At 38.2% G+C, this 142,358-nt stretch overlaps 2 protein-coding genes across 3 annotated transcripts; one reads left to right on the top strand and one right to left on the bottom strand.

The window, feature by feature from the left end:
- The first annotated feature begins 20,774 nt into the window (after positions 1 to 20,774).
- BNIP3 (BCL2 interacting protein 3) lies at positions 20,775 to 33,313 on the top strand. Its single transcript, XM_007424417.4, has 6 exons — positions 20,775 to 21,341; positions 24,053 to 24,230; positions 27,345 to 27,429; positions 29,173 to 29,279; positions 29,391 to 29,540; positions 29,956 to 33,313. The coding sequence occupies exons 1-6, from the start codon at positions 21,296 to 21,298 to the stop codon at positions 30,005 to 30,007; spliced, it is 618 nt and encodes a 205-aa protein (XP_007424479.1). The 5' UTR covers positions 20,775 to 21,295; the 3' UTR covers positions 30,008 to 33,313.
- A 2,492-nt stretch (positions 33,314 to 35,805) lies between these two features.
- Positions 35,806 to 82,354, bottom strand: PPP2R2D (protein phosphatase 2 regulatory subunit Bdelta). Of its 2 annotated transcripts, none has more exons than XM_088132630.1 (10): positions 81,771 to 82,354; positions 81,441 to 81,527; positions 56,064 to 56,161; positions 55,089 to 55,254; positions 50,508 to 50,620; positions 48,351 to 48,528; positions 46,380 to 46,544; positions 43,056 to 43,225; positions 42,878 to 42,969; positions 35,806 to 37,700 (listed from the first exon to the last, which is right to left on the bottom strand). In XM_088132630.1, the coding sequence occupies exons 1-10, from the start codon at positions 81,775 to 81,777 to the stop codon at positions 37,421 to 37,423; spliced, it is 1,356 nt and encodes a 451-aa protein (XP_087988756.1). In that variant the 5' UTR covers positions 81,778 to 82,354; the 3' UTR covers positions 35,806 to 37,420. The 2 variants fall into 2 exon arrangements, with proteins under 2 accessions (XP_087988756.1, XP_087988755.1); XM_088132629.1 differs by having other exon boundaries at positions 81,441 to 81,530; positions 81,771 to 82,353.
- Positions 82,355 to 142,358: the final 60,004 nt, after the last annotated feature.

Genomic DNA, 142,358 nt, shown 5'->3' with positions numbered 1-142,358 from the left:
AAAAGAGTATTGTATGGTATCTCTTCTTTAATGTGAAATTGGGTTGGGCTTGGAAAGATTAATTGGCTGAATGTCTTCTAGTACACTTCCACTGCTGAGTGTGGATTTGAGCCAGGGTCTCGCCATTCCTAGTCCAGCAACCTAACCATGTGTCCTTTGAAAAGTAGGATATAACGTAATAACAATATGATACAAATAATGATTATGCCTAAACACAGATTTGTATGATTCATTCAACACTTGCTCTATCCCCCTGCTCCCCACCGCCAATGCTGTTTAATATCCATATGAAATCACTAAAATAACATATTCAGAGATTTGGTCTATGATAACACTAATATGTAGATGGCACCCAACTTTATGGGGGTAAAACTGAAATTATTTTGAGCTGCTGTTGGAAGTTGCAGTGGACCAAATGAGAGTGAATAAATAAGACATCCCAAGCAAGATGGCAATATCATTGTCAGTGGTGGAGTTCCTGTTCAGTCGATGACATCCAACTTTAGTTTGAGTGGGTCACAGGCCCATGATTAAGCGCGGTTATTGATTTATTATCAGAATAATAAGTAGGTCATCTTTCAACATGCCTAGATATTCATATTGTTTTAATCATGCTTTGGTACACTCCTGTTTAGACTATTGCAATTTGTTGTATATAGGGCTGCATTTAATGAACCAGAAACTGCAACTGGTCAAAATAGCTTATTAGCTTGGATTGGCTAACTCATTCAAATTATCCTGTAATATAGAATATATTCATATATTCATATTATGCCAATGATTTATTAACTGCATAGGACTATTGCTCTATTTTGGGCCCTTAGTTAAAAGTATTGGTTTTACTCATGAAAATCCTTAAAGCTTGGGATCAAACTGTTTGAAAAATCACCTTCCCTCATTAATATCTACTTAATCTTTAAATTATTTTTAGAGGTGTCGTCGTGTGTGTTCCCACCAATAAAGTTAGGTGGCTAGCAATTAATTGTAGAACAACGTCTCCAGAGAGGATCAATTTCATTGACTTTATGACCTTTTCAGCAGGAGGCTAATATATTTTTATTTGCTCATGCCTTTCAACGATTATTTTATTCCACAGATTTCATATCCTGCATTTCCTCCAACTGCTCAAGATGGCTTCTGTGAACATCTCTTTTCACTGTAATCCCACAATAGCAATCCTATGAAAAATGGTTAAGCTGAGAGTGACTGACCCAAAGTCAGCCAGTAAATTTCCATGGCTAAAGGTACACTTGAATCTGGATCTTCCCAATCTTCGTCCAATACCACACCACTGGACCACATTAGATCTCCTTAAAACAAGTTCTCCTTGATCTAACAATTAGACCCAAGTTTTCACTGTGTAATTAAAAAAAAATCTTAGTGGCTAATTGACTGCATTTTCCTTTACCAGAAGGAGACCGCGTTTTAAATGTCTTCTTAAATCGTCATCTTGCATTTTAATAGTATATCTTACATCATGTTATACAAGCTGCCCAAACTCTATGATGGGCAGTCATATCAATATAATAATGACGATGAGGACAGTAATAATAATATCACAATAATATACAAGTTTTGGGATATTGTTCAGGTATGGCAATAAATTGAGATAACTTTCATAGAACAAAGAGGGAAAAAAATTACCATATAGTTGTTCATTCGTTCATGTACTTAATGATAACAGTTCTCACTTTTTTAACCTTCTGGGATCTGTAAAGCAACTTACAATGCTGAAAACCTCATACAGGTGCTCCTTGCTTAACGACCACTCATTCAGCAACCATTTGAACTTACCACAGTGCTGAATGAGTGGTACTTACGGCTGGTCATCGTAGTTGAAGCCATCACAGCATCCGGCAGTCATGTGATCACCATTTGCGACTTTCACTGCTGGCTTCCGACAAGCAAAGTCAGTGGGGAAGCCAGCAAGAGGTCTCAAATGATGACCAGGTGATGTTGTGCTTAACAACATCACGGGATTTGCTTAATGATGGCAACTGGAACTCCTGGAACTACCATTGCTAAGCAGCACAGTCACATGACGTCATGCTTTATGACCATGTTGCCTAGCAATGGAAATTCCAGTCCCAATTGCTGTTGTTAACCAAGGACTACCTGTAAAACAACTCAAGCATCAAATGTTGTTATTACTGAAAATAGCTGCAGTGTAATAGTACTGAGATCTGCAGCAAGATACTTTGATTTTTAATCTTAGGATGGTTTATTTTTTGTTTTATGTTGGCTCGCTTATCTTACTCAGCTGGAACATGAAGAAAGGTCAAAGATATCTAGCTGATTCTGTTGAACAGATTTATTATATTGTGTTTATTAACACAGTGTACTAAGGTTAACATTAAATTTATTTATATATTGCTTCCTTGAGCACTTGCAAAATGCAGCACCAATGGCATTTCTGAAACAAGCTCTAATAACCAACTCTAGATGGGACTAATAAACCAAAGTTTGGTCTAAAGGCCTTTTGAATGGAGATTACCCTCAATAACTGGCACTAGTGGAGAAAAACAGAGTTTTGTTATTTCATTTTATGTATTATACATTTATGATTTTAATATCGTGAGCTGCCGGCAGTTGAATGCCTACAGCATACAAATTGGTGTAATAAATAAAATAATTAATAAAATGCAGAGAAGTTTGTAGTGGCTTATAAGACCTCGAATAGGGTGTTTTACTGTCTGAGGTTAAAAAATTAGAACGATTCTCTGGAAAGTTTTAAGATTTAGCTGTGCTTATGGAGATTCCATAAGAAGTATCCTTTATTAACTTCAGTTGAGATGACAGCTGTACCTCCTTCTAAGAAGAGATCGTCCATCTGTCCACAGTGTGTTATGTATGGCACTGCTCTTAAAGCTGTTTGGAACTTTCAACTGATTCAGAATATGTTTGCTAAATGATCAGTTGTAATGATCATAGTGGAAGACCAGTGATGGTTCCTAAATTGATTCAAGGCACATATCAAAAAGTTGGCTTTCACCAATCAAGCCTTAAACAGTCTGGGACCAGGGTATTGAAACAAACATCTTTTCTCAGTTATGGCGACAGTCCTAGGCCCCTCTGTAGAATTCTGCCTATCTATTGAGCAACAATGGGTTATTGGTAATTGCTACATCTTTTGGAGTCTGCTGTACTAACTTTGGCAAGCATATGTAATGGTGAGCGATTCTTGTGGTCCAGAGCCCCTGGAGTACTTCAAATAGAAAAGGACTGAGAGGGAAACAAAGGGAAGGCCTTTCTGTTTCAAATATTCTGTTTCAGAATGTTGCAGCATTCTGACTTTGGAACTATGAAGATCCTATGTAGATTCACCTGGCATTATCAGTGTTATCACTCTGAAGCCAAGCCAAGCCAAGCCCACTTCTCTTCCCTGAGCTTTTAGCTACTAGCAATTAGCACTGTTCTTTTTTGTTCTTCTACTGTTGCTACTTCTACTGGATAATGTTTTATTATTTGTGTATTTGCTGTCCTGAGGACTTCTAAGCATAGTTTCAGGTCCAGCAGAAATTTAAATAAATAATAAATCAATGCAACATAATGACTTGTTCAGTTTCTTTTCTTTTTTTTTCAGTTAATGACCAAAATGAAACAATTTATTCCAATACAATAAACACCGATGCTAATATTTCATTATCAAATGTAAATGTAATAACCTGTAAATTGAAATAAATGAACAGAAGAAGCAAATTGCATCGCTCGTGCCTTGAAATGTTCTTCAGGTTTTACAGGACTTTTTACATGAGCAGACAATTGAGTTAAAGTATAATTGAGTTAAAGCATAATTATGTTACTCTGAGATCAGGTCAGTACATTTTTATGCAGTCAACATTTGACCCTCTGCAGAAGGGAATGAATTTGCACATTAGTTTTAATTTATGCTTCCTATTTTTATTTTGTAGTCTGTATTTAACTGTGGCTAATAACCTTGAGGATTCAAGTGAGTAGAAAGCCAGGCTGTTGAACAAATAAACCTATATCTTGCACAAATCATATAGACGTGAGAGCTGCTTCTATTTCAGGCAGCCTTATCCAATCAAGAAATGAATGACAGAACCAATTGGTTGCACAGATTTGTGATAGAGGCCTAGCCAACCAAATTTACACTTCATTAATAAAACTGTAGATTCAATAGAAAAGAGCCACTGCCTATTCCCATCCTACCCACGTTTCTTTCTTTCATTCATTCATTCATTCATTCATTCATTCATTCATTCATTCATTCATTCCACTTAAACATGTGACAGCATTATAAGGAAGTGACTCCCATGTTCTGAAATTTATGTTTGAAAAGGGCAATGGTTTTGATCTTCAACTGGATGAAGCTGTACAAAATCAGCCAAAACAAGTTAAGACAAAGGACCTTAAGGACTAAGGACTAAGGAAAGGACTAAGAGAAGTGGTTCCAAGAAATAAAAACAGCAGTTAAACAAAGAAAGCCAATGAACAAATACATATTTTCTCCCAACTAGAAACTCATAAAACTGAGATAATTTAAAGCTGAGTTTTTGGAGCTCCATCCCAGGCTGACCTGCCAGCCCTCAGAAATGATCTTAGATTGTTCCTACTCTTTAGGTGGTCCTTATTTATGAGTTATCCATTATAGATGAATAGGGCTACCATCTGCCTTGAAAAAAAAATCAAGAGAACCATTATATGGCAGCAAAGAGATACAGAAAACTGTAATTCCTTGCTGCCATCTCGTGGTCATTTGGAACTTCACAACTTTGTGTTTGTGTGTGTGTGTGTGTGTGCATGCGCGCCTTGATTCCTGGTGAGCTCCTGGACAAGTCCCTTCCGTTTTCTTGGCAAGATTTTCAGAAGTGGTTTGTCATTGCCTCTTTCCTAGGGTTGAGGGAGAGGGACTAGCCTAAGATCATCCAGATGGCTTTGGGACTCAGGCAGGACTGGAACTCCTGGTCTCCTGGTTTCTAGCCAAGTGCCTTAACCACTACACCAAACTGGCTCTTTCACAACATTAGACATGGTTATAGTTGGATGGGATCCACAAGAAGTAATTTAGCTAGACCAGAAGATTAGAAGAAAAAAAATCCCTGAAGGTGACAGTGGCAATGCAGTAATCTGAATTGCTGCCAAGAAAACTACATGGATATGTTTATGAAAGTGCTAGGAGAACAAACCTTGAAGGAGGCTTTACTTAGAAGCAAGAGATTGTAGATCACTTCTTCCCAATTTACTTTTATTTTTCACTCAGCTCTTTTCCCCCTCCTAATGGCATGCATATGGTAGGGAACACCTTGAGGGGTGGGGGGTTGGTAAGAAGGGTACTAAGTTTCCTTTCTCCACCTGCTCCTTTGGCTCTGCTGCTAATGATGCAGAGAGATCTTCAGAGGTATAGGATCCTCTGGGGTAGATGTGTTGGGATGAATAGGCACACAGATGCCTCTCTGTCTCTTCCTCCAGAATGGCTGTGCCCAATATAAGTTTGGGTCTCCACATGCTTGCACTTAGAGAAGGCAAGAGACATTGTTGAATAAATTGTGTGAAAAAGGGCTGGATCATTTTCCCAAGAAGCTTTCATTCCTAATGTTGCTATTCTTGCCCCCCAAAGTGTGAAATATATACATTCCCAATTGAGCTACACTGTATGTTTTGTGCTGTATTTCCTGAAGGCAATTTCAACTTCTGTTTTGTGAAATAGCATGAGAGAGAGAGAGAGAGAGAGAGAGAGAGAGAGAGAGAGCGCGAGAGTGAGAACGAGAACGAGAACAAAACCGAAACCACTTAGGACTTGTTTACAGAAAAATAAGAGTTCGATAAAATCACTTAGCAATGCTGTCATTGTTTTCTCCACTTACCAGGGTTGAATTGACTACAAAGATCCCTATTGAGGGACCTGCCTGCAACTCTAACATGTGAATTATGAAAAGAACGTGCCAGTTTCTGCTTTAGAAGGTGGCCCATTGTAGAATAAGTTGTCAGACATCTTTGGAAAAAAAATGTTTGCTCTTTTTGTTGTCATTTCTCTTTTTTTGAAGGATGAGCAACTGAGCTATCTTCCATTCATCAGATTTTTCCTTTCCCAGAAAATGAAAGGAGAGAAAGATGAATGAAGCTGCTACTGCAACTTTGGATTCAGAATTTGTCAAATTTGAAAAATAAGCAGTTCTGCTATTGTTTTTTAAATAGTAATTTTATTAAAGATTATAATTACAACAGTAAAAACTAATACAAAGTAAAAGAAAGCAGAACAAAAAGAAAGAGGAGAAGGTGCAGAAAAGAAAAAAAGAGAAAAAATATAAAGGAAGAATATAGTAAATAAAAAGAAAAGAAATATATAAAGAAGTGACTTCCCATCATCACAATTTTAGTAACTTATCACCTCCTTTTAAAATGCAACAAATGATCTCTTCTTCCCATACCCCATATCTTATCTATAAACAAATCCATAAAGCATTGTCATTTCAGTCCTGCTTTCAGCAATAGCCCATTAAGGGTTACCAGAAATAACAATGTATCTATTTTAACCTCAATCAAATAAACCAACTTTACATTCCTTCCTTTTATTCTAACAATCTTAATCTTTAGTCCTTTCAAATAATGTTGTAGAACTTGATTTCTTTTCATTTTTTCCTTGTCCCTTCTCATGAGATTCTTCAAAACTTTAACAAACCTCTTTTGTAAATCCAATATAGGAAAATTATCCAGGTCATTCTCTTGGTTTATTGTTTGCATATTCCTTTTAGTTATTAAAACATTGGTCGGTTTCTTCTTTATAAAAAAGTGTAACATCTTTTTCCATGTCATTCTTCTAGCCTGTCATTTGTAAATCCACTTTCAACTCAGTCTTGATCCTGTCAGGTAAAACTTGTTCCTTTTCCATAACATCTTTTAGACACAGTCTCTCCATAGAGGCAGATGTCTCTGTTGACACTATTAATATTAACTTCTGAGTCCATTTTTCAAAAATATCCTTCAATATGTCCAATGTTAGAATATTTTGCTCCATTCTGTAATTGTAAGTCGAGTTTATGTGTTCTTTTCCTTTAATTGTAATCTTTAATTCCCTCTAGTGTCCTATTTTTAATTTTTTAAAAAATCTTACCTTATTATGTTTTTTTTAAAAAGATCAAAACAAAAGATTTTCCCCCAGGAAGGATTCTTTATAATTAATTCCAAAATCTTATTTCAAATTTATCTGGACTCTTAGTCCATTCATAACTTTCTAAATTCAAAGTTTTAATCACTCTTTTGCTGTTTATTCCATTTTCAAAAATTTCTTACACTTGTAATTAAAACTTTCTTTCGCTAAGGATTGAAGGGAAACTCACCCAGTGCTGTCAAACCTGTCAATCCAAAGGTTTCTAATAGCTGAAAAGCAGTTAACAAGCAATTTCCGAAAGTGATTAGAAAAGGAAGTGTGCGAATGTAGTGTTCTTTCAAAGGTGCTGACTGCGGTTTGAGTAAGATGGCTGCTCCCTCGTCTCCCAGAGCTCTAAACCCACCAGAGACTGCTTTCTGGAGCACTTGTGGGTGATCTCAAGTCCTCTCCTTGTCTGGAGAGGTTCGAAGAGCCGGTCTACTTGCCTGCTCTTCATTCTTCACTGCAGTCATTGGCTCCACTTTTTGTGGAGCCATCTTCAGTCTGCCATTTCTTCTTCTGGAAGTCTATTGTTCTTGATAAGGTATTTCACAAGAGGTATTGTTTTGCTTTTCATACAAAAGAATGACAATGCTTGTGCATAAACCTCTCCCTGAGTGTGCCTGCTGAAGTTCTGAAGTATTTTCCACATATGTAGGACTTCCAGAGGGAAGGGCTGCTCACTGTTATCTATATGGTGAGTTCTGCACTAGTCTGAATTGCTAAATCAATAGATGTTTGCATTATTCATAACTGTACAGTTATGCAATTATATTATGGTGTAGTTCACCGCATAGCTTTGGAACAGACAACTATTAACGGAAGTCTTGTACCTCAAACCTCCTTGGACATACATTTGGAATTATACAGAAGGCCAAAGAGATAATGCAAGTAATGGATATAGGTGTTACTTAAATCAATGTTTCGTAGAATTCATTCTCATAAAAATGTCTTCAAGTCGAGCTCAGCTTCATAGAAATGTCCATGTAATTTCCTTGGCAGGAGTTCCTGTTGTTTTTGAAACTTTTTTTTTTTAAGTCTAGCCTACAGTTGTGGGTCTTTCATTTAACTCAACCCTTTTTAGCTTCTTAGCCCAAAGTTGGCCAGATGCTACTTCCTGTTAGCCTCACTAAAAAGGCACATTACTTAGGAGCCACTTGGCAGAATTTTCCCTAATCCAGGAGATGAATTTGGATTACACTGATATAACAATAGAACAAATAAGTAAATAATCAATCAATCCTGACATTAGCTGTATGTTCATCCATATTTGAGTGAAAGCCATTTCTATGCAATGAAAGGGGAAGTGCAGAATTGGAATTGACATATGAATTCTAAATCCACATAGCAATAGAAACATTTTAGGAATTTTCTCAGCTCTCGGGATTCTGGCTCCCAATGTGGGCTTGACGTTTTAGCACACAGGTGAATTTCACAGGTCCCTTGATCTAACTGAAATCCCCAATGCAAGAAATCCATTGAGACTTCTTTCAAAAGCAAGAAGTGCCTTTCCTGTGTTACTTGCTGGAGTGTCAGAAAGGAGGAGGAGGAAGAGGAGGAGGAGGAGGAGGAGGAGGAGGAGGAGGAGGAGGAGGAGGAGGAAGAAGAAGAAGAAGAAGAAGAAGAGGAGGAGGAGGAGGAGGAGGAGGAGGAGGAGGAGGAGGAAGAAGAGGGGCTCTAGCAAACATGGAGACCCTAACAGATTATCCATGAGGGAAGGTGGTTCTTAATTGAAAAAGGAAGATACTCAATCCCTGTTTTATTGTTTTGATGATATTGCAATCACAGGTAACACCCTAGTGTATTTTTATATTCACAAATATGAAAGACCAACATCTGCCAGGGCCAAAATTCAAGATCCTGTACCCTTACCATCCACCATGGATCTGGATAGATTTTTTTCCTACTTTTTTTTTCTATTTTAATGGCAATTTAACTAATGATTCAGTCAAAGCTCTTGCACATCTCTGGACTAAGATAAGCCTACCATAGAGTGTCTTCTAATAATTTGAAAAACCAAGATATCTTCTTATGTTTCTTTTTAAGGCAATGATCCCAATATATGCCCTTTTTTGGAACACATCCTTCCCAACAGCAAGGTTGTTCATATTCATAAAACATTTACAAAATTGTTAGTGGCATGTCAGTACCAAAGAGCACAATTTTGCTCTCATCACCTTCTGGGAGCAGATTTCTTTTACTTTCCTTACTGATATATCTGAGTGATGAGGGTTGTAAGATATGAGCACCTTTTTGTTAGATAATTCATTAATTCAAATTAGTTCCTGTTACAGAAGACTTCCTAGGAGGCTATTATATATTCAATCACCAAATATCTTCAGATCTACTTTTTGGATTCATCTTAGCATACACATAAAATCTATATTTTGAGAAAGGAACCATCTTTGTATTTATATGGGGAATAGTGCTTGCCCTTTGTTCTGGAAAGTGAACATAAAAGTCCAATGTGACACTCTTCCAAAGCTGATTGCATCCTTCCATTTAGGCAGTCATGTTGTTTTTGGGCAGCAGAGGGCAATGGAGAGCTATGGAATGTTCTGCCAATCTATATAGTCACAAGAATGAGCAATCAGAAATTTAACAATTGCTCTTAAAACATTTGTGTGCTTAGTAATTGAGTAGTTCTAAATATAGAATTGCTAGGATTTCTACTGTGTTGCTGATAAACACATCCAGAAAATATAAAACGTTGACATCTTAGGAAATGGATCTCAGGATCTACTGTCTTAGCAGAAGCCTGACTTTAAAAGAGAAAACCAAATGTACCTTGTTGAGGCACTAGGAATGAAATGGGGATGATCCAGAGTTCAGTGGTAGATTACCTGCTTTGAATGCAAAAGTCTCAGCTTCAGTTCCCACCATCTCTACCTAGAATTTGGTTTGAAATCCCAGACAACATTGGGTCTCAAAGGGCATGGGTCTGACTCAGAAGACCATTGCTAGACTTCCGGGGAAGCTGAGAGTGGAGCCGATGACCGCGGCACAATGAGGAGCCAGCGAATGGATCAGCTTCTTGGAATTACTCTCCGGATAAGGAGAGGACTTAGGATCGCCTACAAGTGCTTCAGACAGTAGCTCCCCACAAGGAGACTGTAAGACAGCGGTCTCCTGTGGGTTTAGAGCTCTGGAGCTGAGTGGTTGCCATCTTTGCCCAAGCTGCGGTCAGGGCCTTTTTGGACACAAGAGTTCACATATTTCCTTCTTTAATTACTTCTGGAAATTGCTTGTAACTTTTTTTGGATATTAAGAACCTTCAGAACGGCAAGTTTCATTAGACCGGGTGAGTCTCTTGGCAAAAGAAGTTTTATGCAAGTTTGAGGACTGAAAAAAATCTTATTTTGGAATAAATAGGAAAAGGGTGATTAGAATGTTGATTTTGGAAAGTTATAAATGGACTAAGGGGCCAGGTGTATTTGAAATAAGATCCTGAAATTACAAGAATCCTTCCTGTGGGTTGTTTAGAATTCTATTTAAAAAATGAAGATTTTGAAATTAAGTATAAGAAACCTCCACATGGGAAAATGCTGTTGATTAGAAAAAACCATGATAAGATGGGACTCTGTAGGTTGGACACTAGAGGGAACCAGAAAGAACTAAAGGTTATAATTAAAGGAGAACAGATCCACTAATAAAAGTTGTGGCTAGGAGGGTCTTTGTGCAACTTCATATTGTGCATCAGTTACGGCTCTTCCTGGATTGGGAGGCTCTCTGCAGAGTCACTCATGCCCTGGTCACCTCCCGGTTGGATTACTGCAATGTGCTCTACATGGGGCTACCCTTGAAGAGTATCCGGAAGCTACAGCTGGCACATAATGCAGTGGCGCAGACAGTTCTGAATGCCCCTGGGGGACCCATATAACACCTCTGTTATGTGAACTGCATTGGTTGCTAGTTTGCTTCTGGGTCCAATTCAAGGTGTTGGTTATTACCTTGAAAGCCCTTCATGGCACAGGACCAGGTTATCTGAGGAGCCGTCTTGCCCGTTATATCAGCCCACCCCACTCAGTCTGGCAGAAGGGACATGTTGCGGACCTCACCAGTCAAGGCACTTTGGCTGGCGGAGTCTAGGAAGAGGGCCTTTTCTGCCGTGACCCCCATTCTGTGGAACAACTTACCACCTGAGGTGCAGTGCACCCCCACTCTCATGGCCTTCAGGAAGAATGTAAAATCTTGACTATGCCAGATGGCCTGGAGGCCTGATGGGGGCTCATACCATTGGAATTGGCTTGTGGGGTAATTGATTCTACCCCCCCATCATCTTGAATGTTTTAGTCTTTTTATGCATATAGTTTTTTAAATATATGGTTTGATTTTTTAAACTAAATTAATGTGGATATTTATATTTTTAACTGTTTTTGAGGTTTGATTTTAATTGTGAGCCGCCCAGAATCACCCTCTGGGGGAGATGGGTGGCATATAAAATAAATAAATAAATAAATAAATAAATAAATAAATAAACAAACCAAACCAAACCAAACCAAACCAAACCAAACCAAACCAAACCAGAATGGAGCAAAATACTCTAACTTTGGAAGAATTCAAGGATATTTGGGAACAATGCACTCAGAAGTTACTCTTAAGATTGTGTGCTATCATTAAAAATGGATTTAAAAGAGGTTATAGAAGAGAAACAGATTTTACCAGACAAGACTGAGACTGAGGCTGATTTGAATGTGGATTTAAAAATGACAGGTTACAAGAATGATATGGAAAAAGAAGTTATACTAGATTTACAAATGAAACTGGCTGATGTTTTAATAATTAAAAGGGATATACAAATAACAAACCAGAATGGTGACTTGGATAACTTTCTTATTTTGGATTTACAGAAGAGACATGTTAAAGTTTTGAAGGAGTTTCTGAGAAGAGATGGAGAGAAAATGAAAAAAAAATCAAGTTCTGGGACATTATTTAAAAGGATTAAAGATCAAGATTGTTAAAAGCAAAGGGAAGGAATATAAAGTTGGTTTATTTGATCAAGGTTAAAATATAGTTGTTTCTGGTAACTCTTAATGGATTTTTGCTGACCAGGACCAAATGACAAGGCTTTAAAGATTTGTTTATAGACAAGAGGTGAGATATAGGAAGAAGAGCTCTTTTGTTGTATTTTCAGAGAAAGTGATAAGTTACTGTGTTAAAAGTAAAGGAATATAAAGTTTGTTTATTTGATTAAGGCTAAAATGCTGCTATTAATGCTGCTATTAAGGCTAAAATGCTGCTATTAATGCTGCTATTTCTGGTAACTCTTAATGGACTTTTGCTGATTAGGATTGAATCGAGAGGCTTTAAAAAAATTTTTATAGATAAGAAATGAGATATGAGAAGAAGAGAACTTTTGCTGTAGTATCAGAAAAGGTGATAAGTTACTGAAATTGTTTGTGTACCTGTGGTGATGAAAGGGGAAATTATTTCTTTATATACCTCTTTTCTTTTTTCTTTACTATATTTTTTCTTTTTTTCTTTTCTTTCTTTTAATTTTTTTACCTGCATTTTTTCTTCTTATATATATTTTTAGTTTGTATTAGTTTTTTATTTTTGTATCTGTAAACTTTAATAAAAGTTATTATTAAAAAAAAAAAGAAGATCATTGCCAAAGGCCAATTCTGTGGGAAGGAAAATGTGCATTTATAATGTGGCCATGAGGCACAGACCTCCTAACTTCAGGAGATGCTAGAAAGCCATGAGGTTTTGTGACAACAGTCCTAAGGTTGCAAATCCAATTGCCGCCATTAATGTTCGTTCTAATTTTTAGTTGCATTTTCATTGGCAAACAGGTTGTGTTATTGTTCTATTATTCTTGTGTTTCTGGTAAATTCTAAAAAAGAAAAGAAACAAAAGCTTTAGTGACCATCAATTCCTAGTTTAGAGGAAGGAGAGAAGAAGAGCGTAGCATATCGTTTCCCTCCTGTCCACTCCTTAGACCAGGAATCATATTACTTGTACAATTAAACTAACACCATCTATCTATGCCCAAGAAGGAGCTATCAGGAGGCTAGGAGAACCCCGAGGTGCAAATGTTAATGAAATGAAAGAGTCTATATTTTATTACATTTCTTCCAGGACATTTGTTTTTTCCAAAACACAGCATTACATTTTTCAACTTTTCTCCCCACATGTATGTGGGGATGACCTTGGGAGACAGGAGGAAGAGCCACAGACTGGAGAACTATTGTGCAAAAAAAATCTCAGCCCACAGAAGCAGAGAAGATGTGGGAAGTGTTTCAGAAAGGAACCTCCCTAATTTTCTGGAAAGTAAAAGAGGGGAGAAATACTTTCAGACTTGCAAGATTTTGTTTACATAACCTTACAATAAAGATAAAGCTAATACTTCTGGTTGTGTTTCTTGTCTGGACTACCATGAAGGACTAACACCACATCAGCACACCTATGAGATGGGAAGCGCCAAGAAATAGTAACTGGGCCAAAGTGAGCTTCCATGGCTGAGGGTAGATGTGAAATCCAGCCTTCCCAGCCCTAATACACAACTCCCTCACTGCAGCACACTAGAACTCTAGGTGGAAGAAGTTCCCAGTGGAGGCTGAACATGGAATGGAATATCCTGGAAAACATGCTAACTATGTAATGTTTTGTCACTGGTCCAACGTGTATGTATTGATGACAAACTCATTAAAGTATGGCTCTTTCTGGTGCCAAATGATATAAGGAAAATATTTGAGGTAATCTTCCTATATTCACTGGACTCCATATTTAGCAAAGCATACATGTGTCAGTGGAACCAACTCTATTAAAAAATCTAGGGACAGACAATTCAAGTCTAAAAGGACAAGTAATGGATTAAACAAGTTATATGTTTGGATAGAAAGCCTGCATCTTTGAGCTTCCTATTCTTACAATAAAGTGGGGAAGGAAATAAAGTAAATACAGATCTTTAGGAAAGCAGACCAAGAGCCATGCCCCAAGAATAGCAGTTTTCCTATCAGGAGAAAACAGCAAAGACAGCAAATGGAAAAAAGCTAGCTTGCTATTCCTTCTCTTAATGCCTCTGTGGTTAATGAGATAAAAGGGGGAAAGAGATGGTCCTGCTTCATCTTCAACAAAAGGTACATCCAGCTAAAGAGAAAGGCATCAGCAACAGTCTTGATGAAAATCCACATTTTTCAGAAGTACAAACATCATTTAGAAACGTTTTGGGAGGACCTGAGGATCAAGTATTCTCAGTTGCAATGAAGAAGGGAAATCAAGCTAATCTTCTGCAAGAAGTCACTGTTGGAGGTTGCAGTTCTGAGCAGGAGAATCCATGTTGTAACATTTTGCTGTAGATTTTTTGTTGAATAAAGCTGTTGTGGCATAGCTGAGATGATTAGGCTAATTTGTGAGAATCCAGAAGAGGGGTGGGTTGGTTTGCTTGTTTGCTTGTTTATTTATTTATTGGATTTCTCCACCACCCGTCTCCCCCACAATAGGGGACTCTGGGTTGCAGTGCCCTGTGCACCAGAGACTCAAGAAATTCTCCCTTCCCAATTACCACAATTTTGCAAGGCCCCTCATAATGCCAACATTTCATAAGACTGCATGCAAGAATACTGGAGTCATGTGGTCTTGCACAAGACAGTTCATGGATTTGGTGGGGAGAAATGCAAGCCATTATGTAAAATTGTGCAATGATGCCTAAGGCCAGAAAAAGTTGCTGACCTATGTTTCAGAGACATAACTGCCTACCTGGCATATGGGAAACATTGCTCATCCCACTCTGATCCACAGATTTTCAAGACTTTATTTTTAAAATGTAATAAATAAATAATTTCAGAAAGCAAAGTCTTTGAAAGAGCCAGGCCTGATCACATATCCTGCTAGGTATCTATTGGGGTGTAATAGCAATCATGGGGTCATGATAGCATCATCTAAGTCCATAAAGTCCAAAACAAAGACCAGTTTTCTTACCTACAGAAATCCTTCCCTAACATATGTTAAGTCTATCTTAATTTTTTAAAGCACAACTTTTCTGCTTCTAGGTCCAAGTTGGATCAATTATTTTTAACGTATTTTCAGGAGGAGATTGCTCTCTCCAGTCAATATTTACAGAAGATAGCTGTCTTTGATTCTTTTGGAATTTAGGAGTGGTTTCTGGGAACTGGTTTCAAAACTGTAATTTACTCCTTAGTATAGTTAAATGTACAAGCATATATAATCCAACCAGTCTTGTGCCTTGTTTATACATACAGGTAGTCCTTGGGTTATGATGGCAATTGGGACTGGGATTACCATTGCTAAGTGATGCAGTTGTAAAGTACAACAACACGTGACCGCATGGCTTAGCGACGACAATCCCGGCAGTCCTGGTTGCCATTGTAACCCCAAGATGCGTGGGCCATTAATTGAGAAGCAGTGGGAGTCCTAGGTAAAGTGTGTGGGTGGGGGGGGAGGCTGGGGGAGACTGGAGGAGGCCGGCCCAGGCTGCACACAAGCTGGGTGAGAGCAGGGCTGTGAGTGCAGGAAGGCTGGTGGGTGAATGGTGCAGCAGGCACAAGCGCAGAAAGGCTGGGGAGACTTACTAGAGCAACTTACGACCTTCCCTGTTGGTTTCTCCATTGACTTTGCTTGTGGGAAGCTGGCAGAGAGGGTCACAAATGGCAATCATGTGACCATGGGACACTGCAACTGTCATGTGATCCACTTGCCAAGTGACTGAATCATGATCACATGACTGCAGAGGCACTGCAACTGTTGGAACTTCAAGGACTGGTTGTAAGTACTACTCATTCTGCGCCATTGCAACTTCAAATGGTCGCTGAATGAGTGGTCAGTAAGTGAGGATTACCTGTAAATAAAAGCAGATGCATCATTATATGGAAGGGCTTTCACTAACATTTTTCCAGAATGCAAGTTTCTTCTTTTTAGATAGCCATACTGTGTTACAGAGATCTTGCAATTATTAAGACAAGCCGTTTTAGAAGGCTTGGATAATCAGATTGAAAAATTAATATATCTTGAACTGGCCTCCTAACTGGAGATTACTTCACTGTAAGAAGCAAGTGCCAGAGTATAAACTGGTTTCTTCTATTTTGGCTATCCAGAGGATTTAGGTTTCAGCTCCCAACATTCCCAGTTGGAGAATTCCAACTTCTCTGGGAGACACTAGATTGAGGAAGTCTGGTATAAATCATTTTATTTATAGAGTTTGGAATTAGTTTTAGTTACTGCAGAAATACATGATTATCTATTCCAGTTCATCTCCTCATCTCGAAATTCCTCCTTACTTGGCAGTCAAACAATGAAGTATATCAGAAAAGACTCCAGTAACAGAATCAGCACTTCTCTATAGCCTGACTTTGAATAGACAGGGCTATATTTCTTCCCTTTCAAAGAAAAAAAACTTCTTCCCTTTCATGCAGTCTTCTGACACAAATTACATTTAAAGCCTATTCTCCCAATGTTTCTGGAAGTCATTCAGCTGATTTTACAGCCCACCATGACTGCATCAGATTTTCAACTTTATAGTTCAAGGTCTTTTTCATTATATGTCCTCTCGCAAATCACAGTAGTACTGTATCATCAGCAAGGTAATAACCTACCTTTCAGGGTTACTGTATAACTGCAAGATGTTATACAGAAGAAACTTTGACTCCTCTGAAGTTATATATAAATGCTTATACAATGCTGATGCTTCTATATAGATATCATTTCAGTACATATGCCATATACAATGATGTCAACAGTACTTCAACTGTAGTTGCTAGCGAAGGAGTTGCTATTTCTTTCCTTAAGATAATGATAAAAATTGTACCTCTCCTTTTCTCTCTTTCCAACCTGTTAATATATCTATAAGCTGTTTCACGCTTAGAAAAGAGGTCAGGAATTTGTGGCTTGTCAAGTGTTGCTGAACTATATTGCCAGCAAGCCAAGGCTGAGAGGTGCTAGGACCACAATTCAATAACATTTGGCAGGCTATAACCATCAGTTCTCATTCAGTGAGCAGAAATACACTTGGAATGCAGCATTCTTATTATACTAAACTCCTGGGTAAGATCCTGCATGCATTGCCTATACATCGAAACAGAATGCCTGTATCAAAAAACAAACTTTTTATTTGCATATTTCATTGGTTAGATGGGTGGCTATAGAAATTAAATAAATTAAAAAAAAAGTTTCATTAAGTCACCCCAGAAGCTTATTACTCCCGATGATGGAAATAAATTCATTTTATGCTTTAGGAACATAGGAAGTTGTCGTATTTAGATTCAGCTTGTTACAGGGATTTTAATTAACATTGAGCATGTTCAATGTTCAACACTAAGCGTGCTTCAAAGGAACATGTTGGTTTGATAAAGTCTCCAGTGAAACAGTCTCTTGAAGCAGCTTCATGCTCGGCATTGCATTTCTCTCTTTGTCTCCTAGAAGAGGCTTCTGAGCATGTATTGTGAATATTTAAAATATGCAGGCTGAGCTTGCAAGAGACAAGGCTCCTTTGTCAAGGCAGATCCCTTCATCTCTTCACCTCCATGAAGAGAAGACTCAAACCACTTCTGTAGCCAAAGCTCTTTGTTTATGTTTGCCCAAGCCACCTCCTACATGACCAGTGATCACTTTCAATCTTGCACATTGTGGAACAGCTTCTACCAGTGACATTCATTCCTGCCACTGTCACCCTGGTTATTCTTCTGGGACATCCTGACATTCTGAATGGCTGCTAACATCAAAATAGCATTGCCCTACTTTATAAGTGATGTGCAGATCTCCCCAGCACGAACACAGACTATTTCAGCCTCCAGCAATCTTCTCCCCCACTCCTTCTGAAGAGATTGGCCAATTTCCTTCTTTGTGCAGCTGGTTCAAGCAGCCTATTGGGAAATCTTCAAGGGTATAGAATTCAGTCTCTGACTCACTCTTCTGCGCTCATGACTGACAGAAAGCTTCATTACCGCAGCTGATTGTGTTGATATGCGGTCCACTGATGAGTGGCATTTTTTTTTTTTTGCATGGGAAGAACTCCCTTAAAATTTAGCAAAAGTGTAAAAATTATCAGTAAAACACCCACCATGCTAGGCAGTATTGTGACGTGGCATTTTCCATAGGGTATAGTTAGCCTTGTAGTTTTTAAGCTAAAGCTGTATTTCTCCAGTGAAAATACACTAATCCTTATAACTATGCTGGTGGGTGACAAATCTGCTGGTGTGAAATTCTGATACACATCTATTGTTACATGAATCTCAGAGGTCTTGAACTATCTCTCAACATACAGGGTTGCTGCAAAGCGCGCACGTGCACATACACACACACACACACAGAGGAAAATGCTAATTATGGAGTCTGGCTGTTCTCTATATGTTGTTTTCATTTAACAGTACTGAGTGGAGTGGAATTTATTGGCTGAAGTTATTATATGAACATCACAATCACAGGAGGAATCCTCATTATTCAGTTATATCCATGTTACAATTACGTGTAAGCCCCAAGACTCTGATGACTTTCTTCTGAAACATACATAGTACTGAATTGCACTAAAGAAATTCAGCATACTAAAATAGCTACATTTAAGAATTTGCTCTAATGAATAGGATGGACATCACAAGATTTAATGCTGACTAGACAACCCTGCGACCCCTTGGGTCATCCTTTGAGAGAAAGGTAATACAGTCTGATGTGACCAGAATGAACATTAAATTTTAGGCTGACCATATATTTTTTTTACCCCTATGCTTGACAGACCTGTGATCATCTAAGAAGAGTATATACCATAAACAGAGAAATAATTCTAGTGACAGACAAATTTCAATAAGTCAATATTTACTTACCTCAACAGATAAACAGAATGACCACGGGCAGGCAAAAAAGCAGTGGGAGTGGGAGCGACTTCCAGTTTCCTGCCAGCTTCCCCATTGATTTTGCTTGTGGGAAGCTGGCAGGGAGCATCGGAAATCACGATCACATGACCGTGGGGATGCTGCAACAGCCACAACTTTGTGAATAAAACTGGTGTGAACATCGTGGAAATTTCAATTCCACAGGAGTAACGGGTCCTGGATTTTTTGCGCATTCTTTAAGTTACTGGATTTTAGGTACCTTGATTCAAAAATTGTTGCAGTATAATGCACTGTTTGGGCTAACTTGAGGGTACAAACAGACAAACTGATAAACACAATGAAAGTTTTAGTAGTATATAGGTAATAATTAACTTTTTAATCTTCCCTTCTGCTATTCTTATGGTCATATCATGGAACATTATTTTATATGATGGTAAATTTGCAGGAAAACAAATTTGCCATCTGGCTCTACCAGTTTTTGAAAGCGAAGAACTAAATTTTGGGCATCTGCTGGAACTTCCCTACTGCTTTGTATCCTGTTTCCAAATGGGAGAAGAAACTGAAGGACAAACTATAACCATGAAGAGGCATTGGAACTGTCTGAACTTTGTCACATTCTGTAGAGAACAGAAGGCACTGGTATACAATCAAATCAAAGTAGCTCTTCCAAGAGGTTAATAGAACTCCAGCACGTTAAAAAACGGAACATTTTTTCCATTATCATTGGTCTTCAAAGAGCTGGAAAAGCCTCCGGCTTTATCAGCTTTGTAGAATTGTAACTGCCCGGAAATAGAAATCCCCCAGAAAGTCTTCAAGACCTTCCTTTTTACAAGTTAAAAGATCTGAGTTGTTTTGCATCTCTTTGAAGAGCTGTAGTGGTTATCTGCAGTTCTGCAGCTCAGTTCTGGTACACCTACTTTTACTCTGGAGGTGAGCAACCGGCAACCTTGGTCTGATTTCAAAAGCATTATGCAAACAATCAGTTTAGACCTCTGGCAGGTGAAACTTTTTATTCTAATAATAACTTTTTATCTTTTTCTAATGCCTGCTTTTATTCACGTGTTATTTTAACTGTTGTAGGCGACCCAGAGTCGCTTTGTGTGAGATGGGCAGCTATATAAATGTGATGTATAAATAAATAAAATAAAATAAACTTCTCTTGCCTACTGAGTCTAAATTAAAATAGGTAGCAGTGCTGAGAAAATGCACGATAGTAACAGAGAAAGAGAAAGAAAAGGATAGTGAGAACACACTATCCATTTCCTAGGTTTAGTGGGGATCTGTAAATATGACTATTTATTTGTAAATAATAGTTTAACAATAATTTACAATAATATGACTATTATAATAGTCATATTAAATATGACTATTGTATTTGTAAATATAACCTTAACCCCAGCAAACATTAATGAACGGATTTTGCAGAGTAGGAAAAATAGCATAAGAAATGTAGCCGTCTCTATGCATTAGAGAAATAATCGGTTCGCCGAACCCGCACGTACCGGGGTCAGCAACTAGAGCCCACCCCGAATTTAGATACTTAAGGGCTGGAGGTGGCAACCTGCAGCAGAAGATCTCGGATCAGGTCAACTCTGTAAGAAACCCTGCCAGGGGGAAGTGCAACTGCAGTTCACAAAGAGTTAATGTTCCGAGAGCGCCAAACGGGTAAACAACTCGGTCTAGGACTGCACGAGACGCGCCGCGCGCGCGGCAAAATTGGAACATGAAGTCATAAGTGCACCTAAAGTTTAACCAGAGCCGAGGCGGGATTCCTAGTCTTCATCCAATCGAGAAAAGCTAAGCCACGTCCTCCGGCCAATCCCAAATAGGTATTCCTTTGCCACCCACTTCAGCCAATCCGCAGAAAGCAAGAGAACCCTACAGCACGGCGGCGGCGCTTCTTTGTTCTGGTCCTGTATCTGAGTCCCCAGCAAAATGACATGGTGTGTGGTCCCAAGAGGCCCGCACTGGGAAAGCCCCATTGCTTTCTAGAGATCGCGATCCTTGTAGCTACTCGATCGGGCAGATAGATCGGTCCGAGCAACTGCTGATTACCACGACACACATCTCCGCAGCCACCAAAGCTGTCCCCGTTGGCTTCAGCGAAGGCGGGGGGGGGGGGGGGCGTGCCGAAGATTTGTTTCGGCAGCCAATCGGGGCGGTTCGTTCCTTTTTGACGTCACAATCCCTAGAACCTGCAGCGGCGACAACAATAACAATACCAGGCGGGATCGTTCCCCGGAGTCGAGCAGCGAGGGGTGCGTGACCCGGGCGAGCAGCAAAAACAGCCCGTCGTGGGGACGGCGGTAGCAGTTGCTACCGTCAGCAGAGTCGGAGAGGAACGACACAGAGAGCAACTCAGGAGGGACCCAGAAATAGAAACGCTTCTTTCCCAGCAGTGATGGCCTCGAGCGAACCCTCAGGGCTGCAAGAAGAGAATTTGCAGGGTAAGAGAACCTCCTCCTTTAAAGCAAAACAAACTGTTAGATAATAGAAAAGAAATGTGGAGTCCTTTAAATACTGGGCCTCTAATAGAGGGCCTCTTACTGGGGGGAAGTTATACTTTCCTGGGCTGGTCAGAAGCAGACTTCATAGGTCACCTTGTTTTGAAGCCCCTGAGGCCTGTTATTAATATTAATATTCCCTCTGGTAGTTAGAATTCCCCTGGAATGTTTCTCCAGGGCAGGAGAAACAACGGATGAGGAAATACCAAATGGCCTGGGGTTACCTTTGCCTCATTCAAGGTTTCCTCTGTTTCCTGGGGCTATCAGACTCTTGATTTTTCTCTGCTTAATGACTTTCTCTTGCCTTGAGTTGGTTATACCTTGGCAGACTCAGCACCAGTAGGGCAGAACGGCTTTAAAATAGCCTGTGCGTGCTGGAAGGGGAGAACAGGCAGATCTGTGGCTGTAACATAGTCGTTCTCCATCTGTGCTCCTAATACCCTTGCCTGTGTGACTCAGCCCTTCATTAACAGCTTTTATGGTTGTAAATAATTGGCCTGGGAACTTATTGACACACGGTGCTTGTTCAGAGCTGACATCATGGAATTTATAGCCCCATGTAGAAAAACTTGTCGGTACATTGCAACATAAAAGGGAGTTTTCCCGTTGCCTTCAGTAGGAAATAGATTGTTTATAATCAAACAGTGTTATCTTGTCCTGTGGTTTTGTCACATAACGTGTCAGTGGAAAAGTGTGCATAGAATTACTGTTTTTAATTTTTCTTGTTTCCCTGTTCTTTAAGGAAAGTGTCAGTTTTTTGTCCAACCTGAGAGAACTTCAGTAAGCATTTCCTTGATCTTTCCAAATATTTGGTGTTGCTTACTTTCAGTTGACACACTGGGAATAACTCTCATTGAATTTGGTTGGAACTTTTGAATAGATAAGTATGATCTACTGTTGGTTGATTAATATATATTCCAGGGAAGGATACTTCACCCCAAGCACTCTAGATGTAATACAACCACACAATGCCACCCCCCACTCCCTGCACATTAAAAGAAAATTAAAATATGGACAGTTAGGAGCATAGAAGCGAATGCAGATTCTCCAGGGAAACTTAAAAAGGAAGAAGAAATTAACTCTCCAGGGAAACTGAAAAGGAAGAAGCAATTAACTATAATGCATAATTTTCATAAAATGTAAAATCTAGTACTCTTTTGCACCACTTTGCACCATTTATATTTTATGAAGTATGTAGTTTTACTTCTTAGCCTTGCTTTTTTTCAGTGTATGAAGTAAATAATACATGAATCTGGGTTTTAAGGATTATCCTTCTTTTTTTTTTTTAAGGAATACTGTTATACAAAGAGCATATATTCTCTTCTTTTCCAATTTCCTTCTTCCAAGTTACCTGGGTATACTTGGTTTCCATTCTCCTCTCTTGCAGTTTTGTTAGGTAATTCCTCATAAGACTCCAAAAATAGACTTAAGAGAAATGCAGCCACTGTGGCTTTTCTTGGAATGAAATTTGCTAGTGAAAAGGCATTGTCTGTTAATTTGCAGCCTGCCACATTCCGGTCAAAGTATTGGTGAGCTGTTATTTGCCTAAGCCTTGTGAGCAAGAACTACTGTAGCTTTTTATAATGTCAGTTTAGTTTTGCAAGGGGATGTTTCACAAGGCCTAGACTCTTTACTCTTTCAGGTTGGCCTAAAGAGATGAATTCCTTTGGGATACATTCTGCAATAGTTAGATAAAATACATTATGTGAATGTGATTTATATGTTAAGGCCGAGTGACAAAGATGGTCCATATTGTCTACTTCCTACCCCTTTTCCTTTCATTCTGCCCACTTGGCTTCCTGTTTTCACCTTCTGTTTCTGAGCATCCTGAGAATTGTAATCCATAGAATTAGGCCAGTGAACAGAACTGTAAAAATACACAGGTTGGGGCAGAAACCTGTCCCTAAATGAATAAAGGAGACAGATATTTGGATACGGCTATGATTTCCAGTAGTTTAGTTCTCTTATGCCAGTCTGTTATAGTTCCACAAAGCCCATTTTTCAGCATGGTTTCGCTCCACTTACCTTTAAGTTAGCTTGTTCTCATTTAAATTATGTGGATTCCAGTTTGTCATGTTTCCAACAACAACTAAAGATTGTTTCCCTACAAATTTTCCTACTAGCGGTGTTGCCAGTCACTCCTCATGATGATGGTATCAATATGTTATTGTTATGGGTTTTTATTGGTGGACTGCCTGGTGTTTTTGTTGTAAACCACATAAACATTTTAAGTAAAAAGGAAAAGATTAAAGATTAAAATGGTCACATCTTGGAAAATAAGCTTGTTGCACATTAAAATGAGCACCTGATTAATTTGCAGGTTTGTACTTAGAACCACCTTTCATTTAGCCATTAGATTGCTTGTATAATAAACATAGAAGCACGGCTTTTGTCCTGAGCAATATAGCACGCCACGAGATAGAGACAAAATGCTTATGCGCTGCTGATGAGGGGGGAAAAACCCATACACCACTGCCATTGCAACAGAGTTTTATTATTAACATGGAATAAGCTGGGTATTCTTTGTACCTTACTGGAATGCAAACAAAGGAGGTTGTGAGGTCAGACTTGAAGTGGCATGTCAACAAATGGAAGTGTTTGATTTCTTAACAAATCATTGTGGTTTTTGTCGTTTCTAAACTTCTACCAAGCAGGTTCCTGGGTAGAACTGCACTTTAGCAGCAATGGGAACGGGAACAGTGGCCAGCCAGCCAGCCAGGAACAAGTTCCTGCTTCAGTTTCTATTTATAATGGTGACATGGAGAAAATCCTTCTAGATGCCCAGCATGAGTCTGGAAGAAGTAGTTCACGAGAGAGCTCACACTGCGACAGGTACTTTGACACTGAGACAGCACAGGCTGCTTACAATGCATTTCCTCTTATTTCAACTGAATGTACGTACAAAACAGCCTTCCCCAGCCTAGCTGACTTTCAGATATTTCAACTGCATTTTCACCATCCATAGGCAATACTTGTCCATGAGTGGTATCCGGGATAATGGGCATTATAGTCTAACAAAATTGAAAGGTATCAGGTTGGGGAAGGTGGATATATGGCCTGATGGTAAAATCTTATGTTTGGCCTATTTAGAATACATTCTTGAAATGGATGGGACCTAGTTTAGGCAAGGCTAATATAAATGTTGTTTTGTTCTGTTTTGGTGAAAGTGTTCTAAATAGGAGTTCATTACAAGTCTGATCAGGATGATGCAATTGGCCCTGGTATTACAGCTGGTGCCCTTTCTCCTGACTGGAGACAGTGTCATCTTGCCCTCGTGGTCTGATCCATTCTTATTTCGCTTCAGTTTTTTATTTAAATGAAACTGGAGTCATCCATTAAGTGAGACATTCCAAAGCTAATAAGAGGTGTGGCTTGGGAGAACTAAGTGATCTTTCATTGTAGATTAGGGCTCTGTGCCATTTTGGGACCAGCTCCAGACCTGATTAACTTTGTGATGCTGTTTGTTTTTGAGAGCTCAGTCTGTACTTTCCTCTGAATTGTTGTAGCTCTGCAGGCCTTGTGAGTGGGCTGTCTTCCAATTCATAGGAATTTTAGTCTTGCTCCATCTCCTGAGCTCAGACCAGTCTTTGCTCTCATCTCTTCCCGCATCAAAGAGATTCAGCCTCATGTTCCTAGAGCTTCTGTCTTCCTGTACAAATTGGTTAGAACTTATCTGCCCCCTCCCCAATCCAGCCCACAACAACATAGGCACGATTATTGGGAAAAATACCCAGTTGCAAACTGCCCGTGTGCTTTCATTTTGCCTTCACAACTGTTAGGGAATTTTAAATGCAACAGAGGAATGGTGGTAGAATGGTTAAAAAGCCTTTAGAGGTTTCCAGTACTTTTCTTTATAATCCATCTCCCTTCATATAGCTTCCCATCATAGCAATTTCTCAGACATTTTTTGCAAATTTACTAGGCAAATGGACATAAATACACGTAGTTAGAAATACCAGCAGGATGGGTGTCCCTGCTATATTATTTCCCTTTTGTATGGAGAATGCTAAGAGGATTTTTGTTACAGGTAGTTCTTGTTTAGCGACTGCCTTGTATAGCAATCATTCGGTTACGATGGTGATGAAAAAGTAATTTTGCAACCGACCTCACATTTATGACCTTCGCAGGTCTGTAAAGGAAAGGAAAGCTGAAGTGAGATCGTAAACACAGTTGTGGTTTCCCTTAGCGACCGCTTTACTTAATGACCGAGTTGCTGGTCCCAATTGTGGCCGCTAAATGAGGACTACCTGTACTCCATCATGAGGGATAGGCGGGCAGTAGCTGGGAGGATGGATATTGATGGGAATATATTCTTTATACTCTCTGATTGGTCCACTGGAGGGAAGAGGATGGGGACTGATTGGCTAATGATGTTTTCTGTGTTTTGAGATTCAGTAGAAGTAAAGATAATTGCAATCCATTGCATGTTGCTTGGTGAATGATTGGAAGGCTGAAGATGTTGGGGTTGTGGAAGGATCCTTGGTTAGTACTTAGAGAGTAAGGCGAAAGATGGAAAGTAGCATTATACCATTAGGTAAAGATACAGCCTTCGAAAAGGTTATCCATCAACTGTGCCCTTCCTGACACCTAGCCAGCAACATTTCCCTAGGCCAGTGTTTCTTAGCCTCAGCAACTTTGAGATGTGTGAATTTCAACTCCCAGAACTCCCCAGCCAGCATGTGGCTGGGGAGTTCTGGGAGTTGAAGTCCACACATCTTAAAGTTGCCAAGTTTGAAAAACATTGCTCCAGGCTATCAGAATTCTTTTTAATCCCAGTTGATGTGGTAAGAATAGTAATTTTAAGAACTGGTGCTGCCTTTCTTAATCTTAGTTTGCATTTTTTCCCTCTTCTTCCCCTTCCCTTCTGTGCCATATCTTTTAGAGTGTATTCCTGAAGACAGAGCCTGTCAGTCATGATCATTCTGAGTTGCTCTTGGTGCTTTTTGGGTCAAGTAAAAATGCTTTAAATAAATAAACAGAAAGAGGAAGCCCCCATAAGCAATTCTTTGCATTCAGAAGATTGTGAGTAAAAGCATAGATAATCACACATAAGTGACTGACCCTTATCTGCCATTGGGCAAGATACTTGTCCATGGTTAATTGAACTGTGGTTTACTTAAGTTAATTGGATGCAGTGGGATTGCTCAACACATGCAACTATAAACTAACCACAGGGACTGAATTTGCACAGTGCATTAGGCTTAAAGGTGATTAGCTAGTTTGTGGTTCAGTATGTCATGCAAACACAGCCATCAAAGGGTTGAGATACTCAGGATTAGACAACTGAGCCAAATGAAACATAACCCAAGAACCTCTTTATATATAAGTTACATGTAAATGAAAATGAATTTAGAATGAAAATAGTATTAGTTTGTAAGGGGACTGATAATCAAGCCGTGAAGGGAAAGTTGAAGCTTCTCCTGCATAGTTGCTAGTGCTGTTGATATTGCGAGCTACCCACTCCCCAATAACACCATGAGGGGTTCCAGCCTTTAAATTGTTCAGGAACAATGTAAATGCTAATTAATTCTGCTAATGCTCTTTTTTGGGGGGGGCATTTTGGATGACTTTGTTTATGAAAGAAATAAACAAGTCACTAAACAGTTTATGGCATTTGTTCACTCAGACTCCCTTTATATATTGGAAGGACCCACTAGAAGCTGTGGAAAGGGGCTACTGCTTCTTCACAGAACCAGAATTGCTGTCCGTTTACTTTGGGAAGATGTTCCTTCTCTTTTTTTAAATCCTGTCCTTTTTACAAAGGAGCTCCAGAATGCATAACATAATTCTTCTCATCACAATAGAGAGGCAGGCTAGGCTGCAAGATCGTAACTAGCTTTGTGAACTTCGTTGAGGTTCAAAGGTGGCTTTCCATGATCCTGGTAAAACAAGAATCAGTAAATCTTGTTCTTTGTTGGTTAGTAGCTTGTGCTTCTTTTTCCAAAGCCCTCCACGATCCCAAACACCTCAAGATGTTCACAGAACTTCAGAAGTGGAGAGTCGTGCCAGCGGAGAAAAGAATAGCTCTCAGGTAAAGCCTACCTGTTCATAAAGATGCTCAGATAGAAATTGATCTGTTGTATGTAACGCCTTTTCTCAAAGGAACACTCCTGGGGAGATTGTATCTTCTACAGAGCCTCATTTATGGCTGGGAAATGTACTTCATAGTTTCCTAGCAAATCCATTTCAGTTTTGGCACCCCATTTGGAAAATCACTGCATGAATGGCACAGGCCTACTGTGGAAACTATCTACACACTAATGCTACTTGAAGGAAAATGCAGCTGCTGGGGCTTTATTTGTTCCAAGCATGTAACTCCCGCTCAACAAAATCTGCATTGGATACTCGTGAATTTCCTCTGCAGTATTTCTGTACATTGTGTCGCTTTCAGAATTAGCAACAATTAGCTAGCGTAAGGGAACAGCCTTTGCAGTCTATAGTGCTCTCTTCCCAAGGAAGTCAGTTGATCTTTTTTCAACAAGGAATCTTGCATGCTGGAAAAACTTCCCATTTGTGACTTGGCTTTGTCAGGGTTTTGCTACTTCTCAGTTGTGACTTAGTTCTGGAATGTCTTGCTTAGGGACGTACACCTGGTACCTACATTATTAACTTTGCTGCCACAGGCAAAAGTGTTAAAGATATTTAATATTAAAGCTATAACTGGGTTTTTAAACTGACCAGTGTCTGCTGTGTTTTTATAAATCACTGTTTACAAATGTTGTGATCGTAGTTTTAAATATATTAGATGGTCATTCTAGGATCGATATGTAATTCTGGTAAAATTATGTTACTTATTTAATATATTTACTAGGGCTATAAAACACTTTGGATAGAGGGCTAAAAGGTTTTAGGTGCACAGGGGTAGAAACGTAGCACTTGTCTGCAACTCTTCAAGCTAAATGCATCTTTTCTTAAGAATACATAGCTTTAAGAAGTTGCAAACAGGTGTCGCCTTCCTTCCATGTGCTCTGAAACAATATTTTTGCCTTTGCATCCAAAGCATTGCCCACCCCTAGAATTTATATTTTATTTTCTACAATTGCATCTCAAAGTGCTTTGCAATAAAAACAGTTAAAATACAATGATGTCAACCAGGTTACTAGTCTATGAATAACAATAACTAGGCCATCCCTGCCTCAGAAAGAGTGTAATTGTTATGCCAGCTGAAGTTGGTAATGTGTCCCTGGTCAGGGAGGCCACTTGGGCCTTCAGTGATAATGATGACCCTAGGAGCAGCCAGAAACAACACAGCTTTTCTTTCTGAGGGACTGCAACCCCATTTATACCAAGCAATTTCCCTAGTTTATTTGATTCAGACACCAGGGAATCTATCTTGTCAAGATCCAACCTCATACAAACTCAGACTTGGTTGAATTAGCTTGGCCTGACTCGGATACTGTGGGGAAGTAGAGTTGAGCATTGTCAGAATGTGAAACCTAGCTTTCAAATTCCTGTTGGTTTAACATCAGATGGAAAATGTGAGCCCATTATATAGATCCATGTGGCGCTCTCATTGTATCTATTAGTGGCTCCTTAAAGAAGATGCATCTTTTCTGAGGCTTTGTGCCTCTTTAATACCTCTTTCACTCAACCCCTGTGTACTTGGGCTTGTGTAGCTACTATGCAAGCCCAGGAAAAGACACAACTTCTTTAAGGAGCAGCTGAATGGCCCCGCGAGGTTGCCTATCCTGGATCCAAAGTCCCCTCGCTCACTTGCATACTTCTGTTCTGAAAGTGGATCCAGGTCACCTGATTGTACCTAATTTCCTTTCAGTCTGAAGAAGATTTTCTGGAAAGAAGGAAAGAAGTTGAACAGCTTCTGAAGAAAAATTCAGATTGGATGTGGGACTGGTCCAGTAGGCCTGAGAATATTCCACCCAAGTTAGTGATCTTGATAATGAACAATGCAGATTTGTTTATTTCAGTTATTGTAAATATAAATTGGGTTATAAACAGTTATAGGTAAAATGTTTTTGTCTTCTCATAAACCAGGGAATTTCTCTTTAAACACCCTAAGCGCACAGCTACCCTCAGTATGAGGAACACAAGTGTGATGAAGAAGGGAGGCATATTTTCTGCTGAATTCTTGAAGATTTTCTTACCATCTCTGCTGCTTTCCCATCTGCTTGCCATTGGATTAGGGTAAGGATCTATTTAGATAATCTGCTTGATCAGCTAGAAGTCTAGTGGTCTATACTATTAGAGACCACCGTGGATTTTTAAATTATGCTTCTAATCTAGGCAAAGAAAGATGATTTTGAAAAATTACATTAAAAAAAATCTAGAATCTAGTCCAGTGTTCTTCAGCCTTGGCAATGTCAAGACACGTGAACTTCAATTCCCAGAACTTCCCAGCCAGCATGCTGGCTGGGGAATTCTTGGGGTTGAAGTCCCCACATCTTAAAGCTGCCAAGGTTGAGAAACACTGATCTAGTCCATAGATTTGTATCTATAACCATACCATTCAGACTCACATCCAGGACAAGAGAAGTGAGGTTTAAAATGCAACTCCAGTTCAAATTAAGCAGAACACTTACTGGTTGTTTTTACGTTTCAGGATTTATATTGGAAAACGGTTGACAATCACAGCTTCCAGCAGCTCATTGTAAGAGGAAATGAATTTGTCTCTTTTGCAAATCATGACAGCATTCATCCAGGCATATAAAATGGTGAACAGAAGGAACTCCCAAATGTGTAATCATAACATGGCAATGTATGTTTTATTGTGTAAATGGCTGTTGCAAAAGGAAAGGAAGAAAACCCAACTACCAAACTGCTTCTGTATGTAAATTCCTATTTGCATAGTTTAATATAGTGTAGCTTAGATCGGGAGCGGGGAACCAGAACTACAACTTCCAGCAAGCTCCAGCTTTGTGGCCAGTAATAAAGGATATTGGGAGATGTTCAGCACGTGCAGTGACCCACATTTCATTATCCCCGGTTGAAGATTTTTCTTTGATATTATTACAAGAACGAACAGCGTGGCAAAAAAACTAAACAAAAGCATTCACTGTGGACACATGGGAAGGAATTAATGTGCAGTTTTGTTTTTGTGCAGTTGTGTAAAGACTAGTAGAGGGTTGTCCTTGATACCACTGTAATGTCAAAAAAGGAGAGCTGTAGTCAACAAAAGTAGAATGGCCTTACATTTAAGAGTGCAATTTTGTTACTTGAGCTGAAATTAATTAGTGAGATACTTTGAAATGTAATCATGAGTCAATGCAGAGTCTTTTGGTCTGTGTATGTGTGTTAATATGGAACCTTTTCTTTCTGTTTTCAGTGAATGTTTATATGCAACTGTTGAGAAGATGGTTTAGTAGTAAAGATCTGATTTTTTCCAAAGTCAGCCAAAACTTGTGTGGTCAGGAAACTTTTAAGAAGGAAGGTCCCGAGGAATCTCTTCCAAAAAGCCCATTGAGGGAAGCTAGCCTTGGCCATCCCCTTCTCCCCTCTTGGTTGATAAACATAAATTTCTTGCCTCTTAATGGCCTAAATCATCACCAACAAATCAGAGTGGGGTAGCTGGATCTGCCTTTTTAGTCACAAATGCTGTAGCTGTTAGCCAGTGATCTGGTCTGGGTGAGTACATAGGAATTTACTCTCTGGGTGAATGATGGCACTTCCAGAAGAGGTACCCAGTTGTCAAGTGCTCCTTTGCGCTCTACTATTTCCACATTGGCTTGCTTCTTTCCTTCTTCTGTAGGTGCACAAAGAGCTGGGAATGGAGAGAAGCATGGCTTTTTCTCTCCAGCAGACTGCTGGGTTTTTATTCTAAATATGCAGCAGGCCAGATCCCTGCTATAGAGAATGGAAACACAGCATAATGGCAAGGGACAGCTGACTGATGCTGTCTCCTCATTCTTTCCACATGCTCAACGTTGAGCCAAAGGGTCTGGCAGAAGAGTTAAGGAAGGTTAGTTTCTTGCCGGAAAAAGATCTTACGCTTCTGTGTTTTATTCTTAAGGTGGTTTGCAAAGGATACGTAATAAATAATAAATAATAAAATAAATAAGTCCATCCAGGCTTCCCTACCCCTTGCAGGCTACAAAGGTTGGGGACTAAATGTACAAGGCCTGTGCTAGGTACTAATGTGTGTTTCAATGACCCCCCCAAAAGAAAATGAAATTTTATGGGAGGATACACTTGTGCTGAAAGCTATGAGCAAAGGCCACAATAGAATCTGAAAGTTCAGCACTGATTTGACATTGTTTTAAACCCTCTTGTTATACATTTTAGCTGCCCAGGGGCTACCCTAATAAGGCTTGAGATTTACTTCTTGGTAAATGAAAAGAACGCATTGTAGCATCTGTTACTCTTATTTAAAGGTTTCATTGTTCATTGATTACAATAAAGAATGAGATTTGTTTAGGATTTAACATGTATGAACTGGACGGTACAACTTGTTCAATAAACTGTCATTTTAAAAAATCTGGCTTAGCTTTATATGTGAAGGCAGCCTCTGGGTTACAACATGCATAGCATTGCAAAAAGGCTGGCTTGATTAAGCGCTTCCATAGCTATGCTCTCAAGAGTCCTCTCTGCTTAATTTAAACCTTCCTGTGGCAAGTTGTGGGAGGGATAAAGTATCAGTCTTCTCTATCTGCTCGATAGAAGCTAGAGAGGAAGCCTATTGAGCAGGGATGCACACAAAGGGGGGTCAAAAAAGTCAAGATGGCAGCCACATCCATGGAAACAAAGTCCCACCCCTTTTTAATGTGCATTGAGTAAAGAAAGAGTAGGGTTTCAATCATGCAATGGCAGCTGCTGTATTTTCTTTTGGACCCCCTCCCCATCAGATGCTCCTGCCATTATGGGCTCCCTGATTAAAGTTTGTTTTACTGTTTTTGGGGGGGGGACGCCTGGAAGAGTCATGGTTGACGTACATATTTCATGAAACATTGAAATATTTCATGGAACCTGCTAAAATCACCTGCTTACAGTACTAGAAGTGTAATTGGATAAAAAATCTTATTTGATATAGACTGACTTGAGCTACTCTTGGATTAGGAAGAGTAGTTCAAGATCACCTGGCATCTACCTGCACTAGGTATTGTGTTTCTGTTGTATCAGTGTAAAAACTGATTTTTTCACACTGATTTTGATCTTCTCATTTGGCACATGTAACTTATTTTATGCTTGAGTTAGAACTGGAATTAATAGCTTTTACTGTGCATCATGGCACTCAGATCATCCTATTGTATTCACAAGCTTGCATAATTTGGAGTAATACTATTTGATCAACTAATAGCTTGGCTTTATTTTACTGTTAATATAGTTGCTATATATTTATACAGGTGTGGGCGCCACAGGTTTTATAAGGACATTGTCTTGAACAGATTCCTTTATCCACTTCAGTGTTAAAAAACAGATAGGCTCAAATGGATAGGAGCTGTGTAAATGGGTTGACGTTTAACTGTAAATGGGTTAACATAAACTGCCATTCAGAGACCAGATTTGTTTTCAGATGATAGAGACCTTTATCGCAGTGATTGCAAATCTAAGTAAGCAAGCCGTTGTCTGAGAAGAGAAAGTTTGTTCTTTTAAGTTTCAGCTACTGGAAGCTGTCATAAACTTTTGAAATGGGGATTTGCTTTGTCTTGATCTCGTAAAAGATAGCCAATATTACAGTATTCTCAAAATTGCTTGTTCTTCTATTAGCTATTGTTTGATCACATTGTACCGCTACAGATTTCACTTTATTAATGGAAGTTTGTACAATTGTTGTATGAGAATGTCACTATTGGCTATCATATCAGATAAATGGAGAGCATATAAAATGGTTATTTTTCAGCTTTTTATCAAGTCAGTAAGCTGTGAAATACGACATTAAATGCCTGTGTTTTCGTTGCTATTGTGCTAAACCAATAAAGGAATAAGTAAACTTGTATGTTGCTTTTGAATTCCATAGTGCACCAGTGTATGATGAAACTAAATAAATTCTATTCTGGGGTTATTTTCAAAAGTCTTCCTTGGAAATTGAAGTAAGATAGTAACACAGATGTGCCACCTTAGAAAATAAAGGGCTGAAGCATAAGCAAACAGATATATCCATTTAGAATTTTTAGAGCATTTTTTAAATGGACTCATATGACTGCCTGGCAGAGATGGTGCAATGTCAGAATAGCCAGTGTTAGCTGCAGCCAGTAATAAAACCCTCTAAACAGAAGATGTTTCCTGTACCTACTACCAGATGCCTCCTACCACATCTAGTTTAGATTTGCTTTTTTCTAGTCAGCTGAGAACACATCTAAAGTCCTGTATTTTTTCCCCCTAAAAATGTCTACAGCCCTATGTGAAGTTGATGGTAGAGCATATTTTGCTTTATATCAGTTCCTTATTTGGCTTTTGGGAACATAAATTGAAACTTACAATCAGGCAAGGCAATCATGAAGGCAGTCTCCGTAGGCTGTGAATACTCATGAGCATAAAATGTGTCATAAATAATGAAGAGCCAGATAGTTAAATTAATCCAATCAGACATGCAGAAGTCAGCAATGCCAAATCAGCTTTACAAACAATGTGAAAAAAGGCCTTTCTTAAAAAAAAATTGTCGCAATACAAGTATAGCAAATACTTTTCACTGTAAATTCCATTGATAAATTTTTTCCCATTGAACTCCTTAAATACTGATTTCCTTTCCTATCAAGCCAGAAATGCTTGATTCAACATGACCACCCCCAAACTGACAAACTTTTATTGTGAAGCTACAGCAGGACATAAGCGTGAAGACTTTTTTTGATCAGAATTTATAGCAGTCATATGGAATAAAATGTCCCATTATCAATGTACTGGACCTGTACTTTGGCCCTAAGGATCTGTAACTACTAATCTATTTTTAAACAAAAATTAATACAGCTATTAAATTACATGCAATGAACAACTAAATATAACCAGCAGCTCTAGTTGAAAACTAAATGTATGTTAACCATCACCACCCCTCCCAAATCTTTGCAAAACAATCACCCAGTGTAGTGTAGCAGTGAAGGTGTTGGACTAGGTCAGGGAGACCCAGATTCGATTTACTTTGGGCTCAGGAACTTAGTCTGGGCCAGTCATTCTCTCAACCCAACCTACTTCAGAGAATTTTGTTGTACAAATAATCTCTAACCAAATTGTCGACTCATTTCTGACACAGCACTATCCTCTTATGTGTAACTTAACATGTTTGGCAATTTTATCCTCTAACTGCAATGTTACTTTAACTCCAAATCAAACAGTGATACCGCATCAAAACCAGAGCAGAAACACAAGCTGCAAGAAGTGAATTAAGGATCAGGCTTGAGAAAAAAAATAATCAGAAATAAATTCTTGTAGGACATGTGTTACTCAAATTCATTTTACCTGAATGCCTGTTTTATGCAAGATGGTCTCTCTCAAGCAAGATGCATGGTGCACGATGATAAAAAAATAAAAGTACAGTTTCAATATATACAATTACCAGGTGGGTTTTTGCATCAGCACTAAAGCACTTTTGACTTTTCTGGGCCCAACTGTAGATCCACGGCTGGTTAGGTTGATAAAAGAAATGCAAAACTTTCTATGAACAGTTTAAAAACAAATTATTTGGATTTTACATGGAACAATTCCTTAAGTACAAATATTAAAAGTAATATATTACCTTCAGTGCAATTTTGTTGAACCAAAATCATAGTGCCTTGATATTTTGTCTCAATCCAAGTATTTCACTTTTCTTCTATTAAGTACTGTATGCTTCCTAAAACAAATCTCTATTTGAATTTAGGATGTAAAATGATGTTTTGGAACCCAAGAAACCTCTATAGAACAAGACCTTGATGGAGCCATTCCAACTGAAAATCTTAACATCTTTGATATGCTAATTTATCATTAACAATAGGAAATAAACATCTCAGCCTTGGAAATCTATGGTCTTTGGTAGGATGGAATACATTTCAGATGCATGAAATAATCACTTAAACATGTAAACACATTAAAAAGAGTAAGATTGAAAATTGAAAGAGGAGGAAAAAGTAGATGTTTTCTATTTCCATGCAAAATTCAAATGAGAACCGGATCTAGTAAGAATCAAAGTAACCTACTCTCAACCACTACCTGGTATCATTAAACTAGCACAGTACTGTACAATGAATATTAAATATATTTTTAAAAAGCATTTAATGCAAATTTAGAAACAAAAAAGCCACTGAAAAAGTTTAAAAGTACACAGTGTAAATTCAGGTAAACATTTAAAATTTATTAAACTTTTTGATCAAAATAATAGAACAATTATATACAAACCCATTGTATTTGTTTTGCAGGAGGGCAGGGAGGGAACAAAGTCAATCTAATGGTTAAATGACCTACCAGTTCCACATTTCAAGATTTGCAAATAGTGTCACAACTGATATACAGTATATGATTTTTATTTTTTACTTTTAGATCCACCAAGTTGGTGTTAGATTCTGAGAAAGAGTGGCACTCCATGGACATTAATTGACAGGATAGGAACAAAGACACATTCCTCTTGCATACTCATACTTGACTTTAATAATCATATTAAACCTTCATTTAATTTAAAGCGTGAACAAGTCACCCTATCTTTTATTCAGGAAGCTCAAAAGGCCTGAATTTCAAGGGGTATTTTATAGGCACATTCAGCAGTTAAGTTTACAGAAAGTGGAAAATACTTTATCTATTGAAATTGTGCCCATTACTATTTCTGGTTAGGTTTACTCCCAGAGATGTTTACAGTGAAATACAGGAGTTATTCATACATTTTCTAAGAAAAAGATCACTAAAGTGATGTATTTTTCTTTGCCCCCATTCCTAGTGGAAATTTAGCATTCTATAAATATATTTCCACATCAGCCTTAAGTCAGCCAGGTCTCCTGGTGTCACAGGCCCAGATTAAGAGTAAAATATATCTAAATGTGTTCCTGTTTGGCATAATTAATTTTAAAAACATACGAGGTTGAACTGCAGTGGGAATATGCTTGCATCTGCTTATGCCTAGTTGTAGTATTTAAAAAATACCTTCTTCAAAACAAAGAACTAAGGGTAAAAAAAAGCAATGCACATTAATGTATGCACATTACCATTAATTATAAAGCATATTTACTATTAACCAGAAAATGATTGAAGGTTCTGATGTACATGGCCTATTGTGTTTCTTTAAGGCTACATGTAAGTAAAGGGGTGTTTTTCACACCTCTTTTGTGCATACCGTATGATATTTTTAAAAATATATATAAAAAAAAATACAAACTAGGGTAAAGACAACTGGATATAAATTTCAATTTAGAGTTTGAAGCAGTAGGACACTACATGAAACTGCTTATTTTGTCTAAATCAATATTTTTGGGACAAACTATTTCCAAATCTTTCCATCAGGTATCTTGCACAATCTCAATACATGCAATAAAAAAGACTGAATACATACTTTCAGATTTAAAAACACTTTTTATAGTTTGTTATTTTTATTAAGTGGTTTACACCAGAAGGTGTGGTTATAGATACAGTTGGTGAGTAAATATACATGAAAAACCTGTCTACACACCCAACTCTAGACTTACCTATATGCTCAAAGGTAGAAACACCTAAAGCTTAGATGAAGGCCAGAGAAAGAATGTTTACAGGCATAAAGCACAAATATATGTTTTGAAAGGCCCAAATATTACAGCAGATAAAGAGCATGTGAGATAGAAATTACATTTTTATGACAATTTGTTTCTTGGGTGTTAGATTTTTGGTCTATCAACTGGAAAGGAAGGCTCAGACTTAAATAAATACATTTGTTTTGAATATTGACTTTTATTAAGTATTGTCCATCAATTCTGCTTCCAGTGGGCTTTCCTTGTTTACAAAAAATCAATTCCATGTTCCCCCCTCACTGAAGGCAGAAATACACCACGAACTCAAGTCCAGGCCAGCTTCTCTCCTTTGCCTATAAAGGGAAATAAGTGCATCAATGTTCTTTACTGGAAGGACAACAAGGCCATCTCTGACAGATAAACAACTGAGCTTAACTATTCAAGACGACAACTTTGTCCTCAAATAAGCCGTCTTTAATTAATTTTGTCCTGGAATATATACAAGTTATTGGTTGCAGCTACAGCAATGATGTTCTCCGCAGGGTGCCACGCTGTATGAAGGATCTTCTTGTTGAAGTCCAGACTGTCAACACTTATTTCATCTTTCTTTCTCTTGCCACCTGTACACACTTTCCGGGGTTTTAAGATTGCTCGAGGTTTGCTACTTTCTCTTGATGCCTCTAATGTAATATCTCGCCGTGTGTTTCGATCAAACATCCTAAAGAAGTTGTTGTAGGAGCCAGTCATAATGGCACTGCATGAAAGAAAGAACAATGTTTTACTTATTCATTACATCTGTATGAAAATAATTATGTTATGAATGTCTGTACAAATAATCACCCAATTTCCCTCTTCTTGACATTCACCAAGTCAGATAACAGAGCTACAGGACCGACACTTACTTTATCCTATTTTTTAAATAAGAACTATTTCATTTATTATTTTAAAAATTCATACATACATAATTAAAACTATCTTGAAACTTAAAAAACTGTTAAAACAATTAGAAAAGAGACAGCCCCAAGCAAACAATATGAACTAAGAAAGAAAAAAATAATAAATCTACCTTGAATTTCATACTTATCAATAGTCACTAGTTTACCAATGATTACACTATTGTAACATGATCAGTACAAAATATTATTGTAAAAATATCACAAAATCCAGGAATGAGAATGAAAATGTGCCTGACTATTGTAATGGATTGAACTTTTTTTTGTAAAAGGCTCAATTATTCAGCTAAGCATTATTCAACCTGTTCTAGAAGTTGTATCCTAAGCAGAGACATCACCTTGCCGACAAAGATCTGCATAATCAAAGCTATGGTTTTTCCAGTAGTAATGTATGACTGTGAGAGCTGGACCATAAAGAAGGCTGAGTGCTGAAGAATTGATGCCTTTGAACTGTGGTGCTGGAGAAGACTCTTAAGAGTCTCCTGGACTGCTAGGAGGTCAAACCAGTCAATCTTAAAGGAAATCAACCCTGACTGCTCATTGGAAGGATTGATAATGAAGCTCAAGCTCAGATACTCTGATCACCTAATGCGAAGAGAGGACTCTTTGGAAAAGACCCTGATGCTGGGAAAGATTGAAGGCAAAAGGAGAAGGGGACGGCAGAGGATGAGATGGTTAGATAGCATCACTGAAGCAATGAGCATGAAACTGAGCAAACTCAGGGAAGCAGTGAAGGACAGGAAGGCCTGAAACGATATGGTTCATGGAGTCACGAAGAGTTAGACACGACTTAATGACTGAACAACAAGAAGGATCAGATTTGTAGTTTGGTGTTGTTCACTGATCATTTTTGTCACTAAACGTTCAGTTGATTTCTGTGGCTTCAAGTATACGCTATCAACATAGCTAATTATGCCAGTTACAACTCCTTAAAACATTTTATGGGTACAGACCTCAGGATTGGAAAGATTGCATCTTCCAACATTTACTTAATTGTCCCTGAGATAATCAGTTGAGGTTACCCTTCCCCCTGCCACACAGAATGCAATTTTGTCTGACAAGTTCTTTCTTTCTTTGCTGTTTTGTCATACTGCTGCAATCTTTAGTCCTTCTGCTCTTGTTTTTAAAGGATGTTCAATTTTATAGCTGTGTTTTCTTAGGTTTAAATTGAATTTTATGCAATTATGCTTTTACCTAGATACTGTCAATGATTAACATATCACTGCCATATTTCATGCTGCCCTCAATTTCCAAGCCATTTTATATGATGGCACTTTTGATAATGTAAGCAGAAGAGCCAAGACTCAAAATTACAGTCATCCATTCTCTATTTTGAATGGCTGGGGTATATTTTAAAAATTAAAATAACATATAGAACCCTTTGAATGTTTAACACTATTTTCTTTATAAAACAGAACTGGGAAATTATGCTACTGTTACTTAGTGATTTGCTGCTGCATTCTGTGGGGGTACCAGTTTGGGCTTTTTTCAGGAGTTAGTTAAAAAAAGGGGGGTTGGGACATTAAATGCATCTAGAATGGTGTGTTTAAAATGGGATACATTAAGTAAGTTGTTAAATACGTGATCCGCTGCATACACTGCTTTCAAACATAAATATCAAAAAACCTATTTATAGCTTAACTGTGACAATATTGTACATTCTGGCTGCTAGCAGTTCTTCAGGTTAACAGGGAAAGGTTACATGGCACACTATGTTTTAAACAGTAGGTAGATGCAAAAGTGTTATATGCTGTGACTATCATTTGCCATGTGTATGTTCAATATTTAAAGCTCTCACCTCTAAAATTCCATTCCATTAATGATATTATTTGGTCAGCTACCAGGGACGGACCCTGTCATTTATTTATTGCAATGTGAAGAACGTGTCTCATCACTTAACTATAATTCTGCTTAGGGCAACGTATTTGCTTTAATTACATTTATATTAGGCTCTTTAGGCCCATTATTAAGATGCCTTGCAGTAAAACATTAAAAACCCCTAAAGCTGTACAGATTTTTGACAGGCCAATTTGGTTTACTGAAGTTTCAATCAAATCACTCTCCTGAAGTGGATCACTGAATAGAATCACTGAACCAATTCAATGTGTAGAACTGAACTGAGACTCTTTAAGGACCAGTGATTCAATGGAATCCTTTGATGCTTCTGGCTTTTGCAGAATCTGAAACGCTGTTGTAACTTTGTTCTCAAATATTTGCAAAACAGAGAGGGAATTCAGTGGTGTGATAGGTTCTCTCATACTAAATATCTGGCCAACAAATTTTATGTCCTCTGAAAACCCTGCCTATTGAAATTCTTGGGGTGGGGAAGTATCCTACTTTTTGTGTCTACTTGATTGTTTGTGTCTTGCCTCGCTGCTAGAATCTGAACAGGTTTATGGGGGTGGAGGAAAAAGAAAGGTTTTTAATTGCCTCTTGTTTATTTTTATGATACTCTACATTCACCCAAATCCTATTTATTTAATTATTCTGACATCTGCAATAAAGTATTTACTGTATCAGCATTTTCAATCTCTCCTTTCATTTTTCCTACTCCCCCCAGGGGGGAAAAAATCCTGTTTTCTGTCTGTTTCTGTTTTAAGCCTTACATGATTGGATCTGATAAGTTTCTACTGTACATGCAGTAGTTTAAAAGCTAACGTACCATCTCTTTATATTACAGAGTATCAAATATACAACTGTGAAAATAAACACATAACTTTAATATGTTGCAGAAACACCAAGCAGCTCAGAGTTTCTGCTTTAATTAACATAAATATGAATAACAGCATGAAGAGGGGTACTGGTTGCAGTGCAGGTATCAAGCATGGAAGATAAGATATAGGTGGATTTTGAACACCACCAAAGTAAAGATGCTCCCTCTAGTCTCCAAATGTGCAGGAATATTACTGTGGCATGGGGGAAGCAGTTCCTCTGCCATCTGTAAGCAGAGGAAAAATCTAGAGGTAGAGGCATGATAGTTTACACTGTGCCAGCAGCAGCAAAAGTAGCTATTTCTCAGCACAGGGAAAGGAAGAGATGCTTTCTGTGAGCGACCAGAACAGCAAGAGGAGAATCTCAACATCTAATAATCTCTGAACTTTCTTCTTCATCATGATCAGCACCACCACCCTTTCTACTCAGTCTGCAACATGAAGCAGGCATGATAGCGCAGAAGGTGTGGTCTCTGCATGTGACACTGCACCCTCTTGCCCTGGTATATCCAGAGACAGGTAGCAATACAGGAAAACCAAAGAAACACCCCCCCCACACACACACACATTAGCTCCAATTCTCTTGTTTCTGGTGAGATTCAGCCAGAGGAGTGGGGAATATAAATCATGTTGGTCCTCAACCCTTTTCTTGAGGCTACTAAGCCCAGAAATTCTGGCACTACATTCTAAACAGTTCCCTTCTGAAGTCTCTCCAATGGCAGAAGGACTGCTTCTACATGCCCGTTGTTCCATGGTTACGGAAGCCACCAGTTTGTTAGTTCCAGGATTGCAAAAGCCACTTGGAGTGCAGAGTTTATCGGAGATAGCTAAAGTCACATTTTACAGAGAGGGTCTATGCATTTGTTTAGCATGTACAATCCTTCATATGAACTAAGCAACCCCGCTTTGCAGCAGCGAAAGAGCGAACTGTCTGCTCAGTTCAAGATCAATGGCAGGTGGAAGAGGAAGAGGCAGGACGAAGTGGCTCTAATTTAGCCTGGAAGCAATTCTTCGAACAACCCTTCAGCCAGTATTATGATTGGCAGAAGCAATAAGGGGTAGATAGGTTACCTTTTAGCAGCAATTGACAAATTCTTGCCACTGTAGGCAGTGGAAATGGCTTCCGTGTTTGGGGTTCCAGTAGTACGCACTTTGGGCACCATTTCTTTCTTGTATTTGCTTGGGGCAGATTTCAGTCTCAACACTGAATGAATGGCTGCAAGCCTAGTAACAGGCTTTGTTCCTAAATGTTAACTGCTGTTAAGAGTCGGTAGCAAGGCCATGAATGGACCTTGGCCATAAATGTTTACTGCTTTTAAAAAGAAAGGCTGGAATGGAGAAGCAGAGCTAACACTGGTTTGGGGCAGGCTTTAAATACAGTTACAACTCTCCATTTCTTTAGTAGGCCTAGGCCACAAATATTCACTGCTTTTAAAGATATTTATTGTAAATGATGGGGCTCAAAGTAGGCTTTTTTCTGGATGATTTAGAGACAGCTACGCTGTCTTTAACTCATCCCTATCTTTGACTTAGAAGAGACATAATGGGAATATTTCAAAAATTTATTGGGCTGAATCCCTTGAAGTTGTTTGGTGGACATTTTGCAAACTTAACAACTGCTGGAACAGGGCTTTGCAACCTACAATCTGTGGACCGGATGTGGTTCACCACACAAAATCATTCAGCCCACAATCCCAAAATGAAATAGAGGGAGCAAGAGAAGGAGAGGGCACTCACTGTCTCCTCAGGAGGCCATTTTGGCAATGGCTTCACTAACTCCCATGATACAGATGGAAGAACAAGTGCCCCAGGAATGGTGGTAGAAGTGGCACGGCCTCTGTTCCTTACACATACGTTTGCTGACCCCTTCTTTAGAATGTCTACCACCCTTTAATTTTCATCTCATTAAAAAAAAAAAAGTTCAGACATTTTTAAGCCTCCAAATTCAAAATGCGAATTCAAATCCAATCAAACCATCTGCAAATCTCAAAGTGGATCAGTGTTGATGCACACACCCTAGAGACACCATTATGTATCTAATATACATGCTATGATGTCATCATTGGAGTCAGAGCAGGATTTCCAAATGAGTGCTTTTTCAAGGAACTAGCATATTCTGGATAATCCCACTATTGCACTAAGCATGTTAAAGTGAACCATACCTTGGATCAAACTTTTTTTCTCTTTATTTTTCCTATGGCTAGATTAAACAACATAATCATTTTCAGTATTCAGGAAAACTTTTGATATATATAAACTAGCCTTACCTATCAGAACCATTCCAGCAGCATTCAAATTTGTCAAAGATGCAATCATTCTCATACAGTGAACAGAGTTTGCTTCGAAGATATTCATGAACCTTAAAATATACAAGTGTAGAACAATATGAGAAGGTTTTCCATTCCGGAGTGTCTATTTTCCTTTTTTAAAGCATGAACACTATACCTGATAGGTCTCTACTGGCCTGTTTTCCATATTGAGATCCCATACTTTAACTGAAAGATAGTCTCGGGTCATCATATATCGACCACTGTGACTGAATTTTACATCTGATATTGAAGATATTATTTCTGAAAAGAATGATCTGCTGCTGGGATCTTCAGGCTCTTCAAAGACTGAAAATTATAAAGATAGGAATGAAAACGGTTAATAATTATGCATATTAACACTAACTTTTTCAATAAATTAAGGCTTAGCTAAAGCAGCTATTTACAGACAGAATGCCTTGAAAGTGACTGAAATGTAACTTAAAAATTAAAGCACTATCCATTCTCTGCCTGTTAGAACTGGTACCAAAGTGACTTTGGATACACACACATACACACATATGTTGCTCTACATCAATGTTTCTTAAAGTGTGCTCCTAGGACCCCTGGGCGTCCCTCAAGACCCTCTTAGGGTTCCGTAAAATCAAAATTATTTGCCAACCTAACCTGAAAAAATAATACAATATTAAAATCCCATCAAATAATTGTGACAAGCGACAGCAGCAGCAAATGTGTCAATTTTAATTTTTAATATACAGTAAATATTGATAAATATAACTCATACAAACAAAAACTCTTTGGGGGGTCCATCATAATTTTTAAAAGTGGGAAGGGGTCCTGAGAGATTAAAAACTTTTAAGAAACACTGCTCTATATGATGCTCTCTACCATGCCAAGTTGACCTGCATAATTTCTGAGTAGGATGGCACCTTTCCACCAAATCATTTATATTTTCTAAGAATGTATATGGGGACCAGAAAGTACCCCAAAGATTAAAGATCTTGCACTTTGCAACATTCCAGTTTCTCATTTATTGATTTTATTAATCTAAAACAAATAAACAAACCAACAAAATTAGATGAGGGACTATAGGAGCTTCCCAGGTACCATGGAAGGTGCTTGTGGACACCTATTTGTGCTCAAAAAACAATAAATAGACTAAAGTTTTAATTTTCTCCTTGTTAGTCCCAATGTGGCTTAACTACTGAGTTCTACTGGCATTTCCTTAGTCATACAGAGATAGTGTTACCATTGCTAATCTCCAATTTATAAACATATTTAATTATTCAACAAACAATATTCTTCCCAATCAATGGCTTCAGGCACATGAACAATGTAAGAACAATTAACCATAAAATCCAATTCACCAATTAGAAATACAAAACAGTGATGATATTATTTTATGTTTTAATTGCTGTTTGCCACCCAGAATCACAAGGTTGAGGAGGGTGGCCATATAAACGGAAATATATAAAAATAAATAAACATAAGGACAAATCTAAACGGCCTGGATAAAATCATAGGTTTTAAGTCCCCTTCTAAACTGTACTCAGAAAAGGGCCACATTTAACTTCAAAATGTTATTCCATAACATAATAATTCCCTGTGATGGGGGGGAAAAACCCAGTTCTTGATATTAAACATATCCCAAGGTGGGACCTGCAAGAATTGCTCTGCTAACAACCTACAGCTCAGGGTGGAATTTATGGGAATAGAATGTTCAGCGATCAGTCTTTGTATAATGTAAGCATCCTGAAAATCAACTAGTACAATCAGAAAAACTGCATAATCCTAGGAATTCCTCTTTTTTTTATTCATATGATTTATTCTAAACAGTTATAATCAGAAAGAAATTATTTTTAAAATGTGAAACTGCAAGATGAGTTCCCAAACTTTAAAATAATAAAATGCTATTAAAAATTATCAATGGATAATCATGGAATATTTTATTTATGGAAACCTACACTGAACCACATGTTGAGACCAAGTTTAGAACTATAAATTTTTATTTGCATTTAATTATGAAAGCAGCCATTACAGGCTTTCATAAGCAGAATTATCTAATAAGAAGAAAATAGTTTAAAATGCTTCAAGATACTACCTGGCAAACCAATCCAATAAGGTGGGGAAAGAGAATCTTTCCCGGAGGGTCCTCCACTTCCTGAGTTCTGCTGTGCTCATGCCAGCTAGGGCAGAAGAGAGGGTTGCAGCTTTTACCTTTGTAAAAATATATCTTGCCAATTGGTCTTTTAAAAAACCCTCTTCCCACTACATACCCCAAGGGAAAGCAAATAATTATACCAGCTCTAGGGCTGATAGTTTCCCATTCACTCCAGAAGTATGCCTGGAAAATACAGGGAATTTGGATCAATTGGATCCAAAGCCTTCCCCAGTCCAGCCCTAACACTCCCCCAGAACCTTACTGCAGAAGCAGTCATGACATAATATTCATGACAATACAATTTTCCATTGAAGGTTAGTGCAAAATCTCCCTTCACCCATCCATAAAACCATAGAATTGTTGTCTAAATCATTCCAAAAAGATAGTTAACTTCCTCTAATTTTTCATGCTATTCATGTGTCAAATAATTTAGACATAAACTCTTCATAATCACAACAGCTTTGTTATTTAATTTGCATTTTATTGCTAGTCACCTTGAGTATTGTTTCTGGGGGTGAGATGAATGCAAATTAAATTAATACATACTTCTTTATTGGTACAATTACAAATCTCTCAGGGACCTATTCTCATTTAAAATAGCACCAGATTAGGAGTGTCAATACTCATTATGCATAAGCATTAAGCTGGGGGGGGAAAAAAAACCAACCCCAAAACTAATGGCCACCACAATAACTTTTCTCTCAAAATCTAACCTACAAATTCTGACTGATCATTAGTATGTCTCAAACTTAGTAACAACTGCAGCCTTAAAAATGAAAATTAAAAAAAAATATATATTAGGCGGAATAATTTTTTAAAAAATGTCAGCACACTCAAAACAAGACTTTGACCTTGACACTTCCCTTCAGAATGTGGGATGTTTAATTTTGAACTCAGATATTTTTGCACACTACTTCAAATCCAGCACATTAAAAAACAAAATTAGAATGAAAAAGTCTTTGTTCTATCAACTCAGTTAGCTATAAATAAGCACAACTAAAATAGGTTATGTTCTACCAACCCAATTTATGTAGCAAAAATATACTGAAATTTCTTAAAATAGTTATTTTTTTAAAAATACCAAGACTAGCTAGGATTGCCACGTATCAAGCACCCGCATTTTATAAATGGGCAAACTAAATTATGCTAGTCATGTGTCACACTCTAGCACTGCTTAAGAATTATCTAAAACAGTATGTTGAATTTCTATTCTGAAAATGCAATCCTTTCACCTTAGGAATGATATTGAAAAGTTCATTACCAGCAATTACTTAGTACTTGTTCACAAAATGAACATACCCATTCATTTCAGATTGTGCTTCAGAAAACCTAACTACTTACATTTTGAATGTCTATCACAAAGAGCCGAAGAACGCATGTCACAGAGCCGAATAGTTCCTTTGCTACTGCTGTAGACAAACACATTACAATGATGAGGATGAAATTCTGCTGCAGTTATCACCTCTGTTAATTCCTCCATATTAGCAGGCTTTATGTCTACAATATCTGAAAGTTGCTTGTAAAGGTTAATAATGATTTGGTTATCCCAAAATCCAACTTTCCAGAAGAGAAACATTTGCAATTTATATTTCTGGCGTTTAATTTAGTTTCTCAAATAATTACTCAAATTGCAGAACAGCTTCATAAAAAAGTTCATCATTTATTGACATCATAATTTTAACTGTTTAGCATTTCAGATATGTAGGATTTAAGGACATGATAACAAAGGTATGCTATTTTGTAATTTCACTTCCCCTATGCAGTTAAGTTAAATGAAGTTTATATGAAGCTTGTTATTCCAAAAAAGTCAACAGACACTTCGGTTCAAGGGGTCTGAAGAATTCATACTGGTCTTTGAGTGTAGTCAATACACTAAATACTCAGCAACACGTTTAAAGAATCACAATTATGTGCTGTCAAGTCAGTGCCGAGTCTGTTAGCAACCACATAGATTTTCTCCACAATGATGCGTCTCTAACCTGGTCCTTCAGGTCACTCATTGCCACTGTAACTGAGTCCATCCATCTTGCTGTTGGCCATCCTCCTATTTTTCCTTCCAACTTTCCCAGCATTACAGCCTTCTCCAGAAGGCTAGGTCTTTGCATAAGGTGTCCAAAGTATGATCATTTGATTCTGGTCATTTATGCCTTAAGTGAGAATTCTGGATTGATTTGTTTGATGATGATCCATTTGTTTGTTTTCTTGGCTGTCCATGGTATTCTCAGAAATCTCCAAAACCAAATTTAAAAAGTATCAATACCCTTCGTCTTCAAAGTCCAACTTTACTTTCCACAGAGCGTAACAGGAAAACCATTCCCTGCACAATTCTGATCTTTGTAGGTATAGACACATCACACATCTGAGTATCTTTTCCAAGGCCTTCATGGCTGTTCTACCAAGTGCTAGTCTGTGGCCTAATTCTTGACTACTTTTTCCTGTACTAATGATGATTGATCTTAAAAGGCAGAAGCTATCTACCACTTTGATATCTTGGTTGTCAATTCTAAGGTTGGTTTTTGTACCTGTTGTCATTAGTTTGGTCTTCTTTATATTTAATTTTAGCCCCATTTTTTTTCATTGTGTTCCTTGACATTTATTACTACAGCTTGCAGATCTTTTGCATTTTTGGCTATCAGAGTAGTGCCATCAGCATAGCACAGGCTATTGATGGTTCTTCCTCCAATTTTAAAACCACACATATCTTCTTTTAATACAGCTTCCCTTAATGTATATTCAGCATATAGGTTGAAAAAAATAAGGGGAAAGTATACAACCTTGTCTCACTCCTTCACCAACCTGGAGCCAGTCTGTTTCACCATGTTCTGTTCATACTGTAGCTTCCTGACCTGTATATAGGTTTTGTATGAGGACCATAAGATGTCCTGGAATTCCCGTTTTTCTAAGCACATTCCAGAGCTTGACACAAGTGAGGCCCTTCTGTAATCAGTGAGGTACATACTGACTTCTTTTTGGTATTCTTTGGCTTTCTCAATTATCCAGTGTGCATCAGCAATAAAGAGTCGCAATGCACCCAGTAAAGTCAATAAGAATTGTCAGTTTTCTTGGCAGTGTCACAAAGCAGTTTGCCACTGCCTTCTTCTAGGATGTACTTTGATTTTCCAATCTAGTCTAGAGACTGAGATTCTCTGGTGGTCTAATTTTAAATACTAACCAGGCCCAATTCTTCTTAGATTCTGTGACAAGATGAGTCAGGTGCTGCCACCTGCTGGGTCCCAACAGGGCACTAAAGAGTAACTATTTCACTCTATTATATTTAAAATGTTTCCCCCCCCCCTTACTTAAAAAGGATACTAAAACTTCTATCTGTGATTTCTAAATGCCACAGGTTGATTCTTAGGTCATCTGCAGAAAGGTATGTTTCATGATCACTATTTACTGAAATAGAGTTTATGTGATACGTGTGTGCATTTGCAAATATCCTTCGGGGACTTGCTTCTACCATGAGATCCATGGGTTTCAATATTGGCACCTAAAAATTGAGAAAAAAAATATGAATTTGCTTTTAAAAACTTATTGCAAATTATTTTGTTAGCATATTAAAGCAACTATTTCAGAAATCATTTTAAAAGTTTTAATTACAAGGTGGCTTGCTCAACAGCATAACCTATGTCCTCATGGAAATAAATTCAGTGGAATTACTTCCAGGGAAATGAGTATAGAATTTTAACCTGTGTTTTCAAAGGTGATGCTGCCCCAAACTACTGCTGCCTTATCCATATTGTAATTGTTTTTTTGTTTTTTTTTTTGCAAATACTTACTGTGCTGACTAGCGCAACACTGAGTTGTCAGGCAAAGCATGGGATTTTAGAAATCATAGCATCAAGTGGCAAATATCTGTGAATATTTTTGTCTGCTACAGAAAGTTTCAGGAGCTCACATTTGGCAACAATAACTTGTTTCAGCTTGTATACATTTGCACATTTGAAAGCAGAAAAGTACCTTTTGTTTTAAACATTCTAAATCATAAAATGAAAGTCACCAGTTTCAAATGATGCTATTAATACTAAATGCTATCATCCCAGGAAAATCTCAGATTAAAATGCCTCACTTGTAATCACATAATGACCTTAAACATCATTTAAATTAGTAACAAAGTATCAGAACTATCAATAATATTTATTAAGAAGCAAGCATGCTAACACTCTGTGCTAAAAAAGGTGACATCTGCTTCTGTGCTTTCTAAAAATTAGAAATCAAGAGATAACACAGTGCATAATTACATTAACATACTTTGTAAACTGCATCATGAGGGTTTTTCATGTGCACCACACTTAGTATCCAACTTGGTATAATATTACAAGCATCATCATTTCAAAAACAGATTGTTAGATATAATAAATCAAAGACAATCCAGCCACTTCACTGCTGCAAGTTAAAAAAGAAACCTATCTGCCTCCTTTACATTATTATCAGAGAAACCAAGACAGCCCTACCACTTTACAGGTAAATTATTTGGGATGGGGGAGCAGATGGTGAGTTGTCTTCTTTTCAGATAAAGGCAGCACAAGACAATTGTCTACTGAGGAGGGAAAAAATATATTCTGCCAGGGAAAGGAACCATCCTTTAAAAGTACTGTGGTAGCTTACTTCCCTATGGTTCAAGGATTATCTGACATAGTAAAAACCTTCCAAAATAATTACATTAAGTGACATAAATTATAGTGAAATCCAATTTTCATACAGTATTAAAATATTGTGCATCAAGCAGTGAATATTATTCAATATAGAAGATCAGTTATTTCAAATACTATGTTTCTTTAAAGCATTTTCATGGATAGGGACAGTGGATTTCAAAGGACTTATATTAAAGGAATATAGGAAAACATCAAGTCAGACTGTTCAGATCAGCATTGTCTACAGCAGGCAACGGCAACCTGTTAGTGACCAGAGAACATACTTAATATAGAGAGTGGGAGATAGATAATGTTAAAGATACGAAATGAGTTCACCTAGGACATGTAAGTGGAGCTATATTTTTTTTTCTCATGGATTGGGGGAGGGGGTAGTGAGAATTTCTTTTCATATTATGTTAAATCTAATTTAGGATTTACACATTAATTCTGTTTCCCACTTAAGGAAAGAACACAACTGTGCTGCCAGTTTCCACCTGTGTTTCCACTGGGTGGAAAGGGGCTATATAATAGGATTTAAGAGCCAAATGTAGCCCCAGGAGCTTAAATTGCCTATGGTTGATTTCTTGATAATAATTCTCCATAGCAGCTTTTCTTACACTTGTATGTGCGGACATCGATTTTGTGATCCTTTGCATGTAAAAAAAGCTGCCAAGAGTTACTTCGGTAATTGAGGTGGCACCCAAAATGATAAATAAAAAAAATATACTTCACCACTGAGTTACTACCCTTGCTCAGAAATTCATACTTTATGACTTAAATGCAACGTAACAGGTTCAGACATTATTCAAATTTTATTACTAATGGTAATAAATACCCGTAGCGCTGTGATTCTAAATGGATCCCGAAGTCGTCCATCTTCATCTTTCAGGTTATAACCTTCAGCTCTTTTATCCCTTTCACTGATTTTCCATAATTTAATAGTTTTATCTGAAAGGAGAAACATTTCGAACTAATAACATATTACTAAAAATATTTGAATATAGTACCCATTATTCACCTCTACTTACAAATAAGAGTATATTTTGCAAAGTGGAGCAAGTATCTCTTGCTCTCCCCCAAATTTAGGTGCTAGATGTTTCCTTTTCTGCAAGACTGCCACATATACCCTACATTCTTCGAGAGAACCTGGAGGGGCAGGGCTTTCCACTGCAAACTTGGGAGTGCTTTGGATTCCAGTGCAATATTTATTTTGGGTTTGGTAAAAATAGAGGACACTGAAGCTTTGCTCACAATCTCTGCATAACTGTATTTCAACAGTGATTGACCATACACTTGCAAGCACATTTATAACTATACAAGCTATTCATTCATTAATTCTAGATTTGGAAACCTCAAAAACTCTTTCTAATGATAAATTTAAGAGTTTCAGATACTGCTAAAGCATTGGGCCAAAACTGTAAACTCAAAGTATGTTTTAATTGAATATATACTGCTATTCAGCAATTTCAGGCAATCCAAATACTTTCTGACACACCAAACATTTTTAAAATACTAATTAACTTCCAGTTTCCAATAGCAACTGCCTGATCCATGATCACTGTCAATTTTGGAGGTTATCTCTTTATTTTGGACCACCCTAGAACTTAATTGGGAATTGGACAATTTTATTTCCTCTTATGTGGCAGCTTTTTGTGAGTGAATTATGGGGCCCAAAGCAAGGTGCCAGGAAATGCAATCCTCTACTATTCTCCAAATCATGATTCTTGAAAAGTAAAAGGGAACAGGTTATAATGAAAGGATCTGAGGACTTGAAAAGAAGTATTTTATCTCCTTTCAAAGATTCCAAAGATGGAAAAAATGTTTAATCCTGAACTGTTTGTAACCTAATCTCTTCTTGTCATTTAAAGTACTATCACAAGTGTTCACAATGACATGATTTTGAAATGATGAGCATGACTAGGTAAGTGAAGCCTCTCTTTTTTATGTACATGCAATGCATGTTAAAAAGGGGCAGGGCTTTGATCATCCAGTCATGCCCACCATTTTGAAGCCAGTGACCCTTGAATAGAGCTATACTGTTTTAGCAATTAAAAATTACCTGGAGGCTTTAAAAATGTCTGTTAAAAGTGTCACCCCCTCACACTACAGCCAGAATATAAGTTGGAGATAGAAACTGTATCATGTAGGTATCAACTTTCATTCAGCTCAGAGAACTGGCCTAGTTGATAACTTGGATATCTGGAATGAAAAGCCCAGAAGACCATGATTTTTTAAGACTAGCCTCCTCTAATTGTGTGCATTTAGCAGAAAAAGGGAATGAAACATTTTTTCTTTATCTCTGGATTCTGATATGAAGACATTCTGATTCAGAAGCTGCTAACAGCTTTATTTTGCTGGAATCAGAAGGAAAAAAGTAGCAGCTTGCTTTGTTTTTATCTATTATTTTTATTTTTTAAAGTTGGGGATGGACATCCTAGTTGTGGTAGGGGGAGAGAAGTATCTGTACAGTAGTTTTGGAATGCCCCTTCTGGGAGGCCAACCTTTCTTTTCTAAGTTTACTGATACTTGTTCTTCAATGGATTGTTTGGAATTTATCTTTTTCCATTTTTGAAACATTTTTGTATTTTATATTTTTTACATTTAGTTTTTTAAATGTAAGAATTATTTTTTCTTTTTATTCTTGATCCATGGGAACACTGGGGTGGGGCAGGGTTATATACAGTTAAATACCAATGCTGCTCTTAACGGTTTCATGGAATATTAAAGGCCATAGGTATTATTGTAAAAGGATGTAGATTTTTACTACATTGGATGATTTAAAAGCTTAACTTTTTTTTTCTTTATAAGAAATTCAAATTCTCCTATAGAAGGATCTTTTTTCTAGAAGACAGATAGACCAAATACTTTGTAGTTCTATATCTGCTAATGGGCAATAATCCTGAACTATAATTTCACTTACCATGAAGTACCATACTGGTCACTGATGATTGACCTGACAGAAATTCCACCTAGTTACAAGGCACAGCTTAAGATTTCTTTTTAGCCTATGAAAAAGACCCCTCCCTTTCAGTCTTCAGTTCTGCCTGGTAAAAGACTCAGTCCCTCCCCTACACCTTTTCGACTCCATCTAGTGGCGAGATGGAGAAGGAATGCTGTTAGCAAGGTAAGAAAAGGAATCATGTGCAACTGAATTACAGAGGCCAGCACTAGGTGTAACTGAGCAACTGGCAGCATAGCTGATAGAAGCTCCAGCAAAGCCAGGTAAGTCCCTGGCCAAACTGCGAGCGGAAATCAAAATTATGAACCTGGCAACCATAGACACCAGAAAGACCTCAGGGGCTCCAGAATAAGTTGCAGGTGACATGCAGCAGACAGTATCACTAGAAGATCCACCATCTTCAATACCATCCCAATTCAATAATAAAGATTTTGCAATAGCACAAGGTAAGAGATTTTGATGCAGCAGAGAATCAGAAAACAGCACTAGTTGTGAGCATGAAATGGAAGGCTCCTACAAAAGAGGATTGGAACCCTCAAGCACCAGAAAAGCCATGTGAGCATTAGAACAAGCTACAAGTGGAGTACGCAACATACCCAACGATATAGACTGGGCTAATCCAGCAACAGCAGTATGAGAAGCAGCAGCATTGGTCAAAGATGCTCACTTGTGGTGAGCAGAGGAGGCAAGTCATGGTCAAGGGGCTGGGTGACCCCAACTGCATCAACTCTCTGGTAACCTCCCCCCACTATAGGTGAGGCCATAAGTGGTGCAAATTGTAACAATCCTCCCACAGCCTATGTGAACACTGAGCAGCACAGAGGTGACCCCCTTGGTATCCCATGTTCTTGCATAGACAACTTCTTCTTTGCACCTACACATTACTAAAGGAAGGAGTATTAGATTATGTTTAAAAACTCAGCATTTTGGCTGTATATCTAATACTACATTACAGGTCTTTGGGGTGAAAAGTCTTAGTTCAACAAAACACATTACTGTATTGGACCTTAAATAATTAATGACTGTACTTGCGTACTTGTCTAAGCCTGTTCCACACACCTCCGCCAAGTCTTAGTTATAGTTGTTACTAACATAGATATGTTTATTATTTCAGATATTTAAAGACATGCTTGTCCATTTTTCGAACATTGTTAGACTTAAAGTAGTTTTTCATATTTTTCCTTTTAAGTATCATTCTTTACTAAGCATAAAAATTTCACTGAGTATGTTTATGTGCAGTACTAAGTCAGATTTTTTAAAACTACGTTTAGTGGAATAAATCAGAGACCCTTACAAAAGAATAATAATAATAACGATAATGATAATGATAATGATAATAATAATAATAATAGTTTGCTTAGTCAGTTTCATCCTTTCTCCTAGAGTACTCAAATAATGTCCAAAACATACTAGAACAATGGTTCAATTTGTGTTATTTGCAGGAGTATGTCTTCTATTCATTCTATGGCACTTTGTTTATAGGGGCAGAGGCTTTTTAAAAATATGCTTGTAATCTTTTTAAAATGTGGGATATATGTTTCTAGGTTTCTTTAATGGGGTGTGGGTTTTTATATAATATGACTTTGTTCTGTGCAGCATATTAATGGGCTTCCCCCTTGGGTGTGTATTTGTGAATAAAGAGAACTTGAGAGAGAATTTTTCTACAGGTATGTATTTTGTCACTAATTTCTCTTCTGTAAAATAGATCTTTTTGTTGCGCTTTTTACTGGCAAATATCTGAATTTCATATTTAGATCTTCACTTCTGCTTGTGCCTAGGGATGCTATTTAGTACGGAAAGGAAATTGTTGCAAGGGGGCTTCTGAGGAAAAAAAGCAAGCAAAAAACATAGGTCAACTTGAAAGAAGGACTTTTTCTAGCTGCCCTTTCCTTCCTATTCCATGGTTTGGGAAGAGCACAAAACCAAAGGAGTGTAGATATTCTGGATTAATACCTAGCAAATTATATTAGCTCTACTAAAAATAACCCAATATTTATAAATCAGCTTCATACCATAGCTTACATTAGGCCATGGCTTAAAATAAAGATAAAGGAAGCCATCACAATAATTTGGGCACATGTAGAAATTTGACTCGGGGCAAGTTTACTTCCTGAACCATTAAGGTAAAAAAAAAAAAAGCCTAGTCAGGAACTCCCACCAAGGAATATGTTTATTTTCAGCATAACATTATTCTGAGTGTTTAAAGATGGTGGAGAAGTCTGGAATTCAAATCAATAAATCCATCAAACATTTAACTTGATATTCTGTTTGAAAGAACATTTAGACTTACAGTCATTTATCTGGAAACATGTTCTAATGAACTGAGCAGATACAAATAGGATTCCTGTGTTAATTGCAATTACATTAGAAATTCAAAAATGTGGAAGTACTAATGTGGAAGTCATTACATGCAATTAAAGTATCTACAACACTATTACGTAAATAAAATATATTTACCATTTGTAGATAATAAGAAGTGAGCAGCATTCTGTTGCGGTAACCACCTAATTTTATTAATTTTTTCCTCAATTTCTAGACTTTTCAAGTAGTCAAACTCAGGTTCATGACTCTGAAAGGTACTGTAAACATTAGATTCTCCCCTTGAATGAGGACGGCTTTTATTCTGCAAGGAAACAAATGTGTGAACAGAAAAAAAAAAGTAATGTGCGTTCTAAAGCAAATGAGTTAAAAATTAAAATGAATCAGTTGAAGTGAGGCATAACAAATTGATATTCTCAAATTTCCATATTATAAACATAATAACTAATTCACTTCACGAAAAAGTTACTTAATAAATTGGAAATGGGGAACTGAAGCTTCTCTAGATATTATTGAACTACAATATCACCACTGTCTGTGGTAGCTGCAAATATTGCCAAAACTGTATTTCAGCAACATCTGGATGACCACAGGTTTTACATCCTGTAATAAAAATACATCTTGAATTTTATTGCACAATGCTTTGTCTTCCTGTAAGGTGCAAAGGAAAGTTTCCTTGTGCGGCACAGAGGCAAAGGCAAGCGCACACACAATATGGCCACAATCATAGCTATAGCTTGTCTTGCCAACATATGACATTACAGAAAGTCTATGTGCATACTTATTCTTTAATATATTTTTAATCACTCTTGGTAAGGAAATATAAGCAAGATAGAGATTCCCAGTCTTCTGTTTGCTAATAAACACAAATTCTATGTATGCAGTATCTGTTTAAAAAAGAATAATCTGAAAAATAATTATGGATGAAAGATGTTCATAGAAAAACGTTTACTGGTTTGCCAACTTTTTCAAGTTCATCATTAATTTAAGTTTAAGTAGAAAAAAGCTTTAAAATTCTTAAAGATATGTGTCAACATGAATCACTGACATTTGATTATGATGATGTGACATCATTACACTATAAAACAGTTTGAAGCACCACTTTTCACTGACCTCTGGTTCCCTTTGAAATATAACCACTCTGCCACCTTTGTCTCCTGTTGCCAGAAGATCTCCAGAGTAATTAAATTCAACTGTTGAGATAATGTCAGCTGTAAAAGTAAAATATAGACAATTTTATAATCTGCAATTAGGGACAAACTAATATGTAACAATAATTCTACATCGTTATGAAAGAAAATCAACAATTTTCTTAACTTTTTTTTTCAAACTCTGATCTTCCCATTATTACCAGTTCAAGTTATTATTACACATGAGGAACACAGTATCAAATTCTTTCATTCAGTTCAATTCATAAGCAGCATAAGCAGTAGAGATGCTAAAAAAACAGATCACTATGTATAACAGCAACTTAGCTACTGTAACAACATGACAGCCCACAGTTAATTTGAGACAACAGCTATTGAAGATGGTGCCCAGATGGATTTTGGGTTTGGCACTAGCCACAACTCCAGGGCTGGAGCAGAGATGTTGTAACTGTTTTCCAGGAGACTCTGAGGATTGTCAGGGGCACTGCCCCACAAATAGCCAGGTATGATACTCAGCTTGTAAGGCTAGGTCTGAGAGGTCAGTTGGGATAGCTGCTTGGTGCCATCTTTGGGTTGGCGGTGGTGTTTTCTGGATTTATGGTCCTTCAGCTTGCCATCCCTGGATGCAGACTTGGAAGTAGCATGGGAGCTCACTGCAGGCACATTAGACACAGTCTTTGCTAGGGCGGTGGCCACATGTTCTGGAGCTGAGGGATATTAACATCAGTTCCTTGTCACAGACAACTTCTTGGTGACCATGGAGTTCGCCTCTGTGCCCCCCTCTGCAGGGAGGGTGGGCCTATTTGAGGCTCCGATAAATGGTTTGACTTGGTCTCCACCTGGAATGAGGTGGTGGTGGCAGCTCTAGATCAGATTGTACCTATGTGGACTCTCTTTGGGTGCAGAACCTGATGTGGCCTCTGGAAGGATTCTGAAGCATAAGTTCTGGCTAGAAGTTCTTCCTAGACTGGAGGAAAACAAGAAGCGAATCCAACTATACATGGGTAACAACCTTTATTAGGACTTACCTCGTGGCAATAAGAGCAGCAAAACATGCTCATTTCACTGCTCTTATTGTGTCCTCTGGGTGTTGGCCAGCAGCCGTTTGGATGACCCAATTCCTCTTTGGTCAGGAGGGGCCAAGGGAGCAGGGTCATTGTGACTATTCTTGATGTGACGGATAAAATCACTTGGAGCTAGATTCTAGATGGAGAAGTCCACTGGAGATGACTGATATTATCAGGGAGGAGTTGAAGCCTGTTAGGTAGAGTCTGTGAGCCTGGACTTGTCCTGTTGTGTTTCTTGTTCTTCCTCATTGCTTCGGTGTCGATGCATCATAACTGAAGTCTTTATGATATTTTAGGGACTTGGTGTTCAGATTTAACATCTCTCATAGAGAATGTGTTTATTAAACAAAACTAGGTAAAAATTAAGACGTGTAGCTAGGCTATTTATAAAAATGGAAAAAACAAATAAAATACCACAAGGAGCTCAGCAGGGAAGCTGCTGCTCCATAGCTATCTCAGTTCTGCCTCTATTGGAGTTGGAGTCCATTAGTCCTGAGAAAGCAGACAGGGTCCTTGGTGCTGTGGAAGTGTCCACCTGTGTTTTAGATGCCCCTGCTGGTTGGTTAAAGCATCCAGGGTGGATAGATCCATGTGGCGGTTGCTTCTTCCTTGAGAGAGGGGATTCTTCCACTGCTTTTTTAAGAACTGATGGTCTGTCCCCTTGTCAAGAAACGCTCACTGGATCCTACTGATCTGGGCAGTTTCATGCAGTCATCAACCTTCCCTTTTCAGGGAAGACTGCTGAAAAGGTATTCACTGTAGAGCTCCAGAGGAACCTGGAAGATGATTATCTAGACCCCTTTCAGTCAGGTTTCAGGTCTGGTAATAGTACTGAGATCATATTGGTGGGTGACGTTTGGTGAGCTCAGGATTGGGATTGTGCATCCATTCTGGCCCTCCTTGACCTCTCAGCTGTCTCCTTCACCATGGTATCTTTCTGACCAGCTTAGAGGGTTGGGAGTGGGGAGCACTGTTTTGTAGTGGTTCTCTTCCTTCCTCCATGTACAGTTGCAGTTGAGGTGGGGGGTGGTTTAGCCTCAAACCTCTGATCTGTGGGGTGCCTCAGGACTCTACCCTCTACCACCTCTTTAACATCTATATGAAACCACTGGGAGAGGTCATACTTTGGCATGGAACTGTACATCTCTGCCCTGACTCCCCTGGTGAAGCTATCAAAGTTCTGTCTCAGTGCCTGGAGGCGGTTGAGACTTGGATGGGGAAGAAAGGCTTTGGCTCAACCCTACCAAGACTGAAGAGCTGTGGGTTTTGGGTACCTTGGATCACAGAATTGGAGACCAAAACTCTACTTTATTTAGATAGGCAACTGTAACAAAATCTTGCATGTCTGCATGTATCTCCCTCTTATATCCCACTGAGTCAGGGAGGAGCCAGCCTGAGTCTCCTTTCCCAAGGCTTAAGGAATGCTTCTGCCCCTGTTGCTTCTGTAACGGCTCCTGAATATTCCCTTCAAAATTATCTCCATGGCTTTCTACACTCACACCTTAATCATTCCCAATTGGATTATTGCCGTGGCTCTACATGGGACTGCCCTTGAATACATCCAGAAGCTATGATTGGTCCAGAATACAGCAGTGCAGGTAGTTATGGTACTTCTTGCGATGCTCACATCACCCCAATATTCCACAGGCTGCACTGACTAGCACTCAGCCTCTGGGTGCAATTCAAGGACCTCGTTATCAACTTTAAAGCTCTACTTGAGGGACCACTTCTCTCCAGGGTATCTGCTTGTCTCACATGCTCTAACAGGAATGGCATTCTCTGGGTTCCTTCACTGAAACAATGGCATCTTTGGACCCATGAGGCCTGCCTTCTACATGGCAGCCCCTACCTTATGGAACAAACTTAGATTCAACATAGGATTGGTCCCAACCCTGCTGCATATTAGAAAGGCTGACAAGACCTAGCTCTTTCCCTGATGTGTTGTTATTCTTATATGTCAGGAATAACATATACTAAAGAAGCTTTTCATTAAAAAATTAAACTTCTCAAGAACTTTTAACCTGAAAAGCTGTTAACCTTGTTAACCTGTTAAAGCTGAAGATCACACTGTAGATTTTGTAAAGTAGAAAGTATAAATTGAAAATATATTTATGTCGTTTTGGGTAAACTAAATCTACTTAATGCAACAGAAGAATGGATTTAAGGATTAACACTTTCACTAGAATTTTAAGGTTGTTACAGCACTGACTGCTTAAAAAAATTCATTGAGAAAGAATTTTAACAGAAAAGATTGTAATTAACTTAATGCTTTGACTTTATAAAGTGAACAAAATGAAGAGGGAAAAAACCCCCACACAGATGGCAGCATCACAAAGATATTCAAATTATTTTTATAATTTTGGTGGAGAGGGCATATAGTCACATTAAGGGAACTAAAAGTAATGAAAATGTAACATTATATTCTTTTACAACTTTGAAGGAAAAAATTAAAAGCACTACAGATTTCTTCCTGGTCTGACTGGTGCTTTGTTCAAATCCTCTATAATCTTAATGTATGAAGATTTTTAAGGAAAAAGAAAAAAAAATCATTCTCATTCTCTAATCAATTCTGCTGTCCTAGCATTTGAAGTTTGTTGAACAATACAACAACCAAAAGGCTAATAATATTAGATCTGCCAATATAACAGTGATCCTGCTTATCTAACAGAATATAATGAAACAGAGATAGAGGTAGAGGAAGGGATTGTACACAGAGATTAGATAATGTTCAAGGATTTTATAATTATGATTTTGCTTCCTGGTTGTCTTCGAATCTTTTTCTCAAAGTCAATTTCCAGTTCTAAGCTTCAGTATACCAACTCCTTCACCTATGCTTTATTACCTCTCAGATAAAATAAGGCCAAAGCCTACCACAGTCATAATGCAAAAACTTCTACTTTACAGAAAATTCTATGCTTTTTTTTAAAAAAGCACAACAAAAAAGAAAAGCATTTCCAATGACAATTATTTAAAGACTTACTATATAAAATACTGAAACTCTACAGAAACATTCTGAATTTGTGAAATAAATGGTTGACTGTTCAGGAAAGGAAAACAATATTAACTGCAAGTATAGTAATTGTTTCTGCCAAAATTCTCAAGCATAAATCATCATGTTATATCTATAGCAAGGATCTAAACAGCTACTTCTTAGATACACTAGAAGTCTTGTATTGACTGAGTATGGAAATGTAAAGGGCTAGGAAAAAAAGAGAAAATCTTTCCCTTTCCCTCAGGGTTTCCATCTCTACATATCTTTCTTTTAAACAGCAGCCAATACAAAGTCTACTACATCTGGGTTGCAAAATGCTACCATCTCATGGTTGTCTGAATTTGGGCAGCCCAGATAAAGCAGCCCTTCTTAATGAAGGGGAAAATGATACCACTGAGAACATCCTCATCCTTTCATTACCAGGACTGAGTTCTCAGAATTTCCTCCAAAAATCTAGTGCTGTTTCTCTTGAGTTTTCCTAGTTTCAGAAGAGAGAGATGTTTTTAGTATGTCTTCTCTTAATCTACTGCAGGTTACTGAAAGATCAATCAGTAATTCCAAACTTTTACCTATCACATTAGACAATTAGTTTAGTATGTTCCGAGTAACTCATGTTGTCAGAAGGCAAAATTCTCTAAAAAGAATTTTTCTATGCCATAACGCTTCCAACCTTTATTACCTAATGTAATGGAAGCGAGTGTGCATCTCCTCTTCGGGAAACCATCACTGGACCCAAAAGTGTTGGTTAATTTCCAGCTTCCCCTTTCTGGGGAAGGTTGTGGAGAACAAGCTTGGGCTGCAACTCCAGAAGGTCCTGGAAGAGGGATAATATGTGGCTCCTTTCAGTTGGCTTTCAGTTCTGAGTATAGTGCTAAGATTGCACTGACCATGTTTCTCAATGGGCTCTGACACGATGAGGATGGTAATGATACAACTATCCTGATCCTTCATGATCTCTCAGTAGCTTTTGATTTCATCAATCATGGCAATCTTCTGGACCAGTTTGGGGAACTGAGAGTGGGGACACTGTTGCAGTGATTCTCCTCCTTTCCTCTGGTACCACTTCAAGTTGGTATTAGGGAGTAAGGAGTTCTAGTCTGAGGTCCCTGCTCTGTAGAGTTCCTCAGGGTTTGACATTTTCCCACTCTTATTTAACAACTACATGAATCCACTGGGCAAGGGACAGGCATTATCAATATACTTATAGCACAGGGATAGGTTTCACCAATTTAATAATACCCAGGTATATATTTCTACCATGGCGAACCTTAGCAAGACTGAGTGAGCATGATTCAGGGACCACTTAGTTCCAGAGATTTTACAGCTTTAAGTTACACTTCTCCACACAGAACTGGTATATAATTTGGGTATTCTCCTAGACTCTTACATCCTGCTCAAATAGGCAGCAGCAATGGCTAGGACAGCCTTTGTACAAATCCATATTGTATGCCAGCTGTATCTGTTCCTAGATTGAGAGGCCCTGCACCTAGACACTCATGCCTTAGTTACTTCTCATTTGGATTACTGCAGTATGCACTCCATGAGCTGCCCTTGAAGATTACTTGGAAGCTATAGCTGGTTCAGAATGTGGCAGTGCAAGATTTATGGGTGCACCTTGATATGTCCATGTAATGCCTCTACTCCACAAGCCGCATTGGTTGCCAGTTGGCTTCCAGATGCAATTCAAGATACTGATGGCCAACTATAAAGCCCTTTTTTGGATATCTGAGGACTGTCTACCTCCAATTATCTTGTCTGTCTTATAAGATCTCACAGGGTTGGTATGCTCGGGGTATCATCAATAAAACAGAGCCATCTTATGGGACTCAGAAAGTGCATATTCTCTGTCACCACACTTTTGTCACCAAACCTACCTCTGGAACAGCATTCCTAAAGTTGTTCTTTAAGAATACTTAAAGACCTGTCTTTTACATTCTGGCAGGCATTGGCCACGGTGATTTATGAACCAACTGGAATATTTATATTTAAAGTTTTTATCTACCCTGGCAGGTTGTTTTGCCTTGACAGTTTATGTTTTTAATCCTCTTGTACGCTGCTTTGAGTTGCTAATCAACTCAATAACTTGAATGGCTGCCCTATAAATGAAATAAACATATTTACTTAACAGGATCTGGAACACCTTTTGAAAGAAGTGCTAGAGAATTGCTGGAACTCTACAATACTGGTGGGCAGAAAAGAATAAGCATTGTACCCATGCTCTAAACCAATTGTTCCCAAACTACTCTTTCTGCAGACTACTATATTGTCACAGAAACCTTCTGAGGAATACCATATAAACCAAGAGTTACTAGCATAGTGCCAGAAGGCCAAGAGAACACATGACCCCTCCAGTGGTACATGCATGCCTACAGAATTAAATAAAAACTGCTTTAAATTAAATTAACAAAATCTATAAGAACCCAAAATCTCATTAGATTTTGAGTTACAGTACCAAAATATTACAAAACATGGCCACTTTTAAAAAATGTATGTTGCTACCCATCTCACTATAGATTGGGAACCACTGCTACCAATTGCTCTCTCTTTTTTTTTTTTGCAACTAAGAAAGACTGTATGTTGGATATAATTGGCTAGCAATGACACTAGTTAGTTTCTCAAGCCACAATTCAAGTCTTCTGGAGAGGATGCATTGTTAAAAAATGATATAAAATCTGAGAAAAACAGTTCCTGAGATGCCAAATAAAAATGAAAAATGAGGAAAACATAATATATTTATATCCCCCTGCAATCTAACAGCTCTTGGCAACTTACATGATATAAGAATGAGTATGTGATCCTCACTTTTCAAAATATATCATAAAAATCAAAGCAAATTTAGCACCCTGTGTGTGTGTGTGTGTGTGTGTGAGTGTGTGAGAGAGAGAGAGAGGGAGGGAGGGAGGGAGGGAGGGAGGGAGGGAGGGATTGAGATTGATTGGTTATTACAGAACTGTTACCAAAGTTCACAGAGAAAATGGTCAACATATGCAAAACATATCTCCATTGGCTCTGTGTTTCTCCTAACAGGCTCTCAGATCTGATTCAGATTATGCTATAGTGTTTGAACAGTCTCTGATTTTGCTGCTTTGCTATTTTCAATTAATGACTAGCTCTTTCCTCTTCTTGCCCACCCTATTAAGACATCTAGTTAACAGTATTTATAAACTGCCCAGTCTATATGACTCTGGATGACAAACAAAAAGCTAGCCAACCAAAATAGAATGAGTATCTCCATGCCTTAAAGCCACTTAAAATTATAGGAAGAAAGCAAAAGGCTTATACTTCTAGGGATGGTTTAGAGCAGTGTTTCCCAACCTTGTCATTTTAACATTTGTGCTGGCTGGGGAATTCTGGGACTTGAAGTCCACACATCTTAAAGTTGACAAGGTTGGAAGCACTGGTTTAGAGGCTTGAATGAAGCATGTCACCTAAGATTGTTGAGGGTGTGGTGATAGTAACCAGTTATGCTCCAGTGAATTGTGATAATGCATGAAACAAAGATAAGTTTAGAGAAAACTTCAGCCACATTCTGAGTCAGTGCAATTCAGAGGAAAAATTATTCTACTGGGTGATATGAGGGGACAGGTAGGAACAAGATGAAAGAGTCCTGAAAACCAATTGAACCATTTGGATGCTTACTAAGTAACTGAGAATGGTGAATGCATGGTGAACATAGGTGCCTTCATTATTTGCAATAGGTCCTTTCCAGAGTAAAACTGTAGATAATTAAACCATGAGTAAGGGAAGACTGAGTCTACGAGAACTGGGAATTTAGGTTCCAGTGGTCATCCTCTTCCTTCCTCAGAAAATAACAGCATAGTATATTTTACTCCTCCTGAAATGGTTACACAAATCTTCATGATTCATCTCATGATTCTACACAAAGCCCAGCTGTGATGTCCCACACAGCTTTCTCAAAGCAGTGTCCTTCAGAGCGACTCACCTAGCTGGTGATGGAGGGACTCACTCTCTTAGTACTTGTCTTCATTTTGCTCACACAACCAGCACCAGCCACAATTGTTGGTACTGTGGTAATAGCTTCAGAGAAAAACTGACTCTCCCAATTACAAGAACCACAGAGGAAATGAGCCGCACTCTGTGGGAAGCAGTAGAGAAGCCACATTTTGAGCATGTATAAAGTAACAAAAAATAATATTGTGGATATGCAAAAATATTTTCAGGTATAACAAGGACTGCTCTGTATTAACTGGAGATGTGTGAAACTGCAGAGAATGAAGGCCACCTCTATCTTCTATGAAAAAAGTCTGTTTATTTTGAATGAAAGTTTTAAGCATCTCTATATGTATACATAGTAAAGAAATGAACATAAATTTTAAAACATAAATGATTTCATTTATAATGAAAAACTGAGTGAAGTATTAAAGAATACAAGGGTGATAAGAGTTCTGAAAGTGGGACAGGCCATTTTTTGGAAGTTTCTAGAGCAGATCCTGGGGAAGACTGGCATGAAAGAAGTAGTGAAATAAATTAGAGAGAAAGCAGAATTACTTCAGGAAGTAAAAGTATATGTCCTATATAAAAAAAGTATTGACAGATTACTCTCCCAACAGAATAAATGGAACTTAGATGTAAGAAGTTGGAGAAGCTGCTAGGAACAAAATGAATCTAGTGAAAAGAGCTACAAGGAGCTTCTAAAAGAGTAACTGAAGTTTAAAAGAAAAGTGATGAAATGATTTGGGATGAAAACAAAGTGATGAAATACTGGAAGGAGTATTTTAGAGATTTGTATGGAAATGACAGTAACATGCTGAAAAGTGGAATTGAAAGAAATGCTGTGAATACCAGTATATCCAAAAATGAAGTTATTAATGCTATGAAAATGTTAAAGTATGGATTATTTGAATGATTTAATTGTGTGAAATCTGCATCTGCATCTGTAACTGAAAAGATAAGGTAAAACTAGACAGACTAATTTGTTACATGTGCCTGGGAAGGCAAATGGCAGAATTCTGACTATAAGTGTACAAGATGTGATAGTAAGCAAAATGGAAAGTGCATTTAGCTTTCTGCGAGGCAGGCAATGCACAATCTAGATTGCTGATCTTCAGCAGCTCACTTAATGTTTGAATGGGAAAAAATGTATTATTTGTTTCAGAGAAAGCATATAATGAAGTGAGAAGCCTTGAATTACAGCATTTTTGCACAAATATGGAGTTAAGATTTCATTGCTAAATGTAGTAAAGGGAGGATATGAAGAAGTAAAGCATGCGTGAGAATAAACTGAATGGTTAGGGAATGGTTCAACACCAAGCACAATATAAGACAAGATTGATGTTCTCTTGGTTCTTTAATGTATTTATGGATAAATAGATGAAAAATGCCTTTGACGTTAGAGATATGTTCATTGGAAATGTGAATATATGTGCATTTTTGTATGCAGATAATTTAATGATGCTGGTTGAGAACTTAAATGTTAGACAGATTATGTATTTATTTATCTCCTTCCTTTTACAAATATAGCAGTTCATCCTTCAATCACTCCCCCCACCATAACCCTCTGAGATAGGTTGGCCTGAGCGAGTGTAACTGAGCTTTCATGGCTGATGGTGGATTTGTACTTTAGTCTCCCTGGTGGCAGTCCAACATCTTAGCCACTATGCTACATTATAAGATGGAATAAGGATTTGAAAATTAAGTATTAAAGACCAAGGCAGTTGTACTTGATGGAAAAAACAGAGTAAATTATTGCAAGTTATACAAAACGACAAAAACTAGAGTTAAGTAATGAATTTGAGGAAAATGAATAATTAAATTTTAAGATATGCAAATGCTGGTAAAATGTCAGAAAAAGCAAAAATGGCTGTGTATAAGAGAAGGATTTCTGTGCAGTTTTGTTATATGGAAGTGAGAGCTGGGTATGTCAGGAGAAACATGGTAAGCTGAATGCAGTAGCAATGGGATACTTAAGAGGTGTGTGTAGTAAATCAAAAAGAAGGGAAATCAAGATCTGAATACAAAAGTGAGTGATCAGTATGAAAGACATACATTGATGTGGTTTCCTCATAGAGAGAGAAAGAATATGAATTGCAAAATAACATTCTGAACAAAAAATGAATGAGTCAAGAGGAAGGGAAAACTGAAAATGTGGTTGGACAGAATTGATTAGAGTCTGAAAAAGACCGATGTGAGCAGTTTAAAGGCAATGACATGGTAGAAGCAAGGATGGTTTGTGAGGACAGAAAGGTATAGACAGATATAGTAAGTGATTTTTGTGTTTGCATTTCCTTTTTTTTTTTTCTTTAAATACCATGCCTTTTATTTTGGGGACTTAGAATTTCTTTCTTCTTTCCTGTGCTCTGCACAGCCCTGTTTACCCAAAAACAGGAATAACATGATGGGGTTTGTGTGTGTGTGTGTTTGTATGTAAATTTCAATATTTAAATGAAGACAAAATGAATTGCCATTGATTTATCTGTTATTAGTTTAAGTGCCAAATATATTTTACATAATTTATTTTTTCTCAACTTTAATACATATATCTTTATTGCATCGTGTGAAGAAAACACATCTGCACTGTAAGGAATTGCCTGGAAACAAGTTTAGTTGTATTTCAGATACACCTACTTAAATAACTGAGGCTTAAATCAATCATGATTAAATCAATATTCAAACTCTTGTATACAACAAACTGAAAGATAAAATGTATAGATTACACATTAACATTTTAGGCATCTTCAAACTGAAGTGGATTGAAATAGAGTTTGAGTCAGAAGATCATACTATTTATTACTCAGGAGACAGTAAAAGTATACAACACAAACAAAAGAAAAAAAGAAGGAAATAAAAAGAAAACATACAATTCTGCTTTCTGTCCTTCTCTCTATTGAATAATTATCATCTTAATCTTTTCCCCATCCTCTTCGTCCTTTAATTTCCAAATCCCAAAATCATCCACTTCCATCTGTTCTTCTCTCAACACAAAGTTCATATAAGATTTCCAGTCTTTCAAAAAAGCCTTTGTTGTTTTTTCTCTGACCAAACTGGTCAGAGGAGTGGTGCTACTTTCATAGTCAGGAGATATATAACAAGGACAGTAATCGGGTACAATGCAATCAAGTGATCCAATAATATCAATTAGACTTCAGTGACAACACTTTAATATGGTAATTATCCAAGTTTATCCTCCAACCACTAACACAGAATAGGAGTTTGACAATTTTTATGGTTAAGTTCAATCTTATACAGTAGTGACAGAAAGTCTGTCAACCCTAGAGCACTGTGATCTACAATGTTATCCACTTTTGCCTTACCTGCTTACAGCATACTGTTCCAATAATCTGTTGATCATCCAGGTGGTCTTTGACAAACTTGGGATTTTATTTATTTAAAATATTTGTATGGCCATCTTAAGAACACAACTCTAGACATCTATATAAATCTTTGGGCAACAATATGCTTTCTGAAGGGCAGTAAATTTCCTTCTCTCAAGCACTTTGCTCTTATTAATGGTTTTCCTTATGGTGGTTTCATAAACAGTGACATCAAACAATTCAACAATACAAATCCTTTGCTGATACTCTGGAGTTCTCTGCAACCTCCCAAAATATTGTACTTCTTGCTCTTTGGATGACTTTGTTGGTTAACTACCCCTGGGAATAGTATTTTCTATATTTGTATATTACCTGCCTGACCATGGATTGTGGGAGATCGAAATCTTCAACTATGAATTTGTAGTCTATTCCAGCCTCCTGGAAACTGTTTCTTAGGCCCACAGAGCACTTCTTTCATTGAGACAGGATTCAATTCCACAAATTTCTATCATGAAGATTATACAGCAATGGTGGCAACCAATGTGTGTGTGTGTATTTAATAGCAGAGGGTCCTTCTAAACTCATACCAGACTGTCATCTTGTTGCTTGAAACATCTGGCCCAGCTTCTCCACTCAAGAAAGCTGATTATCTGAGGGGCTTTACATTTTTTCCAACAAAGGCAGTGAACGTTGCATCAATGTGTTCAGTAAAGATATGACTCATACCTTGTGAGTATTATCCATTTAACCAGAATCTCAATATCTATTAATAACACTTAAATGAAATTCTGGTCATATTGTAAATTGCAGCAGGATTACAAATAGTTTCAAACGGTTCATAACTTTCTCTCAACAGTGTAAGAGTTATGGCCATGAGACTAAAATTAGAGGGACCTGTATCTTTTTAAGTCTCAGACAAAAGGTGGAATAAAAATGCAATCAGTAAATATGCTTGACAAGACAGGACTTGAGTTTAGACTAGATTTCCACTTTGTTTATGGAGGTTATCTCTTAGCCTCAGAGACTTCCATTGTATATAATTGCTCCTGTCTTTGCTGCTGTAAACTAGCTTGCCTTCTGTAGGATAAGATCCTGGAATTCTGGTGGTAATACACCTTGGGATTCTTTTTTTTTTATTATTTATTTTTTAGCTGATCATCTGTGCATTCTTAGTCTATAGGCAAGGGTAGTATTTATTAACATGGCAAAACTTATACTGTTAAATTTCATAAGAATACAATGTATTTTCACCATGGAAAGAAGGAGAGATTGCTTAAATCAGGAGGGTTATGAGCCAACGGAGATATAGCAGGGGATAGCATACAAGTTGCCCAAGGAGAAAGGGGAATCATCACATTGTGGTGATTCCCTCATCTGTTCCCCTCCTGACTTATTTGCTACCCATCACTGCAGATTGAAAATACTTCCTACTTCCATTGATCTATAATATCTGACTGAATATTACTGAAATCTAATCCAGGATGAGTCTGCCAAAATAAGTATTAGTTACATGAAACAGTATGTGCATCTCTAACTCAATTTTGCCTCCAGGTTTCAAAATTTTCAAGCAGTCTTAGAGGCCACCCTGGAGAAACTATAGCCTTTCATTTGTCCACCTATTTCTGAAATGTGATTTTCTACAGTTAAGGGTATGTGAGTGAGATTAAGAGATGCTACTAGTGTACCTGCTGCCTTATTACCCAATAGCCACCCCACTTGGCTGTGGATATGATTAATGGTGTGGCAGTGGGGTTCCACCTCCTTGGCTAACAGGCCCACAAGATTTCAATGTGCATGCTGAAGTGACTATCTTTGATATAGCTCAGAATCTCATGGCCTTTGTGGCAACTTTGGATTTGTCTCAGTTAACAACTGCCCTATCCATGTAGAAGGCATACACTTGATTTGACAACCACTACTGGTTTGAAAGATAATGTGAGACGGGAAACCAATTACAGTAAACTGGTCTACCCTTGGAGATGAATGGTTTTGGATAGTCTTGATTGTTTGGGGGGATGTTATTGGCAATATATCAGATGATTCAATCAAGGCTTTTGCAGATCTCTGGAATTTGGAAATAACAGCAAATGAATCTATGGTTCAACTTAAGTGTCTTCTGCAAAGCCACTGAGATGGCTCTTTGTTTTCTGAAGAACTTTTAACTAAATATAATGGAGAAAGGCTTAAACTTGAGTTTGGCAAGACACACATTGGGCTCATTGTTGGGATAACACTGTGCCAACACTGGTAGCACTGAAATAATATTTCCATTAATTAATTTTGTAGGAAATAAACAATATTTTTCTGCCAGCATTGCATCAGCTGAAATTATCCAGCAGAGCTGACATTCAGTTCTAAACCTCACTTTCATGTTGCTTTGGATGTTGTGAACAACTGGGGAAGCAGCAATGAGCTGGATGAGAATTAATAAAATGAAACTAAATCCAGCTAAAACAATCATGGTCTAGGTAAGAGGTAAAGGTGACCTATATTTGGCTGATTAAATGTCTCTGGATTGGACCGTATTCCCATTAATGGCTGTATTTAGGGCTATTCCTTGATCCAGTTTTGTTACCTGATACACAGATGATGGCTATGGTATGAGAAGCATTTTTCCAGCTTCAGTAGGGTACACAATCTCTGACTATTTCTGAGCTTGCCATGTTCTTGCTGCTTCTCGATTTTCTTTTTACATGGGAAGACCTTGAAGACCTCATGCAAACTATAGCTACTTCAAAATATCATCGCTAAAGTCAAGTCTAGCTCTAAAAAAACCCCAGAAAATATAATATCATTTTAATGCCTGGTGCTCTGGTTCACAATTCATTTCCAGGTGCAATTCTAGATGCTAGCTATGACCTTTAAAGCTGTAACAAGCAGTTTCCAAACTGTGCACCATGGGGTTCTCATCCTTATGACTGGCATGTTAAATGTATATATTGTACTTTTCATTGTGGTTTGAAATCTCACATTTTTAATTTTATTATTTGTTAGTTGGTTGGAGTGCTTTTATGAAGATTTATGAAGATTTTGTGATGCTTTATTTTAAAATAAATTCTGTGTACAAATGAATTTGCTTCTTAGATATTTGTAAGAAAATATAGAATGTGTCAAGGAATTGTGAAAATAAATGATGGAGGAGAGAAAGGAAAGCAGATGAAGTTTGCCCCTGAAGAGTTCTCTTAACCCGGCTGCACTGTACTTGACAGTAGACTAACAGTATACTTGGTATACTTCAGAGAAGTGGTGAAAACTCTAGACTTCATTAATAATTTTATCCATAAGTAATGCCCAAAACACTGCATTAGAGATAATACTAAAGACTGCACTGTTTATGTTATTTTAATTACTTAGATGTCTTCAAATTATTTCTAAATTGGACCAAAAGTAGGATATATTTAGGAAACATGTTTTACATCTATATCTTTAAATAGACTCTCATGGAATTGCAGGTAGGGTAAACCACTTATAGATTAAATCCAGTGAGGCACTACTATTTGCTTCAATTAAAAAAATAGTTGGTTCCCAGATGGCAAAATAACTACAGGTAGTCCTCGCTCAATGACCATTCGTTCAGCAACTGTTTGAAGTTACAGCAGTGCTGAATGAATAGTACTTATGCCCAGCCCCCAAAGTTATAGCCAGTGCAGCACCCTTGCAGTCACGTGATCAAAATTCAGGTGCTTGGCAGCCCGCCCACACTTACAATCACGGGCGCTTCAACTCCCCCCATCCACCTATCTACCCCCCATCTCTGCTCTTTTGGCCATCTTGCACAGCAGCGCTCCTCAGCGGTGGCAGCACTGAGGCTGAAGTAGAGGCCTGGGGTCTTCAGCAATCTCAGCTGGCTGCCCCCAGGCCTCTACTTCAGCATCAGCGTCACTGTGGAGTGCCACCTTAAGTTCCATGCCACAGCTAGCCACCCCAGTGCTACAGCGCAAAGCCCCAGCTCCCCCACACTCCACAGACCCTGCCGCGCGTAGCTAACGCTTCACTGTCTTCTTCCTCCTGCTGCTGACAAGGCGTGACATGCCAGCCCTTCTTCCCAAGGCCACTCATGCCATTCTCCAAATAGCACACACCATTTTCACAATGCTTCGTAAGGCTTCTGAGGCCTTCTGAAACCTTGCAAGAAGCCCATACCCATTATTCTCCAAATCGCACATGCCGTTCTTGTGATGCTTTGGAAAGCTTCAGAAAGTGCCTAACAACCAGTAAGATTCAGAAGCCTAACAACCAATGGGATTCGGTCAATGACAGCAACGGGGACTATTAGGATTTCCATCGCTAAGCAATGTGATCATGTAACATTGCGCTTTACAACTGCATCACTTAGCTATGGAAATTCCAGTCCCAATTACCATCCTAATTCAAGGCTACCTGTACGCTGTCTAAGCACAGTTATTTTTAATTTGTTAGTTTACTTAGTAATTTGCTTATATTTAAGTTCTGTTCTATGAATAATCAGAGATGCCAACTTGATACTTTACTGTTTTTTAGGATATCTTTACTGACAGTTAGCAAGAGATGGAGATGATTTTGGTGGACTTATGATATATGCTCAGTTTGGACTTTGGTGGACGGTGCAGTTGGTCTGGGATTCTCTGGGATGGTGCTTACTCCTCCCTCCCCCCCCCCCCAGTAAAAGAAGGAACGGAGAATGAAGCTTCCACTTAGTTTCCCTGGAAATTACTTGGTTTTACCTCTGTCCACCATGGGGAGAGAAGGTGGGGCAGTGGTAATGGTGTAGTGTGCATGTTGATGGATGGAGAAAGGAGTGGCTACTTGTTAGGCTTGGGCATTGACTGCTAGGTTGAAGGGCCCAGATGCTGAGACAACCAACCTGTTAGGTGGGTGGCGAGTTTAGTGTGGATGAGGCCTTTTCATCTGGAGAAGGGATACTATAGGTTGGGGTTAATAACAGGAGTGCAGGGGCAGGCAATAACATTACAGTGGTGTTGGGCAGAAGGTGGTAATCAGGGGGCGGGCTGCTCTTGGAGATCACAGTGTGGGTGCTTTGAACTGGTATCATGTCCCAACCCCTTATACTCTACCAAATGTCCAATGATCAAGCCTTAGGTGCCTCAGATTCTGGCTGGTGCTTCTTAATTCCAGGTTCGTCTGTAGTAAGGCCCCCCTCACCCATATGTAACTGTGGATGAGAGGGCCAGCCTAATATGCATAGCCAAGACCTGGCTAGGCACTTTGGGCATGTATTGTGTGTGAACCCTCTCAGTAATGTACCACCTAGCTTTTGAAAGATCCAAACAGAGGGGTGGTGGAGTGCCTTAGTTATCCAAGTGACTCTGATTGTTATCAACACAGCAGTGCCCCTGACAGCAGAAGTGTGAGATCCTGTTTGTAAAGCTGGGCTCTAGAGATTGTTGGGACTATTGCTAGTACATCAATACCTTGCTGAGTAGCAGTCTTCCTACCTGAACTGCTAGATTCTATGGCCAGAATGGTGATATAGTTCCTCAGACTTATAGTTCCTGGCCTGAGGCAACTTAGGAATTCATGGCCACCATGGGATCCATGGAGTGCCCTAGGTTATCAAGGGCCTGATGCATAGAGGACCTCAAACATTAGAACTGGTCTTTGTCTTGGGGAAGTGATATGGAATTGGGAGAACACTGCTATCAATTCTTTGTCATGGAAAGATCACTCCCTGTTAACCCTGAAGTTTTCCACAGCTGTTTTCCACCACAGGGTTCTACAGGGAACTTGAGTTGTGCCTGATGCTCTGATGTATGGTCTGATTGAGGCCTTGGCTGCTGCTTGGAACGAGAATGCAACTAGGGCCTTGGATTGTATCACAGATGAGTGAATCCTGGCAGCCCCCCTGATTTCAAAGGACTCCAGAAAATGAAGTGGCAGAAAAGATGCTTACAGTGCTGCTGGAAACAGACAAAAGAGCTATTCTGACTGAGTGCAGGTAAGAACCTTCCTTAACAATTATCCTGTGGCAATAAGAGCAGTGAAATGTAACTATTTTTCCACTCTTATTGCATCTGCCCATTGCTGGGCAGTGACCTTATTTAGGGTAACTCAATCCCTCTTGGGTAAGGAGGGGCCAAGGGAAGCTCTTGCTGTAAGGAATATATTTGGTCGTGGCTCACGTTTGCTGTGAGTTGGATTCCAAGTGGGCAGACCCAATGCAGGTGAGTGAAGTGCTGTCTGGCCTGATTACCTGGGATCAGTCTGAATCTGTTAGTCTGATGAAGTGGACAAGACTAGGGGCTCTTAGTTTTGATGAAGTGGATAAGATCCTTGGATTACCTGTGTGCTACATCTGTGCCCCTCCTGGTTGGTGAATACCTCCAATGAGGGATCATGTAGTTGGATCCACCTGGTGGTAAATACATCCTTGAAAAAGGGAACAGTCCACCCCTGCCCCAAGAAATCACTGCTGGATCAATCAGAACTGGACAATTTTCATCTGGCTTCTAGGTGAAGGTGATGAGTCTGCAGCTCTAAAGGGCGTTGGAGGAAGCGGATTATATAGACTCTTTCAGTCTGAATTCAGGCCAGGTCATAGGACCAAGACAACATTAGTTGTACTACTGATGATCCATGGAGGGCAAGGGATGGTGATAGCGTATCCAATCTAGTTCTCCTTGACCTCAGAGGCTTTTGATATCAACGACTATATTATCCTTTGGACCTGCTTAGAGGGTTGGGAATAGGAGGCATGTTACAGTGATTTTCTCCTTCACCTGGGGTCGGTTCTAGTACATACTGGGGAGGGGCAAGGGTCTAGCACTAGACCCCTGCTTTGTGGGGTGCCTCAGGGCTCCACTCTCTGCTTTTATGTAACTACATGAAACCACTGGGGGACATCATACAGAGGCATGGGGTAAAGTATCATCAGCCTAAATGATGCTGTCAACATTCTGCCCCTGGGCCTAGAGGCTATTGGGGCTTGGATGGGAAGGATAGGTTTTGGCTCAACTCTGGCAAGACTGAACAGCTGTGGGGTTTGAGCCCCCTCATCCCAGAACTGGAAGTTTTCCATCTCTGGCTGGGAGTGGAGGGTTGAAGTCTCCCCCTCAGACCTCATACACAATTTGGAGGTCCTCTTGGACCCGGATCTCCTGTTTGAAAAACAGGTGGCCATGGGTGCTGATGACCATTAGGAAGCTGCATGCATTTTCTGTTGTGGCGCATGCCCTACGGAACAATCTCCCCCAAGAGATTCAACTGGCCCTGACTCTGTTAGCCCTGAAGAGTTAGTGTTCGAAGACCTGGCTTGGGCCTTAGGACCAAAATGTTAGATTAGTTTGTATTGGGACATGGAGTATATGTTGGTATTCTACAATTGTGTGTTTTGCTGTTGATTTTTTGCTGTTTTTATTGTGGGGGATATTTTAATTTTATTTTTATCACTGTATGCAGGGTAGAGTTGCATTTTGCAAGTTGGGTAGCCATATAAGTTAGGATTTAAATTGGGATGAGGCAGGGAAGGGACCACAAGGTCTCAACATAATGTGCTTTTAACACTTTCCAATTATTGATAAAATATTGTATCTCAAACTTAACCTGCATTTCTATAACCAACCTGCCTTCCCTTCCCTCCCCCCATCCCAAATTAAATCTACCTCACTCTAGCCATTCTATGCATTTGATGCAGTGAGCTGAATCTCATAAAAGCTTATGCCTTTTAATAAAATTTGTTACTTGGAAAAGATGCTAACAAATTCTTCCTGAGATATTAGTACCACCAGCAGTTTCTGCTTCTGAGACTTTTTATCCTCATCAGACTTCTGATTTTGGAATTAAGCTTCTTTGTTCTTTCACATTTTAATTTTTGTATACTGAAATTGCAGTGCTCCGATACTATAAATAAAATTATGAATTTCTGTAGAAATTTGAAGAGAATAAAAGATAGCATACATGAAGATCTTCTCTTATTGCATTCTTTATTCTAAAAGAAAACAATTATGTTTTTTCCTTTCAAAAGTGTTCATTTGGCAGAAAAAATAGGATATTTTCTATTTCTTTTTAGTTTTAACCTAGCTTTCACATCTATAGAATCAATTCTTATACTTTGAACTAACCTTAAAGGAGATTGCTTATTGTTTTGTTCTCATCTCTGTAAAGCCCTTAAGTGAATTTTTTATTATATATTTATCACTGAATATTAAACTGCTTAAGTCATCACTATGCTGAATAGTAAACAGCTTAAGCCATCAGTACAAGCCGTACTTTTTATGCTGTTGTTATTGTTATTGTTGTTATTTTGCAAATGCTTTAACAGGATTACTGTGGTTGTCTGGCTTTGCAAAGAATGTCTTATTACTGTTGATGAACAGTACTTTTACTGATGTTATGTACTGTTTCCATTGTTATTCTGTGAGCCTGAGAGGGATTTATATGCTAAATAATGAGTTACCTTTTATTTATTTGTATTAAGTAATGTGCAGGCTGCTAGTCATTAGTTTTCAATGGGCACACTTGGAATACTGAGGGTTTGCTGAGACAGGTTTGTTATAGGAGTGACATAAAACAGCTGCATAATAGTTGTAACTAGGTATAATATGTCTATTCACCAGAAAGTAAACAGCTTCAACTGCTCTCTGACATCTTCCCCTAAACTCACAGGATACTTTCTGACAGTTTGCCTGTGTCTTTCCTGGCAAGTAAGCACACTTCATTTTATATCAATCTGCTTGGGGCTTATGTAGGACCCACTGGCATTCTTGAGATAGCACTTTAGAGCATTCTGATTTAATTATTATTAAAGTTTTTAATTTAAAATAAAGTTAAGTGTGTGAGAGGGTACAATGGGTACCAAAGAAAGTAACCACTCAGCACATAGTCCCCAGTTTAAGTATGAGTTCCGTTCCCAAGGTCTGTCCTTAAATTGAATCTGTATGTAAGTCGGAATAGTATTATTGTATAATATTATAAAAGTAGTATTGTCATTAACTTGAACCATTGTGTATTTAACTCGAATTATTGTGCGTATAACTTGAATTTTGCTACAATAGGCTCTGTTCTTAACTATGGGTCATCCTTAAATCAGATGTTCTTAACCCAGGACTATCTGTACTTACAGATACATACAATAAAATCTATTTTGAATGCATATGTTAAAATCAGTTAACACATTAGATAAGTAGGAAGCCTTAACCTAGTGCCCTTGGTGAGCAAGATATGCGACAAAACAAAAATTCCCTCCCCAAAGCACTCAATTATTCTGCAGCTTGAGAAACAAAAGTAGCTTTCTCCTAGATGCCTACTGTATGTCATAGTACAGAGAGGAAAATGTGATGCTTAGAATAAACAATGGCTTACTAGTAAGCCATTTCTGTCCAGATCATGGGTAGGCAATCCATGCACATCTGCCCCCCAAAGCATCTGCCCCCCCTCACTGTGACATTATGATACTGGAATGCACTCAGCAACCCCTCTCTCGTGTATGTGGAGGGAGCAAATGTAGCCTTAAGCACTAAAAATCTGCTGGACTAGGAGCTAGATAATGGACTGCCAAGCAGTTGGGAAACTACTTTACAATGAATGGAAGATGAATACTCCTTATAAACTGTAAACTTAAATAGAGAACTTAGAGTTACCAAAGGAATAAGATGTCTTGGTCTGAATGTATTTCTTACTGGGGCATTTTTATATGATAAGAATTATACTTATATAGACAATTATTGGACCTGATGTTTGCTTAGAGTAAGTTGCATCTCTCCCTTGTATCAGTAGATATACAAAAGCAAGCAAGCTTGCTAGAATATATAAAGTGATGACAGCAGGAATGTGCAAATAGTTGGGTAGCCCAAAATGTTTTACTACGTTATCCTCTATTTTGATCATCATGATAGTTACATACTTGACTGACAGGAAGGTTTATAGTTTATGTTAGACAATATTTGCACAATACGTAAGATACAAACATGAAAGTGTGACCAATATTTATTTACTAACATATGCATACCTGTCAGGAAACTACAGTCACCACTCTCACTCTACATGAAGGTGACAATATAGCATCTTTAGTGTATATAGGGCAATGGTTCTTAAACTTTGCAGTTCTGCAATCCCCTAAAATGGAAAATGAATTTTTATGACCCACCTCAGTGAATGAAAGCATTGATCATATTGGTGTTGGGATTGGTCAAAAATATTTTTAAAATTTTAATCTATATATCACAGGATTCTCAAAGTCTGAAATATGACTGCCCCCAGCAGGCTTGCACAAACAAAATGACAGGCAAAGATCAAAACCACTTTTGACAATGTTCTTGCTTTGTTTGCACTGTCAAAGCAGAAGCATTGTCAAAACTTGCTCCTGTTCTGGTTGGGCAAATGTGAGCTGGATTGCATGGGCAAAGCCCATAGGGAGTTTTAACAGTGCTTGAACTTTACCTGCACAAGTCTGAACAGGTAATAAACATTCTGACTTCTAAGTTGCTTCTGACTGTTGGGATAACAGTCTGAGAATTCCTGCTATAGGACACAGGAATTCTGGATGACATCCTGAAAGCTGTCTTTGTCGTCACTGCCCTCTTTCTCCACCCTGGAACACCTACACAGAGTTTGAATCAGATATACAGTCATACAGATTCTACTATCAAACTCACTATGTGGGGAAAGACAAACAAATTACAAAGTTCAAAACTTAATACAGGTAGCTTACAAACTTCCTCAATAACTAACATACTTTTGAAAGAAAAATTGGTTGCATATCTTGGGAAACCTACATATGCAGAAATAACTGAAACCAATTTTACGGTTTATAAGAATACACATAATACTTTTTATGATCAGAGCAAGCCCTAGCAAGTTGGCAATTTACAACTCATCATGCATTTAAGGCAAGGATATAGCACTGTAAGCTGTTTAGCAAAAGTTATACTTCTCAGAAATAGTTAATAAAGTTAGTATATACTATTTTGTAAAGACTTGCTTTAAATGACATAAAAAGTGAACTCTATTTTCTTATGCTACTATCCTATACACTCTTTTTGTGAGTAATTCATGTTGAACTCACTTGGATTTATTTCAAACTGAACATGCATACAGCTGAGTTCTTACATACCAACTGCCCAATGTTAACTACAGTTTAACACTATTACTTCAATATAAGCTCTTTTAAGATCCACAGTACTTCAGGAAGCTTAGGATGTGATCCACAAACAGGAAAGAAATAGGGGACAAGCATAATCAGAGTAATTTCATAAACATCCATACATAATTTAACCTTGAATAAAGTCAATAACTATTTATGTGGGGTACTTGATCATAAAAAACTGGTTCTTAAACATACTACTTGCACTGCAATTTTCTTTTTCATGCCTAGTGTGACTTTTTCTCATGCTGAAAATAATTTACTTCTTGCAGGATTTCTTATATTGGCTTAAGTAAGAAAAAACAAAAGACAAAACTACAACATTTTGTGAATAGATGATGGAACTAAACATAACTTTCTTATGAATCCTCATGAACATACATTGCAATTTGTTAATAAAAAGAGTCCTGTACTGTGTATTTCAAATATGAACAATTTAGGATCAAAACATCAGTCAATTAAATGCACAACAAACCATTTTTTGTCTGACCACAATCAAATGCTATGTCTTAGTGCAAGTTGTAGCTTGCCTCTTTAATTGCACCTCTGTATATTCTGAAAGCAGGTCCATTGTTCCTCAGATGTATAGGCAAGAGGCATCACACATGAACATAAGCCTAATTTAGTAGCAACAACCACTTTTGCTATACTCCCCCAAAATTACATCATCATCATCATCATCATCAAAGGTAAAGTGTATGATAAGTTACTTCTTTCCAAAAGTGCATTTCAGAATATCATAAAGACAGTCTAGATTATACTATACTATAACTTAAACCATACTTAGTGCCCAGAAGTCAGAAATATCATTAAACGCTTTGGGGAACGAGGGAGATTCCAAATGCTGACCATCTCTCCCCCACCCCCCCAAAAATCCAGCATGGATCAGTAGGACAGACTGTTCCTCTAAATGCAAGGAACAATGGCAGAGAGAGCAAGTTCTGTTGCTCCAGTACTGCAGGAAACACAACAGCACTTAACATTCTTAATATTATGGATTCCTAGTACAATGATAAGGCCAGGTTCTTATACATATAATTCTGACCTCTTATGCAACATAGCTGGAGTTGAACAAATATGGGTGGGGCTATTTTTTTCTTCTATAAATAGAACTCCAAATACAACTCTCCACATGTATTAGCTATGCTCAATAGGAAAGCATGTAGACAGCTTGTTACTAGCATTGCATGGCTGTCTGCCATTCAATTACAGAATTGTGTGAAGGCTATCCAACATCACAATAGTGTCTAAAAACAATTCAAGTACATGTATAGGAATGTGTTATTAATTTCTTTACTATGAAGCTCATCTCAGAGATAGGTAATGGGAACATTTCTTCTACATTTACCATCATGTTACAAATTGCAGTAAGAACACACTAATGATTCACAGAAAAGAGTTTTTAAATTATGCATAAACACTGATAAAAGAAGCAGCATCGCTCAAAGAGTATTGTGTCTTAGACTACTTTTCAGTTTTGCAAAAAAACCCTAAGTATTCAAGAAAGCATGAAAACCTCTTAACTACAGTCCTGTTTATAAAATAATAAAGAACTCAATTCTATTTGAAATATCCAGATACAGTACTCTGAAAAGGACACCTATTTTCATTCTATTAGTACTTAAAGTAGTTTCAGTACTTCATCCAGACCACACCCTACATCATTCTCTCTCCTCTTTTCCTGGAATAGTTCTAAACTCCACCAAAGTAGAAGTAAATTAAAATTAATGTTTTTCAGACAGTAATATAATTTTAAAAAGTAAGATAAGTTACCTGTTTTCAAAAATGCATTTGAGAATATCATAAAGACAATCTGAACAATTACAGTTTCAAGAAGTGATGCAAAGGCCAATCAGCAACTGAAAACAACACGAAGTAGCAATTTGTCTGCTATTCTAAGTAAATTTGCCAGGCAATAAATCCCAATGAATTTAGTTAATTAAGTCTCTCACAATTATATTAAAGGCTAAACTATTAATACAGGTAAAGGTTATTGTTGCTTTAAACTGATTCAGCTTAATCAACAACATGTTAAGAGTATAAAAAAGATCTAAAATTCTGCAATGCCAGAAATACATGTTTTAATCCTTAAATTGATTCCAAAGAGCTGTATTATCAACTAGAACCAGAAAATACTGACAGCTATTCTAATCACTCCTGCATTCCTCTTTCTTTCCATTATCCAGTTCTAGTGTCATTTCTCCAGAACATAAAAAAGGAAGCTTTTTTTTCTTTGTACAGAGATGACAGCAGCTTAGTCAGCCCATGCATTCCCCACCCTTTTCCTAAGGATCAGAAATATGGGGGAGAGAATTATAAAAGGACAAGCAGGCCCCTCTTGTACTGACAGACTGATAAAAGTTTTCACAGGCTTAAAGCAGTCTAGTCCAACTCAGTGCTGTCATGAAGCTACTGGACAGTATCTCCCATAATCCCTGCCAAGACAAGGCTTAATAACTGTAAGCCTAGTTACTGAGAAAAATGGGGGTTCTAATACCCTGCAAATGTCTTGGATGTAGTTTCTATTGCAGCTAGGATTGCAGGAATCATGCTGCATTCAACATGAAGGCACCCAGTCAGCAAAGGCTACTACTTCTGCATCTTTTCACCCAACCCTTGCGGCTGAGCAAAATGCACTGTCTCTTACTTGCTGAAGAAATAAGGAACATCCCCCGCCCCATCGTGAGGTCCGGGACCTGAGCCATCCCGAAGATGGAAGTGTCGCCTTGGAAGGAAAAGGCATTCTACCCTAATGAAACGGGGGTAAAAAAGGAATTTCAGCCACCTCCCCTAAAGCTCAAGGGGCCCCTTTGGAGGGGCCCCCTGGTGGAAAGCCAGGGGCGGAGGGAGTGGGGAGGAGAGAGAAAAGAAAGGCCTGGGACGGCCTCGCAGGCGCCGGGGTCATTCGCTCGTCCCTCGGCGACGCCGACTTTACCTTCCGCCACGTCCTCGTCGATCGCCCCCTTCACCTGGGAGAAGCACCACTGGAAATCGTTGCCGCCACCGCCGCCGACGGCCACCCCTGCTGGAGATGAAAAGCGCCGTGAGCTCGGACGGAGCCTGCCAGACCTCCGGCCGCTGCGGAGGCCCGGAAGCCGGCCGGGCCCTGTGAAGTGGCCAGCCCACCTCGGCTGGGCCGCCCAGACCCGCTTCGCCCTCCAAGGCACCTACGGGCGCGGGCCTGCCTCCGCCCGCCAAGACAAGGGCGGCCGCCGCTGCCTCCGTGACCAGCGTCGCCGCCGCGGCCACCACGCGTGCCCCTTACCTGCCATGTCGCGCGGCGTGTGCCTGGTGGAGACCGCCGGCTGCAAAAGCCCGCGGAGCGGAAGAATCAACAGGGAAGGATGGAAAGCCGCTACAGGCGCCTCCGCCACTGCTGCTGCTGCTGCTGCTGCGGCGGCCGCCACCGCCAGCGCCGACGACGCCGGAGGTTCGGGGGTTTCAAAATGGCGCCCATTGCCGGTCAGCCTGATCCGGTGACGTCATCCTCCTGCCAGCCTCCGCCGGCCGGGAAGGGACGGGCCCCGGGATGAAGCTCGGGAAGTTTCACGCCGGCCTCGCAGGCGGGCGGAGGAGAAGTCAAGCCTTTAAAGGCTGGGCTGCCAGCGTCGCTCTCCCGAGGCGCGGGGCTGAGGCGGCTTCCCGCGGAGCGACGGAGGAAGCGCCGGCGCCTTTCGCGAGCCTCGAGAACGCCAATTTCACGCCCAGCAAATCTCGCCCGCCAGAGTCAACGGGACTTGGGATCGGCCGGGGGCGGGGCTGCCGTTTGGGCCCGCCCCTTAGAATTTGCGTGATTGCACAACAGTAGTTTTATTGTAGGAGGGCTGGAGCGGGAGGCTTTCTGCTGTTATTTATGGCCGGGATTTTCTTCTTCTTCTATATTATAATAATGTATTATTAAATATATAATAAATAAAATATATATTATCTTATTATTATTATTATTATTTATTCCTTTCTTATTGCACGTTCAACATGTGGCTTCTCGGAAGGCAGCTTTTAAAACTGCGGTGCTGCTGCAGAGAACAATCCCTAACCCAGGGTTGGAGAATGGCCTTTTTTGGTCGACTCCGGGGAACTTCACGAGCCTGTCCCTTCCTGGCAACGCTTCCTTGCCATCATGGATGTCTTCTTCCCTCACCTTCCCAGTCCAGCCTAGAGCCTTGTGATTCCCTGGAGGTCTTCCATCCAAGACTAATCAGGCCTGATCTTGCTCAGTTTCAGAGATTAACGTCTGCCAGGTGCTGCCACCTGCTGCTTGTTGCTTTTTAAGCAACAAGAAAAATGCAACAAAAACAAGTGCAAGCTTTTGAGTTCTTCAGAGCTCTTCTTCAGGATAAAAGGTGCTCTTTTAAATCCAAACGCCGCCATGTAGTTTTCTGGGCAATAATATGGAAGAGTTTTGCCACTGTCATCTTGCAGAATGTTTTTTGTTACTTACAAATCTTTTCTTTTGTGTCTGTGTGCCTTCACATTAGTCTTGATTCTTGGTGACTAAACGGACAAGTCCATGCGGTTTTCTTGGCAACATTTTTCAGAAGTGGTTTACCATTGCGTTCTAGGATCCAAGTGCTTAGATATTTCAATCAATCTTGCTTTGGTGTTTGAGCAGCATAAGCTATGAACATAGAGAATTAATCACAAAATTATGTAATATTTCTGTATCATAAAACCACATTATTAATAACTCAGGATGCATTTGTTGTAAAACTTCTATGAGATTAGGAACTGTGAAGTGACTACAATTGTATACATGTCTTTACCATAGAATATCTGAGATTAAGATCTGTAAACTAAAAACTACAAGTAATTAGTCTTTAGTGTTCATGAACTATTAAATTTATATTATACTATAAAATATCCATATGCCTAAAATTGATAAAACTAAGAGCTACAGATAGGTTTATAGCTCTATAAAACTAAGAACTATAAATAAGTAGTCTATAACTCTAAAATACTGTAACATTTATTAGCCTAATCCTAACCCTCAAGTAATACTTAAGTTAAAGTAATAGCTATGTCTTACTTAGGCTTTAAACTATAAATCCAAATATCTAGGAACTGAGATCAAAATGGAAATACTGAGTATTTCTGACCTAATTAATGCTTCCTGGCTGTGAGGTCCCACTGTATTTTATATGCTGCTTCAAAGAATTTAGCTGCACTGTAGGTAATGGAAGAGTCACTGTCCAGAAGTTGGCATTAAAATGTCTTTAAGTCTAGGCCCGTTTGCAGCCAGTTTGGTGTAGTGGTTATAGAAGACAATAAGTTCTAGTCCTGCCTTAGGCACAAAGCCAGATGGTTGACTTTCAGCCTGTCACTCTCTGTCAGCCCTTGAAAGAAGGTAAGGGCAAACTGTTTGTGAAAAATGCTGCTAAGAAAACTACATTGGACTACTGGCTCAAACCGCCTCCCCATCCCCCCAAAAAGGCAGGTGTGTTAGATAGGAAGCAGATACTATTATAAATCTACAACTTTTACTCTTAAAAGGATTTGGGGCTCTGAGCAGATTCTGTTCATTTTGCCCTGCTTTATGATAGCTTTAGCCTGGTCATATCCTACTATGCTGAAAGTAAATAGGCAGGAGATGATCCATATAAAGATCTTTTTTCTGGGAAGTTTTCTTCCATGTTGGAAACTGTCAACTGGCAATTAGTGGGGCTAATTCTGTTGAAAAAGAGACAATCTTAACCAGAAGCTAAGTATGGATTTCCAGACCCTAGCCTCCACCTTCATTATGCCTGCCTCCTTATTTCAAAATTTGAATTGTAGCAAGATTGTACCAGCTTTTTCAAGGTCAATTAAGTTCTGTCACCGATGAGAAGGAAAGAAAGAAAAGAGCAATGATCCCCAAATTAGACCAGATATTATGGCAATACGCTCTGCAGTTTAGACTCAGATTACATCCTGGGCAAAGGGACAAAGACTGGTATTGTCCCTCATTTTGAAAACAAATTCCAACTTTAACTTAGATCTGCTTCTTACCTTGTATAATACTTAATGGTTCCTGATTAGGAAGAGAGCAGAAAGCAAAGCTGGAGAACTTATGCCCTTCTAGATACGGCTGAATATAACACCCATTAGCCCCAACTAGTACTGAGTGATGCTGTGAGGAAGATCACATTTTCCCCCCTCCTTTTCACAGGCTTTATAATAGCAAAATCAGAAATTTATTTTAGGACAGATGCATTAGGCAAAAGCAAAGTTGTATAGTACTGGCTAATGGACAGAGAGACTGGAACTCTCAAAATACAAAGTTCCTGCTCAAATGTTAAAGAACCACCTTCCTTTGGGAGTAGTTTCCTCTTTGAATTAATAAATACTTTATTTTCCAGAATGCAAACTTAAATGGAACTCGTAGATACATTAGAAACATATTTGTATACCACACCCACGGTTTAAGCAACCTAATTTTCTGGTTTTGCACAACACGTTGAACTATAAATAAACCTCATGGATTGAGTTTGCACAACAATACTAGGCTAAAACATGATTTGCTTGATTGTGCTTCAGTATGTCATGAAAATATATCTTTGGTATCCTATGAGCTATATGAGGCTGAGATTGTAGCCTAGGGATGAGATGTGTTGGCTTCCAGATGTTACTGCATCTTCGTTCTCATGAGGCATAATCATCATGACCTGGGGAGGGTGACAGGGCTATAGTTTCCCACTCTTGTTGTATCCTAAGCAAATCAACCATATTTGAAAACAATGAGATTTAAGCCAGGTCATGTTATTTTAAATCATGTGCTACAGGGAGGTGTTAGTAAGAGTAAGCATAAATCCCTAGAGCATGTACAAAGAAACCTATGCCTGACCAGAAGTATTAGGACTTATCAAGTGGATAAGATATTATGATATAAGCCTAGCATCTTTTCTAAAAAGTGTTGCCCTTTTCCCTTTTAAAATCGCATACTAGTTCAGCACCTCTAGTCCTAATGAAGTGCTTATGGTAGAAAGAACAGAGGGTAAATATCTTTAGGATGCATTCTTATATACCAAAACCATTTTTTTTTTAAACGCAATAAAGGATCACCCCTGACGTTTGATGAAAATTATATTCGTTACTATATCACAGGCCTGCTTGGATCAGGACACTCTTAATAGTGTCTCAGGGGTAATAAAATGTTACATGAATGTGACAGAATGAGCTCATGTTTAAAATATAATGTATTATCGCAGAAGAAAATTGTCTCCTGTACACCAATAGATAGGTACAAGCTCAGAATCAAACCCCAATTTTCTCTGCTTGCTGTCACACTGGAATTATAAATATTCTGTGTGAAACTGCCCCAGGCTTTGCCTACCTTCCCTAGTGGTAAGGCTTATATAATGGTGGCTGTATAACACATACTTATTGTTCTACCAAAGCTCTGTGTATCAATCCTACTGCTAATATATCACGAAAGCATAACGCTTTGTATAAGACAGATTACAAAATTTGGTATAGTCGCTTCACTACAGTAGATAAAGGGTAAGCACACCATTACCAACTATAATTGTTACCAGGAATGCTTCAGAAGTTGTGAGATGGTGCTAGAAGCACAGCACTTTTAAAAGAATTTTCCCACTAAACCCAAGGGGAGGGGGCAATTCTTTTTCCTAGGGTAAGGGCTGGCATAAAAATGATCAGAGGTATGCTGTAAGGGTGCTCTTCTGTACTGCTGTTTTAATTTTGCTTGGGATTCAGTGTCATGTGAAACATCTTTGTTGAGCATTCCAGCAATATATGTGCTATACTAGAGTGGCATAGTATATCTGGGGTTCCCTTGGCATAACAGGGCTTTCACAAAATGTTATGGCTGTTGGATCTTGAATATGAGGTTGTTCATAAAATCCCATAGCTTATTTTATATGAAAAGCCTTTAGATTCTACATGTGGAAAATTCAGAAGAACAGAGTCCAACATGGAGGAGAAATAACTAACCAATTCAATGATGATTGGGTCCCAACTTTACAAGAAAGAGGAATCCTGAACAATGGGAAAGCAAAGAATTTTTATAGAAGTGGAGGACTACAGAGTGTGAAATCCTAGGGATCTGATTTGTTGGCAAATTTTGGGGAAGTAGGCAGGTCCTTGATGGTGTACCTGGAGTTATTTCTGTTAGATAAAATGGTCCTTTTAGGAGTGGCAGCAGTCCATTGTTAAGGAGATGATGTGTTGAGGTCATCAGGTGAGTGTCCTGGAATGAAGATGGAATGTGGTGGTTTCTTACCTTATATAGGGCAGTACTATGAGCAGGTGAATAAGGCTTCTATTCTTTGGTTTAGATGGGATTCAGGGTGCTTGGTCCAGATGGTCAATTTATGATTAATAGGATTAGGCAAAGAGAAGAGCTGGTTTGACCCTGATCACATCCAAAAGCCAGGGAGGAAGGGGATGCAGCCTCTATTTTGTTTGTTACTCTAATGGTATGTGGGAATGACCTTGGGAGACAGGAGGGGGAGTCACAGACTGGACAACCAGTGTGTAAAAGATGTCTCAGCCCACAGAATGAGGAAGGACATGGGAAAAGTTTCAGAAGGGACCCTCCCTAGTTTTCCAGAGAGAAAAAGAAAAGGAGGGGAGAAAAACTTTCAATCTTGCAAGATTCTGATAATGTAACCCTACAGTAAAGATAGCGGTAGTACTCCTCATTGTACTTCTTTTCTGGACTAACGTGAAGGACTAGTTACATCTATTTTTTCCCAACTACGCTGCTGGTTGACCTTTTCCAGTTCTTCAATATTAAAGTGTATTTGTTGGGTTAAAGAGAAAGTAGGACCTCATAATCAGATAAATGAAATGTGCTACATGCACAATCCCCCCAGTATGCGCACCACTAATATCTCAAGTACATGATCTCACCCACAAATATTTTGTTTAGTTTTTTTAACTGACAAAACAAAGCATCTAGACAAAAGCATGCTTAGTTAAAAAGGAAACTCATAACAGAGCAGAGGAAAAAGGAAAACAAAACCTCAGAAACATTAATTCAAAAAGTACAGAATGCATGTAGCGTATTATTAAGGAATTTGGCATTGTTAACAGATACATTTTCTAGCAAATATTTATTTCTTACATGTGCTGTCTTTATTTAGCACATTAAATGAATACATCATAATTTACAAATCACCGTGGCTGGGTTCACATAAACTGCCGTGACAAATCCGAACATACCATACTTAGTTCATGACTAGTACAATATATGAACCTAACCCTTTAAAACAAGAAAAAGATTAAATGTACAGACACCGTTACATAATAAGGGAGAACAGTTTTCCTGCAAGGAGCAGAAATGCGCATATCCTTCTTAAATGTGTGTATGTACTTTTTCAAAACTTCATTATGGTACCTACTTTTTTTGGTATACGATTTTCCATTCCGTACTTACAATGCAGTGCTATGCAAATCTACTCAGAAGTAAATCCTATTAATTTCAATTGAACTTACTTCTAAATAAGTGTTTAGGAGCTTGCAGTCTTTAAAGCTGCAGTCAGAAACCACAGCTATTTTCCCAACATCTGGCATCTGCTGAACGTAGTTTGGCACCATTTTAATAACTGTAATGTTTTCTGCTTTATATAGTCTCTCCTGTCATACTTATTTTTACATTTTCACTCACTTCAATACATTGTAATTAATTGTATGAATATTAATGACCAAATAAGAATCTACATTTACTTGTAAATGAAAAAATAGTCTTTAAGAAATTAAAAAAACAAAACCCTAATGCCCAATTCCTTTGTTAAATGAGGCAGCTCTTCCTGCATGCCAGAATTAAAGTTTCCTAAGAAAGATGTCATGCATCTATAAGTATTCAACCTAATTAACATTACTTAAAATTTATTGTTTGAATAAAAGGGCACCCTAATAACAGTAATAGCATTTCTAATCCCTCAGTCAGGAGGATGAAAAAAATGCCTCTTCACCTAGGCGACTTAAAAAAAACCCCAGCTTTATTTTCATTTTGAACAGTAAGCATAAGAAGAGAAATGGGAAAATTTTGGATCCAATGCCTTCCCAATTTGACCATAATATAACTCCTTTACCCCTTTTTCGATATCTGCAAGAACAAGATTGAACTGGTGCCAGATTTCATCTTCCAAAGTTAGCTATCTCTTTCAACCTTGGAGGGCAAAACCCTTTCTGTCCTATGGCCTCTTGAATGCTATTTCAGGATCATAGGATAACAGTTTGAATTGAATTGAATTGAATAGTTCCATTTCGTTTTCTACTTCTTGGTATTTTTCCTCGGATTAGATATTGTTGGCCTAAGTCAGTGTAATGGGCAGAAGAAATAAACTTGTGGAAAAGAGGAAGAGCCACTACCAAGACAACAGCCATATAAAAGAAACTTGCGTCTGGGACAGAACTGTAACCTGAGAAAGTATCTCAGGCAAGACCATTTCTAGTTCTCACAAAGATTAAGGGAGGGAGGGGGGAAGCGCATTCAGACTTGCAAGATTCTGTTACTGTAACCTTATAATAAAAGTTGTTTTAGCATTCATGGCTTTGGTTTCCTAGTCTGGTCTACCTTGAAGAGCTGACAGTCATCTTGGAAATGACTCTGTCAAGCCACTAAGAGTATATGTATGTATGTATGTATGTATGTATGTATGTATGTATGTATATATATATATATATATATATATATATATGTATATATATGTATATGTATATATATGTATATGTGCCATTGCTAGCTTTTATTGGATTTATAAATGTTTTCTGAAGGACTGATCACATTCAACACATAAAACTGAAAAGTATCATATAGTGGAATGGCCCCATATATAGCACAACACACTAAGCTATCGGTTATGCTTTATAGACTGCAACGGCTGTGTTTCCACCTTACACTGAGCTAAAAACTCAGAGCAAAATACATTATGGATTACTGTGAGGATTGTATAAGGAGTATAAAAACAATATATTTTCTGAAAATAATGCAAAATCTTACCAAATAAGTAAAAAAAATGATAGTGGTCTTATTATGTACTCATTTCAATGAAAATAATGTGAAATTTATACATAAGTAAAGGAAGGTGGCTCAAAAATTTTTGCACTCCTTAGCCCATATACTTATTCATACAGACTCTGAATCCAGAACTGGAATAGCTTGTTTAGAAGAGAAAGCAAGTTTTCGGCAGCTGGGATAATTTGACAATGTGGGGGGGAAAATGCTCTTCCTCCTAAATCCACTCCTATTAGCTCCACAAGTAGTTCAATTCATTCAGGTTTTGACTAATGAATATTAGTCCTCCCATGTTTTAGATCGTCCCCATTTTAAAATGTCACTCTCAATCAGATTTCACACACTTCCTCAGAACACACCCCTCCAGTCTCTGAGGGTCCACAGGTTTTCCTACCTTAAAAATATTGATGGGATTATCTTGTACATTGTTATGAAAAAGAACCAACTTAGTTCTTCTTTAACAAGGGATAATTCTTGAGACACTTCTTTGATATACTTTGCATACATCAAGAATATTGCAAACTGCATGAGCCAGCTTTTGAGATTTTCTTTCATGTTCGGTTTGAAATTTATGTTGAATTATAACTTAAAAGAGCATTTTTATAAAATGATCTACCGCTGGTATTTAACTCCTGATAAGTTATCAAAAATGTATACTGGTATAACAAATGTTTGTTGGAAATATTCACAGGGTGAAGAAACCTTTTATCATCTTTGGTGGACTTGTGAAAAGTTTGGGACTTTTGGGACAAAAAATTGGGACAAAATTTGGGACAAAAAATTTTGGGACCAGATATGCATTGTTATTCAAAAAATTCTTAAAGTGAATATTTAAAAAAAAACAGAATTGTTCCTACTGGGTTTGATGGAGAAAGGACTGGAGAAACAATATGGACCTTTGCTTCTATATATGATCACAGGTGCAAGACTGTTATATGTGCAAAGATGGAAAGACTACAGTGGAAGAGTGGACTATTAAATTAATGGATTTGGCTCAAATGGTGAAGCTAACAGCCTTAATAAGAGATAATACTGTTTCTAAATTTGTCTCCTCATGGCAACCCTTCCTAGATTTCGTGCTTGGGTTGGGAAAAAATGAAGCTTTGATTGTGGGATTTAATGATTAGATGGTTTGTGTTGATAGAAATAATGTGAATTAGGATTAAATAGTGGTAAGAGATTAACTTTTTTTTAATTGGTACTTATATCTGTATTGGAGATAGTCGGAAGTCACTTTTTGTTTCATCTTTCTATTTGATCTCACTCTTTTAGTTTTTGTCTTTTTCTTTTAGTTCTATCTTCTCTTTTTTCTATATCTTCTGATTTGTATTTTAATTGTACTTTTTATATATCTTAATAAAAGTTTTGACCATAAAGAGATTTTCTTTCATGTTCAATGGATGCCGTAGAGAATGTTTTGAAAAATTGGCTATCAATCTCACTATGTTGGAAGTCTAAAATGGGTAAGGGGACACTTACTCATATGAAGTGGACTTCTCCAGTATTGCCCTGTTTTGGTTTAATATCTTTTAAGGTGTTAGTAAGGTGTTACAGAGATCAGTATGGCTTTATAATGTGAATGTCCTTTTGAACTGCATATTAAAACCTTGGAAATTATCACTATATCAAGGATTATGACTTTATTGCGGGTGGGGGCAGCAAAAAATATTACTTTGCAATGTTGGAAAGATAATGCAACACTGGATTTATAATCTTGGATCGTCAATATGTGTTGGCTTTCTGTTTATGAGCCAGCTCTCTATTGATGTAATGGAAAGGCTGATCAATATTATTCCATGTGGCCAGGGTTTATTGATGTCTTTAGAAATTGGACTGATAAATCTATATCCTTTTTTGTTTGTTTGTTATGTTTTTTATTCTTTTCACCTTCCTTTTATTGTTAATATGAGTAAGCTTTTCCAGATCCAGCTTTGAGAACATCAGCGTGTGGAATTTCGTATTTTAAATGTCAAAAGTGCTATTTCTATAGTACATGAGTGTACAGTGGTACCTCTACTTACGAACGCCCCTATTTACGAAATTTTCGAGATACGATCAGCACCGGTCCCAAAAATTTACCTCTACTTACGAATTCGCCTCGACTTATGAGCCATTTTCCGCCCGTTCCATGTGGTCCGCGGCCATTTTTCCGCCCGTGCCACGTGGTCCACGGCCATTTTTCCGCCCATGCCACATGGTCCGCGGCCATTTCCCGCCCGTTCCACGTGGTCCGCGGCCATTTTTCTGCCCGTGCCACGTGGTCCACAGCCATTTTCCGCCCATTCCACGTGGTCCGCGGCCATTTTTCCGCCCCTGACACATGGTCCGCGGCCATTTTTTCCACCCTGCCGTGTGGTCAGCGGCCGTTTTTCCGCCCCTGATGCATGGTCCGCGGACGCCGGAATGGATTAATGGTAATTACATTGAACCTTATGGGAAAATTTACTTCGACTTGCGACCAACTCGACTTGTGATCAGAGTCACAGAACGGATTAAGTTCGTAAGTAGAGGTACCACTGTATTATGCAAATTTTCTCTGAGCTCAGTGATAATTGTGGAACACCCTTTGCCTGATGATTAGAGAGGCTGCTCAGGGAATGGAACCTTCATTCTTTTGGTGAGCTGTCCCCAACTTTGTGGTCTTCAGAAGTGTGCCAGTGGCCCATATATAAGGAATTAGGGTGGGAAAGGTAGGACTAGCTAATTCTTGATAAAGCTTAATAATATACATTAGATTAAAACAAAGCAATAATTAAAAACCTCCATCTATCAAGGTCACAGTACCCATGTTTATTTCAAGCTTGAATGTTGTCAATCAAGTACAGAGAGAATACTAATTGGTCCTGAGTTATTTGACAGCTGTGAGTGACAGGAGCATATCTCCCCTTGGTCACCCATCCAAGCATATTAATAAATAATATAAAGACTTGGAGAGTTTGAATTGTTTTAAGCATAATTAGGGACCCTTCAACATAACCAAAACAATCTGGAAGTTGGATTCCAGGTGCGGAAGGCTGTGCTAGACCAGTGCAGGTATGACTGGATTGTTCAGTATCCATGCTATTACTTAAAGCCGTCAGGTATAACTGATACTCATGAGAACAATAGGTATCAGTTATTTGCTTATTTGCATGCTACATTTCTTAAGTTATATGCCACTCCACTGGTGAATTGTAAAAACAGGAGAAACAAACTGGCTGTGGAGGACAGTGGAACCACAGTGCAGAGTAACCAGCTGGCATGGAGATGTTTTTTTGCAATGAAATGAAGCACACCAGGTAAACAGGACAGAACTGCTTGTGCCAACTTAAGTCAGAAAACACTACTTTTGATATGTAGCAGGAAGCAATGGGCAGAAGGTGTCTTCCCAATGGGTTGGAACCAGATAGAGAATTACACCATGTCTTCATGCCTTTGAGAAATGGTCAGTGTCCTGTACTCATGCTGGTGCAAGCTGCTGATATAGATCAGCCCAGCATTGTGAAATTTCTTTCCATCTTAAAATGCAGCAGCCCTGCTTTTCTTCATTGCAATGTCCAGAAAATAATGAGGGATGGTGAACTAGATGTTTATTTGCCACTTTCCCTGTTTTTGTAAATTTAAATCACCCCCACCCCCAAGTAAGAGACCTGGTTGTTCACTACTTGTCAGGTTTGGACACTTTACATAAAATCGGCAGGATCGTTGGGGGTGGATAGATGCTCAAATGTAGTATATGAGGAGACTAACCAGACTAGAAAAGCCAGATACCGAGTCCTGAACTCAATCCACCCATTGACGTTGCAGAGCACCCAGGGGTGGATGTTCTCCTTACAGGCAAGTGATGTGCTGAAAGGAGGTAGCAAGACAGCCAGTGGAGAAACCAGTTGCTTTGCCTATAATTAGCAGATATGCAAATCAGATACAGTAATGTGATTTGGCAGTGATTCAAAACATATGCAGTAGAGACAAGATAGGGATTGGCAAATTTTAGGCTGGCATTGTTCTGTGCTGACTCAAAGATGGGTGGATAGCACTCAGTAGTAGGGAAAGGCCCAAAGAAAAGAAAGATGAAATCTAACAAGAAATCAGGACTTTGGAATTATAAGAGTCTTGACCACCATACTAGTAGAGAGACATGGGCAGAACAGAAAATTAGCTGATAAATTGAGATATTGAAAATTAACTTTTATGAGTGATTTGATGTATCATTGCTAAATTACATGATATTTGGAAACTTTTGGCAAGGTTATTGACCTATTGAGCTGTTTATTTAGAGGACCACACCTGCTCTGAGATTTCAAGGTACTTGTCTTGTCTTGTTTTCTTGCTGATGACCCAATATGCAAGATGGGTACAGCCCCAGTTATGTTGCATTTCACATAAATGCACTTCCACAGTGTGGTTATAGCTGCTTCATAATGATCTTTGTCTAATTCATGCATACTCTTAGTTCACAGCTGGAGTGGGCCCACATACGGTCACTCAATATGCTTAATCTGCACAATGCTCTGTGAGCTTAATATAGCCTTTTGTTTTTCATTTGTTATTGCTCATTCTATTAAAAGCCAACTTCCTGAGCTTCTGATTCATTATGGTAGTGTACATTTGCTGAGATCAAGAATGATTTAGTTAAAAATCAATCATTACTGATAATTATAGTCTTTCTGTCTTACTTGTGGAGGTTTTACTGAAAAAAATGAGGTGGAAAATCAGAAATCTCTTTGCAGAGCAGAGCAATGGAAAAAAAAAAGAAAATAATTAAAATAGCCACGTTGATCTTTTTTTCTATAAAGAAGAAAACTTTGGGGAAATTACAGTACATTTCAATTCTGTATTGATCAGGTTGTCAGTTGTTATTAAGCTCATGTAGGATATTAACAGAATAATCCTATATATTAATTAAGTTGTACTTGCGGAAAGTAGGGATGGAGAAATCTGCCACATTGAGTGCAGAAGGAGAACAAACATCACTGCTAATCCCAAAACAAGAAAACAGGAGATGGACTGACACATTGTGAGGTATTCAAGTCACAAATCTATTGATGGTGATCGCACGTCTTGTATTCCACCAGCTTCCTTCAAATTCTGTAGCTCAAAAGTGAGAAACCTTTTGGCCCCAAGGTCACATATGTATACTTGCATTTACTCGCATTTAGCATTGTTTAGTTGTAATTTGATAGTTATTTTTAATCATAAATACATTGTCTGCTATGCTAGCTTTTATATTCTGGGAAGCCTTAATAAAAACTTCAGACTAAATAGTTGGGGATTTGTAAGAAGGCTGAAGATAGCTCTCACTCGAGGCACAAATGACCAGACTCAAATTATTCAACTTCAGACACATTATGCGAAGACCTAGCTCCCTAGAGAAGGCTCTAATGCTGGGAAAAGTGGAAGGAAAGAGAAGAAGAGGACAACCAGCAGCAAGGTGGATAGACTTAGTTACAGTGGCAATCAGTGCACCATTGGAAGACCTGAAAGCTGAGGTTAGAGAAAGATTGTCGTGGAGAAAACCTAACTATGTGGTTGCTAAGACTACAATGACTTGATGGCACATAATCAATCAATCCTTACTCTAAAAGTAAAAAAAAGAAAACACAGTACATACATACATACTGACACATAGTTATCTGATTTGCTTCCCCCTTTGCTAAACTGCATCCCCCTCCCCCAGTTCAGCTCAATGTTTGACGTTGGCAACGCCACGAATAACATGATATTAAAAGAGACCAAGATTGAACTTTCCAAGCAGACTGACCTAAGGTTGTTCAAACAACCTCATTTGCCTGGCTGATTGTCAAATTTTAGCAAGATAATGGCAAACTGCACAAAAGGATATTTACATTAGGCATGCTTGGCAAGTCCTTTTGGCAGTTAAGTAAGTAAGCAAATATCCCCATTCTTTAAGCAAAATCCTTTGTTCATGTCTAGAAGAAAAACCGCTCACCAAACCAGACACTGAACGCTCTTAATTGTATCCTTGGATCTTCTATAATATGATTTTTTTTTATTTCATGCTTTTTTGGGGGGGGGATTCTATTTAGTTTTATTCTACAAATCCTTTTTATACAGCCTTTCTCTATCCTTCCAGTATTCCTTAATTCACTGTCTGTCTGCCCTTAAACATCTTCCCTAGGGCAAGAATTATTTAAAGGAACAGTACCTGATCCTTTTTGATGAAAAACACTTGGCTCTGCTGAAATTTACTCCTCCACTGGCTAATGTTTGGCCATCAAAATGATGATGGGGAAAGTGGGAGAGCTTTGGACTATTGGATCAACAAGAGAATCACTAGGAAATGTTCAAACATGCTGAATAAAGATCTCTGCAGTTAAAAAGAGAGGCTCATTCCAGCATGACAAAAGCACCGCAGAAGTGTTTCCATTATCAAAATTCAGCTAGGGCATTCACAACACGTACATGAACTTCTGCAAACATGTCCAGCTCTGGCCTCTTTTGGGATTATGGAAGGTTGAGTAACTGTCCTGTTTTGTTCCCTCTCTCCTCCTCTCTTGAATGTAATAACCAGACTGAATTTTTGGATGAATTGCTTTACTGGAACAACCTTAAACTTGTTAAATATATTTTAGCCTCTTCCCCGCCCCCCCAAAATGGATTGATTATGCCTAGAAAACAGAAGGCAAGAAAAGTTTCATTTCCTGTGGATGAAGCTAGTCCATCCTCTATAAATCTTCCAGAAGTCCCTTAAGACCTGGTTATGTCACCAGGCTTGGCGGTCCCAGGGAACCAATAACATCTTAAGATGGCTCCGCTATTGATAATATTCACTCTCTCCATGCCTATGGTTTCTGTATCTTGTTTTTTAATATATTTCAATTCTGATAATTATTGTTTTATATTTTTATAATGATTGTGTTTTAATTGTTTTTGTTTAATTGTTGTATGTCACCTAGAATCACGTCTTGTGAGATGGGCAGCCATACAAATTTGAGAGAGAGAGAGAGAGAGAGAGAATAATGAGTTCAGTCAGTTAAATCTCTGGATGAAGATGATGCTTCTGCAGTGCAAGGTTTTGATGCCCAGTTGGTCCAATCTGTTCCAGCTTCAGTACTGAAATGGGTGCTGCTAAGGAAGAGTTGGCTCTCCAGGCAATGGTGAAATTGCAATATACAAGCAATGTTATCAAGTCAAATCATGGCAAAAGGTGTGCTGGATGGTTACTCCTTGTAAGGAAATGAGTAATATTCATAAATATATTTGTGTAACTACTCTGGATAGCAACATGACATCTCTTCATGATGAAATAAAAATTATCCAAAATGCCAAGTTTCAACAGAAGCTGGAAGACCTGAAGATGATATTGTGTGCTCTCATGAGCCAAGATTATAAGCAGCTTAGTGTAAAATTCAAATGGATGTGAAGGATGATCAGAATAAGAGATCTTAAAATAACACAAGGAGATTTAACCTATAGGCATTTGAAAGTAATTGGTTGACTGGTTGATACTGAAAATTCAGATTCTTTGCTTGATTTTTTTGGATCCCTGCCTACAGATTCTCTTTTGCCCGCTTCGGATTCAAAATTTGTATTGTATAAGTAATACAGTTACATCCCAAGAAGTGCAGCTCCTGTCATTATTCAGTTTGCAACAGTGGCAGTCACAGACTTGATATTGAGAAAAGCATGGGATTAAAGGAGCACAACTTTCAAATCTTCCCAGATATACCAACTTCAGTTATGTCTTCAAGTAAACAGTTTGATCCAGTGTGTATTTTAGCAAAAGATAAATCTATTAAGCACTTTTTTTCTGTTTCCTGCAATTTTTTGCCTTACAATTTCTGGCTAGACCAAGCATTTTATAGCCCAACAAACCCCAAAACAACTCTAAATCTTGAGATACCGAATAATTGGTAACTCTAGCGTTCAAGTCATATCCTGCTGCTGTCGATCTCTTCAGCAAGGCCTTTTGTTAAGATAATGATTGACAACAGCCTGACTATCTGTGATCATTATACTAAAAAATCTTACACTCCTTCCTTCAGCGGAGAAAAGATAAGGAAAAAGCATTTTCTTGCTGGCTGAGACCTTATTTGACTGCTCAGATCCTGAAATGAGAATATTACTTTTCATTTGCTTAATTTCCCAAGGAAAGTATAACAACTTAAGGAAGAGCAGAATTCCTGCTTACTGAGCAACTCTTCTCTTTATCCAAATGAAAACATCTTATATCAAGCCAGCAAGCAAGCCAGCAGTGTAAAGGGAGGTAATGCTTCTTCCCATTCTCTGCCCCTCTTCATCTTCAATCCAGAAATCTTGGTTTCTCCCAAGGAACTTGTCTCTGTTTTATTCTCCCTCCCAAGCAAAAAAGGTGCTTGCCCAAAAAGATTTACCATATGTATGTATGCATAAATGCTATATTTTCACCTCTGCTGTAGCAAGAAGCTTCTGTGTTACATCTCTATTATCACTTGCCTTAGCTATAGTAAGGTACCTTTGTTTTTATTTTTATGCTTTCTTTGTCTATTGTTGAACTCTGTTTATGCTTAATTAAAGTAAATCACTTCCAAAACTCCTAGCTTCCTGCATGTTTCTTTGAACTCAGCCTTTGTTTTTCTCTCATTGAACTGGATGTCCATTCTGTGTAACCGCTAATGGTAATTATTGACTACCAAATGATTATTTAATTGACCAATATGGACACAATTATTTAATAATATTTGAGTGGTTATTAATTTCAGTTTCATTTTTGGAGTTCTGGAATGCATAGACCTGATTAATAACTTCTAAGGCTGAGGTTTCAACAGATCTGGCATCACATACATACACACATACAATTATGTGTGTTTTAGACCTTCATTTTCTATCTGATGTCTTTGGAATGACACACCTAAACAAAGATCAGCAAAACTTTGTTTTAAATGGATTTGGAAGGCATAGAATTGGGAAAGGTTAATCTTTCAATTTCAGTAATTATACATGAAGTAGCATCTCTGTTTTTGAAGTCTTCAACTTGTAAACAATGGTTTAAATTTTTTCTTCTTCTTGCAACACTATTTCATGTAAACCATAAACTTGTTACTTACAGAATGATAGAATAACCTCAAAGCTTGAAAAGGACCATATAAATCAGAAGTATGTTTCCTTAAATGTGTTGAAGAATTATGTTCTAAATATAATACAAATAAGACTTTTCTTCTGGAAGCTGTTATATTTAAATAGGGAGCAGACAAAATCATCAAAAGAATTCTGATTGGGGGGAGAAGTCAATGTATTGTAAGCAGATCTGAAACAGCTACTGATCAGTTCTTTGTATTGTGTTTGGAGAGCTAATGTGGTGTGGTAGTTAAGGTGTTAGACTGGAAAGGGGGAAAACCAGGTTCAAATCCACCCACAGCCACAGAAGGTCACTTGTTGACTTTGGGCCAGTCACTCTCACTCACTCTGAACACAATTTACTTCAGAAGGGGTTGTTATGGGGAAAAAAATGGGAGAAGACAGAGCTGGATAAAGTTCCTTGAGCTCCTGAATGAAAGGCAGGATTGGCTTCTAAGACATGAATAAATAAGGTTACTTTGATTGCAGTGAGTAGGAGCTTGAAATTTTCCCATTTGTGATAATTAAAACAGTTACTGAGGGTCCCTTACCTCTACCATTTCTCTCCTTTTTAAGGAGTTTAGTTTCATATTTAGAAAACCTTTGCCCAGTTCTTAAGATGGATATGAAATAAATTCAGTGGTCTTTTACTCCACTGGCCTATGTAAGATGTGGATATATTTGTTATATACTAGGGTGTTTAGGATATCCTAAGTACTTCACAAGAAAAATCTAAATAATTGATGTTATGTTGAAAACGTCCTCTCCCAATTCTAATATTTATTTCCTGTTATCTGTACTGCATGTAATTTGCCTTTATATGCGTGAGAATCAAAATACTGACTGTCACAGATAGTTCCTCTGATGCAGGCACATACATATAGTCTTTTAATTCTGACTTAGCAGCCTCCTTTGGATTTTAAATTCTGGGGATAGGTGGGGTAATAGCAGATTCAAGCTGGGGATAATGTTTAGGATTTTGAAGGGGTAATATAATAATATAGTGTGAGGGAATGAAGTTGGGGTTTCTGTCTGTGCTTGGGAAAAGTAGCTGCAGCCAGGTAGAAACCCTTCTCATCTCATTTCCCTAACTCAAACTTTAGTCACAAGCATCCAATTCCAGCTGCCTGTGATAACTGAGCCACGCCCTGGCGTTTTCAAGAACGTGCCAACATCCAAAGGCAGCCTCACCCCCACCCAGGCTCTTAGCTTAAAAAAGCAAATGCCAAGACAGGGGGAGGTGTGTGTGTGTAAAACGAAAGGTGATAAGCAAATGGCATACAGATGGGGAAGTGGAAGTGACGTCTGGAGATTGGCAGTTATTACAAGCAGGCAAGAGGACTATCGTTCAACTGCCAGGAGCTCAGTAGCAACTAGAAGAACCACCACACTCAAGCAGCTCCTCACCCCAATTAGAATAAGAACGTTTGGAAGGAGGCACAGGTTGTACGCCACTTTACAGACTTTATAGATTTATATAGACTTTATAGACTTTTCCTTGAACTAAGTATTAAAGGGCTGAGTATTAAAGACATATTTACATGGCAACATCACCTTGCAAGTCCTAGATGGGTGGAGAGCAGTGGTCTGTTGTTGGGGAAGGTGTGTGCTACAATAAAGCATTTTGTACACATTTGCTATGCTCTGGTGTGTCCAGTCCTTGGAAAGCAAAGAACCCTCCCATGATGATATTTCCCACCAACAGAAAACAAGTATCTTGGTAAAGATAGGCTACTGAGAAAATTTAGTTACAGAAGGAAAAGATCTGAAGAGAATAATGAGAAAGGGTGTGGGAAAGATTCAATATACAGCCTTAACGTGAAAGAATGAATATCACCTGGATGCATTTGAAGGCTTTTCACGATGACTCACTTCTAGGATCATCTGGCTATTGTTAGAATTCACAGATGTATGTATAGGATGCAGTGATATTGGCTCTGGAGGGGAGAAAAATGTCCTTTTTTTTTCTGAAGGCCAAAATGGGTAGCCTGTAGAAGCTGAAAGAACTATTTAGGTAAGGAGCTTAGAGACATTGTCTATTGGCTGCATTTTGGTGATGACAGATTTGGAAATTACTTAGTTTTAAGGGGCATACTACTTGGCAGCAAAATAACTACTTTTTGCCCATTTAATTTGTCAGTTTTCTTTTTTTACAATTAATGGTGGGAGTGAAAATGGAAGGCCTCTAAGAGGCAAGTTTCTCCCACCTCCACACTTAACCCACACAAACGTTCCCCAAATTGCCTGAAATGTTGTTACCAACATTTGGTGGAAAAAGGCCCCCTGATGATCTGAAAGTAGGGGGGTTCTGTGTGATTGTGTTGTCATAGACTGATCACTCCTTGTCAGTTTTAGACTAATGAATTTTAAAAGACCTATATAGCTGTCCACATTGTAGCAACAAACCTGGACAGTGCACAAAACAGGAAAAGCAACAGAAACCCCCAAACCGTAACATAAAAATCAATAAAAACTCTATGAAATTAGTTTTAGACAAATGACTAATATAACCTCTGAAGGGTTAGGGGTGGAAGATAAATTAAAATGGCCCTGACCTAAGTACTGAATGGATCTAGATGATTTCTTGAGTGAGCTTGAGAAATTTCCCACATCATTTTTTGGTAATGTGTCAATGTTCTGGTGAATCAGTGAAATGAGTCAACCCAAGTGGTCAATACTATTGTACCCAAGATCCCTTTTTGTTCTAATAAAATCAAATTGTCCCTTGGTTTACTAGAAAACTGAGAGCAATGAAGCAGAGGAGATGTCAGCTGGAGCAAATGTAGAAAAACTCCCAGCAAAAATTAGATTGGCTATAGCAGTGTTTCTCAACCTTGGCAACTTTAAGCTACATGGACTTCAACTCCTGGCTGGCTGGGGAATTCTGGTAGTTGAAGTCCAGGTATCTTAAAGTTGCCAAGGTTGAAAAACACTGTTCTATAGAGTAAGGCTCATTTGAACTCCTATTCCATAGTAAGGGGAAGCAGTCAAAGGTGGTTATTTCTCTGCCTGCATGGCATCTGTACTGAAGGGCATCACCACTACCAACATGTTGGAAGGAGGAAGACAGAACGGTCACTACTGCACACTGAACAAATTGCACTGGCAATCGGACCAGACTCTCGCCTTACTTGTCCTGTGATTTTGGCTTTTTTTCAGCTTTCATATCTCAAAGGTATGGATGGTGTGTGGATAGAAGCTTATTCAACCCTTGCTCTCCTGCCTGATTAAATTAGCCTCACGCTAACCTCTGAGCAAAGGAGGAGAGTGTTTGGAGCTGTGCATCTTAAGACTATAAATATAGGGTTCTTATTTTCTGGACACTGGCTTTGGTCCCCAGAAAGCCAGTGCCCAGAAAATACAAGAAGGGGAACATTTGATGGGGGGGGGAGGATTGGAGCTCTTCAGGACAGTCTAAAAGTTATGAACTATGTTTCCTGTAGGTACAGATTGGGACCCAAGGGTTTGGAAAAACTAGGATTCTATAGCAATGAGCACTTGGGAGATGGTTTGGAATGCAGAAAAATCCTGCCTTGACAGGTTGATAATAGAAAGAATAGGCATGAGAAGTGGGGAAGTTTACAGGCTTCTCCAGGTGTGCTGAGTGAGATTGTTAAGGGACCAGAAGGTAGAGAACCAGAGCAGTTGGGCTTTAAAGGGACTGGTACTATTCTTGTGTTAAAGGAACAAGAAGCTTCTACAGGAATTCCACTGTATTTAGTGGATCCTGATGGTGGAAACATGGGAGGAATGGAAGGTGAAGAGGCCCTTGGCCAGTTCTTTCTAGCTCACATTCTAAAATCTTGAAAATCAACTGCATACATTGAGGTGACTATACAGTGGAGACAGTATTTATCCAAGTGTATAATAGTGCCATCTTCTGTCGGTCAGATGTATACACTGGAAGCTGTTCAGTGTTGATTTAATCTACAAATGTTAATTTTTTCTGAGACCACAAGGCAATTTATATGCTCATCTGCCAGATGACACCTCTAATTATAGATATGACATGGAGTACTTTATATGTCCATTCACCTTAACAGAGTAATAATGTTACAACAGTTGGCATCTCAGCATGTTCCACAATATGTTATAATTAAGGCTAACTGGACCTAATGGTTCCTTGTCAGGTTAACATCTAGAAGGGAGGAGGGTGAAAATGCAATAGCTGCAGTTAAATAGCTGCATAAGAAAAGGGACTTGGAAACACTCTGCTGTTTCTTTTAGTTTTGATTGCCTTAATTGTTATCAGCCCTATTTTGGAAAAAACTTGACAGATCCACAAGTTAAGTTAAACTATAAATATGAGCTCCAGAGAAGAGCATAAGGGGACAAGGAGTTGTATCTACATAAGTAGTGCAAAGAAATTAACAAGGTATTTATTTAAAACAATTACAGAAATCAAAGGAAACTGTTAAGCAAAGATGGGCATGACAAAAAAAAAGACAAATATAAACTTATAAGAACCCAAAGGAGCCATAACTCACGGAGAGTGCTGATGAAATGATGTCCATGAGGTCATAAAGAGTTGGAAATGACTGAATGCCCAAAAAGTAAAGGACTAAAGTGGACATTATGTACAGCTGCATACAGAACCCTGATGGATCTTCTTCTGAGCGTGTGTGCATTGATGTAAATGCATTTTGGGTCATTGTGGAGAGTTGGAATTTGAACCCAGGTTGAAATAATTATGTAATCATATGCTTCCTTATACAAATATACTATTCATATGAGGCCTGTAGCTCTCTCATGTAGCACCTTTACAAATGCAATTTCTTGCTGTGTCCGTTTTGTTAGTGACTAATTGATTACAGAGTTCATGCCTTGAAAAGATGCAATATATGTACTTCTATGCTTCCTTATCTCTCTTTGCAGTAAAGTTCATGGACTGCTTGTTAGAATATCAATTAAAGCCTTGGCATAAGCTACTATGTTGCTTTCCGGGAATATGTCCATGAAAGATACCTGTGTTTTTCCTACAAATACCTGCGTTATTTTGCTTCCTTATCTGTTATAAGGCGATTCTTTCTTTACTAAGTCCTCTGCTAATATATACATATGCTTTTACCATCTTTGATCCACTTTCTATATAAGACTTGTGTATCCCAGTAGCTCTTGCCTTGTGTCAGTGCAAAAGACCAGTGACTCACTGTAATCCACTAATTGTTTTGCTTGTTTCCTCTCTAGTTGTTGGTGTTTATCGGGTGAGGTTTCCACCACAGTCATTGTCACATGGACCTGTAAATTATTCCACTCCAGGGATTCTTTTCAGCAAATCATTAAGAAAAATAATGTCAAAGATAGTAATGAATTTCTTCTACACCCATCTCTCTCACACTCCAGTCCCTACACACCACCAGAATGCATCGATGTGAAAGAATGAAATCAGGCACAAATGCATCCATGGTGGGGGGAGGGGAGAGTATGGGAAGGGTCAGATGGCAAAACATGCATTGTAATGTTGTGATACTCCACTCACACCATATATGGAGAAGTACACAAGGGTGTTAGCTTGCATTGCAACATCTTGATGCCGATTTCATCATTTTGGTGTTATCATGGTTAGAAACGGGAAGCTATGTTTAGGCAACATTGAGAGCATGGGAACTCTGTCTATAAAAATAGGGCAAACTGGCTAATAGTGTGTATGTGAGAGACCAGTTCTGAAACAATTATTGATTAGAAGGCTAACAAAATTGTTCACTCCCGACAGAAGTTAGGTTTGTCTTTTTTAGTGGGTGCTTGGAAATACTTACAAAGCACTGGGGTGCAACCGCACACCATTTCTATTTCCTATGAATGCATCCATTGAATGTGGTAATTCATCAAAATGACAACATGAATGTTGCACCATTGTGATGCAAGCTCTGCTCCTCTTGTACATGTATGTGATGACACAGTGCATATTAGAGTTTGCATTACAATGACACATTTGTTTTGCAGACTCCAGTGATTTAGTCATAATGAGGAAATGAGCATCATGCTGTTATGATCCAAATTCAGCTCCTTTCATACACGTGTGTGGGATCATGATGCCCACACAAAAGAGGCACAGCTTGTGTTGGGGTGGCATGACATGTCTTTTGTAATTTGCCCCTCCCCCCAGCAGATATGTTGGCCTATGGGGTTTATGCGTGAAGGCAGTTAATACTAGCTTTGTTTTACAGCATTCTGTCTTTCTATTTGTTTTTCATAATAGAACCTAAAAAACTAAAATTTGACAGGACAAGGGGCCTAGTGAGTACCCAGAGGTCATAGAAACATTAATATTGATAGGCATCAGGTTTCCTACATCTGTAACAAAAGTAGGGTAGAATATTTAGACCTTTTCCCACCTAGTCTGCAAAAGTACCACTATTTACCACTCTTACTGATTTATATAGGACCACTCCCCAGCCTTTAAAATGGTTTTATTTTTTTAGTTACTTTTACTATTTCTTACTCCTTGTCTTAAAGTTGCAGATGTTTATCAGGTCAAGCTTTTCTTACTACTTTTTTCTGCTTTTCCCATAGGCTTATAATGTCTCCTATTAGTCAAACATTCTACCTGGACCAGTGATGGACTGATGTTTAGGACAAAGAGGGGACCTAGCTATAAAATTCTCTTGCTAAGCAGGAATTTTAAAGTAAAACTGCTTAAAATGCAAAGGAAACAGATACTGTTTTGCTCTGTATTTCACAAACTTGGAGGTTTCTTCTTTTTTTCCCACTACAGAATTATCATTATTGTTGGTTGCACAGTCAGCCAGATTTAGACTGGATTTGGCATTTTTATCCATCTATCTAGTCCTTCCCAAAGACCTGGGATAGGCAGATGTTGTCTGATGGTGTTAAAAGTATCATTGCAGGGTGTAAGTTGTTCCAAGTAAAGCTGCCTTTTGCAATTCACTGATGGTGATTTTTGTCAATGCTGATGGTGTATAAGTGGCGCTCCAGGTGTTTTGGATATTAACCTCTATCACCATTGACCAGCAACTGTGTCTTCCATTGTGCCATTGATCTTTGCACAAAGCTTCTAATGTTTCTACTGACTCCTGTTATTTCTAGGCACTTGATTATCCAATCATGTGGCAGGGAGTTGAATGTCTTCTTGTAATCAATCCAAACTACATTCAAGTTGGTCTTCATTCTCTTGCAGTTTTCCAACATCATCTTGTCAATAAGGAGCTGATCTTTTGTTCCTCTGCTGTTTGGGCATTTTTATTTCTGCTCAGATGGACAGAGCTTGTTTCTAACTAGATGCTGTTGGAATTGGCCGGTAGTTTCCTGGTGCTGCCCCTTTTGTTCGATCTTTCATTATCAGGTAGGCTTTGCCAGATGTTAACTAATCTTCAATTTCACCTCCTTGCAGTGTGTTGTTTAACTGTTTCAACCAAAACCATGCAGTTCATCTTCACCTGGTGCTGTCCTGTTCTTGATCTTCCTTGCCCTTTTCTCCACCATTTCTGCTGTTATTACAAGTTCTTTCATTTCAACTTCTTTTTTATTCTTGCCCACCTCCTTTATCCAAGCTGCATTCTTGTTGTATTTGCTTGGGTTGTCCTATAACTGCACCCATAACTGCACTGTTTCTTCTTTGTCAGGTGTTGACTTGTGCAATTTGAGCTTCGTATCTGCTGATCTTCTTGGCTATGGCTGTCATTTGCTGCTTTATTATTTCCAGTGCTTCCTTGATCTTCCTTGTTTCTAGATGATATTTCTTAATCAGGTATTCCTTGGTCTTTTTGTTCTTCAGCTTCTTTTCTTTCATCTGTTTTAGTTTGCTTGCATCTGATGTTAGTATGCTGTTCTTATTTTCCAACCTGATCTTCCATTTTGCTGGTACACTGTTTGGCTTTTTTTTTTCTTGTTTTTGATTTTGTATCCAAGGTATTCAGTTATAACTGCAGCGGTGCTGTACGAAAGTTGGTTTGTTTCTTGCAGTGAGCTGGTGCTTATATTTGGTATTACAGTACTGGCATCACTTAATACTGTGCTAGCTGTTTCTTTGTAACAAGCTTGAATGCAGGCAACCTTATTCTGCTGTTTTTGTGCTATTCTAGATGCTCAGTTATTCTTTGTTTCAATTCCTCTGGTTTTTTAGTTAGAGGGCTTTGTTCTTTCTGAGGAGAAGGCAGAGGAGAGGGTGCCTGGTTTGGGAATGAAAACAATTCAATAACTAGGCTGGCTTCCTCTGCTGTTGACTCCCCCTGAATTACCTCTACAGTCTGAGCTACTACTGGCAAGGCTTCGATTTCTTTGCCCTGGGTAGACCTTTGCAGTTCTTCCAACTCTACTTCTATGAATACTTTATTTCATATTATAAATCACCGTTGATCTGCTAGTTGCTGTTCTGTTATTTCTGGTTTTATTATTATATTTATTATTATTTCCTCAATATGCATATTGCTTATATATGTTCAGGAGAAGCTGATATTGTTACCCATAACATTAATGCTAAATACAGCTTCCTCTGTACGTTTTTAGATGCCATCAGACCTATTCATAGAAAACTACTTGAATGCAATATAGGAACACCTGCATGACATAATCAGTCCCCAAACTGGTAGAGACTGAGAGCATAATGCAATAAAGAGAGGAATAGGTATTAAATTAACAGCCAGAAGCAACCATATCTGTTATTTATTCTTAACATTCCAGATAGGACTTAATGACACCCATTCATATGGAGAATCTAGAAAGTCAATATTCCCAGTATGTATTTTTCTTATCCAGGATAGCCTAAGCCATTTGAAGAAAGAGATGTGGTGAGAAGGAAGCAAGGAAAGTGAAATTCTGTGATCCATAGGAAGAGTTGATAAGACTATCTACTACAGGTTAAATGCATTGCTCTAGATAAGTGTTTCCTTTGATTTAGGAGCCACAGTTTGTGTGTGGGGTGAGAATATTTTCTTTTTTGAAGAAAAGCAATTTCTGTTGTACAATATTAGGAAATTAGGAGAAAATTGAAATCCTAATATTACTTACCTAGGACTAAGCCTGGTTAAACTCAGTGGTCCTTCTAAACAGGATACCATAGGATTGCACTATTAAAATAATAGTATAGCCAAATGCTTGGCTTTGAAAAAGGGGCTTGCTATCTATCCAAAAATAGAAGAGCCGTGGCAGGGGTACAGTTGTAGCCACCATCTTGACTTTTTTGATGCTCCCTACAGATATGAGTAGGGTGTGGGGGGGGGGTGAGAATTAAGAAAAACCCCGCCCTTTTTGATTAAAAGCTGTTGCACTATGTAATTCATTTTGCATATTTTAGACAATTCTTTTATGAAAAGGCTGCAATCCTAGACTTGTATATTGAGGAATAATTTTTTGGGTATTTGATAGTATATATCCCTGTTATAATGCTGGTGGTTTTACTGGAAGACTGCTGAGAAGAAATTGGATAGTGATGTGTACCTCTTTCCTTTAGGTGCATGACAGACAGAACTTTATATTCTCATGCAGTGGTTGAGTATGTAATACAGAATTAAGCAAGCGTTTATTTAAGACACTAAAGGGCTATACTTGGCTTAGACTTTGTTTTGCCCTGTCCTTGATGGGACCTCTGTGTAAAGCAGGATGATCTTTCTTGTCATCAATTCAAGAACTTTGGGAAACATGGTTAACCCTGAGATGGTTTCATTACCACCTGACATAAACAAATACTTCTTAACCTTGATGGTCTCTTTTTTTGGCAGAACTAGATAAAGCATTCCAAGCCCAAGATAAGATTCACTTGTCCTTGGCAAATGCCAATGAGATGAGTCCATTGAAAAGGGCTGTGAGTAATGGTGGTTTGAAGCCTAGATAAGGTAGTTAACCCGCATCCCCCCATGGGTGAGAACATCAATGCAGACCTAACCCAGAGGGTTAGGCATGTTTCCTGGCTTTTAAAAGTTCCACTTGCTGTCATCACTTTGGGATTCTCTGACTGGCAGAAGGGACCTAAGGTCGGTCTTTCTTTGTCTTATTGTATTCTTCAGTATTCTTGAATATTCGTTGATTACTGCTTCCTGTTATGTTGCTTTGTTTTCTTATACGATCTTGGAATAAAGTCCTAAATACTCCTACTGTGTAGGCATTGCTTCCAACCACAACAGGACCTGTGAGCCAATCTTGCTGGGCTGGGGACAGAGGAATACAATCATAGAAAGTTCATTCACAAGTGTATTGCTTCTGGATTCAAGAAATTCTTATATGGGGCAGTTACTGTGTTTTCTGTAAATTAAATAAATAATTTTATGCTGAGTCTAAGGATCAAATGAGTCTATTAATTGTTGCCCTTCTCTTCTTTCTGCAAGTCCCTGCAGTTTTCTTGGCAACATTTTTCAGAAGTGGTTGCCCTTGCCTTCTTCTTAGGGTGGAGAGAGTTGACTGGCCTAAGGTCACCCAGCCGGCTTTGTGCCTAAGGCAGGACTGGAACTCATGGTCTCCTGGTTTCTAGCCTGGAGCCCTAACCACTACACCAGCTGGCTGTCATCCAGGGCAAAAGGAGCTCATTTTCTCCATTCATCTGTGGCAACAGAAGGAGTGATAGAATGAGCTTGCTTGTTTGCCTGTCTCACTTGCAGTTTGCCTATCTGCAACTTGTTTTAGTTTACAGTGTGTCAGTCTCCAGTACTAGGAAAGATAGTTCATTTTTATCTCCAGCATCTGCATAATACATAAGTGTATAAATGTCTATGATAAAATCACAAAGTTGGAAGGGCCCCCTCTTCAGTATAGGAATCAAAAATTATTATCTTAAAAAGGAAAGCTAAAAATCATTAAAAGAAACCCCCAGGACTTTATTCCACCAATCAGATGAATCATTAGAATGAATTACAAAATGGGTCTGAAACAAAATATAACAAGCAATATTCCAAATTGCCCAGGATTTATTCTAGCTGTTGGGTTGATGATGATGATGATGATGATGATGATTATTATTATTATTATTATTATTTTGCCATAAGCAGACACTGGGTGGTGCTGTTGTTCCTTTCCTGCACTCTGCAAACAAGGGAAAACTTGTTTGGCATTAGAAATGTATAAGTAAGAACTATGTGAATTTTGAGGTCTTTTAGAATCAGTGTCAGCCCATGAATCAACACACAGACATGAAATAACTTAAATGCTTAAAATATTGGGGAGATTCATCATTCCAGTCTAGATTCTTTCCATGGTTTTTTTCTTCTTCCCTACTGCTTCCTTCAAAAGAGTGGGGGGAGAGTGAGTACAAGGTCTGTAAAACACAAGGAAACATCACTGTGTGTATTTTCACATAGTCACAGGTTCTGGCCTATGAGCTGAATGCTAATGCTGCACATCTCTCCTTTGAATGGAAAGATCTGCTGACATGTTAAAAGGTTAAGGATTCATTTTTACACTCCATGAGAAGGCATACTTAATTGCTACCTGTTAATTTGGAAAACTCAGTGATGGATTAGTAACTACAAGCCCAAGAAGTAGGGTGTTAAAGAATATAGATAGGCAACTTGGTACAAAACAGGGTTTTGAAGAATGCCTTCGATTAACGTTCTTTTGCCAGCTGGGCTTTTTCTATGTCATGTCAACGGCAGCTCAGCTACGGGATTGTCATTTGGCAGGGCTAAATCTGAGCCAGCACTTAACTGCAGAATTTCTCCTTGAGCCAATCTCAGGCCTAATGCATATAGTTCAGGCTTGAAAAATGTGTGATCTATTAGAATGCTCGCCATCCACCAAAGGCTTGAGAAATTGCTGTTGTCACCTGTCTGGTAGTACAGAACCAGGGTGGTGTCATATTAGTGTAGAACAGTGTTTCTTAATGTTGGCAACGTTAAGAGGTGTGGCTCAAACATGCTGGCTGGGGAATTCTGAGAGTTGAAGTCCACACATCTTAAAGTTGCCAAGGTTGAGAAACAATGGTGTAGAGTATTCATTTTGTGGAGTCCTTGGAGTTCTCTGAGCTTGGTTCTTTTCTTGCAAACGTTTCATTACCCGGCTAGGTAACGTCTTCAGTGCTGAAGATGTTACCTAGCCGGGTAATGAAACATTTGCAAGAAAAGAACCAAGCTCAGAGAACTCCAAGGACTCCACAGTTCAACCCCGAGCTACACATATTCGCCTCCATTGCTATTCATTTTGTGTTGTACATGGTGCTACCTTTCTAAGTGGTCCAACTTCAGTTAGTCTAAAGAAGGACAGCAGTATTATTTACTGGTACCAGGAAGTCCAACCATATTATACCAGTCTTGGCTTACAGTAGGTTTGGGGGCTTAATTTGAAGTGTTTCTTTTAAATTTCAAAGTAATGTCTTATAGCCTAATTATAATTTCCCATATGTATGCATCTGTATGTTAAGATCATTTTCAGAATTCTCTGTCAAATTAATTGTGGGTAATCATCAAATGGATCTCTCATGGAAACCCACTTATTTGGTGCCATCTTTGTTTCATACAGGGTATTTTCAAATAACTGTGTGTAAAATAATAGTTTATAGCTTCAATATACTTAACTTTCAGGGTAGCCTCTAGGACAATGCCCTCCTAATTCCTTTGGCCAACTCTTATTATTGGGGAATTGTTCTGCATCCCCTAAAGAGCAAGGCTGTTTTTACATGTGGTGAAAGATATACTATTCTGTCATTGTGTTAATGTCAATTCAACTGACTCTCCAGTTTGCTCCTATGTGTGGAATATGGGGACACTAGTTTAATTCTTGCATTCAACAACTAAGCATCTTAGGCTACTAAAAGTCAGAAGGTAGAGCAAATATTTTGCAGACATATGAAATCTTATATTTGCTACCCTGATATTTTTCCTCCAGGAGCTTAAGGTGGCATACAGAGAATCCCTTCCTCCAATTTTTCCTCCAACAACAGACCTGTGAAGTTGGTCGGGCTGAAAGAAAATGGGTGGCCCAAAGTTGCCTAGTGAGCTTCCATAGGTGAACTTGAAATAGGATCTTCCAGATCTTCATCCAACACTTTAATCAATACACCACATTATAGTTGGGTGGTCTGGGAAGTTCAGTTGTTTATTAGGGTTGTACAATGATTTGATCTCTTTGAAGTGTGCAGAACCATGAATGTAGCTCTTGTTGGCAACATCTTAAAGGAGCCACATCTTTTCCTGGGATTGTATAATTGCAATTGCAGCTGCTGTGAGATTCTGGGAAAAAACTCGGATGCTTCAGCTTCTTAGATATAAGTGCTATATGTATATTCCCATATACTCTGAAGCACATTTTGAAGACTGACTCTGAAATGTTGCATGGTCCATTATTTAAGCTGAACCTGTTCTGGAGACTTGTACTTCTTCTGAAGCCAAAGCCATGTTTGCAACTTGGGGTACTTTGGAGCCAGTGTTTCCCTGGATGTTTAGTGAGATTGGTGGATTGGAGTGTCTTTTGCAGGGTCCTGCATAATTTAACTTACAGAGAACAAAAGGAGACTGAGGAGGCCTGATAGTGCTGTATAAAGTGAGGCATAATGTGGTGAAGTAATGGGAAAACATTTTTTTCTCTTACCTAATGATATGAATTTCTGCCATCATTCATGAATCTCAACGGTGCAAAACCCAGCATATAGAAAAGGAGCTACTTCCTCACATATCATATAGTATTTTCCAGGAATTTGCTTCCATAAGTTGTAACGAGGGCCTGCAACATGGGTGCCAGAAAAAGAACATTGATAGCTATTAATAATAATTTCAATATCAGAGGCAGTTTGCCTTTCAATCTCAGTTGCTCTGGAACATGACCAGGAGGATGAAATCGTATTTCTTGGTGTGTCTGCAACCTTCCCTTACTTATTAGTCTCATTGTTTGGGAACAAAATGCTGGGAGAGATGAGGAGGAGGAGATAAGACGTTGATCTGATGTAGCATGCACTGATGGTCTTAGTTATACCCAGAAATTGAACTAACAGATTGAGTGGGTTAGATACATTCTGGAGAGTTGGGGAAAAGGAACACTAATGGGTGGTTTCTCACCTACAGATGCTGCTGCACAAGAAGTCAGGTGGAATGGTTAACAGCAGGAGAAAAAAAAAATTAGAGATGGGATGGTCAGAAGAGGGGTTTCAGCTACCCAAACAGCAAGATATTCTAAAAGAAGTGAAAACAGATAGATTCTGAACAAGGAGATAAAAAATAATAACTAGAGAATGCCTTGGGGAAGCAATAAGTGGGAGGAATAGACCGCTAATATCCCTCCCGCCTTTGATGAGAATCCTAGGTCATAAGGAATAAATCCAGGCCTGATTTAAGAGGAGGTTTAGAACACTCCAGTGGGTGGAATAATGAGGAATTTCCTTTTGCTTGCAAAGATGATTCATTTCTAATTCACCTCACGATCTATCTGGGAGAAATAGGTAATGCAGTCTTGTTCTCTACTCAGATGATTACCATTAGAGTCAGAACTTCAGTGCCAAAACATACCTACATGCGTACATATATAGGTTTGCATGTTATACACACGTATAACATGCAATTTCATATGGCCACATAAATGTGCCAAATGTATAAAGATTCTTGTTTGGTTATTTAATTTATATTTTGGATAGTTCTGTAGCCTATGAAGAGAATTTGGGTTAATTCAAAGCAATGGCAGACTAAGACACGAGACATAACGTGTAATGGATGAAGAGCAGCTGAGGGATTTTCCTGGTAAATCTTATGAGTAGCACTAATATTTTTTTCATAATTTCACACATCAATATTTAGGGATCTCTTTTCAGGGTACATTGTCAGTGAAGTATGTGTGAAGAATTAAATGTGGAACTTTACAGTGCAATTTATGAGATGCTTTTGAAAGACATGGCCTTTTCTTCTGAAATGCTGAATAAAATTTAGTTGCCTCAAGGTGCCTGTGCAAAGCAAGTTGATTTTCTATTCCTTGCTTACATATGCAGGAATAAACTTGTATTCTGCCCTCACAGATATTGTCTGGAGCTCTTCTTTGGGAACAAAGGATGCTAGCTGAAAACAATTACAAACCCTGCTTTTAAAAAAGAAGATTAATATCATCAAATGTTGGTTTCCTGGGTTACTAAGCCAGAAAGGATCAAATGCTATTTGTATGATGCCTTTATGAAACTAAGCTGAATTTAAATCTAATTATAACAGGCAACACATACTAATAATACAAACAGGGCTTTTCACATTATCATATTTTGGCAATCAGTTATATTTGGTTCTCATTTCCGCATAAATGCACTTCTTTTTACCTTTCTGTCCTAGTACATCCTTGTCTTTGCTGTTTCTGAACTGACATTTTATATCACAAACTATTCAAAATGCATCACAATAACTATCAGAAAATGCCACTAACCTGCTATTATCTGTAATAGTTTTGCTGACTATCACCCGTCACAGCCAGGTACATGTCTAGTCAATTTCGTTCCTAAGTGGGAGGGGATGAAACATTAGGAAAAGATAATTAGTCATTAGGAGTTGGGTGGCATATTGTTGTTGTTGTTGCTGTTGTTGGTTGCACAGTCAGCCAGATATTTAGACTGGATTTGGTATTTTTATCCACCCATCAAGTCCTTCCCAAGGACCTGGGATAGGCAGATGTTGTTGTTGTTGTTGTCGGATGATGATGATGATGATGATGATGATGATGATGATGATGATGATGATGATCCTAACTTGCTTGGTGATCTAGCATCAAACAATTTTGGAAACCAATGGCTACCCTAATTATATTGGGTGCAACTATCATGAGCAGGATTCCCATCACCTCCACTGTGGCTAGCAGGCAGCCATTTCTTTATCCTCTTCTTTGGGATAATATGTTGATTTTTTTTTTAATCCACTGTAGCCTGATCAGCAGTGAAGGCATGGGATGGGGTAATCCCTTTTTCTCCCTGCTCCATTTCACCCTACAAGCACCTGTTTTGCAAGGCTGCTCTAGTCACTCTCATCTCTCTGACCCTTTGTCTCTGGATGCTAGAAGGAAGGTTAATCTGAAGTTTAGAGAACATAAGGAGCCTTGGGCATTGTCTGAGAATGATCCAAATCCAGAAGTGACAAGGGTTCTGGATTTATACAACATTCTGGTTTTGCTCCCCCAACACATTTAATCCAGTCGGCCACTTACACAATGAAGTATCATCGTGAGTACTTTGGGCAGCAGATGTAGATGACCAAGGGAATAGCCTTGAAGGACAGGAGCAAGAGCCATTACCAAGGCAATGATCAGACCAGAGAGACTTGAATCTATTCCAAGAAAGTAATTTGTGAAAATGTCTGACAGGTCCTTTTCTAATTCACAGGAAGATAAAGGGAAGTAGGGAGAAGCACATTCAGACTTGCAAGATTTTGTTACTATAGGTGTTTTACTATAGGTGTTCCAATAAAAGTAGTCCTGACCTATATGGCATTGGTTTCTTAGTCAGGACTACCTTATAGGGCTGACATCATACAATAACATTACTTAGGAATCATCCATGGAGAACCTGTAATTGCGCCATAAGAGAAATGGATGATTTTGGCCCTGTCATTCCCAAATCCTCTGTTTAAGTTTGATTAAGGCTTTATCTTTAGCTGTTTCTAAGTTTTTTTTCTAGTTTTGTATGCTGCCCAGAGTCCACTGGAGTTAGGAGGCCAATACATTTAAATAAAAATAAAATAAAGCATCTGGACCAAGAGATGATATTGCCTGGAGTAAGAGGCCACAATATGCCATATCAGAATAAATTTGCCTCCTTAGGGATGAGGAAAACTTTCCAGAGACTCAGCCCAAAGAATTTGTTTCAGCCAAAACTTGAGATGGCCAAATATCAGGTGGGCCCCAGTATAAATGCAGCCAAGCATTTCATCAATAGACTTCATTTCAAGTGTTTTCTGGCTATGTTTCTTAAAAATTTGTTTGTTGAAACAATAAACAGGATGTACAAGACACTTTCATGGATACTTGAAATTAATTATCACTCTGTTATAACATAAAAAATTAGGATAGTATCTCTACCTACAGGGAAACTGACTTCTTGTGTGTCTTAATTTGTCATCTTAAGTACAAATGGTAATTTAAGACAAGACATTAGAATTGCCAGAAGACCACTATTGAAAGACAATGATTCTGAACATAAATGATAGTGCCAATCAATGTTTCCAGATTGTTTCAAGAAAAACAAAGCAAAATAAGCATTAAAATTCCTGTTAGTATAAAAGACTAGCCATTTACAAAGTGTTCTGTTCTACAGCAGGAACAAGCTGACTATCCATGGAAAAACAACTTTGTCTCTAAAACATTTGTTTGTGTGTTATTTTAGGAAGACAGAAGTTTTGTTCTTTCCCAACTCTAATATTACTTCTTTATCACCTCTTAAAAGTCAACAGCTGTTCAAGTGTGAATTCATGAAAGAGAACTCTCAGAAATATAAGACGATGCCTCTTCATTAGCTCGATTACTGGCAGACAACTTTTCCAGATTTTGTTGAAATACTATTCCTATCATCCCTTAACACTGGCCATGCTGGTTATCAGTTCCAGTTCATCAACGTTATCTATCTCTGATCTAGATAAAAAAATTGTAACCCGCAATGTACTGTTGCCGATTTGGCAAATAAGCTGATCTCTACATCAGCTGATCTGGACCCACAATAACCTGCAGTTCAGCAGGAATAGAGCTAGAGGCTTCTAAGAAAATAGGTTCTTCTATCCCACTTTAATTATTCTGATCACCCATTGTTCCTGCAAAGCTTAATCTCCACATATATGCCTGCTTCTTAGATACATATGTCACCATCTAGTGAACAAAAGTTCAAGTGATGAGCTTGGAGCATGGTATTTAAAGAGCTTGTGGGAAAGTTTCTGGCATTTTTTCAACAAAAGGGTTTTACAGGTAGTCTTCAGTTAATGACAGCAATTGGGACTGGAATTTCCATCACTAAGTGATGCGGTTATAAAATGTGAGGTCACATGACTGTGCTGCTTAGCGACAGAAATTCCAGCACTTCTGGTTGCCATTATTAACTGAATTACCACAGATTGTTAAGTGATGACGTCATGTGGTTGCCATTTGTGACCTTCTGCTGGCTTCCCCATTGACTTTCCTTTTAGGAAACCAGCAAAGAAGGTTACAAATGGAGATCACATGGCCACAGGATGCTGTGACATCGTAATCACAAGCTGGGGGCCAAGCACCCAGAGCACAATCTCATGACTGTGGAACTCTGTGACGGCCATAAGTACAAGGACCAATTGTAACTACCACTGATTCAGTACTGTCGTAAGTTTGAATGGTTGCTGTATGGTTTTTAAATGAGGACCACCTTTACTAGTGTAGGTATAGCTGAACCACAGAATCATAGGCCTTGCAGCCTAGTGGAGGGGGCCAAATGACCATCCAAGAGAAGCATGTTATAGCAATATCCGCAAAGAGATCTGGGTTATTACTTTAAAGATAATTTGCTTATGCCCCAGGATCCCAAAACCAGGTATATATTCATCTCTCCAATTTTTTCAACAGCCCTTTGAAATGGTGTCTCATAATATAACTGAATTCTTATTGAGGGATTCTTTTCCCAAGTAACACTGGAATATCACCAGGTCACCAAGGAAAGCCACAGTCACTTCAAATAGTTGCAATGCTTTGGGGTACAGTTTATATAAAAAAGAAGAAACTTTTTTTTTTTTTGCCCTGTCTTTAATTACAAAGTCACTCCTGACCTAAAGTAGAAGTAATAATTGTTTTAAATTTGACACTTCCCAAAGTTGCTTATGTTCTCCATGCCAGTTATGGGGATAAAGGTCCTAGAAAAGTGATAAGGGAAAAGGTGTTCAATGTAGTCTTCATCAAAGTAGGCACCAGGCCAGTGACTCTGGAAAGATCATTCCATAATTAGGATGCCTCTCCAAAAAGGCTTTTCTTTTGTCATTACCTGTAGTTAATAAGAAAGACTTGCCATACTGAGTGTTCCTAAGAAGTTAAAAAGCATAATAACTTCATGCCTCGCCATTCATCTCACTTCAAACGGCAATGGTATTTGGGAGAAGGACTCCAAAAATAAACTTACTAGGTTCATATTTGAAAAGACAGCCATTTGGTACAAAGCCGAATGGTCAGATTCATACATTGTAAATGAAACTCATAACATATATACCTGAAACCAAAATTCTTCTTACATTATTCTCAGTTTTAGATGGTGCACTTCCCATTCTCAGACACAAAGTATTCTTGCCCTTCCAAAATTAAAAGTAAACATATTTATTGTAGTCCTGAATATTCCTTTCCCTCCTTCTGTCATCTTCTCTTAGTCCAAATTTACATTGAAAGAATCTCATTTCTATGTTAGTAAAAAAAAAAAATCGCATTAACAATTAATGTATGCTGAGTGTATGTTAATATACTGCATATATTAAAAGAGGCAAAGAAAATGCAGAGCAATTTTGATGGAAATAAAAATTATTTTGGGTGAAAATGGCTAAACAAGAAACCTCCTATAGAATGAATGGAATTAAGAATAAAAGTGACGAAATTATGTAGGAGGAAACTGAGGTGAGGAAATGCTGGAAGAAGTAACTTGGAGTTATATACAAACTAAAGATAAACCAGTAATTTAGAGACTGCTATGGGAATGATAGTTCTAGGTCCAAGAGTGGAACTGAAGTGAACACTATAAATGTAAGTGTCCAAAAATACATATTATAAAAAGTCATCAAGGCTGTGAGGCTGTTGAAAAGTGGTAAGGCTTTAGGTATAGATGGAGTAATTGGAGAAGTGTTAAAATATGGCTGTGCAGCTTTTTAAACATATGTGTGAAGACTGCATCTCTTGTGACAATGAGAAGAATTCTGCTGGACAACTGAAGTGGTAGGCAGAATAAATGTAAAAAGTACACAAACTACATTAGCTTGTTAAGTGTGATTGGAAGATGTTTGGCAGAATTCTTACTGAAATGGTATAAATAATAAGTAAGGTTTGGGATGTTCAGTGCAGCTTTGTGTTGGGCAGAGGATGTGTGGTGAAAATAATTGTAAATAAAAGTGTACTTCTACCTACTTTGTTCATTTTTAAAAAATATTTTTAATTAAGATTTGTAAGGCCACCCTCCCAACTCACAATGAAATAAGCACTGGGTATGTCTGGAGAAACATAGAGGTAAGTTTAATGTAGTAGAAGTGGCGTACTTAAGTGTGTGTGGTAAAGCAAGAAGAGATAGTGCCAAGAATGAATGGGTGCTAAATGAATATAAATTGGATACAATAGTAAGTTATCAGTACAAAAGAAGTATACTGTTGGGTTGGTCATATCAAAAGAATGAATGAGAATCAATTTGCAAAATTAATATATGAAGTGTGAATGGGCTATAATGAAGGGGAAGACCAAGAAAGTTATGGGTAGATGAAGTTACTGACATCCCCAAAAAGAAAGAGAAGAGTAATTTAAAGAACAAATGCTAATGCATAAAGCATTACATGAACATGATGGAATTAAGGTTGGCTTGCTAGGTTAGAAAGCTAATAGAGAGGTACAGTAGAGTAATGCCAGATAACAAAACGTCAGACAGGAAGGCGATCTCCAGAAGAGCTCTCCTGGTATTATAAGGTTATTTTTGTTCATCATATATGCCAGTAAGTTGGGCGGCCCTTTGATTTGGGGGGCAAAAAGGTGCTATGGAGCATTCAGGGGTGGTCAAGGAGCACCTGTCTGCATTTCCTTAAAGCAAATGCATCTTTTCTTTAATTGCTCTGTACTTGTGGACAGTGACCATACAATTGGGAGAAAGGGTGCAGCTGCTTTAAGGCAGGTGCTAAGCGAGCACCCCAAAATGCTCCATAGCATTTGTTCTGGAATCTGATATGCTGAAGAGCTTTAATATTTACTATTGTGTATCACAGCTGCCCTTCAGCCCTCCTTGTAAGTTCCCTACATAGATCTGACTAGCCATTACTAGAAATTGAAGCAATTTCAGTCCATTGCTTCTAATAGCCTTCTTATAATGCCTATCATTATTAACTACAGGGGTGCAATTGTATACTTATCTTAGCAAAAATGTTTTTGACTATGGTAATGAAAGGGAGGGGTGTGATTTTCTTCACTGCTGATGTCCCTTTTCAATGCACTTGTAAAATTTGTTCCACAGGGTCCCCATACTCTCTGGAAGAGTTTGAGGATGTGCAAGTCATGAAAAATGTCCTGTTGTACTAGCAAAATCCTCCTAGAACATTGCCCATAGGAAAAGAATTGTTGAAAAAAAAAATGAAGAGCCTGAGGGAGAAATTACTTAGCAAGATAGTTTCTTATAGATCACTTTTGTATAAATAATAGTAAAAAACTGATTTGCCATCAACTTAGCTAAAGAAAACACAAACATTCAATTCTATTAGGAAGAATGGACCATTTTTGTATAGGAAATAAGGATCAAGATAATAAGTATTGACTAGTAACACACATAAACACACATCTAGAAGGTAAATACTATCTGGAACAGGTGTGTGTTGCCCCAAAGAAAAGGAAACACTTCACAAAGAAAAGGGGGAAAAATCTCTCTTCTAAGTATATGTTTGATTTCTTTTATTGAATTCAAAGCCTACGTTGCTTCAATATACTGCTAATTATGGCTGGTTTTGACATGGATGACGTATGACTCAGTTTTTGTTTGATTTTTTTTTTATTCTGACTGCTCAAGTCTTTGAGACTTGGGATCTACAGAGATCATACGATTCAATTTGGCACTCATATGGTGATTTGGGACACAACCCATTTTATCTCAGGCTTATTTAGAGGTCCCCCCCCCCATCATATGTTCCTCTGGAATCTGAATTCAAATTTAAATTAAAAAATCCAGATCTGTATAAGGAATTGGTCTGCATGGATAGCAGCATTAAATACCCTTCCTCCTATACTATAGGTTGTGCAAGAAACTATGTTTAAATATATGGAAAAATCTAGATTTTTCTATTTATTCACATGTGTAGTTAGACACGCTGATGTTTATTTAGATCATGGATTTCTGTTCTTAAACAACAGAGGGCAGTATTCAGACACAAATAGAAAAGGACATAAAATTCATCCCAGGAACTTGTGATCAAATGTGTATTTGTAAGGTTTTTAATCTAAGAACAAACATTTTCTTCCTATCTATTAACTTCTCAAAAAGCAGGGCCAAGTTCCATTTAAAAACAGGTTACTTTCTGCAAAAATCAAGTGAGTTTTTTAAAAATTTGCTCTCCTTATTAAAAAAAAAAGACAATTCCGATAAGAGAAAAAATTCTAGAATTTTTAATTTAGAGAGATTTAAACAATTAACCTTCTAAAAGTTGCTGTGTCAAATGTCTGACCAGTCAAGGAATAACTGGCTTATTGTACATGTTCAATAGAAAAGGTATGATAAATGTTTTGTATTAAAAATTAAGGTCATGTCACAACATAGGTCAGGGAGAAAGATGGGCAGACTGTTTTTAAAATCATCAGTGAGGTTTACTCAAAGTGCCCTTTGACACTTATCTACTTATCAGTGAAGAAAGTAAGAAGATAAAGGTCATGACTCCAGCATCCAGCAGGCACTCAGGCAGAGGAAGTAACGTTGGTGATTTTGAATGAAGATGTACTGGACCTGTGCTTAATAAGAGACTGCCCAGCCAAGACACCTGAGCCTATAGCCCCTGAGAATGTTGCCATTAAGGTTACCTTATCTAAAGGCTACCACATCTGGACTGCAAATGTCCAGAAAATCACTAGAGGTAGTTATTTCTGTGTCTCTTTGCTGCCATCTGGTTGTGTTTTAGACTTTTGCAACCCAGATCTGGTAGCCCTACTTTACCCTTCACCAAATGTCTCATTCCATGCATGTATGAACTCCTGGAGAACAAAATGTCATACTGCAAGCCAGAAGGAAATCACATTCAGATAGTGGTGGACAACCTGTGTTTTTAGGGTTATAGCTGTCCCTCAGCTTAATTTCATGTAGCTATTGGCAGAATTTCAAAAGTTCCCTAGAGTACATGAGTGTGGGCCACAGGTCATAGCTGTTTGCCTTTCCACAGGTGGGCCTGAAAGAAAGAGATAAGGGGGAAAAAACAAGATATGTCTGAATGAAGGGGGGGGAGTATGTTAGAGACTGAATGGTGTCCCCCCACATCTTGGCTTTTATTTCATCCACCAATTGTACCCATCCACCCTGATAGAAAAAATGTTTTTCATCCTTTAAGTCTAGGTAATACTTTAGTGGATAAAGGGAATGCTTGAGACAGCTCCTTGAACCCTGAACAACTTATAGTTCTGGGTTACATTAAAAGAAGCACTGTATCAAAGATGGGTGAAGTTCTTATAAGTCCACTGCTTAATGCCAAGATAATGTATATGAGTCATTGTTTATTTGTTTTTAACCCTTGGTCTTCTTGCTGTCTGCCATTCAGAGGCATTTGGATAGCCATACAAATATCAGTAATCAAATAAGAAATAAAAGTACAATTCACCTCTACTTTGCACTGGTGAGGCCACACCTGGAGTGCTATGTACATTTCTGGACACATTTCTAGAAGGATAATGACTGATTTGAACAGGTTTGAAAGAGGGTGACACAGTTGATACAGGGACTTGATATGTCTTACGGTGGCAGGCTGAAGGAACTTAGGATGTTCAGTTTGGGGAAAAGAAGATGGCGAGAAGACATGGTATCAGTGTTCAGGAATACAAAAGAGGGTCACAGGGAATATGGTCAAGAACTATTTTCCATTGGCACAAAAACTAGAGGCAGAAATAATGAGTAAAAGTTGTAGTAACCTATGTTTAATTTAGTGTAAGGAAAATATTTCTGATGGTAATATCTGCTCAACAGTGGAACATTCTACATGTGGAGGCTATGGTTTCATCATCTCTGGAGGTTTTAGGAAGAAGCTCAACAATACCTCAAAGATGATTTAACTGGTTTTTCTGCACATTGCAGAGGGTTGAATTAGATGATGCTTAGAAAAGGCCAACAAGGTGGGCTAGATACTATCACTGATGCCACAAGTATAAACTTACAAAGAACTCAAAGAGGCAGTTACTGACAGAGTGTCTTGGAGCAATGATGTCTACCAGGTTGCTAAGTGACTGAAGTGACCGGATGGTTACAAACCAATCAAACTGAATTCTTGTTAGAACAACTGGAGTGATAAAACTAGTCCACAGAATGATCTCTGTGCCCGGTGTTTGTTTGTTTGTTTTATTTCTCTCTCTCTCTCTCTCGCACATTTTCTCTGTTTCTTTTTCTTTCTTTTTTTGGCATAGGAGAAGAATCACACAAATCACACCACAGTGTAAAACTCGAAATATAATGCAGGTGGTTTACAAAAGAAAGAAGACAGAGTAAAGAGTCTCTCTCTCTCTCTCTCTCTCTCCAAAGTATGTACACTACCAAAATAACAAATATTTGCTAATGATACCTTCAGCTTAGTAATTTTCTTTGATTAAAAATAGCTTCTCAAATTCAGTATTTTAATTTTTTGATGATACTTTGGTATAGCCCATTATAAATAAGCTGTATTGTGGCATCCAAAAGCAATTACAGATTTGCAACATGGTTATTTGAAAAGGTCAATAATCATGCAGGTATTTAAATCCATAGGTAAAACATGAGCAAGCAAGTTCACATAACAGAATTATCGTTCAAATTTCTAACCATCTGTTTGTTCCAAATACATTCTAGCTTGGGGTATACATACAACCAGGAGATTGTATGTGTACCCCAATACTCCAAAAAATTAGAACATCTATTCTGTTCAATGTATGATCAACATATACCCAAGGACATCAGAAACAGTAAAAGTCCCACTAATCCCTGCACCATGAAGACATGACGACCTCTTATAATAAGGACCTCTTATAATAAGGAGCTCCTTTAATGGAAATAGTCCTTTGGAAATCCAATTACCTCTTTGCTTTGCTTTTAACATATATAGATTCTGTCTTGGTTTCCCCCCCCCCCACAAGCTCCTTTTGTTAATTGTTAGACAATGGGCATACTTCATTGCAATAGGTAATACATAATCTTCCCCATCATGTTTCTTTTCTGATTGGAGTGTCTGAAGAGCTAAAAAAGATGCACAGGTGCAGACAGGAAGGAGCAGATTATGTCCATGAAACATCAATCAAGTAATCATAACTTTTCCTGCTCATGTAGAGTACAGCTGGGCTTGCCACCAACACAATTGGATATGCTGTACCACCAATTATGTAGTTGACTGGAAACTTACGAGTTTCCTGCACAGCAATCAAGCAGATTGCCAGGGAACCCCAGGTGTAAGGTGTATGGGCAAGCACGAGACTTCTTCAGACTACTGTCCACGGGAGCTTATATTCCTTCTACAGCTGTTAAACACTGTAGTGATGTTACATGCAACATAGCCATGGAAAACATTCCATAGTTCAAGCCTATCCATATTATTTATATAAATCAACAAGTGTACAGTAATGTTTCCTTCTCTCATTGATACTTATCTCATTAATCTGCTGAAGAACAAACATCTGATCAGCCTAACAGGAATCTACCCTGAACTTTCCAAATTTTGCTCATTGATACTTCTCTTAACCTTTCAGTTGGAATTTTGCAGAACAACTTTCTAGGCACACTTAACAGACTAATCCCCAAGTGTTTGTATTCACTCTTGCTGTATTTCCCTTTGTAAAAGACAAGAATAATGGCATTCTTGCAATTATCAAGCACAGATGCAGTCTTCTGAAATCAAGATCAGTTCTAGATGCTACCAAACACCAGTCTGTCCTACATTCAGAACCTCTCATTATCCTTGTATCCTTGACTACTTCTGTCAGTCTTTCATCATGAACAATGATGGGGCTCAATGAACAATGGGACTCAAACCCCCGCCAGGAATTGAACTCATGGAACTTCATATGTAAATAACTATATACAATGCATTAGCTTTAGGAGCTGAGTCCTGGTACTCAGTGATTGCAGGAAGGGATATCTAAAAGCTCTTAGAATGATATAGATACAGGTAGTCCTTGCTTAACAATGGTAATTGGGCCTGGCAACTCCATCACTAAATGATGCAGTCATAAAGTGCGACATCATGCTAACATACTGATTTACAATGGCAGTTGCGGCAGTTCCAATTGCCATCGTTAAGCAAATCCTGCACAGATGCAGCATCCTGTGGTCACATGATCACCATTTGTGACCTCCTGCTAACTTCCCCATTGACTTTGATTGTTGGAAACTGGCAGTGAAGGTTGCAAATGGCGTTTTCATGACCATGGGATGCTGCGACTTTTGTAATTGCTAGCCGGTTGCCAAGTGCCTGAACTGTGATCACATGACCCCAGGATGCTGCAACAGCCACAACTATGAGGAACAATCCTAAGTCCCCTCATTCAGCACCATTGTAACTTTGAACGGTCACTGAACAAAGTGATCACTGAACGAGGACCTGTATAGTCCACCTTCCCTTAAGCTCTCAAAGCAGAGATACAGATATATTACGTCATGCCTCCATGTACCCTGTTTTATATGACTTCCACCCCCTTCTTTTGGAGGGGGTGGGAATTTCTCTATTTTTTATACAGTGCATATCCTGTGTGGTATTTTTCAGGCTGGTTTCATGCCAGGACCTGGATTATTCCTAAAGCTAAACCACTGTATACAGTGATCAAAAGTGTGAATGTCTGTGAATTCAGTTCCCAATAGAGTGTTTGAACCCCACTGAATAACATCTGGCTACCTGTGTCTGAAGAGTCTCAATAAAGGATAAAATTGGTCATGTAGTACCTCCTGGTGGTTAGTGTAACTCAATCATAAACACTCAAATCAACCTTATATTCCTCCTTTGCTATGTGTATGAATGCACTTCTTTCTCCTTTGTTATATGTATGAATAACTTATTCTTGAACTAGATATTTGGAACAGATCTTTTTCTAAGAAGGTGCTCACTAAAGAATTATTCATTTCTGGATGTCTGAATAGCCCAATATTTTTGTCTGTACTGTCTCATTTCGTGGCTCAACTAGCCATTCATGCTACCTAAGAGAATAATTTTCCCTAGATTGCATTCATTCAGGATCTTGCACAAATTTTCCCCAAACACATTTGGTTCTTCCATTTTCACCATTCCTGGGAGGATAACATGCAACTATCACCAGCCTATGGATATCATACCCACCCACAACACTGAAGATGACACCATTCCTACTTTTTGACATACTTTTTAACCCTTCACTTATATGCTTGATTTCAACATCATTCCACAAAACCAGAGTACCTTCATTTAGAGCTATTATACCCTTCCCCTTTCTCTTAATTTCACAGACCCTTCCCTTCCCTTCCCTTCCCTTCCCTTCCCTTCCCTTCCCTTCCCTTCCCTTCCCTTCCCTTCCCTTCCCTTCCCTATATTATTCATTACACTTTCAAATGTAAAAACCTCTATTTGCTATGGTCATCATATCCACCATGCCTTTGGTGATTTGATGTTTCACATAAACTTTTTACTAAGATAGAAAGAGTAGACTTGTTACCAGCCTTAGTTGTACTCATGTCACATGCAGCGTTCTCTGCTTCGTGTGAGGTTACAATACTGGCTGTTTTGGGCACATTTTGGTCAGTATGCCACATGTTCAACCATAGCCCAGTTTTACCCTTAATATGCTCATGCTGTGTAATGCAAGTTTGACCCCAAGTATGCCATGCTATTCTATGCAAGGTGGGATCGATAACTTAAGGACTACATTCAAGCTAACGTACTGTTGCCTACATCCCACCAATTAGAAGGCTCATGCAGTATCTTGACAGACATTCAAGGTGGCAAAATTTAAATTAAATCACTCAAGAATGAGTAAATGATAGAAGAACAAATGGTAAAGCAAAGCTGAACTCTATACATTCAACATTTGGGATAAAACTAAAGGTCAATAAATGCTTATAGTCTTCAGTTTTCTTTATGAAGGAAGATATGATTTTTGGGGGGTGAATATTTGCAGTGGGTTAATCTCTGTTGTGTTCCTTACTCAATTTCATGCCACGTTCCCTAGTCGCTCAGGGCATGTTGTGAAGAGGTATCAGAATTTAATTCTTGATGTTTTTAAGTATAGCATCTGGATGAAATCCAGGCTGAAATGAATCTATGATGGCAAAAGTCCCTAAATCTTGCAAAACAGTAATTAAAAGTTATTCTGCTGTTGAATTTTCAGTATAGATTACAATTAGAGCAGGTTATATGCCTGCTGAGTTTAAATTGTCTACACGCAGCAATTTGTCACTTGCCATGGAAAACTGGACAAAATAAACTAAAACACTTAGTGTTTTTTCAATATTGTTAAGCTTTGCAGCAAATCATTCTTTTTCTTCAACCATAATAACTGTAAATTTATCCGGAACTCATCTAAGATACCCCTCTAAAGTCATGCAGTATATATCACACTTCTTTAAAAACAAACCTGTGACACATTTTGCTGTATTTCCTGCTCAATGAACCATAAAGATCTGAGCAAATAACATTTTTGAAGTAGTACATTTCCGATGAATATGCTTTAGGCTGCTACCAAAGTACACTTCAAAGCATGTTTCAATGAATATTATCACCAGAATCTCCATTTTTCTGCAAAGCCACAATTGTGCTATTAATAATGGAATAGGGCTTCCAGCTTAGTATCTTAGAGAACGCTCCAGATTTCAGTTCGAAAAGCCCACATTTTTCCAGTAAACCTAAGTAGAATCCCAAGTGTACTTCCATTTCCTACCTTTCCTGAACCTTCTTACTTGAGATAGGGGTGAAGAAGTCTTTTTAGACTTCTTACAAAGACTACACATTTGGGGACAAAGGGGGCAATTGCAAAATAATTAGATGGATAAATGGACATTCCGTGTTATGGTGTTTTTAAATAGCAATGAAGGGCAAGTGTATGTGCTCAGCAGTGCATGCTGACACATATTTTTAAAAAGGAATTGTCCTAGGAGCATCTGTCTCTTTTCTGAATAACTTATAACATCATACTATAGGCCAGTATTTCTCAATCTTGGCAAGTTTAAGATGTGTGGACTTCAACTCCCAGAAATTCCCCAGCCAGCAAGCTGGATGGGAAATTCTGGGAGTTGAAGTCCAGACATCTTAAACTTGCCAAGGTTAAGAAACACTGCCATAGGCATTGCCAGACATGGCTTCATATGCCAGTGAGGAGGATACACTTCAGTTGCACACACAATGACCTCATAATGGTTTGTAATGCCTTGTCCTTTTTTAAGACTTATTTCTTTATAAAAGATTACTTAGCTAGCTCCACAAACTATAAGAGCTCCACCTCCTTTAAAGTTGTCTGAAGTTCACCTGAATATCACCAATCTTTCCCAATCTTTGGGAAGAAACTGACAGAAGCAGAGGGTGAATGGGTAGCAGGGCACATACATATCATTTAGTATAAAATGAAGACTAAGAACTGTATATTTTTATTCTGAATAAACTTTGTTATTGCTCTTAAGTAAAAGTCTCAGGCCATTTTTCCAAAGAACAAATAGATATTACTCAAGGCTTTTACCCTCACATCAAGTAGATATCATCTCTGTGACATTTATCATATGGTCTTATAATTTAACATCATCTCTGTAGGAAGATGTCTGTAGTTGTTTCTGCAGCTGGGGGAAGATACCTGTTTACTACTCCTTGTCCTTTTCTTTGGAGGCTGCTCCTATTTGTAAAGTTGCTGGAGAGTGAGCTACAGGGTCTCAACTCTACCTCCAGTCCCAACACAGAATAATACTATGCCTTTCCTTCAACCCAGAGTTCTCACTCGAGGCACAAATGACCAGGCTCAAATTATCCTATTTCGGACACATGATGCAAAGGCCCAGCTCTCTGGAGAAGGCTTTAATGCTGGGAAAGGTGGAAAGAAAGAGAAGAAGAGAACAACCAGCAGCAAGGTGGATGGACTCAGGAAGACCTGAAGGACCAGGTTAAGGTTAGATCATCACTGAAAAAATCTATCTGTGTGGTCACTAAGAGCTGACAATGATTTGATGGCACATAATCAATTAATCAATACCTTTCCTAATTGTTTGTTGTCAGAAGGCAATATCTGACTTGACTAATGCCAGCTGAGGAGCGATGGAATGCCAAGTATGCCACTGGTTTTTCTATTGCCTTTGGATCTGAGCACTGAAAGCATCAGCTGTCCCAATGATGTAGTTGCAGCAATCCTCTTTTCCCAGAGTAATCTGACTACAGGGCTGGCTGCTAAATGATATATGGGAACTACTTTGAACTTTTCATAGGGCAGCATAAGTGCCAAGTATTATAACATAAAATATGTCCATGGCAATAAGTGACCTGACCTTCACTGGCCAAGAGGTAGCTGCAGAAGGTTATCCCCTGTGAGTAAACTCACACATTCTAAGAATGAAGTATGTGTGAAGGGCACTTTTTTTCATCCATAATTTACTCTTTCTAACAATTGGCATTTTTGCTGTTCATTTTCCAGTTCCAAAATGATAGCTCTGGCACAATATGTTTCAGCAAGAAAACAGATTGCGACACCCGCTTCATCAGGTAAAGATGAAGATCGGGAAGGATTTCTTATGACAGTATTTTCGTCCACTGAAATTGACTTTGTCAGGCAAATATGTTGGTAGGGATGGCTGTTGGATTTTATTGCACACGCCTAAATCCTACATCTTCCATAATGATTATTTTCAGAATTAAAAAAAAAAAACATGGGAGTAAATCCCGGCTGAAAAGGAGAGTTAACCTTTTCAGGATGAAGCTATTAGTGTATAATAATGTAATGCAGTAAAATAACATTGGCTAGTGGTAACTTAAAGAGGAGGGCTGCAAAATTCTGGACGATCACTAAGAGTTAGAGCATTCTGTATCACTTTTTTGCTTCTTAGTGGTTGCCCAGAGTTTTGCAATTCAAATCTGATAGCCCCATTAAAGATACTTCTTACCTTATGTGTCTGTTCATAATCAGTAAACTGATGTTGCTTTTTTCAGTCCCAGAAAAACTCCTTTTATTAGAAACAGAACTGCGCTTTTCTAATCTCCCTTTCACTAAGCAAGATCACCCTTCCCAAAGCCCTCCCCTCCCCATGATCTTGCAGAGGTCGGTAATGCTGGCATTTGCATGTTTTCAAAGGAAATACACTTTTTGATGCCAGTTATTTTGCATCTCGGATATTATGCACCATCCTGCACAGCTGAGACAAGGAGCCAGATTGGTGATATCAGTACAAAACAGCTGTGGGCAGCTAACATCAGTAAAGAAATAGCGAACATCATTCACAGAATGCCTCTGGGAAAATCTTTATCACTTAAAGTAGCCCTTACCCTAATCAAAATTCATAACAACCCTTTAATGGCCATTGTAAACCAAATCCATTCGCTGTGAGTTATTGTCAGTACTGAAAGGAGAGGGTAAAATAGTGGCGCTTGATGAATATTTTTAACCACACTATAGGAAGAAATCAAAGTACATGGAACTTCTAATCTCCTGAAAGCTCATGAAGACGTGAAAGGCAAAAGCTTTGGCTAGCTGGGGAGGAACTGCTGCCAGAAGCAGGTATTTCCATTTGCAAGAGTGCAACAGGGCCTCCTAAAAATATGGAACCCCCATGCGATTACTGGAATAATTTCTGGACATGGGCTATACTCACCTGTATCTTTGCATAGTGGTTAACTCCACACACGAAAAAAATACTGATTGTAAAATATAAATGTTGTTTACAGCTTGGAAAACACACGTGGCCTTTGGCTTCAAAAAAACATGGCCTGGGCAGTTTCATCTAATTTCTTGCTAGCTAGCTATTTTCCCAGAGGCATTCTGTGAATGATGTTCCCTAGTTCGCTAGTTGATCTCCCACATCTAGAAGACAAGAGGAAGGCTCCCTGCTTCCCTTCCTCCCAACAATTTTTCTAAAGATCACTGGGAAGAAGGTAGATGTCATGAGTGGTGAATATGTGAATATACCCATACACAATTCCAGTCTAGCGACTTGGGAAACCCACAGAGTCATAAAGGTAGCCAAGTCATGATGCAAGACAGATGTAATCCTGTGGCCTCAAGATTGCAGAGAGCTTTGGGTGTCTCCCCTGATGGCATACTTGCTTGCCATCTTGAGGAGGAAAACAGATGAAAACTTACATATACTCTAGAAAATATGCAAATCGAAGTTAAAACAAAGAAAACCATCAAATCTTGGGGGCGGGGGAACAAGCCCTGCTAACAATGTATTGTATGGCCCCATCCTCAGCTCCCCCAAAAGTGTGTCCTTTGGTCACAAAACGACTGATTACTCCATTTTATGGTACATTCATGTAAACAATGTTCTCCATATAGCAATTAGGTTGGAAATGTTACTGTTAAAAAATCAGATTAAGCAGGCCTGAAAATTATCTACTGCCAAGATTTCCTGCGATGGCTGCATTTATGAATCATTTGGTTGCCACAGTAGGGCTAGACAGAGCCTTTTTAAGATGGTTAGTTAGATATATGTATGTCTCTACTGGCTTGCAATTCAAATTTCAATTCACAGCTGGACCACTGAAGACCATACTTTGCCTTTCTTTTTCTTTTTCTTTTTCTTTTTCTTTTTCTCCCTCCCTCTCTCTCTCTCTCTCTCACTATATAAAAATGTGAATATCCAAAACCATGACAAATATGCAGAGACAAAGAGTTTGTGAAGGATATCTTTTCCAGATTAATCTTATTCACCCTGTGGGAAAGGACTCTCTGAAGTCAGAAACTATTTGTCATTGAAGCATTTCTCTCCCTTCCTTTCCTTCTGTTATGGGAAGACTGGTGGGACAATGATTAAATAATATGTGAAAAAGCTTCTATTTCTAGAGAAGTAAAGCTTGACAGTGGTATGACCAAACTTGTAACAGGAAACATGCTGTGCAATTGTTCCTCTTACTGTTTGCTCAAACTGCATTTTTCTGTAAACCAACATCTAGTTGGGAGAAAAAAAAAAGTATTGGATGAAATAAGGAAAAGGATCAAGTATACTACGAAAATCTGCCACACCTTTGCTTTACAGTTCTGTGTATATTCTAAAATAGGTGAAAAACATTTTGTTGGCCAAGGGCCACCATGAACCTTTTTTGAAAGGACTTATAGCTCCTAAATGGATGGGACCATATAACACTTGTGGACAGTTGAGACTGTAAAAAGAATTATGGAGATTTCCTTTGTTTTGTTTTATTCTGAACCTATGATAGGATTATTTTATAACTTACTTTACATCTTTAATGGGTTTCCCATTTGTAAACGGCATGAAACCCTGCTGTTAGTTTTCAGTTTTCTCATGATCAAAGAGGGTCCAAGGGTCAGAAACAGGGGGTCTGGGAGCCACAGTTCATCCAATTCTGTTTTAAAGCATAGGCTGATTCCATCATGTTCTAGGTCCAGTTTTGTGATATGTGAGAGCATCCTTCAAGGTCCATTTCATAAGTGTTTTGTTGGGGGAAGTTAAAATGGCTCTTGGGTGTAAGCTTTCTAGGAATATAAAGTAACTATATGTGTGTGTGTATGTGGGGGGGGGAGGTATTTTGAATTACTGCACTTTTCAGCTGTTTTTTCTGTTATAACAATCCTGAAAACTATATACAAGGAGCAAAAAAAATCTAATTTGGAGTATTTAAACTTTCTCTTAAATAGCCAGACCATTAATTAAGGATCAGATGGAATAATTTATTTCAGGTTCCTGTTTTAATCAGAAGGCTTAAATATGCCTGCTTCCTTTTAGATGCAAAAATTCTTCACTTTGATATAAATCTTACCTTCTATATTATCTATGGCAAAGTTGGCTGGGTGTACAGATCAATGCACAGTGATTGACGGTCATGATTCATGGCTTTTTGTAAGTGAAGTACTAAAAGTGAAAGAAGATAAATGTGAGGAATAGAAATTCAAGTGAATTAAGACATATGTTTGTCCATTCTCTGTTCTAGAACAGACAGTGAAGTAACCACCATTTTTAATGATTAGAAGAATGACTAGAACAAAGGGCAGTCATTTGTCCAAGCAGCTCTAAAGGTGAGGTTCTATAAGAGGTGCAAGAAATAGAAATAGTTGGTGTGGAACTTTAGAAATATAGCATTGCTTTAGTTTCATAAATCGCTCCAAATATGAAACTGAGACAATCAGTAGAACAAGACAAAGTCCTGAGTAGGTTCTGGGAAATAGATATTCCAAGTCATGGTCAAATTTTTAAAATTGTATATTCCCCAATATCTCCCCATCCTCACTTTTTGTCTGTTACTGTTATTGAAGTTGTAATCATTTACTATTTATTTTTGCTACTATTTTAGTATTTATAAACTGTCGAGACTCTATGAGGATTGAGGTGATTAACTAACTACCTAGTAAATGAAAATAATGCATAAATACTCATCCTCTGAAATTCCAAAGCCTGGTTCCTGGAATATAGAGCAATAATTATAGAACTGTAGCTCTCAAACTGTAGCATTGCTACTTTCACGGAACACGCACACATGCGCAGAAAAGCATACTTCATCTCTTTGACATATTCTATGACATGTAACTTCACACATTGATTTATTTGATTTATATAACCACCTATTCAGACTATGACTCAGGGTGGGGCACATCAGCAGTTCAAAAATAAATGTTAAAAGCAACAAACAAAATCAGTAGTCCAATTAGAACTCTTTTGTATTTGATTATCAAAGCTGAGAAGAGCTGCAGTATCTAATTTGGCCATATGCAGTAGTGGTGCTACAGCATATTAAACATCCCTCTGCCAGAGTAGTTCAGAGAATAAGAATCTCTGCCTACCCATTCATTCCCTAATCCCAAATTCTTGGGAGCTTGCAGAAACATGGCTTTGACTTAGAAAATCAGCTGGCTTGATCTATTTATCAATAGCATCAATCTCTGCATCATTAAACACCTACTTCTGAACGCTAACATTGACAATTCATTAATATGACAACGAATGGCCTTGGGAAAGTTAGGAGTAGCAGACGAGCATCAAACGGAAGAAGGATGAGTTTCATTGTTAGACATTCTGGGTATTCCTATTCATCCTTTCTGTTTAAGACTAACTGGATGTCACTTGCAACTCTCCAGTGAAGCCTTTCTCCTCCGAGCCATGAGAATATCAATAATGAAACATGGCAGTTCTACTTTAATTAGACTGTTTGCTAACAGTGTTAAGAACAAGAAATACTCTATGTTGTCAGTACTAGTTTCTGGACTTGCCAGCTCCCTTATGTCTCAGTGATCATATCCTGCAGATGAAGAATAGACAGAGGGGAGGTATGCTGTGAAAATTCAGGAATCATTACTGTACTAACTGCAATAATGGATTATTTGGGAGACGGAATTTAACAATAAGAAAAGCTTAAATCCAAGCCATATTATCTTTCCACAAACTGTTTCTGCAAGTTTTTTCCCACTTTTTAAATAGTGTCTAGGCGTTGAGAGAAATCATCCCTATTTCCCAAGAGCCTTACTTCATTTTCTGGTTTTCTTTCTAAAAATCAATCCTGCCATCTTTTTCATTGTCAGGCCCCACAGCATTTCCTGATTCTTGCTGTGCTACAATTAAGATGTTGTCATCTCAGGATTTCAAGCTGAACTGCATCTTAGTTATTACATTGAATTAAACCTTTTGGATACAAAGTAGTTGAGTTGTATAGAAGGTACATATCACATTATGCTCAACTATCTTGCCTCATGTTTTCTCCAGGCAGATTTCACGAGGCTAATATTTTCACCATGCTATTTTGCCAAAAATGCTAAAGAATACAAAAATTTCCTACTGTAATCTTAATTATATGAAATTATACCTTAATCATTAAAACATGATCATTTTGCCAAAATGACACACCTTTCAGCTTCTTTTTTCCCCTTTCTCTTTTGGTCAGACCTTGAAAACATTTGGTTAGATGTCTGAATTGTTCTCACCCATCTTTTCATCACATGGCCAAATCATATTTGGCTGTATCATTTTCTGATGGTGCTTTCCTTTTGGTATCACTCATGCAACTAATTCAGAAAGAAGCAACACCTATAAAGTGGTGGGACAATTGCAATAAAAAAGATTCAGAAGAAGGTAACTGTTTTCCTTGACTCTGCAGAGAAATTTCTTTTGTGCTGAAACAAAATGGGTTAATATGGTATAGCCCAATGAAGAATTCTCTCATTTGACATTTGATGTTTCTGCTGTAATTCATTGGCTTTAGGTAGTTAACGTTCTTCGTGTTCATTGTTCACACAATAGCACTGTAATCTACAAGTTGAATTTCCATGTAGGAAACTGGATGTTCAGTAGGTGTCCTGTTCCTTTAGGAGTATATAACTTTCACTGGTTTGAGGTCCACAGCTTGTTGAGGACTGCACTCAAAAGAGGAGGAGGAGGAGGAGAGAAACAATTTCCACCCACCCCCTTGCAGACTTAGTGGTTCAAAGGTCTAAAAAGTTCCTTCAACCTCCCAAACTCCAAAGGAAATTTCTTAAAAGTAAAAGTTTTACTAATACACTTCATTGGGGGTCTTTGAGAACCACAAAAGGGATCTGGAGGTTTTGCTTTGGGCTGCTATCTGATAGCCAAATGGCACCATTACTTGTGCTGGATGTGGCCTTTGAAGTTCTGGCTATTAATGTCCAGTACTTCCCGTTACTCCTATTTTGACTGTATGCTTTGATCAATATATTAGGAAGTTCAGTCATTAGGCACACTCTCCTAAATATATGTGCTCAGGTCTCTATTGATGATTAATTCTTTGCACTGCCTTTTCTGTAGTGAAATAGGACAATGTGATGGGTTTTTATGTAGGGTCTCATGATTTTATCCGCGGAAGAGAGATCCTGGTAAGAACTTTTATAAAATAAATAAAGGAAAAAATGTCTAAAACTGTCAAATAGGAATGGTTACAGCTTTCTAAATATTTAATATTTAAATCTCTAATTTTCTAAATGAAAATAAAGAAAAATTAAATTTCTAAATGAAATAAGACTAAATGTAATGTTGAAATAAAAAGTGACCGTGGTATGGAATTCATTTTTTTTTAAGTTTGGCCACTGTTGAGGCTTTGTTACTGAGTTTCAGCAAACTTTGAATGATTTAAAACTCCTTTTTGTATTTTAAGATACACTGTAAGGCTTGTGTTCTTATAGGACTTACAACTTTTCTTTGCAATGTGGATTCTGTATAACTTGTGTGCTTCCTATGAAGCTGATTTTTTAAAAAAATGTATTTTCCAATCTTTTGTAACATATCCAAGGACAGTATGCTCTTTTTACTTGATGTTGACATTACAGCTTTTGTTTCAATAATCGCTTTTTTCTTTTTTCTTTTACAGTTGCTAGAGAAAGATGACCTTCTAAGAATCTGGATACTGTTCTTCTAGATATTAAAAGCAAGATGGGAATTTATGCCTACACAGTCACACTATACAGCATTGAGTATTTGTAGTACTTATGGTAGTTTTCATATCAGATCTAACAAACTGTGCACAAATGCAGCAATTTCCTACTTGCAATCATTATTGAACATAGTTGTCTAGGCTACAGTTCACAAGTACTCCCTATATTAGCCCTTTCCCAAATTTGGCCTTCAACTCCCAGAATTACAAGCCAGAATAGGTAAGAAGGGCAGTCAAGACCAAAATTCAGATTGCAGCTCAGCTGAGTAGCTCTTTTGGTGACTTGGGTTAGTCACTATTTTTCATCCCTAACCTACTGTGAAGATACAATACACTTAGCTTCTTGTAAGAAAGATATAAATGTAACATATATGCAGTAGTAAAGAACAAACCGTTGACAGCTCTTATATGAGGAAGAAAGAGAAGATTGAACTCAAGATCCTCCACCCTTTAAAATATTTTCAGTTTTTTGGGAGGGGAATGGGGTAAATTCAATGTTAAATACAACTGTATTTATTCTTTTTTAAAGTTTACAATAGTAATTTCTTCTTTGGACTCATTATTTATGTTCACTCATGTGTGTCCCCATTTGGACCACACCACTATTATTATGTATTCAACTCCCCTTTTATTGAATTTCATATTATTCAGCGTCTTGGATATTCTCCAGGCCATTTCAGTAATGAGGCTGTATTTTCAAATATTCACATACTGTTATTAAAAAAAATAACAGACAAGAGATTTCAGCTTGCTCAACTTCATATCTCATAGGAAAAGTTACCAAGGAGAAAATAAAATATTTGTTGCAAAGACTTTTAATAAAGAAAAAATACCAGTAATAATCTAGAGAGAATAATCCTATTTTTTTTTCCTGAGAAAGCATTTCCCCCAATAAGGACATTTAAGTTAATTTTCATTCTGATGCCTGCAAACTGAAAGGAAAATTGGTATGATCTGAAATGATAAATTATCCTGAAATATATCATGCTTATGAGCTTGTTTGTTGTATGTGTGTATGTGCACGTTTAAATGTTTGACTTTCAACAGTTCTGATTGGTTATGAAGAATGGTATATAAAATTTAGATGATTTTTAAATATTTGCTAAATATCCTCTTTGTGGCAATTGTTCTGAGGCTGAACAACTTGTTCTAAATCATGTATTGTGGATGTAGATATGGAAATAATGTATGGTCATTGGTTTTGGGGGTATAATATTCATTTATTCATCTATGTATTTATACAATACATAAAAAGGATAGGGCATCCTTAGAAATACTTCATGTCTTGGGTTACAGCTGATACAATCTTTTATAATTTTGTCTATACATACTTCAGCAATACCTCTGAATTAATGTAAACCTCTTATCACTTGTACTTGTTTTCTGCAGAGAATTTTGTGCAGATTTCCTAGTTACTAGCTTTTCAGATAGCACAAACATGAACTGCTAGTTTCAAGAAACCCACAATTTTGTTGCCAACCATCAATTTGTCTTGTTTCTTCAGATGAATGATAGTTGCAGGGTGGTTGCGAGAAGCTAATAAACAGAGATGAAGAAAGACTGGGAGAGTCAACAAAACTGAGTGAGACACTGTACTACAGGCTAAGATGATGAAGCTGATTTGAATTGTGGCAGGATATAAATGTAATAAATAAACAAACAAACCAGTAAGATGCTGGCTTAATCTTGGCTTAATAAGATGAAATATGAATACAGCCTATCCCTAAATATACAATTTTCCCCTTCTTGCCTGTTCACTATGTCCCACAAACTCAGAAAGCTTCAATTAACCATATTTTCCCATTTAGTCTGAAAATATGGTTAACAAGTTTAGAACAAACCAGAATCCTATGCAAACTTCAAGCTATGGTTTAAGATCTTAGAATATAAGAACATAAGAACAGTGCTGGTGAATTAGGCTAAGATCCATCTTACTCAAGCGTGTTGTCGTCAGAGTAATCAACCAGATGCTTTGGGGTGTTGGTACGCAGGTAAAAGGGTACACCTCTCCCCTCATTTTTCCCTGGCAACTGGTATTTTGAGTATGATATGTCCAACCTGGAGGTAACATTGAATCTTCAAGAGTCTTAAACCAAGTACATTTCAAGGTGCTGGTGACAATTATAAAGCCCTTATATGGCTTGGACTCAGCTTATCTGAGATATGATTTTCTCAAGTGAAAGTTTCCAGTCCTGTTTAGTCTACCTGGGAGGGAATGCTGCAGGTTCCCCTTCTCTGGAAGTGACACATCTTGCACACAAATACATACTGCAGTTGGCAGTTAGACACTTATTTGAGGGCTAATTCTGAGAAACAGATGTTGAGTAGCTACCTTCATTGACAATATCTGTAGGCAAAATCTGCAGGCAAAACTATGATACCTATTTCATGATGGCAGAAGGGGAAACATTCCTATGTCTTTTGGTACCAGGAAACAGTGATGGAGTTCAAGGGTAACATAGTGGAATTCTTGGTAGTTTGGTAGTTTGCTTGCAGATGTTTTCTTACCCAACTAGGTTACATCATCAGTGCGAGTGAGTGTGAGGTTTGCTTCCTGTTTATATGCAGTAGCTTGGCCTGCCAGTTTTGGTGGGGATGTAGCTTCCTCTTATTGTAATTGGATGCCTTCAGCTTATGTTGTTGATGCTAAGCTGTATCTCAAGTGAGGCTGGGAAGATCCTGTCTCAATCGCTGGAGGCTGTGGGGATCTGGATGGGGAAGAACAAGCTTCAACTAAATCCTAGCAAGATGAAGTGGCTTTAGGACCTCCATTATTAGTTCTGAATGAGGTTCCACTATTCCAGACAGAACCATTGTGTAATTTGGAAGTCCTCCTGGACTCACACCTCCTGTTCACAAGTGGCAGATGAGGCTGGGCATGGGGTGGGGGCTTTGCACAGCTTTGTGTTATGTACCAGTTGTGCCCCTTCCTGTATCAGGAGGCACTGTGCACAGTCACTCATTCTTTGGTCATCTTCTGAGCGGATTAGTGCAAGATGTTCTACATGGGGTTGCCCTTGAAGAACATCCAGAAGCTTCACTTGGTCCAGAATGCAGTGGCATGGGCAGCAATGGGTGCGTCTCATTCTGCTCATGTTGCCCCTTTGTTCCACAAGCTACGCTGGCTCCCAATTTGCTACCAGGTACAATTCAAAGTGTTGGTTATTACCTACAAAGTCCTACATGGCATGGTCCAGGGTATTTGAGAGACTACCTGACTCCCGTTGTTTCTACCTGCCCCATTAGGTCTGGGTGGTTTACAATTGTTAAAACATTTAAAAAACAGAGAACAATACAGAAAACACAAAAAGAGCATGAGACAAAGGGACAACAATGGCAAAACACAATGTGAAAGCCTCAGCTGACGATGATGGTGGTGGAGGTCAATATTCATAGGCCTATTTCATGACAACCATGGGATGGAAACATTGGAACTTGGAATATATGGCAGCCTGAATTAATTAAATGAAAGAAAAAAAGTTTTGTGTCTGTGAAACTAACAGGTTTAGTTATAAATAAAAGGACTAATATATGGGTCAAAATGTATGAATTATTGCCACCTAGGTTAACATGGGTGCATATGAAAACAGGAATTCTTAAGTTGTGTTTTCCAGTGAATAATAATAATGAAAGGACCAGGAATTAATTTGGGGAAAATTGTGCAATATTCTGAATGAATGCAATCCTATTAGTTATTCTAATAGTTATTCTACTAGGTGGCATGAGTAGATGGGGAGAATGAGAAAAGCGCATATAGAAAAAGTGATAGGGCCACTGGAGACCTAAAAATGAATGCCAGTGCTGATTGTTTGGTAAGCATCTGCTTAGGGAAGAAAAAAAAAGTCTGTTTCAAACACATCATTTAAGCATCTCTAATTATGCATACATTTGGCAAACTAATGAATGTAAAAGCATGCCTGATTTGCTTATCTATGATGAAAGACTGAGAGAATTAGTCAAGGATACAAAGGTGATCAGAGGTTCTGAATGCAGTCATATTATTTGATAGAGTAAAGAGTGGATTTGGGGAATAGAAAGACAAGGAAAAAAGGAAAAAGTGAAAGAAGCAAGAAAGTAGAACTACAGGAAGAGAAAGTATAGGTCCTGTAGGAAAAGATATTAGAAGAATATATCTACGATGATGGGCAGGATGATTTTGGAGAAGACAATCCCTAACATTTTGGAAATAGGTGAAAAGGATTAAGTCTCCAGAGGAATGAATGAATGGAATTAGATGTTCCAAACCTGGACCTCCCATGTGCCAATGCAGTCAGGACCTCAATGTTAAAGGTTATTAAACAGTTTTATGTATTCTGGTGGTCCAAGAATGAATCTAAAATTAATAATCAATAATTACAATTTATTACTTTGAGGCTAATGGTACACGGGGCAGTTAAATAATCAGAAGTTGCAAATTCATGGGAAATTTAGTTTAAAGAAACATTTAAAACTAATGATATACAAAGCAACCAAATAAGCAGTTAATAGGGTATGTAAAATTGTTGTATATGTGGATTTGAGAAAGGCGTATTTCTCTCTCCCACAACAACCACAAATTGTACTCCTTTTTCCAATTAGACATACCCACTATATTCCTTCTTGCACATCAGTCCTGAAGGGAAGTGTTCACTATTGTGAACTTCTTCAAAATCTTGGCTTAATAGTGTTAAGGTTGAACAAACATTGAGGGTACAATTTAGAAGAGAGAAGCAAATCAAATAATGTAAGAACAGGGATGAACATTGAATGAAACTGAACATGAGGGAATGCTGGAAGGAGTATTGTGGAAATGTATATGGAAATGATTATATGGTTGTGCTCAGCTGCAGAAAGCCGTGGATCCAATAGATTATTTGGAACATTTTCAGCCAGGATTCAGGTCTGGTGTAGGACCGAAAACTCAGAGGCCAGAGTCTCTGGAAGCGGAATGCTGCATATGTTGAAGTAATGAAATAACATGAAATTACAATAAAATATGTCAATGGATGGAATTGAAATTGTTAGTATCCAAGAAAAATATGATGAAAAGGATGTCAGGCATAAATACTGTGCGTATGTTGGGAAAGGCAGTCGGGCTGTAGATGTAGATGGTCTAACTTGGGAAATGTGAACTTGCTGATTTGGAGAAACTATATGATGAGAATTGAATTCGGGAAACTTTTGTGGAAATACGAAATTCAAGGGTGGTTACAAAATGTGATACAAATCGTATCAGGGCATGCATGAGAATAAATGGAATGCTAAGCAAACAGTTCAACATTGAATTTGGTGTAAGAAAAGCATGTGTTTTGTTTTCTTGGTTTATTTATGTAAAAAGAAAGTAGATAGGGAGAGTTAATAGGGCTTGGGTTGATGTAAGAAGTGTGTTCACTACAGTCATGAACATATGTGTACTTTTTTATGCAGATGATGCCATGTTTTGGCTGAGAACATGAATTTGTAGCAAATATTAGACTGTGTGATGGAATGAGGAACAAAATGTATGTGATCGAAATCACCGATTTTGCCAGGAAAAATAGAATGAATGGCAACTTATATAAAAATTTAAAGAAAACAGAGTAAGTAGGTGAATGCCTCTACCTTAATAAAATGTTTGCTAAAGATAGGTAAAGAAGAAATTTTAAATGATGCAAATGTTGCTAGAAAGGTAGTGACTGGTAAGCTATATATTATGAGGAATGAATGACTGTCAAAAAAGTGAAAATGTCTGCATATAAGAGCATGCTTCTGCCTGCTCTGTTACACAGAAGTGAGTTGGCAAAGTTAGGAAAAACATAAAAGTTAAATGTAGTGGAATTAAAGCACTAAGAACTCTGTGTGGTGAAACAAAAAATAGTGTTAAAAATGAACAAGTACTGAATGAATGTGGATTGAATACGAAAGTGAGTGGCCACTATGAAACAAATATTTTTGAAGTAGTTTGGTCATATAGAGAGAATGAATGAAAACTGGATTGTAAAACAGAAGTATGAAGGAAGAGTGAATGGGTTGAGAGGAAGGGGAAAACTGAAAAAGTTATGATGAACTGGAGTTGAGTTTAACCTCAAAAGCAAAGAGGTTGAAAGTTTAAAGAGCACGTGGACAAAAGTGGTGGAAACGAGGATACTTTGCAAGGACAAAAGGTAGGAAGAGGTATATGAATAGTACTGCTGTAAACTAGATTTAGGGCATATCTGCACTTACCGTTTAAGTGCTCCTGTCCTATGCTCATGCAAGCTTAATTCTAAAATGGCTTAAGAAAATCCCATCCATACAGCTCGCAAAGTATTCAGACCAGACAGCAGGCTATCATGTCCTCCCATTGGACTATTCCCCTGCTGCTGTACCCCCATCTTTCTGTTCCCCTGTTCTATCTTCCTGTGGATGAGTCTTTTACAACATACTTACTTTTAAATTTGTGTCTGTCTATCTATTGTATTATATTACTGTATATTAATTATAAACTGTTCAGTAAGTCTTGACTCCTAGCAATTACATGGATTGTGTTTGCACCATTTTCAGAAATGGTTTGCCATCGCTTCCTAGGGCTGAGAGAAAGTGACAGACCCCAACTCAGACAGTTGACTTCCATATCTAAGACAGGACTAGAACC

This window comes from Python bivittatus, unplaced genomic scaffold (genome assembly GCF_059951505.1).
Source record: "Python bivittatus isolate LINGU-HERP-01145 unplaced genomic scaffold, Pbiv_v1 ctg000980_np1212, whole genome shotgun sequence".
In the NCBI taxonomy this organism is placed as follows: domain Eukaryota; kingdom Metazoa; phylum Chordata; class Lepidosauria; order Squamata; family Pythonidae; genus Python; species Python bivittatus.
The sequence above is the reverse complement of the archived record's forward strand: the minus strand, read 5'-3'. Positions and strand labels throughout refer to the sequence as shown.

Bases quoted from the DNA above. Each gene is read 5' to 3' on its own strand.
- BNIP3 (XM_007424417.4), top strand. From the start codon at position 21,296: ATGGCCTCGAGCGAACCCTCAGGGCTGCAAGAAGAGAATTTGCAGG. The intron at 21,342-24,052 runs GTAAGAGAACCT...TCTACCAAGCAG, and splicing joins GCAAGAAGAGAATTTGCAGG to GTTCCTGGGTAGAACTGCAC. The intron at 29,280-29,390 runs GTTAGTGATCTT...CTCATAAACCAG, and splicing joins CCTGAGAATATTCCACCCAA to GGAATTTCTCTTTAAACACC.
- PPP2R2D (XM_088132629.1), bottom strand. The intron at 50,621-55,088 runs GTAAATATATTT...TTCTCCTTTCAG, and splicing joins CTTCTTATTATCTACAAATG to ATAAAACTATTAAATTATGG. The intron at 43,226-46,379 runs GTAAGTAGTTAG...TATAATTTTCAG, and splicing joins TTGTGATAGACATTCAAAAT to TCTTTGAAGAGCCTGAAGAT.